This window comes from Lagopus muta, chromosome 1 (genome assembly GCF_023343835.1).
Source record: "Lagopus muta isolate bLagMut1 chromosome 1, bLagMut1 primary, whole genome shotgun sequence".
NCBI lineage: Eukaryota > Metazoa > Chordata > Aves > Galliformes > Phasianidae > Lagopus > Lagopus muta.
The window spans coordinates 33,670,256-33,814,434 of NC_064433.1; the positions used below are offsets into that span (position 1 = coordinate 33,670,256).

Here is a 144,179-nt window from a genome sequence, read left to right on the forward strand (position 1 = left end):
AGGCTCTCTCCATTTGCCCACCCCGAAGCAGGAGCTCCGGGGGCAGCTCAGCCACAAAACTCGATTGCCGGAGGCCGGGGAACGCCTCCCGCCGGCAGCCCCGGTGCCGCCGCCGTCACGCCAGCACCGCCCGGCGGCGCGGGCCCAGGCACACCGCAGCGCGGGGCAGGGCGCGGCGCCGCCCGAGCAGGTCCCCCCGCTGGCCGCGGGCGGGGCGCGGGTGGCGCCCGGCGGGCCCGGCCCAGGGGCGGCCCCGGACCCGCAGCCTTTGTTCCGCGCGGCGGCGGCGCGCCCACGTGCAGCGGTCCGGGCGCGGGACCCGGCCTGGCCCTTTAAACCTGCCGCGGCGGCGGGGACGGGCCGGGGCAGACACGTGAGGCGGCGCGGCCGCCGCGCTCCGCATGTTGTGCCTGGCCCGCCGCCAGCCCCGCGCGGGGCTCCTCGCTTTGCGCGCTGCCTCCTTCTCCACCACCACCCCGTCATTTTTTTTTTTTTTTTTTTTTTTTTGCACAGCCCCCTCCCGCTTTTTCCACCCACGAGTAAAGGTAGTTTTTCTTTCTTCCTTTTTTTTTTTTTTTTTTTTTTTTTTTTTTTTTTAAAGCCCTCATCCCCGTTCAGTCCGTGGGCAGGACTCGCATAATAATATTTCCAGTCCCAGCAGCTCACATCACAGACACGAACCCAGGACCGCCTCTCCTCCCCCCACCCCCCTTTTTCCTCTCCGATCTCCCAAATCGCGTTATTATTAATTTTTAAATGAGCGCTCCCTCCGCCCGCTGCCGCCGCTGCTCCCGCGCCCCCCGTCCGCCCCGGGCGCGCTCCCGGCCCGGCCCCGCGCTGTGCGACCCCCGCTCGGCGCGGCCGCTCTGAGCGCACGGCCGCCACTTGCCCTCTGCGGGGCTCTCCCCTCTCGTCTCGGAGCGTTACCCTCTCCCAGCGCTGCGATCTATTTTTTTTTTAATTTTTTTTTCTAATTTTTTTTTTTAATTTAATTTTTTTTAAACCCTCCCGCTCTGGGACCGCTCCACGTTCCTAACCCCTTCCTAAATTGTCGGAGAGCTCCATTCCCCTCCTCTTCCAGCACCACCGCCGTCGCCGCCGCCACCACCATCACCTCCTCCTCCTCCTCCTCCCCTCTCCTCTCCTTTTTGGCAGCACCAGGACGTCCGGTGCGGCGGTGGCAGCGCGCAGCGAAAGCGGCGCGAGCGCTCCGTGTGCTTCCCCCCGTCGCGAGGTGCCGCGCAGAGCCGGGCGGAGGGCTGTGCTCTCGGCTCGCCATGAGCGCCCAAGGCGAGGGACCCGGCCAGCCTTCCACCGCCGCCCCGGAGCAACCTGCCGCCGCCGAGCCGCAGAAGCGAGGACGAGGCAGACCCAGGAAGCAGCCCCAAGTCAGTACCGCGCGGCGCCGCGGGTGCCGCGGACGGGGGCTGAGGGCTGCGCGCGGGGCTCCGCTATTGTGGCGGCCGCTAGCCGGGGCCGAGCCGTGTCAGTGGGGAACGCGGCTCCGACCAACCAGCGCCCGCGGGGGCACTTGGAGCTCAGTTTGAAATTGCGAAAGCGGGGAGCGGGGGCTCGCCGGGCGCGCTCCTCTCTGAGCCAGCAGGGTCTCGTTCGTGCGTGCCTGAGTGTGGCGGTCCCACCGGGGCCGGAGTCCGAGCGACCCGGCCCCTGCCTGCCCCCGGAGCCCGGCGCTGAGGGAGAGGAGGGGGTTTGGAGGGTCGCGTAGGGCTGCCTTTTTTCTTTCTTTTTTCTTTTCTTTTTTTTTTTTTTTTTTTCTTAACGCGTCTCCTCCATTCCCCACCTCCTCCCCCTGCAGAGCGGTGCCCCCGTTCCGTTCACGGATGTGGGGGCAGCCGGGGGGGCTGCACTGCCCCGCACCGCACGACCCCGCACCGCCCCGCACCGCCCCGCACTGCTCCGCACCACCTTCGCCCCCGCCGCCCGCCCCGGGCCCGCAGGGACCCACAAGCGCCAGGATGGCCGCGCGCTGCTCACCTCACCCCCAGCCCTCACCCGTCCGCTCCCACCTCCCCCGAGTGCCATTGTCGCAGCGCCCGGGTGGCCGCGGCCCGGTGCCGCGCGCCCGCGGCCCCTCGCAGGTCGCGGCTGCGAGCACGGAGTTGCCTCCCGCTAAGCGGGCTCTCTGCGATCGCCCCATTCATTCAGCATCAGCCGCTCCGGGGGCTGTGGGAACCGCGGGCCGGGCCCCTCGATGCTGCGCTGCCGGCGTTGAGGGCTTCGCTTTCTGGGAGCCGTATCCCCGGAGCCCCTCGGCTTCCAGCTTTGCCGCAGTGCCGCGCTGAGCAGCTCCGGCCCGCTGCCCCCATCAGCGCCGTTCTGGGCCTTCCTTTATTTATTTATTTTTCTTTTCAATTCCCCCACTCCTACCTTTTTTTTTTTTTTTTTTCCTCCCTTTTTTTCTTCTTTCTTTCGTTTTTCTTCTTCTTCTCTTTCTTTTCTTTCTCCTTTATTTTCTTTCATTTATTTTAGCATTTGAATGCACGTAAGGGAAAACACTCGGCGTACCCTCGCAGCGGTGCGGTGCCGTGGGGCTCCCGCCGAGGCCCCGCGGGGAGGAGACCCCTCTGCAGCCTCCCCTGAGCCCTCGGTGGTCCGAGAGCTGCGGGCTTTGGACCGCTGTAAGTTAACAAAGGGCATTTCATTGGTTGTGCCCCATCCTGCGCTCCGAGTGAAACGCGAAGTATTGGGAAAGTGGGAGAGTTCGGTGAGCCCGAACCCGCATAACTTACCCCAGTTGCGCAGCACTGGTTGGGCACTGTCAGAAACAGGAGCTGGCTAAAACTGCCAAAGCAATCATTGCTCCGGTCTCGGCGTTTTAGACTTTTTTTGTTTGTTTATTTCAGATCCTTTATCTCCCCTAAGGCTCCGCTGGAGGGAACTTTTGCATTTGCATTTTGCTGCGAATCAATTCTGGTTGAAATAGGTGTGAAAGTAATGCAGAACGGCACCAAAAAAAAAAAAAAAAAAAAAAAAATCCACCCGCAGTATTTGTCTCCCTGGCAGAGAGATTAGTCTCAAACCCTTCTTTCTGGTTTTCCAGTAGTTTGCTTTGGGTTTTTTTGTTGTTGTTTTTTTTTTTTTTAATTTTTCTTTCTTTTTTTTTTTTTTTCCTGAAGGTGTGTGTGTGCTAATTGTGTCTGGTTATAATGAAACGCGATTAAAATTAAATGGATAACTCCGTTAACTTCTGAATACTCATTACTGCACGAGGGAAGCCATAGCCATCTTCTTTAAAAACTGCTTTCTGCTGTAGCTTGCTGGGGAGAGCACTGGAGCTTCTCAGGGCTTTCTGAGCAATTGCAAGGAAAGTTGAACTCCCTCAGTGTGCTGATGGTATTTTTCTCTTTACCTCGAGTTGTTCGGTTTTTCGTGTGGTACTTGAAACGTTGTTGCATTTCTTTAGGCTGTTAATTCCTACGCTTTCAGTAACTGCTCCGTTGTAGTTTGTCCTTCAGATCTCGGGTGCTGTAGCTGCTTGCCACAACAGCATGTTTTCCTGTGTTTAGGAACCAACTGGTGAACCATCTCCTAAAAGACCAAGAGGAAGACCCAAGGGAAGCAAAAACAAGAGTCCCTCTAAAGCAGCTCAGAAGGTGAGAGCATGAAAGAGAAAATTCCTAATGCTTTTTTTTTTTTTTAAATCAAGTGGTAGCAAAGGACGCAGCCATATAGGCTGTGAGCAGTGGGGCTGGAGCCTCTGAGAAAGGCTCCATGCAATGTATGTACATACAGCGTGTAGTTTGTATTTTAAGTTTACAAACAGCAGGACCCAGGGCACAGAACTCAGAGGGGCAGGCTGCTCCTTGAATAGTGAAACACCACCATGCATCTGATGTGTTTTCTGGGATCCCTGCATCAAGCAGTGAAATCAGTGTTAAGCATACTGTATCTCAGTGTAGGTTTTTGGAAGAAGATGTATTTCTTGCCCACTTATGGGCTTTACAATACTGACCAAATGTGGGTACTAAAGCTCAGTGTGTTTTGTCAAATACGGGTTAATTAGAAGAAAATCCAATTGAGCCTTGATGGAAATAAGCGCATGTATTGAAATTTACAGCTTTAAAATGTGCTGGTAAAGTAAACTGTGAGTTACAGTAAAAGCCCTCGATATCTCGTTTAGAAATCATCTTCTAAGAGACTTTCCCTTGAAGTGCTGTTTGTCTTCTGAGCCCCTGCCTGTGCCTGGGGATGGGAGCAGCGTGCGTCTGTGGCTCTGCCTGCACCCAGCTCTGGTACAGCCTCCCTGGGCTCATCCCACTTACTGCATGGGCTTCGACAGCAAATTCAGCGTGCCTTCATTGTATCTGAATCTGGGAAAGCTCAGTGTCAGAAAACTGCTATCAAGGCAAATCACACCTTGCTATTGGAGTTATTTTAGTGAAGGCAAATAGTTGTGTGGAGGCTTGGAAGTAAATGCTGAGCTGTGTTTATGGTGATGGTCGCGCAGCAGTTAGCACCAATTCGCAGGTACTAAATTGGAAACAAAAGCTTACAAAATCTGGTAGGGAGCTGCGATGCTGAAGGCTATCAGTGTCTTTAAGCAGATCTGTGGCAAAGTCCGTGTGGAAGGTATTTGTAGCCTCAACTCATTATGGTTCATTTTTCATTGTGCCTATGGTGCTGACCTTATTTAGTTTGATAGCTTTCAGTGTTATAAATTCCTAGAGCAACTGCTGATAAGTATTCAGTTATTGGGGGGGTGATGGGGGTTTCATGTCTGCTTTGCTCCAAGCTTCTCAGCATTTGTTTGAGGGATGTTTTCCAGCTCTCCTTAAATGTGAAATAGGTGGGTTTTGTGTGTGTGTGTGTTTGTTTTGTGTTGTTTGGCTTTTTTTTAACTTTCTGAGCTGCAGAAAGCGGTGTATTCTGACTAGAAGGTCATGAATTAGTAAAACTGCTTTACAGGTTAAGCATTTAAAATATATCAAGCCACTGTCCAACCTACTGACCTTCGAAAGTCTTTTTTTTTTTTTCCTTTGTGTAATAAAAATGTTCTTCAGATTCACTTTATAAAAGTTAAAATTTCGCTCTTGGAAAAGGAAAGAGGAGTTTTTTATTAGCCCAGCAAGATCAAGTGTGAGCTTTAGTATTTTAAATATTACTCTTCAGAGTGTTGGCTTTCCTAGGAGAAATATTTGTAATGAGATTAGGTTTGAAGTAATTCATAGAAACGTGTTTTCAAAAGATAGACATTTTTGAGACAAGCATTAATGTTATTTCATTTATATGAGTGATTTGAAAATTGATATTAATGGAAAATAACATGAAATCTCTCTTACATCTGTGGGCATATCAATTCAAGAGCTTTCTAGATGATTCTGGTGCACACGGTTGTTTTTTTTTAATCTAATTTATGATCTGAGCAATTTCACTGTAGCATTTTGATTTTCAGAACGCATCAGGTTACCTCCCTAATTAAAGCAAACCTTTTTCAGGTTTTGATATTATAAAAAATTCACCGAAGTCCACATGTCCTTTTATCATTTAAAAAAAAATCCTCGAGGGGTACGTAATTACTGGTTTTATTTGTTTCCAGGTTTAAGGATTAAAATATGTAAATGTTTGATAACTCTCCTAAAACACAAAAGGCTCATAAAGCCTTCTTAGAAAAAAGCATCTGAGATCACATTTCCACTAAACATTGTAGCTCTTTTCCCAAATAGATAATTAACCCTCTCTGAAATGATTCAGCTTCTCACCAGACATCTGAACCGACCTCTCTAGCTGATATTAATGTTGATAGTTTTTCTACCAAGGGTATGAATGGAGAGGCTTTGGCACTGTAAGAAAGCCCCGTTTTGGTGGTGGGGTTATCACCTCTGAAAGCTGTGTGCTGCGTGTTGTGACAGACATATTTGCACATACAAAGATGTAAGACTTGCATTTAAGGCTTTCTATTCCCTGTCTCAGCTCTCAGAGTGAGCTCACGCCGCTCAGTCCCCCGTGCATGTGAACTTGGGTCCTGCCCACACGCTTGGAAGTTGATGGAATTTCTGAAGAGTGGTGTGTGGCCTTTGCTCCTCCAAGTTGGTGCATTGAGTTGTGCTGCAGGGTTCACAACATGCGAGATAAACGCACCCACTGAGCAGACGTGAGAACGCTCTCGTGATTAATTGATGGGGTGTTCTCTTGCAAACCATTACACATCACAATTAAAAATACATTGCACAAACCGGCAGTCAGTTAAAAATACTCGAGTGCTGGGGCTTTGTTTTATTATGCTTCACAAAGTAAATGCGGATGGCCAACAGTTTGCCCTAGAATCTGCCCTAGAATCATGATTGTGTTGTGGATTTAAATATCTCGGTTCATAGGACTTTTTAATTATTTTTTTTTCCATTAGTTTTCAGAGCTTGTGTTTGGTCTTAGTAAACTGGCCTTGGGGCATCTGAAAACAAACTGTGCTTGTTAGGAAATTAGCAACGTGAAACTTGACAATGCATACAGAATGTTGCAAGACCAACTGGATAGCTAATAATGCAGCAATTGCTCTAATTTTAGGCAATACACGGTTTAAAAAAGCACATTTGCATATTACATGTACTTCACTTGTTATAAAATGGGCACAAAAGGTAAGCATCATTTTCTAGAAGAATCATTTCTCACTTCAGTTTTTGTGAACAGAACAAACACAACACATTAACACAGGAGGAGAGAGCCACCAACAGCTTCTGGTCACCTTGTGCTTGAGTCCCCACAACCCAGCTGTTACTCAAATCTGTGCCTTTAAACGTGTCATTCTGTTACTGATTTAAAATATTGGTAAAAAATTAGCACCAAAAAAAAAAAAAAAAAAAAGAAAGGTTTATATTTTTTGTAAAGAACAACTTGGGTTTTGCAGACGGGTCATAGTAAGGATGTTCCTTTTCAGTTCTTGGATGCTGTGTGGTTGAGTTCTATTTGTTAGGCTGTGTTGTGTTCCCAGCCTGTCGCATTTCCCTGTGCCATTCAGGGGCTTTTCTTTGTTTGGCTCCCACAGTTGGGCTTCACAAAAATACCATAGGGGCATAAATGCTCTCTTGTTGGGAAGAAAAAAAAACAATTATAGGGTCAGAACAAGGAAAAAACGTGCTAACGTCTGTATGTTTGCCTGAAAAGAAAACGTCAGGAAGGTATCCCAGGAATATCTGTAAATAAAATCTCTTCTAAAATTTGCCTTCAGTACAAGCATCTTGAGTAATGTTGCAGTTATTGAAGTAGTAAACTTCACCGATGATACCAGATCTTGAAATGTCATTCTCTGAAAACCAGAACCTGTGTTTCTGTGTGTGACGACACTTCGTACCGTCTCTCATTACATGGCCAGAGTTTGGTATGTGGAAAACCACGTCCCTGAGTTAAACGGTCCAAAGGTAAAAAAAAAAAAAAAAAAAGAAAAAAAAAAAAATGTTGCATGTGACCAGGACTCTGCTCTAAATTGGTTCATGAAAATCTATTTGGCTTTTCCCATGTTTCATTCATTCTTACCAGCACCAATCGTAGCAGGTTGAAAGGGAAAACAAGTTCACGTTTATCAAGGGATCACAGTAGAGTTATTGTACCTAGAAAAATCAGACTGCAAATGCTCTGAGCAAGGTGGGTGAAGCAGGAGATGGCTCCTGTTTAGAATTAAAACAGGTGAAACAGACACAGCAAGCGCAGTAGTTTTGTATCTAGCCAATGCCTACATTTCTTCTAAAAAAGAGAAACAAATAGCAAAAAGGACTTTTCTATAAGTTCCTTGCACAAGCTCTTTTGGCACAGTCTGACAGCAGCCATCCTTGCAGTGGGACCTTGCCGTTGGTTCACCTGTCTGAGCTCTGACACATTTCAGCTGAGGTCTCCAGCAGATCATTTTGCAGAGTTCCCAAAATTTGGGTTCTATTGTATTTGCCATCTTCCTTGACAATAGATAGATGCCCAAAGAGCACTTTATAGTCACTCAATTATTTATACTTGTCTTATCTTGTTAATTACCTGCGGCAGCACCAGCTGTTTGGGCATGGCCGTTGGTGCAGCATGGAGATGCAGCGATCCGAGGCGACTGGGTTCCATGGGGCTGGTGGCTGCTATTCGGGTTGGACTGGCCTTGTGGTGTGGGGCTTGGCTGGATTGCACAGCTGTCTGGAGACATGTTGATGTGGTGGTGGTGGCTGGTGTGGTCATCATTCAGGACAAAAATAGCATTCCCCTATAGATCATGCACTGAAGAGCACGTAAATCCAGTTCTAGTCCTAAAATGCGACAGTAATAATGAGATGTTGATATGATTGGTTATAAGAAATTTATCACAAATTATCATAGCCTTGGTTTGATTATGCACACAGCCCTCCTCTGAGTTCGGTGATTCCATGCCTTAGATGCACAGAACAAGAGGATGCCTCCTAGCATAGCGCCGAGTGCTGAGAAAATCCTGACCAAACACATCTCAATTTCAGAGAGTGCTTTAGAGGATTAGGGCAGCAGCTTCCTTTCTGCGTGAGCAATTACTGGCTGCTGCAGGTGGGGTGGCTGAGCGCCGCGCTGTGCTGCCCAGATACGGACCCCTGTGATCAGTGGGTGGCTTTGGGCTCTCCTGGGATTTTTTCCCAGCTTCAGAGGCAACACTTCAATTAAAGCAGAGACCTGATGGACAGACGTGGTTTAGATTATGTAAATACCTGTGGAATACAAAAAGCAAAGCTTTTGCGCTTACTTGTTCCCATTCTTATTAATTACTTGAAAATTATACAGAGAAACATTGAATAATTTGTCTGATCTACAATAAAACCTTTCCTCAAGCCCCCAAATTAAAAGGCAGTCTTGTGCTGCTGGAGAAAATACGGGCTATGTTTGTGAAACGCAACCTCAAAAAAAAAAATCCAGATGGAAAGAAGGGGAATATTTTGCTAAACTTCACGCCTTTTTATCACCACTGGACTGGCTCTGCTGCTTCGTGGTAGTTCCAGGAGTGTTTTGTCTTCCTTTGCCCTCAGGATGCGGATAAACACATCCTCTCCGCTGGTTCCGGTTGCTCACTTGCTGCAGTTTAGCCTGTGGAAACCCTCCTATTTACTTACAGAGTAGATCTGTACCAAAACATAGTAACTGGCATTCCCCGCTGTTTGCTCAGCTCACCTCTGGGGAAGATTTGGTTTTGATAAGGCTCTGGAAATGTTTTTCCTCTAACAGGAGGCAGAACTCGTAATGCAGCAGGAGCCTGGCGCCTGTTGGTGTGAGGGTTCCCCAAGTGGTCTCAGCCCCTGGAACCTGGCTGCGGCCTTTCTGGGGAGATGGCTCACCCCCCCTCCTCCCAGCCCTGGAGTGGAGCTTGCAGCTCCCACCATGCCTTTAGTAGCGTTAAGTGGGAGACAAAAGCAGTTTTAGTTTCCAAAAAGTTAGATTTTTTTCCATAGATTTTTGAACCTTTCTTGCATCCTTCAGGTAATTAAGTAGGGAAATATGGAACACTTTAAAAGGACCCAAAACTCTGAAATAGACAGCAACAGTATGTAGCAAATTCACTTTAGCAAGTATTCTCATAAGAGGGTTTCACCTTACATGTAATGCTGGTATAAATGATTAAAGGACAAGTTTACTCTTTTAACAAGTCTGAGTGATAATTTTGCCCTTTAGGAGTGTGAATTTTATTTTTCACAGCTTTTTTTTCTTGGTGAGATATTTCTTTTAGAGTAATTGCATTTACCTTGTAGTGCTGTTTGTGTAGGGATTCCTCTGCAGCTCCTTAGGCTCAGGTTCTCTGGCAGAGGGATCCGCCGTGCCCAGTGTTAGGTGACAGTGTATATTACAGAGATTGACCTGCAAGTGATCTACTTAATGAGATGGCTGATTTCTAGGGGCTAATCAAACACACCTACAGTGAACTGGAAACTAAACAGTTCAAGGAAACATGGAAGAGCACGTGTAGAATGTATGCTAGAAATGTTTGTTCTTAGCAATGTCTGAGGCAGCGGAAGTTCTACTCTCACAGTGGCAAGATCTCACTCTCATTGGGAGCAGGGCTGTTGCCTGAAGGGGTGTGGATGGGCAGAGCATATCTAGGGAATACTCGTGGAAAAGTCTGTAGAAGAACCCAGATTTCCCTAAAGGTGAGCTACAGAACCAACTGCTGAGCTCATATAAATGTCACTGTTACTTCTAGGGCACCTTCCATGCTGTTTCCTTACACCTCGAATAGGATGCATGTTTTGGAGCACTGAAAGTTTGCTTAGAGTTTGAGGTGCACATCTACCCGGAAAAGCTCATGAGGAGTAGAGGAGTTACCTTCTGTGTGAATGAACACACGTTTGTGGTAACAGTCTGTCCAAATCCATTATGTGCATGAACATCAGGAGCCTGAAAGGAGGAGTTGTAGCTGCTATGAAATGCTTTGTTCAGGCTTGAAACAGGCTGCATATCAAATGCAGTACCTTGAGGTGATGGCTGATGGCTGCAACCCATGGGAGGTTAGATGTGATGGTGTTGCAGTTCGGCAGGTCCCAAACTTGCCTCGTGTCCCTGTCCACAGCACAGACCAAAGCAGGGTGCAGCGAGGTGTCCTCTGGCCCTGTGGGCTGGGAAATGGCAGAAAGTACATCACAGGCACCTCCTTTCCCTGTGGGCTGAGGAGGATGCTTGGTGCCACACAAATGAAGTACTGATGGGTAGTATTGCAGGAGAGGAATTCCTTGTTACCAAGGTTGTTAAATAATGCTGAGGTATAAAATACGCTGTGTTTCTTTTTTCCTTTACAGAAAGCAGAAGCCACTGGTGAAAAGCGACCCCGAGGGCGGCCCAGAAAATGGGTAAATATTCCACTTTCAATCATTTGATTTATTTTCATTTGATTTATTTTCTGTGTTATAAAACATGTTACAAGTCCATTCTCTAAGGAAACAATTATTTCTGCTTCGTTTGTGAAAAAGAACATCCATCTTCTGTGTCTGTTTGTTCTGGTGGATTGACTAAAGGGTTAAGAGAGCAGAAAAGTTAACCACAGCTTCCTACCTTTAGACTCTGGTAGTTTGCTCAAGACACTTTACTATTGAATGTTTGCTGGGAGTGAATATTTATGTCTCTTATCAGCATGGAAAGAGGCACAGTTCTTCCTTCAGAAAAGAGTAGCAAAGAGATAACTTGCTCAGTAATCGAGTAACAAAGGTTAAAGGGGCACTATCAGACATCCGAAGGTGATTGAGAGACGTGATAACATTCAGATGTAGTTTGTACAACTCAATGTATAGTGTGCAACATTCCCTGGAATTACAGTATATTTTCCTTGATTTCAGTGAGAAAGAGCATAAATGAACAGCAGGATATTTGCTTTTAGAATTAGGTTGTTCTGCTCTTCTCTCTCTCTCTCTCTCTCTCTCTCTCTCTGTATGTATAGAATGTATATATAAATTTTATCTTTTATATATATGTATATATATATAATTGTAGTCACAATAGTATGTTTTGTTTGAAACTTGCTCTTTTCCTGGCCATTTACTCTTCAGATGTGGCCATCAGACAAATATGTTTTGATTCTTTGGCCATGGAAAGATCTGAGTTTCATGTACCTGACACTTTTTCTCTCTGATGTCTGCATGTGCCAGCTGTCCCATCTTGCATGCTTCTCTAGTTGTCTTTTCCTTTTTCTGCTCAACCTTCTTTAGACTTCTTTTTCAAATCCCTGCCCAGCTCAGTTTTGCTGTCCTGCCGTTTTTCCCCTTTGGTTCAGTTCTTTTGCAAGGGTGTTAACACTGCTGTCAACATGCACGCTTCTGAAGGCTCAGAGCACATCAGAAGGTCCTTAAAACTACTGCTGATGTTCTCCAGAGCATCAGCAGCTAAACACAGGAAAGGGCTTTACCAGTCACATTAAGATCTAGTTCTGTAGCTTTGTCCAGTGATGAAGTATCCTAGGGTATTTCAGAAATTCTGCAGAGAAAACATTCACACATACTGTGTGTTGCTTATGCCTGGAGTTTTTGGATGAGGCAGATTTCAGGTACAAGCATCTCCTTGGCACTAGGAAGCAGTGCCTTCCCAAGGCACCTTCCCAAACCTACCTGTGCTGGTGATGTTCCCAAAGGCAGCTTACAGCAGGCGCAGTAAAAGATAGATTAGTTACCGCCTGCTTCCTCCCATTTGGTTCTGCACTTGCACATGTGGATGCTAAGTGTTGTTGGCTTGATCCTCACCTTGGGTGCAGTCCCAGGGGAAGAAGCAGAAATAGCTGTTTTATGAGAGTGATTTATAACAGGCAAGCCATCTCCACTGATTGAGGAATGCGTGGTGGTTGAACAGGGGTGGCTGAATAGCTTTATGAAAAGGGAAAATGTAGTGGCATGAAATGTTCAAAGATTTTCTCTAAGTGCTTGTAGTCAGAAATGAAGCGAGTTTTCAGTGGAAAGAGCTGAACAATTGTGGGCTTTTTTGGGCTAGACTGTTTCCCTTTTACTTTTGTATCTCTGTGGGGAAGAGTATGGGGAAGAAGGAGTAGGCGGTATCAGTGGAACGTTAGATTCAATATGGGCTGAATTGGATTGAACAATCTGATTTACAGAATAGGGAATTGTTGGCTATTCAGTATGCATATGCATTGCTTTATTATGCACCCATGCTTACAACAATTTCACTTTTTTTTTTTTTTTTTTAAAGTAAGGCATATTTTAAGACTCAATAATTACTCTCGTATTATGTCTATAGGAAGCACGCTTTGTTTACTTGCATCTTCCAGTGGTGTGATTTCTTGTGATTTTCAGAGAGAATGCTCATATCTCTAGCTCTCTCACAATCTCTTACTGTGGTAATTCTGTAGGCTCTGAGAGTCAAACATACCTTTTTCCTCTTTCTTCTCTCTTTCTGGTTTAGATTAGTTTCACAAGTTCCTTCTTTGTGTATGGTGACATACCTTATTTTGCTCCAGAAATAAATGCAGTTAAATTATTACAAGCCATTATAGTGCCTACTATAAGTAAAATGTGTAAGCCAGATCAAAGAGGGAGTCTGCCTAACAGTAGCTGGCACAATATCATCCTTCACGTTTTCATGTATTCAGAAGATGCAGTTTTCTATCACCCAAACTTCAGTGAAGTCCTTAGTGGTTATTTTCTTGCTTAATCCCATTTTACTTACATACCAAGCCTTGATGATAACAGTTCTGTACCAATTAAAGTAAGGAGTCTGAAGATTTTCTTTGGAGAGGACAGAATTCTGCCTTTCAGGTATTTTCCTAAGATTGTGACCCTTTTTTGCAAGTCTGGAGGTTCAATGTCATATGTTGTTCATCAAATTGTAAAGTATTATTTCTGCTGTTTCCTTCAGTATGCACACACGGAGACATATGAGCTAACAGACCACTGCAGAATTCCGGTAGCTGGTCTTTCTGCCGGTTCAAATTAAGTATTTAATGTTTGTGACTAGCAAAATAGTTATTTATATAGCATTTTTTGGAAAAGAAATAAATCTTGCCTAATAAAAAACTTGGAAGAGAGGGTCCTAGCGAAGAGGGCAAGGAACCCGGCATGTGATACATCCAGTGATCTTTTCAGAGCAATCATGTGGGCTTGGCAAAGCTGTCAAAGAAAGAGGACCGTCTGTAGAACAGACAGTAAAAAGTGGCAAACTCTTCTGAAAATAAAATACTCAGATACATAGAAAAGCTTTCCAAATGTGGAAGGCTAATTGAATAAAAATCCTGACCGATCACACAGATGGGAAATGAAAATATGTGGAATCAGAAACACAATGTCTGCTGCTGGAGAACTCATCTTCGCTGTAAGTTGCTGCACATGTGTGAAATGCATTGAAAGCTGTGAGACTTATTAATTGGGAGAGAGGTAAAACTCTTCATGACCTTGGTACTCTGTAATTTTAGAGGTTTTAGTGCAGGAACACCTTCTAAGCTCTTTGGCTGCGTCTGCATTAGCATCTTAGGTCAAATTGGGAGTGTGCTTTGGAATCAGATCTCCTAATTGTCCCTAGTTATTGTTTGCATTGCAGAGCAGCCTCAGAGCTCATGGGCTGGATTCATTTTGAATGAAACAAAATTGGAAGACATGCTCCAGTAGTGCATCTAATGCAGTCCAGGAGGCATTCAACTCATAGGCTAGAGCAAAGCAAAAAAAACCAACCTCTTGAAAGGTACGTTGCGTGGAGTCAGCCTGTTTTCTTCTGCTTTCTTGATAGTGGGGATGTAGTCTGTGCTGCTTGGAAAAGGCAGGTGAAGGAAGCAACATGGCTTTAATTAGTAGAATTATGCACAGGTATAAAGTCAAATTCATAGGCATGCCCAGAAACCATCAAAACGTTTGCCTTGATTTCATCAGGCATTCTCCACTGGGGTTTGATGCTGCTTCTTGTGCAATCAGCAATCAGTTTTGCCTGCGTAAAGAGCTTGAAATCAAAGATGCCATTCTATTCTATTCTATTCTATTCTATTCTATTCTATTCTATTCTATTCTATTCTATTCTGTTCTGTTCTGTTCTGTTCTGTTCTGTTCTGTTCTGTTCCGTTCCGTTCCGTTCCGTTCCGTTCCATTCCATTCCATTCCATTCCATTCCATTCTTGTATATCTAGAATTTGACTGAGAGTACAGGGATAAGATTAGAGCAGTAGACTGAATGATGAATTACACTGCTATTTACTCTGAAACCTCTGGAAATTTCATACAGTTGTAGTGCTCTCTGGTATTGGTTTAATGGAGAAACCTGAAAGCCATTTCTGAAACTGATGTTTTAAAGGGTGTTCTGTTTTTGTTTCCACTGTTTTTTTTTTTTTTGTCTTTAGATACATTTTTGGCATTGTCTGATTTCATTTCCACTTAGTTTATCCTGGACCACACATTAATTGTGGCATGGCACAATGCTTAAAAAAAAACAAACAAACAAGCAATAACCCAGAGCATGATCATAATGAGAGGACAGAACCACATGATTTCCATAGACAGTGTGTGTGAAGCATCCACGTGCCCACCCGGTCACTGATGTCCAATAGGAGCTGTGACTTGTTCTAAAAACCTCCCTGTCTTTCAAGAATCTTGTTTTCTGCTAGATGATCTAGATGGCACTTTTCTGATTGCTAGAAGATAAAAGATAATCAGAAATGACCTTAATTTCCTTAAGCAGGAATTTCAACGGATCCAATCAGGATCAGTGAGCCGTTAGAGTATTTTTGAAACTCAGGTTTTTCCTCTTTTTAATGAGGGCAGATTTTCACTCCAGCTTAAGGGATGCCAAACCACGTTTAAAAAATCATTACAGAATTCTTTTTTCCTGAGAAGTGTTTCCTCTGATTACTTCCCAGTGCTGTTTTGACATGGCTGACGTATCAAGCCGTGAGCACAAAACGTGGGGCATGTTTCTGTTCCAGCAGTTTCAGAAGGCCTGTCTCAGGGCAGGGACCTACTTCTATTCCTCCTTTACCTGCCCACTTTTGAAAACTGAGGTTGAAATCAAGAAATACTTATCAAGCGATCCCCTTGCCTCAGATCCTTTATAATCTCACAGAAATACCTGAAGACTGAGTCTTGAGGCTATTTCTTTTCTGTCATGAGTCTTGCAAACTATTATCTAAGTGGAAACTTCTGTCTGGTAGTGCCATGATAATTGTGCTTTTTAACCAGTTTTGCTCATTTCTCTCTTGGTGCAGTAATTTTTACCTCATGAGAAGTCACAGGCCAGGAGGTGCTCAAAGGCACACAGGCTTCTCCATTGAGTAGAGAGAGAAAGCTGTGCTGAGATCTCAGTGCTTTCCTCTGGATCTCATCTGGAGTGATGTAGTAGGTGAGATCTCATCTGGAGAAGGCAATCTTTTGTCATTGGGAAAGACAGCCTAAGTGAGAAAAGAAGGCGCAGTCCGGACATCTAGATAGCAAAAGCTATGTGAGGGAAATCCCACCCTTTGGCAGCAGAATGCTGTCCAGTGCATGCCTAAGCCAGGCCAAAGCTTCTGTTTTTATGATGACCTATTTTTGTTTGAGTTAATTATTTCATGGTCCATTTGTAGTAAAATGGACAATTTGTAGTAAAAGGCAAAATGTAAACATGGTAATAAATAAAATATCTTGTGCCATGACATATTTTACGTCTGTGCAGACAACAGTGTCGTCTGGGAGAGCTCAAAATTTTGGTTGTCTAAAGAGCTGGAAGGGGCTTTTCTAATTACGAAAACTAGAGTATTAACCTCTCCTTCCAGACTCCTAAACGTAAGGAATAGGTAAAAACATTGAACTAAATGTCATAAAAGCTTAATACCTATGTATGTACTTTCCAGCTCAGGTGATCTGTAAATGAAATCATGTCTCAAAATGTAAAATTTTTGAGAAAAGTGGCTCTAGGAATTCTTAATTTTATCTTATGATTTATAATTAGATCTTAAATGATTTGGGGGCCAATTTTTACTTCTTTTTTTTTTTTTTTTAATGTCCCTATTTAACATTTTGGGGAAGTTTAAAACACCATCCATGATTGTACCAAGTGCATAAGAATACACTAAGAAAAAGAAAAAGTGCATGTCTTCATTTCTCTGTAAGCTCGTCAGCAAGGATGGGACGCCACTCTTGTCCTTCCTTGGGATCTCCCTGTAGGTATAAGCAGATGTGGCACCATCTGTTTCAGTTGCAGGTCATCCTGGACATCAAAACAGAAAATTTGACCGTGATCTTTCTTTTTCTAAACTACATTTATATTAACAGAAGGATATTTCACTAGTTCTTTAATCTGCTTCCACTTCTGTTAAGAGCTATTACAACATCTCCAGTTTAGCTAAAATATGCTTTGATTTTTACTCTCACTTCAGAATTCTTAAAGGAAAATCTTCTGTTCTACTACAGTCTACTTCAGACCCAAAGAGGAAGTTTTAATGGGTAAAAATGCTGAAAGTGAAAGATACAGCATCTGTAGTAAACAATAAACGGAAATACAGAGTTCTTCTCTTTTTATAATCAGAGATAACAGGTGTTCAAAAGCTTTAAAAAATAGTTTTCGTTTTTGGCTGCGTATTTTGATTTTCATAACCCTCATTGCCCATTTTACATAGGAGGAAACAAAGCACTGAGACTGGTACTGGCAGTTTTGCACCTGGCAGTGTGGAAATCTCAGTTTTGTTGCTGGCAGGGTTGTGAACAATCATACATCCAACTACTTGACAGAGAAAGCGTATCAGCTAGTTCTTGCTCCTGCAGTTCCATTTTTACTGATGAAAACGCCATGAATGCAGAAAGAGGAGCTGGGCCTCACCTCCATTGAAAATGTACTCCACAAGGTTAATTGCATTGCCCAAGGAAATCTGTAGAAGCGCCAGGAATAGCAGTCAGATTTCCTGGCGTGCTGCCTCTGCCTGCAGCTCAAGGCCATCCTTCCTCAGTGTGGCGTGCTCTGAGCAGGTTGGGTGAGGAGGGGAAGCACGCTTTTACATTGTGTCTTTAACCAACAAGTGTTTTTTTTTTACCTGTTTCTGTGAACTCAGGCATGAGTATGCAGAATGCACACTACCTCTAGCATACATCTAATTGATAAGCAGAGATGCGTAGGAGTAAGAAACTGAAGAGATGTGTGTGTTCTTTATATACACAATAGAATGAAGAGATCTGGGTCCAGCGGGGGTTTTGTACCCAAGCCAAACCTGAATATAAGCCTGAAAAGTGTTTGAAAACAGTCTGCATATCAGTAGTATTTTCTCCACTTTGTAACTTAATTACACATAGAGGTCCAATACAGATCCAGTGAATGTCAGATGTAGTGATGACACCACAGCATCTGATTCTTTGAATGCTTTGGATAAGGTTGATCTGTTCTTCAGGACTGTCCAGTCTGAGCCCTACCTATGGAACAAAGTACTACCAGGCTGCCCCATCCAGCAGTGGTGTCTGCTCCCTGTTCTTCTGCAGGGAGTGGTGTAGAGAAAGTGAGAATCCTCGTAATAAAGAGTGATAGAGGACAGAAGATTCAGTGTAAATGTTTCTAGGTTTCTTATAGTTTCTGGCTAATGATTCACCTTATTAAATGTATGTGTCCCAAGTTCTGTTTCATACATGTGTCAGTAACACAGTACCCTTACAAGAAGACACATTTACTCTCTGCCACTAATAGAAATGGGCAGTTTTAGGAGAGGCAGTCAACGGCTGTGGGGATGAATTTATTCCTCTCCCATAAGAGCTATGATAATAATTACGGAGTAAAAGTACTTCTGGTTTAATTCTGTATCCTTTACAGACCCAAGTAGGAGATGTGGACACTGAAGGAGTGTGGGGCTGATCCTTTCCTGGAAGGGCTAGGGCAGGCTAATATGAGGAAAGTGCTTTCAGGTGCTTGAATGAAAGTCAAGGCATGCTCTATATGCAAGTATTGTTATTTTCTCTTTGTTAATCCTGGGAGTCTCACTTGAAATGGCAATCCAGTGTTACATTTTTGGCACAGGGGTGGATTTTCAACAAGAAAGTGGTGTTTGGGGTTTTTTTTTCAGTAAATAGCTGTAAAATATCCTGACCAGGAGGTGGCTTCTAATTTTGCTGCACGCAACTTGGAGGAAGGAAATGCATTTTTTTCATCAGTAGTGATGTACTTTATATGTGACTTAGTTAGCATGACTCCTTCTCGCTCTGCTGTCTTCAATTTATTTTGTGCTAGGTACCAATTTAAGATACAAAAGGAGCATAGTTTGCAACAGTGCTTACAAGTGCACCTGTTTTTCTGTCCTGAGACCTCAGATATTCATCAGACTAAAAAGAAAAAAACAACAATAAAATAGAGGGACAAGAATCTGACTGTCAAAATTGAAAATTGCGGTTTCACAAAGACCGAAGCAAATAGAGTAGGATACAGAGGTTAGTCATTTAAAGACACAGAACCAAAACTGCAGGTAAAGGAGAAAGAGATCTTTTAAGGTCCCACATTTTTCAGCCTTCAGAGGGAACCCTGAACCAGGACGCAAAGGCTTGGGAGGCTGCAGGGCTGAATGAGAGCCAAATGTGGAAGAACCTGTAATTATGGTGTTGTAGCTGATAATGTTCATAACGCACTGTTTGTTTTGCAGTCATCTATTATTGCCTGTTCTGAACAATTCTGATTTCCCAGAAAATGCTTATCAGCCCTGCTGTTATTGGAGACTTTATGGGGCATGATTTCCTTGTTTGCAACATGGAGTCCTTCTTTCTAGGAAGATAATCTTTCCTGCTGTGAGAGGGAGCTGCTGGCCACCTGGGCTGACAGGAAGGAGAAAGAGGTGGTTTTGTTTTCTGGACACAGCCATCCCTGGGTTGCATTCCTCACCTTTTGTAGCCTGCCTTTATGGAAGACCCATTCCATCTAAGCTGCACAATGCCTTGCTAGGATTTTAAGAGCATATCCTGGAACAAGACAGTTGCAGCAATCTGTATGATGAAACCATTCTTAATTTGTTGGTGAAATAGGTGCAAGGAGGGATCCACTCACCTCACTGATGTGCTGTGCTTCCTGCTTCACACAAAGTGATCCACTGAGCTGTCACTGAATTAAGACATCTGTCCTTCTGCTCAGTGCATAGGAAACCAGAAATGTGGCACTTTTCCTCATGCTACTCAGGACCAATTTGCTTAGCCATCTTATGAGTGATCAGTTGACGGAGGGGGGCTGGAAGTCCGTCTTTGGTCTAATAGCTGAATAACTGGAGCACAGACAGATCCTGGGTCCAGGTTGCTTCTCACCTGGAGGTGACCCTGTGTGCCAAGAGATGTGACATGCTATGAGCTGCTTTGAGAACTCTGCAAATTCAGGGTTGCTATTCAGTGAAACATGTAAAAGTAACATGGCCAAAAGAGAACAGATGAAAACATGCAGCAGTCTGACGTGGTGCTTTAGACACACACATAAACAGTGTCAACATAAAAGCTGAAGGATGCCATCATTCAGGAAAGCACTGTAACAGGACTGAGACATTTGTGCAGGAGGTATGGGATTAGATCTTCCTCACCTTAATGTGCAGGCTGCCTTTGAGTGCTCCTGCTCTGAGAGAAAGATGTACCAGTTGAGTCTGAGCACTGTGAATGGAGCTGTGGTGTGTTCTGGACTGCAGGACAGCTTTTACATGGAGCTGTGGCCTGACCTGCAGCTCTTAAGGTTTCTGCAGAGGGTGCAGCAGGACTATGAGTGACTGTCAGCTGAAACAGCACAGTGTTAGCTGGATGTAAGCCTTTCTACCTGAGTTCTGAGCATATTCAGCTAATTGAACTCCAGTGTCCAGAGAGCTTCAAGGTTTAGTAGGAAAATACTGGACATCTGAGGAACATCTCCTGCAGAAGCTGGCAGCCAGAGGCTTGGATGGGTACACTCTTGGCTGGGTAAGGAGCTGGCTGGAGGGCCGGGCACAGAGAGTGGTGGTGAATGGAGTCAAATCCAGCTGGCGACCGGTCGTGAGTGGTGTTCCGCAGGGGTCGGTGCTGGGGCCTGTCCTCTTCAATATCTTTATTGATGACCTCGATGAGGGCATCGAGTGCACCCTCAGTAAATTCGCAGATGACACTAAATTGGCTGGAAGTGTGGATCTGCCTGGGGGTAGTGAGGCCCTACAGAGGGATCTGGACAGGCTGGAGAGCTGGGCTGGAGCCAATGGAATGAGTTTCAACAAGGCCAAATGCCGGGTCCTGCACTTCGGCCACAACAACCCCAGGCGACGCTACAGGCTTGGGGCGGTGTGGCTGGAGGACTGCGTAGAGGAAATGGACCTGGGGGTATTGATTGATGCTCGGCTGAACATGAGCCGACAGTGTGCCCAGGTGGCCAAGAAGGCCAATGGCATCCTGGCTTGCATCAGAAACAGTGTTGCAAGCAGGAGCAGAGAGGTGATTGTTCCCCTATATTCAGCACTCGTGAGGCCGCACCTCGAGTACTGTGTCCAGTTTTGGGCCCCTCACTGCAAGAAAGATATTGAGGCCCTGGAACGTGTTCAAAGAAGGGCAACGAAGCTGGTGAGGGGTCTGGAACACAGGCCATATGAGGAGAGGCTGAAGGAGCTGGGAATGTTCAGCCTGGAGAAGAGGAGGCTCAGGGGAGACCTTATTGCTCTCTATAACTTCCTGAAGGGAGGTTGTAGTGAGCTGGGGGTCGGCCTCTTCTCTCGTGTCATTAGGGATAGGACCAGGGGGAATGGTTTCAAGCTACGCCAGGGGAAATTCAGGCTGCACATGAGGAAGTATTACTTTTCAGAAAGGGTGGTCAGGCACTGGAATGGACTGCCCAGGGAGGTGGTGGAATCACCGAGCCTGGGGGTGTTCAAGGAAAGACTGGATGTTGCGTTGAGGGACATGGTTTAGTAGGAGCTATTGGGAATAGGTGAACGGTTGGACTGGGTGATCTTTTAGGTCTTTTCCAACCTTAGTGATTCTATGATTCTATGATTCTATGAACTTACAGAGTTGCACAGCTGAGAGGAACAGATGTCTTGGATTCCATACTAGAGCATCCAACAAACAAATAAGATGTTATATGTGCATTTTGAAGTGTGGCTGCAAAAATTTTGCTGGCAACAGCTTACTGTAACCTATTTGCATGTGGTTTTGATTCTTTTTGTTACCAATTCAGATAAGATTGTGTGCTATTATTGCACGTACTATAAACTTCCAGGTGGTTGGTGGTTCAGTAATATGTAAGTGTGTGTGCTATTTGTGTATCAGTTTTAGGAAGCTAGCAATGCATAATGTATGTCTTTATTTTGACATTTTTTCTTTTCCTTTTTTTTTCCCCTCCTTTTAAAATAGACTTGCTGTCTTCAGTTTGTTTTACTCCAGTCTTTCAGCACTAAGAACTGTTGAACTGCAGAACTGCAGGGTCAGATTGTGATGCTATTTATGATGACTTAAATATCAGCACTGATAAATTACATTTCAGCCAGTGTACTATTGTTGTATATGCATCAGGGTCAATAAGAACGGAGTCTGGCCTGCAAAGGTTGATTGGCTTTGATTAGCAGTGATTTGCCAGTAGTGACAGTCTCTGTTTTGAAGCCATTAAGACTGTCGGTGAATTGGCAAGATTTAGAAAACTTTACATCCTGTCTGCTTGGAGTAGCTGCTGGGAACTTAAAAAGCATTCAGACTGCTTGTTCTGTGTGCAGAAAAATCATGACTTTACCCAGTACATTGTTTCAATTCATTTTGATTGTTATATCAATTATTCTGGTAGTAACTGGGGCCTCTTGCGAGACGTAATACGAACACGTATGTGATCTTCATTATTGTGATCTTATCAAAGTTGCACAGTGTTAACGTATTCTTGAGGTTTCCTTAGTATTCACACTGAGCTCATTCATACTCTGGCTGCTCATGCTGCGTTGTTTCCTGTTAATGATGGTACATGCCCCGAGAAATTTGCGGGGGACTCTCATTCCACAGACAACTGTCTGTTTAAAACAACAATTCACACAACTCACTGACAAAATACAGTACTTGGATCGCAGCCGTAAAAAGGCAAAGAGACAAAGGTAACTGTGCCACGGCATGCACGCTTGGGTTCGTTGTCATGCACTGACATTCACAAGCTGTAGGAGGCAGGGGTGTGTGAAGCGGTCACTTCAGTGAGCTATTTGAAGGCTGGAATATGGACACCTCTGCACTTCTACTTTCCACATTTTTTTCAGAGATGTGTTTCTGAAAATGCCTGAGTGATCTGGATGCTTCCGTTTGTATAACCTTCCTTAACAGTGTGTTCAGCAAGTACAGAGTATGTCTGCATAAAATAGTTGCTCCCTTGAATAAAATTCTACAGAAGGACTGTTACTGACAGTTAGGATTTTCTCTCCAAATACTTGTAAATGGTGATACATAAATTGGAAACCACTTCTTAGCTATGCTAACAGAAAGCTACTGATTATGGTTTTGAGTAAGAGAAAGAATTTGCTCCTTAATCTGCAGCATATCTTGAGGGAGAAGGTTTTGTACATCATATTTTTGGTTTCAACTAGATCAAAATTCCTTAGGTAAAGCCAACACCCGCTTCAGAGAACAAAAAAGAGATACTGGGCTGTAGATGTCTTTCACACATGCACACAAAAGCACTTCAAAATTGCATATTTAATAATAACGTTGCTCCCAGCAGAAGCTTCTTTGTCTGTGATCACTCATTTCAGGAAGTCCAACAGCCACTACAGGCAAACAACATACCTTTGTTTTCCAAGAAAGAGATTATTAATCCTGTGTTTGCAGATCACTAAGAAAACTAAGGGAAAAGTTAGAGCTGGCGTGATCTTTCTGCATAATTATAAATCCTCCTGGTTTGCTTTGTGTGATTATAATTTCAAATAATTAAATAAATGATGTCCTAGAGCAAGCTTTGTACAGTGCATGGCTCTGTGTATCTTTCTGTACGCTCATTATCTTGAGTGTGTAATAAATAAGGTGCAGCACTCTACGGATTTATTTAGCTTCCTTATTTTTTAATTGACTTGCTGACTTTCATAAGAGCTTCTCATGGCCATATCACAAAAAAGACAGAGGAGGGATTTTGTTCTTTTACATTTCTGCATTGTGAGCATTCCAGACACCCTGCATAAATACAGATACAGAACTGAACTGTGGCTTCATCCTTTCTCAGTGTCTCTGTCTTCCCCACATTGACTTTTGAGCACTTACCTTGCCCACTCTCCTCACTCAGGGCTGCATAAATGTCATGGGTAGAAGCTTTGAAAAAGTTCTTGTTTTGAGTAATTTGAGCATGATAAGATGGACGAAAAATTGAAAAGGACATTTCTTTAATTAAAAAATGTCTGACTGGATTTACTTGGAAGCTCTCCACCAAAATAAACATCTGGCTAAGAATATTTCAGGTAACATTTAAGGAGGTCTTACAGGAAGGAGAATTAGACAGAAAAAATTGAATGTAGAGCCTAAATAAAAATGCAGAACTATTCCTGCAGCATTTTGTATGTGATGTCTGTGCTCAGACCCTACTAGAAACACTATTAGAGCAGGGAATGGAGCATTGTCACTCCTGGGTTCTTAGGTTGAACCTGATCTCATTGGCAACCAGTCATATAGCCCCTCTGCCTATTTCTGTCTAGGAAATGGAAATGAAAAATAGTTTTTTTTGCATTTTTTAGGTACTGTCATCCGACCAATCTATATCAGCATTGCTGGAAGCTTTTATGTCTACAGCAATTCTGCTCCACATCTCCTGGCTCAGGGCAGTTGGCTTGTGTACCAGGGTTAGCTGTGGAAAGATGCAGTTCAGGAGGTTGCATCCTGTCTTTCTTCTTTCCAGTTTTCCTCATCACTTTCATTTTTTGGATCATATTGCTCAGCCAGACACCTGGGCTTCTTCTAATAACTACTTTATTAAGGTTGTCTTACTCTGTCGGGGAGGGAGTAGCCAGATCTCAGAGCCAAAACCATGTCAGCTTGAGGACAGAGGCAGAATTACAGGAGATTTGAAGGCAGTTAAAAATCACTTCATTCCCTTCATATCCTGTCTAAAGCTGTAGGCTTGATTTTGCACTTCTAGAAAGCGCAGCAAAGAACTGAACCCACACCACATGATTTAGACTGCTGCTGATATCAGGTTTGGCCCACACACTGCAAACGCCAAGGCTGAGTTTGGATGGCAGCACATCAGAGTCATAAATGACTTACAAATGAAAGAGAAAATTTTAAGGGGCTTTTTCATACTTGGTGTGAGTAGAAAGTAGAGAATAGTATTTGTGCAGTTGGGAATGTCCATGTCCAGTGAGATGCAGTGTTGCCTTTGCTAAATCAAATATATCTATATATAGAGTATGGATTTTCTTCTTCATACAGAGGTTCTTCTTCTAGTTGGTCTGTCATCATTGACAGACCCCTCAATTTATATCATACTCTATAATGATGGAAACTATTGCGATTCTACAAATTCCCTTTTATAGCAGTCTCTGAACAATGGGAAAATAAGCAGTAAGAGAGGAATTTGCTGTTTTAACTCAAGTATCTTTGGTAATTATCAGAATCTTTGGTAATTATTCTGTAGGGCCAAAATGATTCTTGGTGCAGCACTGCTGAAGGCGCTTGAGTTACCTCGGGGAGGAACTTACCCCCTGTGTCTGGAATGACTTGATGGCAAACATGTGAAGAGGAAGTGAATTTATGCTCCAGTTTAATATATTGGAAAGTTTTCCCTCGTCTGAAAGTCTTTCTTTATCTCTGAATTTCCTGGATTTTGTGGATTTATATTAGATCCTTAATGTTATTTCAATGTATGTTTTCTGGTGTTTGATGTCTTTTGGGTTGTTTTTATTGGGGATATAATATATATATATTTAATGAAAATAAAAGCACTTTTCCATTGAGGAGGTCACAAAGCTTTCATGAACACTCTGTAGCTACCAAGTGCAAGGCATCTCCTTCTTTGAAACATAAAGTTGTTGCTTGCACAGGTAAAATGTTCATTTAAATGAGAAGAAAGATTCAGAAATCTCCAAAAGAACATTATAGCACCTATTTTCCAAAGTTAAATATTATTGTCATTTTTAGTGCTTTAGAAAATAATTCACAACTTCATGTGCAGAATTCCAGTGGTATCTTAAAGTGAATGATCTGCAGTATAAATGGAATACCATACAATTTGGTTGTTGAAGTCTTGAAAAAGATTTGCTTTTATTTTTTAGATACATGGAAAGATGAATAAGCAGTTGCATGCTGAACTGATGTGCAAGCTGCTCACCCTTACTCTTTATCCAAATTTCCCATTCTAAGCCCATTGGTAGCCAAGGTGTGTAAGGACTACATACAAAGTCAGGCCTTGAGAATCAGAGGCATTTGAGGATGTGGGTAATGGAGAGTGTCATTTCTGTACTATCAGAATTCTTAATATAAGCAGAATGCCATTCTCCCTCACTTGCACAGGTCTACTGAATCCACGGCATTTCCTCGATTACTGAGTGGTACAAGGGGACAAGGAGCAGTGACCACAGGTCATTGCAAAGGAAGCTCCCATGGAGCACAGTGAAGGGGTCTGAGCATTGGATGAACTCTGAGGAATCCCTCCTTGAAGATTTTCATAAAGTGAACTAGAGAAGACTTGGCCAACCTGATGTAATGTTGAATTTAGAAGTTAGCCCTGCTCTGAGCAGGAGGCTAGACTAGATAGTAGTTAGGTGCCTTCTAATCAGATTTTATGCTTTACCCATCAACATACAGGAGTATTTTAAATCTTTTAATGGGGTCAGTGGGGTGAATGTCAGTGGGGTGGTTGAGTTTATAAAGGAATCTAACTGATGCACAAATTCTTGGTTGGTCTGTTGGGGATGCTTTAGGTTTCAAGATCTTCTGTTATGTTTTTATGTAAATATGTAAAGTAATTGGTCACTGTAAAGTCCTTCTGGTACACAGAAGGTGTGGGAATTAGTATGGTCAGACATCAAGCTGTGATGATCCAGCAGCCTCTGAGATGCAGTCAAAGCACAGTTGCCTCTGGGATTCCCGCTGACCACAGCACACAAGGCCCTGTAGTGTGTGTAGAGCCACAGTTGTTTGGTTCTGGTTAGTTTGGTCTGATGTTCATCAAAAAGCTTAACTTTCTCTGCTTTGGTGAGAAGCAAAGAGAAGCACAAGGTTACCAGTAGGTTTATTGCAAAGTCCTGTGTTCTAGAAGTATCTTTTCAAAATGCAATAAATATGTTCATGACCAGTAAACTTTTCTGAATGCTTCTGGACCGAGGATGGCAAAAGAAAACCTTCTATTGCTGGTCCATGACAGCATGTGTTAACATACGTTACAGATCAGGTCTGGGAAAAGTTTTTATTCCTTTTTTTTTTTTTTTTTTTTTTTTTTTTTTTCCTGTGATTAGTTGCAGGAGAATAGCCTATTTCTATTTAATAGAATTCATCTGCTCAACCCATTTATTCCTTTCTTACAGTTTTGCTAATCCTTTTTTTTTGGGGGGGGTGATACCATAATCATTTCCACAGCAAATGGTTACAGTGTTGCAAACAAAGGATTAGGACTTCAGGTGCAGCGTGAACAGATGAACTACTTAGAAACAGATTTTCAGTTAAATGACCCTGTTAATAAAGAATGAGAGTGAAGGGGAAAAAAACCACACAATCTGCTGTAGCAACAGCTGATTCAAACTGAACACTTTTAGGATTTCCTACAGAGTTATAGCATTATTTAGAGGTAATAACATGTAAGTTAGAAATGGATTTTCCACCTCTGCTAGAAATGCTGAAGTAACTGTTTAAAGTTGCTGTGTTTGTCAGAAACAAGGTACATCCCTAAGTGCATGTTGCTTCAGGGCAATGCAAAACCCCTACCTATTGCTATTATTGAAGGAGACACTATTGATTCCTCAAGGACTTTGCTGCGAGTGTGACTGCAGTGATAGGCTTTTGCAAAAGCTTCCTCGGACTATCAGCAACTCTGATGAACTTTTGTGGCACTGCATTCACTGTTGGAGTGATCCGGGAAGGAATTCTGCCAAGAATAATCCCACCTTTGATGCCAGAAATTCCCAAATCTTTTTGTTAATGTTTCCTGCTTCCAGTTTCCCTTTAGGTTTTATGGCTTTTCTTTCACATCCGCTGCTTAGTTGTCATCAAGCTCGTAAACCCCACTTGAAGGAGTCAGGACACTCCTCAACGCTGAGGAACGACTGCCTTATGTCCTTAGCAAGTAGGTAGGTTTTTAATTCCTGCCCAATTCAATGGAATCACAAGTGTGAACAAGGCAACAGATGCAGAAGTTCCACAACAATCAGTAGTTTCTGTGGCTGTCTGTATCCCTGTAACCCGCATTCTTCTTCCTAGAGAATGTTGCTGGGTGGGCTTACAAACCACAGAAGCTCTGGGTCCGTGTTCCTTACGTTTCTTCCTGGCTGCTCACATTGACGGGGGTCCCATCCTTTGGCATCATTTTGAGGCTCTGTGCAGAGTTCATGCCACTTTCCTTGCCTGTAGCATCAGTCTTTCCCACCACTGCTCCTTGATGTCTTCATCTAAAAGTACCTCAGAAGGAGTAATGAGCTTATGGAGACTTTATTAAAGGACCATATCTCTTGGTGGAGCTTTCCTATCTGTTCATTCTTCAGCTTCTTGCTGTACAATACCTCAAGACACTATCCAGAGTTACAGACATTTCAGTTAATGTAGTTGATGAATTATAAGAGATTTTGCCTTTTTTAATTGCATCTGTATTCTCAAGACATCTTTGTCTTGCTCTCATTTCCCCTTTTGATACAGACAGGAGGGGTTTCTGTGTGGGCCAGTAGCTCTAAACCTAAACGATTTCTAAATTTCCTTTTCCCTTTAGTTTCCCGTGGGCACTATTTCTTAGTTTCTCAGAAATATTTCCCCTAGGATATGTCTCATTTTTCTGTAACTTTTCAAAGTTTGGACAGAGACTCTCTGTTTCCTGAAGTTTTAATAATTACATCCTCTGTGCCCAGTCATGGCCTGTTAATTGAGTCATGCACACCAGGCTTCATAAAGGAATTTTCTATTGCTGCTCCTGAGGCAGAAGAAAGAGTTCTCACAAGTGGTATTGGAGGAACAACAACAAATGTGGAGGGCTTTTCCTGAGCAGCATGACTGGCTGGGAGGGGCTGGTTACTCTTTGTTTATCCATCCTCAGGAAACGTCCTGTGTGAGGTGCTCTTCACTTTTATGAGCTGAGAGAAGAAGAGGTGGAGCAGTCCTTTTGACCAACAGTGGCATTTTGTGCCACTGTTTGGACCAGGTGTCTTGAGTAGCTCTTGTAGTTGTTAAGCTGGTAACGTTTTCCCTTTTTTAAAGTTGGTGGGTTTTTAGCAATTCTGGCTAAAGTACAGATTCTTCAGGTGCTTGAAAGATAGTTGCACAAGGGCAGAAAGTACTTGGCAGAAGTTTTTAGGATCATCACAGTGGCATAGGCATCACTGCAGGGATGTGAATTACTTTCCCTTGCATGATAATTTAGCCACCTGTGGTAGATATATAATAGAGGTAATTAACTACCATTCCTCATTGACTGATTAGTCAAGGTCAATGCTGACCATCCATCTCCCCTGTGGTCCATGAAGAAAGGAGTGGTTCTTATATGGTCACCCTTCCTACTGTTGCCTGTCATGTTTTTCCTTTCTCTACCCATGCCAGGTCAGCCAGCCCGCAGCTGGGTGCTGTATGCAGCACCTCTTTTCCATTTCCTTCTTAGAATCATACAATCATAGAAACCCCAAGGTTGGAAAAGACTTGCAGGATCATCCAATCCAACCATCCACCTGTCGCCAATATTTCCCAATAAACCATGGCCCTCAGTGCAACATCTAAACGTTTCTTGAACACCTCTTGCCCAAGTCAACCTGACCTTTGGAAATGATGTTCTTAGAAATATCTACCCAAGTATGCAATGCTTCCCTGGGCCTCGTAGATAAAGAAGCAAGGCATTCAGCTTTGTGAGGGCACTCGCAGATATGTCTCTATGCGCACAGAGACATTCTGGCCGTGGCATAGGTGGTTATTTCAGATTCACAGCAACTGTACCTGAATGATAACTTGGGCAAGAATATGAAACACTTCAATGCAAATGAAAGCAATGAGTGGCGTTGGGTGGATGATGAGTGGCTGTGGTGAGCAGCCATGTAGAGATCCATCAGATCTGATTTGATGGCAATGATATTCTTGAGGCACAAGCAAGAGGCAGTATGTAAATTGGATGCCATATGGAAAAGAATAAATTGAAATGCATGTGGTTTGTGATTGCACTTGGAAGTGTAATCTGAGCAATTCTTCCATATATGTAAATGCACAGACATTTCTCAAATGAAGAACTTCTAAGGCAAAAAAAAAAACAACTTAATTGTATTTTACAGAATAAAGTATCATTGCAGTTCAAAATTTTGAATTGTAATTTTCAAACACTTGGCAGACTCAAAATTGAGGTTATAATCAGGGGGAAAAAAGTTTGAAAAGTATGTAAACACTTACTTGAAGTCAATCAGGTTTGTTTTCTGTGATGTTTTGTGCTAGTTTTTACCCAGTAATAGCAAAGCTTCCCAAACTTGGATTTCTTTGCCAAAAAAAGAAGAGTACATGTTGCTCCAAAAGTCATACACACTTCTTTCATGTCTTTAGTTACAAAAATGTTGTACCTATAAATAGAAAATTGTCATACAAATCCTTAAGTTACTTATCTGAGGAATAAATAATATGGTATGGTATGTATGGTATATATAAAATGTATGGAAATGTATCAAAGCAAGTTAATGGTTTGGCAAGCAGTCTCTCTCTGTGCAAGCAGCTAGGGCTGCATTTAATGTGGCGTGTCCTGCATGTGGCATTCAGATCACTGCGACTCTTCCACTAAGTTCACTGACATGTGCACTGTTTTTTTTAACATGCTCAGGAAAAGGAAGCTTTGCAGCAACTAATCTCATTTAGGAAAGTAATGATAATGCAGCAATAAATATGAGAGGTAAATATTCAGTGGTGTTAGTGAGAAAGGTTAAGGTTAGGTAGTTGGCCATGACTGAATAGTCCTGTCCGTTTCCTGTTTGCATGCTTGCAATGCTAATTGCTGTTTCATTTTTTATTTTAAAAATTGCACATTGATGAGCTGCTTTAAAAGACTCCGACTTCTCTTACCAAGCACGTGAGCTGTGATGCACTTTCAAGAGTACTTGTTAAAGAGTCATTTCCTAGTGCTACAAACCCAAGAAGCAGTTTTAAATGAGTAACCACTGGATTTAATAAGTCAGCTAATGTACCGCTTAAAGGAATGGGAATAATTTAATATCAAACCAAAGTATTAGATAAAAGATCTGTTGTACCCTCATCTCATAGGTTTGACTCTAGTTTTTAAAACGTGTGGAAGTATTTTCTGTGTCTTCAGACTCTTGTAAAGTCTAATCAGACTTTACAAATGCATTAAACAGACTAGTTGATCCTTTACAGGATGTTTTTTAACAGGAAGTTATACAGATAGATGCTAGTTCAGACCTTTATTAACATTGCTGGTCAGTGGAGATCTGTGAATAGCAATGAGACACTGATGTAACATTTTCAATTTACTATTACTATGCAGGTTGCTCTGAAAGTGAAGCCTCCTACTTATTTCCATGGAAATGACAACAGATACACACAGCATCATTACACTATTTAATAGAGCAAATTCTCAGCTACAAAACATTATTTTAACATAGTCACCACCATTAGCTGTGCAATTTCACCAGCAATGAACAAGAGTCTGTATGCTGTGCTCATAAAAATTGAACCAGTGGAGATGACCCGTAGTCATTGTCACCACTGCTGAAATGCACCACCTACTACCTCTCTGTGCTCACATCCACTGTTGGTCTCCAGAAATGTTCAGCAAGCATTGATGAATGTCAGTGGGTACCATTTTTTCCGCATGGAAGAATTCAGTGCCACACTTCCACTTCATGTACTCTTCCATGTCAGGCACCACTGTGGCAGACCATCCCTCTGCTGCCATGTGTCATACGACAACAAGTAATGGGATGTTGGTGGGAAGGTTCAGCCTCTACTGCCGTGCCACCACCATCTGCCTCTGACAGCATGGGCTAATGTAATAAAATCAGAAGCATTACTTTTGGAGCAGCCCTCATGCAAAAATGGCCCTCTTGTAGTTGGAAAACAGTTAGCAGTGCTAAGCAATAAAAGCTGTTTGTTCAGAAAACAATCCTGAATTTTGATTTCAGTATGTTTGTTGCTTAGGTTGGGCTGCAAAATATTTTTGTGTTTAAAGTGAAATTAACAAGCTCTTTTACATGGACAACATTTTCCTTCACTTGATCTTTAAAGTATTTAATTTGTTTGTAAGTTGCATCTGCAGGTCAGATGTATTGCTGATTCATCTCAGTCTGTTGCTATTAAAACCACCTCCTTCATGTAGCAATAATGTAACTTTATGGCTTAAAAAAATCTTTCTATGTATTAAAAGTCAGCACAGCAACAGCATTAGACGCACTAGTGGGAACGCAGGAAAAAAAGCCCTTAATATATACATAGCTGTACTACAGTGCTTTTTCACTGACTTTTGGCACTCTTTCCCAGATGGGAATTTTGCCGACGTCAGATGAGGAGGGCTGAAAGTTCTCTTTTACAGAAAAGTCATTATTGATAGATTATAATATAAACTGATGTGACTGTAGAAGTTGATTTGTTTTACCTTTAACCATTTTTCTAAAAGAGGTAGAAAACAACAACAAAAAAAACACATTAATATTAAAGTCCTGTATAATGCTGTAGCAAAGATAATAATTTTTAAAGTACACTGGGATTTTGTTTTTTGTTGTTGGTATTGATAAGGCTTTTTTAACAACAGCAAAATTGATGACTTTAAAGCTTTGTAATGTGTTTTGTTTCTTTTCAGTGGGAAGTTGTGAGAGTCAGTATGCCAGTTAATATCTGAAATGCTTATAGCTTTGTAAATTTTTAGCAGAGGTTCAGTATTGTCAACAGAATGAGTCTCATCTGCCTGGGAAGATCATGGAACAGATCCTCCTGGATGACATGCCTGATCACATGAGGAATGAGCGTGTGATCCGAGACAGCCAGCACGGCTCCCCCAGGAGGAGGTCATGCTTAACCAATCTGGTGGCCCGCTGTGATGGACTGAAGGCATCGGTGGATAAGGGAAAGGCGACTGATGTCATTTACCTGGACTTGAGCAAGGCCTTTGACATGGTCCCCCACCACATCCTTATCTCCAAATTGGAGGGATGTGGATCTGATGGGTGGACCACTCGATGGATAAGAAATTGGTTAAAAGGCTGCAGGCAGAGGGTGGTGGTCAATGGCTCTATGTCCAGATAGAGGCCGGTAACGAGTGGCATCCCCCGGGGGTCTGTGTTGGGACCGGTGCTCTTTAACATCTTTATCAATGACATCGATGACAGAATCGAGCGCACCCTCAGCAAGTTTGCTGACGACACCAAGCTGAGTGATGCGGTTGATACGGTGGAAGGAAGGGATGTCATTCAGAGGGACCTCGACAGGCTGGAAAGGTGGGCCCGAGTAAACCTGATGAGGTTCAACACGGCAAAGTGCAGAGTTTTGCACCTGGGCCAGAGAAATCCCAGGCATCCATACAGACTGGAAGGAGCGGTCCTTGAGAGCAGCCCTGCAGAGAAGGACCTGGGGGTCTTGATAGAGGAAAAGCTCTTGATAGAGGAAAAGAGGCAGCAGTGTGCTCTTGCAGCTTGGAAAGCAAATGATATCCTGGGCTCCATCAGAAGAGGACTGGCCAGCAGGGACAGGGAGGTGATTGTCCCCCTCTATTCTGCTTTTGTGAGGCCCCATCTGGAGTACTGTGTCCAGGTCTGGAGCCCCCAGTACAAGAAAGACAGCTATTGGAGAGGGTCCAGAGGAGAGCCACAGAGATGATCAGGGGACTGGAGCACCTCCCCTACGAAGACAGGCTGAGGGAGCTGGGTTTGTTCAGCCTGGAGAAAAGAAGGCTGTGGGATGACCTAATTGCAGCCTTTCAGTACCTAAAGGGAACCTACAAACAGGAGGGGAATCAACGCTTGGAAAGAGTAGATAACAGCGGGACAAGGGGAAATGGTTTTGATTTGAGGGAGGGGAGATTTAGGTTGGATGTCAGGGAGAACTTCTTTACAGAGAGAGTGGTGAGGTGCTGGCACAGGCTGCCCAGAGAGGTTGTGGATGCCCCGTCCCTGGAGGTGTTCAAGGCCAGGTTGGATGGGGCCCTGGGCAACCTGGTATGGTATTAAATGGGGAGGTTGGTGGCCTTGCATTTGGCAGGTGGGTTGGAGATTCATGATCCTTGAGGTCCCTTCCAACCCTGGACATTCTGTATTCTGTGATAAAGTGGATATAATTGGAAAAACTGACCAAAGGAAAATTTAGACTGAGCATCAGGAATATTTCCAGAGAGTGCAACGTCTCATTACCTGGCACATACCTCTGAGGGTCCTGCTGGAACTCGCACCGCTCTGAGTCACTGCAGCAGAGCTACTGGAGAGCAGTGAGGCTGGAGACCGGCCCCACTGTCTGCTGGACCTGCTCTTGAGCCACAGTCAGCAGTAACCCCCCTGGACTCTCTTCTGTTTGATTTCCCCACTGCCTGCTGCTGCTCTGGTGGGTTTTGCTCACCCAGAAGCCTGCCAGGCTGCTGGGACTGTGTCCCAGGACAATCACTCCCAGGCCTTCTTGTTCTAAAAGGGTGTCTGCAGCCATATTTCTTGAGTTCCGCCTGGGTCTCTCCCACTGGTATAACTGTTAGTTTCACAGATGTGAAGCCGGATGGCATCTTCAGCTGCTGATCCTCCTGACTCTTTCTCAGGTTCCTGTCATCATCCCAAAGGGCCAGGCCTGAAAGCAGCAGGATGTGCTGCTTCATGCTCAGAGACATATGTTTTTTTGAAGGCAAATAGACATTTAAGAGCTAAATGCAAGGCATTGTAAGATGCTCTGGCTTACAGACATGTAGGCAAAATAAAGAATATCCACATGCATTTCCCTGCTTCACTTTCTTCTAAGATTTACAGGGAGAAAAGTCATGTGAGAAGCTGGTGATGTCTTTTCTTAATGCTCTGTTAAAGTCCATAGACTTGCTTTCTTTTTAGCAGTGAAATTCCACCTTCCTCAGCTAGTTCAGTAGTAGTTGTCACAGTGAACACTCGCTTCTCTTCCCTGCTAAAGCCTCCTCTTTGTGTGAGTCCTGTTCCTGGCTGCATTACCTTTGCATTTTTAAAAGGTTTTCCCAGCACCTAGCTTCTTTGTTCTACTCCTTATTTTGACTCTGGGTTTCTTGTGAGAGATTGGAGAAGTCTGGTTGAGAATCATAGAATCATTAAGTTTGAAAAAGGTCATCTGCTCCAAGAGTCGACCCACTGCTACCACGTCAACTAAACCACATCCCTCAGTGTCACATCTCCACATTTCTTAAACACCTTCAAGGATGGTGACTCCACCACCTCCCTGGACAGCCAGTTCCAACATGTCACCATTCATTCTAAGAAGAAATTTTTTCCTAACAACCAACCTGCACCTTCCTTGGCGCAACTGAAGGCCATTACTTCTTGTTCTACTGCTGTTACTGGGGAGAAAAGGCCAACCTCAACCTCATTACAACCTCCTTTCTGGTCATTGTAAAGAGAGATAAGGTCTGCCCTGGGCCTGTTCTTCTCCAGACTAAATCCCAGTTCCCTCAGCCACACCTTGTATGACTTGTGCTCCAGATCCTTCACCAGCTCCACTGCCCTTCTTTGGACATGCTCCAGGGCCACGATGTCTTTCTTGTAGCGAAGAGTCAGAGTAAGAAAACTGCAGAGGCTGTGATGAAAACAGAGAGTTTGGTGGCAGAGGTGTATTGTGAGAAAGAGGAGAGAAGAAAATGCAGGGGTTGTGCGGAGGAGGCATCACACGAAAAAAAAAAAAGAGAAAAAATACAAGTGGATGAAAAGGAAAGGAAGGAAGAAACAGACACAAAGAGCAAAATGGAAAGAAACATAGACCACAATCTATTGTGCAACATAAAAGAAGGGAAAAGTGGAGTGAAGCCAGAGGGCAAGAAAAGGCAAGAGATTACATTACATTATAAAAAATGTATTAGAAAGTAAGTAAGTGGGCTTGCTGGTTTGCAATCAGTGGACTAAATGCTCTGAAAAGACTGGTCAGGATTTGTGGCTTAGTGACATTACAGAAGCTGAGTGAGAGGGAACTCAAAGGGATGGAGTAAAGAGGAGTGTGAATGGAATAAAAAGGACAAAACTCCAGAGGAGACCTTATGAGCGTCTGAAACTGTGAGTTAATACTTAGATATTTAAATGGAGAGCCAGTGGAACTCTCTGCTGTTTAAGATGTTATTCATTTGGAAAGCCATACAGAGCAGTCCTGAGCACAGCGCTCAGTCTGACCATGAGCTTGATGCGGGCAGCACAAGTGTCCCACTCTGCTCTGCTGGTTGTGGCTTGCTGCCAAAGGCTCCAAACCACTCCAACTAAAAGGCAAATGAAGAACACTTGCCTCTGCAATTTGGCAAGTGTTTCTTCAGCAGAGGAAATAGTAATGAGCATATTTTGCCCACTGACCTGTCCTGTGACTAAAACGGTGGTGTAGGAGGATTCTTATATAACAGAAATGAAACAGAATATTTCTGCTATTAGTGTTCATCGTTAAGGGGGAAAGGAAATAACACAGAACTGGTTCAAGTATTGTCACCGAGCAAACTTTGCACACCAGTATCACTCAAGGAAGATTTAGATCACATTCCGGTCTTAGTTACTCAATGCTTCAGCATGCTTCTGTTCCTTCATAGTGCCAATGAGAACACCCGCTATCTAAACGAACTAAATGAACTCCAGAGTCCCAGTCCCGTTTTCCAGTTTCTTTTTGTTGCCTTGCCCTTTTGGTATAGCCAGAGTGATTCCTCATAACACGTTTAACCCTAATGGGTACCAGATAACCAGCAATTGTAAGCAAGCTCAGGTCTCTGTAACTAATCAGCAGCTCCTAAAAATCCGACATTCTTTGACCATATCTGGTGTTCTGTGAGTTTCTGACTTCATTTGATTAGTAAGTTACTCTTCATAGTCTTTCTGGAAAGAGAACTGTATCTGTATTTTCACATCCAGGCTCTCCGCCTGCTCGTGCCATATGTTCCATTTGAAGTTCCAGGACAGGAAGTATAGTAGAGATACCTTTCACTTTTACATCTAATGACAATTAAGTGCTTTATGTTGAGTCAGTTTTTCAGTACCCCAGTTCCAGCATTCCACAGCTGAGACTTTCAATCCTCTGTTGTGGATTTTTATTCCCATGGAACGATTTGACAGACACAGGCTAAAGTTTTCTAAAAATCTGGAAGTCTGTGTTGTGGGAACCCACTCTTAAACAAGGGTGCTGAGCTTTAGATAGAAGCTAGGTTGAAAGTGAGTGGAGTTAGAGAAGGGTTTGCACGAGATTCCTTAGTTGTTGCAAGCTGCAGTAGCTTCACTGAGTTGTTCACTGATGTTGTGTGCTAATGGAGGATTGCAGCATGCTGCTGTACTCACCAGTGAGTGGACTAAACCAAAAAAAAGCTGACAGCAGCAATGCTGAGAACTACTGGAGTTGTCATAGGTGCTGCCAACAGGATCGCTGGTCGGTTCTCATAACCATGCCTTAGGTTCTTATTACAAATGGCTAAAATTTTATATGCTTGTCTTGCATGCTATTTGCCTTTTGTTTTTCATCAGTATAAGAAAAAGGCCTGAGGGTGATGCCATAGGAACTGCCAGAAATTGAAAGATTATCTCAGAGTAGTATCTGTACGAGATATCTTCATGCCTTATGTAGTTAGAAGAAAGAAAGGAAGAAGGAAAGTCTTCATTTAATTTTATTGCACATGCACACAGGTGTATACTTAAGAGACACTGTGCAATAATTTGTACAAATAGGCAAACAGACCTTAGCTTCCTTTGCCCAACTCTTTTTCATATCTGACAATCAGTTCATAATAATTAAGAAAGGGTTTGAAAAATCCAAGCACGATGTAGTATTTGTCACCACATGACATTTACAGCTTCACTAAATATAGTCAATATCTTACTGTTACAAGCCCAGCCTTTGCTACTTGGGCACGACACCTCTAGCTGTATTTTACTGCTGCTGGGGATACTTTTATCTGCGATTAAAAACACGTTTCTGGTCTGTTTTTTGAAAAATGTCCTATGTTTTTATGCCTGCAGATTTGCTTCAGGAAATAATTGTGGGTGCCATTTATAGTACTTAGAGCACTAACTACCTGATCACATCTACAAATTAGGCAATTAGACATCTAAGAACAAGAAAATGAATCTATGAAATAATCCTCACGGGTATTTCTGGAAGCAAAATTCCAACCAAAGAATTAATGAGGTCAGGCCATCTCAGGAACAGCAAAAAGCCCAGTGTCTCTAAATTGTTTTTTTGTACGAAATGGTTATTGCCACCTGTTCTGTTAGGTGGCTGATGATAGAAATATTTGATTAATCTGGATAAGCACTGACCTAACCCAGTGATTAGAAGTAATGACAAAAGCAATGTGTGCAAAATATAAATAACTTCATCAAACAAAAGAATTAAATAAAGCTGTTGGATAAATGGCCTCTGAAAATAGTATCCTGCATGCAAATAAAAATTTCATCACAGCCAGAAGAGTTGCAGGTTGGCCCCATCAACCAGTTTGCCTAAAGCTCTCAAAGGGGAGTTTTAAATATAGACCCCAGCATCCTTCCTCTGAAATCCTCAAAAATATGTACTTGAACTCAGGAATAATATTCATGAGGAGCTGAAATTGATATAATAAACTTGTTTGACTTAAGTTGGTCTACCAGCATTTAAAACATGGCAAATACTCAGTTGCTAGTCTTCAGATCTGTACTTGAACGCATGATTCCAAATCCAAGAGAGCTTTAGTGGCCTCTGGGGAACCTTGTCTTATGCTGTACAAAAATACATAGTGCTTACTTTCTAATTCCATATGGTAATTGTCATACTGTACATCCTAATGAGTCATCTGTGTTCTACTTCATTATAATTCCTCCACAATTGTACCTCATAATGGGGAACAGTATATCACTGCAGATATTGGTTAAAAGGAAATTAAGAGTCAGCGGAGTGAGGAGTCTTTTTGTCAGGAGAAAGACTGCCTACAGACATCTTCTTAAGTACATACAGTAGATCTACACTAGTTACCAAGAAGACTTTTCAATGGTTACCAAAAAAATCCATAATTAAAGAGAGACAATTTTATATAGTCTTCAAAAAGTTAAAATCGTGTCCAAATGGAAGAGGAAGGAAAATATTCCGCAGCATATTGAATGTAAAGCACAGATGAGGCAGGCCTGAAACAGGTCTGAGCAAACATTACTTGCAAACATACTGGAATTGCTAAGCCAATGGAGAACATGTAAAGGTGTTGAATCTTGAACAAGTAGAGGCAGAGTTCAAATAAGATAAGAATACAGTAGTAGAAATATACAAATTCTGGGTACTTACCATCTACAGTAGCATGTCTGCATCTCTCCTTCTGTTACTTTATGTGTATATACCCATCCCTATGTATTTATGAAAGAGAATAGCCCTTAGTATGTTGCAGGTAAGATCTGAGGATACAAAGCTTTTCATATTAATATCCAAACATTTGTAAACTTTTAGGGTTAGTGATACATAATGAAGTGCATTTGTTAGATGAGAAGTATTGCTGTCATACTGAGTTTCACGTGGAATTGTAGCAGGGGTTACATTTGGATTCACTGTAATTCATCCTAATATCGTGAGACAAGACATAATGAGTATAACAGAGCAAGAAAGTAATATGCTTGCCACACTGCTCTTCTCTTTTAAAAAGGAAAAAAAAGTCTTTGGCACAATCAGGAACAGCATTGAGATCTGCCCATCTGATTCCCTACAGAATTGTTCTCCCTCCTACATTAGATATGGTATCAGAAGCGCAAAGCCTTTAAAAGCAATGGCTAAAATTGTGCATGTTAAAATGCAGAAGATTTACATTTTGTAGAGCTTCCAACTGAAGATGGAAGACCAGTTAGATATTTGTAAAAATCTGTTTGTGGTCAGGTTAACTCAAGCCTTAAAATGCTGGCAAATAATGCTGTGCCTGACACTGTCATGTTAATGTAGGTCAGTGGTGATATAATTTCCCTTTTTTTTTTAACTATGTGGAGAACAAGAGGTGTAAAAGTGGTTGTGAGAATCTACTGCATGTTCAAATCTATCCAGGGCTCTATGCAGCAATTATACAGCCACAATGTATAATGTTCTCTTTTCAGCAGGAAACTGTATTCCCACTTTAGATACTGTCAGGAGAGCTCTGTCTCCCTGGCTGGAGGGAACAGCTGAGCATGAGGAAGGCCATGTTTGCCATTTGGTGGGCCCTGGGTTTCCCAAAACAACAGGAATGTTGTCGCTCAGGGCAAAGGCGGTTTGCTGCAAAGCCAGTTGAGCTGTGCCTGCTGAGGCAGCACGGGATTCCTTAATGGAAACTTAAGCAGCTCAGTTCAAAAAACAAACAAACTGTAAACAAAAATAAATCCTGAAGAATATGTACTTTGCATGCTTAGCATGAGTCTTGGAAACGCTGGTAGCTTGGTGAAGCAGCCACAGGCTATATTTTGTTTCTAGTTAATTTCTGTAGATCTGTTTAGAGGTGTCTCCTGAGGAGAAATCAATTTGATGCTTTGCTTGTGAGGATGGAGGCTTCACTGCAGAGATCCAGGCATTGCTCTGCTATTGTAGGTATTCCCAGAGTGCGCTCAGTGCTTTAAGTTGCAGGAGAGGCTGGTGGTCAGAAAATGGGGAAAGGGACAAAGGAGATGAGCTACCATGGTATTCATGGCCACTGCCTCATCATTCATCACCTGTCTTTGGGGCAAAGTGATGCTGGGAAGCTGAGATAACCTCTTCCTATAGGTTGTCAGCTGAAGGGCCTACAGGATTTTTAGGATGCCTGGGTTTGTGCCGTTATCAGGAAAGCATGGCCACTCTGCACTGAGTTGCAAAGGATGAAGTCATATGACTACACATGTTGCTTGACCCTCAGAGCAACAGGAATTGTTATTTACCCAATCAACTAGGCCAGTCATAGGCAACTTCATGAGAGTAAGAAGGCTACATATGAATTATTAGACTTGAGGATGTTTGCAGGCTCCTTGCTCCAGATGTGCACATCATCCATGCTCCAGATCCACGTCCAAGCAAGACTAGGGAGCATACCAGCTTCCTACTTTTCCTTCCCCAAATCACACACACCTGTCTGTGAAAGAAAAGCAGAAGGTGCAGCACAGAAGGGAGCTGTGGCATGCTCAGGCCACATCTCTGACCTAAAAACCTGGCACACCACACTCAGCCACCAGGCAGTCTAAACACAGCCAGAGGAATCTTCTCTTCTCTAGAATACATTGAACATTCCTTAGCCATCTTGGAGACTTGCCTCTGCTAGCAAAAAATGTGGTATGGGCAAATTGCAAAGACAGTAGAACTGGAAAAGACACACGGGAGAGCAAAACGGATGATCAAGGCTGTTGCAGGAGTTTCAGTTAAAGAATCAAACAGAACAGGGCTCTTCAGCCAGGAGGGAAGATGACTGGGTAGGGTGTGTTCACAGGGTGTTTTAAATCTGTAGGGTGCAGAAATGTTCACTGTCATACTTCGGATAGCGGAACTGGGAGTCACTTGATGAAATCAGTGGCTGGTAGGTCTGATGGAAACAAAAGATGCTTTTTCCCACAATACATTTTGAAAACCGATTTTACAGTGTTCTAAAGAAACTGACATTTTTTACATGAGTTCAAAGATTGATTACACACATTCAAAGAAAGTAGGAAAAGTAGGGAGCTTTGGTACCAGTGCTTAGGTGCAGAATGTCTCAGAGCCATAAATCATTGCACACTGTGGCAGTGTTATGGGAAGTGTCATTATCTGCTTGTTGTATTCGTACTCTCTTCCATAAGTGTTCCTCATTAATGGCTGTCTCAGAAAGACTGCTGGGCTTCACGGTCTACCCAGAATGCCTGTTCTGATGTTTTTGGAAAGAGGTAACTGACAATACAGTGTTTGCGATCTGAATAGTGATGGCAGATGTTTTATTGATAATATGATATTAATAAATGAACAAACAAGTCACTACTGAAATGAAGAGTGGAGAAATTGACTATATTGACTATATATATATATCATCAGTCACTTGTTATGAAGACCTTTGTAGATCTGCCTCAGCTATTTGCCTCAGCTATTTGCCTTCAGCTATCTGAGAGGTCTTAGAGCTCCCAGGGTCGGGGCACTGCCACTTCTCAGTGAGGGGCTGAGAGCATGGTGAATTCAAATGGACAACAAGTAGTGGTGGGTCATTCTCTTGCTCCACTGTAAGTGCTTATTTAGATCACATAAAAAATGAGCTTCTCCTTTTGCAGACATCACAAAATTAGTATATGATAAACTGCATACAGGATTTCATTGAATGTTACTGTTGAGTTGTAATTCTGTTAGGCGGATGACTTATTTTGACACTACTTCAGAAGTGGAAATTGGTTATTAATCATCCTGCATCATTTATTTGTAGTAAAAGTCTGCATTTGTGCAAATACATATTCATTTGATCAAGATACTGCACACAGTATAGCTGTGGTAGGAACAGGACAGGACGGAATGCTCAACGTGAGAGGATATTTACTATAACTTAGCCCCAGCTGGTGACATCTGCTCTTATGTCATTTGGGGCCTTTCCTGAGCTGAGAGCTTTGAGCCAAACTACGTGTTCACTTGTTTGTTTTATGAAGTGAGAATAAGAGGATGCCGAAGATCATTTCTGCTTGTAATTTGTGCTAAGACCTTGTGCTGTTGAGGTGAAATGGATTAACATACTGTCTGTGTTAGCAAAAATTCCCTTGGTGTTCTTCAAGCTTGGTATAAAAAAGTGATATAATAGAAGAATGGAGGCAATGTAGAATTTTTATGCCTTTTTGTCTTCATGGCATGTATATCCGTAATTTAGTATAGTACAATTAAAAGTGAATTACGAGTACAATAAAATTGTGTATTTTATTTGAAAATGCTTTATAATTTTGTAATTTCTATTTAGGTAGGTCAGCAGGCCATAGAGCAGATGGAGATGGTCAGTACCTTATTAGTAACTTCAGTTGTAAATGTGTAAGGCTAACGTGAAAGTAGTTCCTGTTCCTTGGAGTTAGTTGTCATTTCTCTAACATCAAAAGCTCTTTCATATAAAAACTGTGCATGTGAGTTTGAAAGTGCCTCAGTGCCTTCTGTATGCAAATCTGTAGTCACACAGAAGTTTTTTCCAGGAGAACATGTTCACCAAGCTTCATGACACTAGCCAAGAATCATGAGGGACTTGAAAGAGAAGTGGCTTTTACATTTGTCTTCAGGGATTTGAGCTTTTCCTTTAAAAATAGTTTAATGGTGATGTATCTTAATGTCTTTATGTCTTCATTTGGCTTGAGATTTAAAGGAAGTCACCAAGCATCACCAGACACGTTCTGGAGCTTAGTGCGTGCATCATTCAAGGAAGTGGCTCCAGCTGTTTCCCTGCCCATCAGTACTGCTGTCCCCTTTCTTCTCTGGTGTCCATCGCTGCCCTGCTGCTTCCAGACACCCAGCTTCCCTTCCCTTCCCTCTCACTGCCTCTCCCCTATCCCACCGAGGTGACCCAGAGCTCAGCCCCATCGCAACGTCTAAGTGAGAGCCTGGGCTCCATGCCATGTCTCACCTCTGTTGTTGCCACACCTCACTCACCAGGAATGCTGCATTTTGGTGTCAAACTGAAGAAAGAGCTCTTTGGAAATGCAGTGTGCTGTCCGGAGCACTGCCTGCAGTCTCTGTGTGCTCTGTGAAACCCCCAGCTGAGGAAGGCTGTAATCCTAACTGCTTGCTCCCTGCTAGGAATGGTTGCTTTGGCTGATATAAGCAGGGCACTCACGCACAGAAGTATTTCCAGGCACAGCTCTGTGCCTGCAAGGACTCCTCCAGGGACCGGGGGTGGCACAGTGAGTTTTGGAAGAGAGTCCTTCTTATTCAGCTAGAGTAACCTTACACAGAAGGCTCTCAGGAGGGCTTTTGTGACCCATACTACATTCCCAGCAGGCTGCACAACAGACCACAGCAATTCCAAACAGGCCATTTCAACCCAATATACAAATTACTTACCTGACTGCTTTGGTATGTTGTATAAAATATGTATTTAGGGCAGCATTTTTTTTTTTTTATGTATCTGTGCATAGTTAAAGAAAACTTCTTCTTCATACGTGTGCAAGTCCGTCCATTGGAGGTGGAGCACCAAGGTCTGCTGCAGCTGAAGCTGTTCTGAGAGGTAGCCTGTAGGGTTAGGGGCATCGCACAAACCCAGCTCTGTCTATCCTCATTTATTAGGAAAAATGTACTAGAGAGCCATAGCAACATTTCTTTTTACAGAGATGTTTCTCCTTTTTCTATTCTCTGCAACACGTTTGCTGGTGCATTATTGGTTGCTAACACAAGCAGCAAAAAAGTGATCTGAAAAACATCAGGCTCGATAGTCAGGTATGTTAATTCTTCCTTCTTACTGTCTTTCTTACCAGCTTGCAAATACGGCATATTCAGAAATGCCTTCTTGTCACAGGCTTAGAATCACAGAAGAGAATCACAGAATCATTAAGTTTGAAAAAGACCTCTTAAATCATCTAGTCCAAATGCCCACCTATCACCAGTATTGCCCACTAAACCATGTCTCTAATACTACATCAACACATTTCTTGAACACTTCCAGGAACTGTGACTATACAGTGATTATACCAATCAGTGATATAATTTAGAATGAAGTAATTGTTCTGCTGATATCTGCAGCATCAAGCATCATATCAATCCTGCCTAGGATGCATATTGTCCAAGCAGAGGATGAGACATGCAAATCCTTGCATATGTGGAACATGTACTTTTATTTATATAGGCCATACTTAAATGTGCCTTTTTGTGACTGAATATGTGGGTCATTACTCTTATTTTCCTAACCAGGCTAGCTGAGCAGGAGATCTATTGCCTGCCAGCGTTTCTCTGTAGAAATGGAAGATATATACTAAACAGCATCCAGACATAGTTACCTCATTTTTTTAAAACATTGGTATCATTTTAAAAGAGCCAAACTAATTATTTTTGAAATATGGTAAAAATCATTTGCTCCCTGTCTGACAGCTGTGAGCGCCAAGTTCTGCTCAACAAGCCAGTTTTACATCCAGTTGTAAACTCTCAAATTTAGGGGTTTAAACCGCAACTGCCTTCACCAAAGCTGTGCAGGCACACCACTGTAATACTGATTTAATTACATGCTGCACAGTTATTCCTGTTAACAAAAGCAAAGGGCATGCAACGTTTTAACATCACACATAGTGCTTTTATTCAGGATATTTGGCAGGTGAAAATCTGAAGGGCAGAGCTAGAACTGGAGGCTCTAAGCTGTTTGAATTCGTTCCTTGCAGCACTGGTTTGTGAAGTGATTTATTCGAGCTGCAGCCTATAGACCATACATCACCTTCCTGGTTGGCTTTGTTGGCACCTTGTCACATTCTTGCGGGCCTGAGGAATTCATTGTTCTTGTTTGAACTGATAAGAACAAAAAGGGATTTTCTGCCTGAGACCTTGGGAAAGGCAGAGGGGGAGGAATGTTGACATGAAACAGCAGGGCTGCACTTTCCCAAGCCTTTCAGCAGGCACAGCAGCCCACATTCTTCAATAGCTGAGGAGCCTGGGCTGGAGGTGTGCTGGTTGCCACTTGCTTTGCTGCTGCCTGCTGGTGGGTCCAAGGACATGGTAGGAAGAAGGGAAATAGAGATAGATGCTTCTATCTACCAGGACAGGATTGCACTGAAGGAAATCTCGCATAGTAGCAGAAGATGGCAATCACCCAGAGGGATGGGAGATGCAGGGTGTAGTTGGGTTTGAGCCAGACCCCTGAAAGCCACCTTGTTCCATGTGTGCCTTCTGGGAGAGGTACTGCCCCGATCCTTCTTCTTCTGCCGTGTCCTTGACTACTGAAGGCAGGCAGCCCAAAACTCAGCTGCTTCATGGCCCACCCTTTGAACATGGATTGGATAATGGGTATCAAGAGCATTGCGTTGCCTCCTACATGCTTCCTAGCAAACATGGTAACAGACATTGTATCTTTGCTACTGTGGGGGTCAAAACTCTAGTATTGGGGGTTTTTTTCGCTGTGCTTCATTTACATTTTGGAAAAAAAAAAAAAAAAAAAAAAGTGCTTTCCTGTTCCTTCTGAAATCACAGTACACAACAGGTACTGGAGGCTCACAAAGATGTGCCAGTTTGAGCCATCCTGGTAGTGATGAACCAAGGACTACACAAAGTACCAGAATTTTTGCTGTGAGATTCTGAAAGGCAACCATCTGCTCAGAGGATCATTTTGCTCTTTTTATGCCTTCCAGGCACCTGGGGAAAGGAGATTGTGACCTTCTCAGTTTCTCTAGTTGAGAGGAAATGTGAAAGCATTAACAGAGGCTGTCCTTTAAATAAAATCTCATCTTCTTATAACTTCAGAAACAAAATAATAATTAGGCCTTTACCTTTCTATGCAGTGCCAGACTTAAACTTCAAGATGCCAATGGCAAATACATAGGCTTGTATCATTGCTAAATTCAAACAGAAACAAGGAATGCTGGCTGTGAGGATAGGGCATCAGGTGAGGGTATGATCTGAAAAATAAAAAAGAAGCCACTCATTTTTTGCTTTCATGACTATTATTTTTTGTATCACTTAGGCTACTGATCTAGTTACAGTCTACATGAAGTCTACCAGACCATTTAGTATCATGATTCATAGATAGAACACACCACTGGCAGCACAGCTCAGGCTGATGAGAATGCAGTGGTTTCCTTCTCCTCGGTATTGTTTCCTGATGGTGGGGAAGACTGGAGACCACTGTACATGACCAGGCTATGTGTTTTCACATTCATGCTTTGTCCTGCAGGGTCATGCGCCTACAAGATGCAGAAAGAATATGTGGTTATTTGAGTAAAAAAGGAATTGTGCCCACACGCATACTTGAGACAAAAAGGCATAGGACTGCATCACGCAGGATATGGTGAAATAAGGGAGGAAAAGAGCAGAAGCTCACATTTACTGCTATGAAATACTTTCTTGGTGGAATTCTTACACGTTTCAGTTGCTTCAGCAGTTTTACAGAGAAGTTTTAGTGTAGATGCTGCCCTGGAAATATCTTGGGGCTACAAGTAGGAGAGTAGGAAGAACAAAAACAAGCTTTCTTGTGTCTTATCCTTTCCATGGAACCAGGGACCAGCACCCCTCTGAGTCACTGCAGCGGAGGACACAAGCTACCTGAACTCCCTGGCCCTGCCAATAGCCAGACAGACTTCAACAAAAGGGAGACAATTGGGGTCCTGCCAACTTCTTTGCCTGGCTTAGGTACCTCAATCCAGACAGTTCCCTTTCTATGCTTCACTTTTCATTATGTGTAAAACAGGAATGATAATTCTGGTCTTCTACTTCATGAAATATTTTGGTATCTTCAGATGGAAAGTAAAACATCCAGATGGAAAAACCTTCCGCTTGGGAATTCTTTCTTCTAGGGAACATCATTTCCTAGTGGCTGGGACAGATAAGGCTATTGGCCATCTGTCGCTTACACATCAACCTTGAAATCTATGAGTTAGCACTCTGTAACTTTCATTGCTTAAGATGGGTTTCTATTTTGGCTTTGTTACTACTAGAAGTGGCAATTGAGACTGCATACAAGGATAAAATGCATATAAGATATGAAAAGCTGAAGTGGCCGTGTGTGGATGTGCAGGTGAATATGTTAAGCCTGTCTTTGTAGTATGTGAAGCATCTTAGATGCAGGGTAGACTTTGAAACAAGCTTGTCAGGTTTTTTTCAGACAGTATTGGTTGGTCTAATGAAAGATTCCTTCTGTCTGTAAATCTTGTCTTGCTCACAACTTGAACTAGTCAAATTTGCAGTGACTGTGCCATCAAATAGAGTTTATGAGGAGACAGTGCTCTTGGCAGCAGGATGTCTTCTCCTTGGTATCATTTGAACAAGCGAAAGCATCTTTAGCAAACACTGCCAGAGAGTATCAGAAGGTATTCTGGAGGCAGGTGGAGTTTATAGCATAAATGCCCTCTGCGCTACTTGGCTTATAGTGCAAAATGCTGCAAGGATCTGATGTCAGAGCTCTTACTCACATGAGTAATCCTCCTGAAGTGAGGGCTGCTGGCACAGGCACAGCTTTTAAAGGAATTTTTAATAGCTTTCTTTTTGGGTGACCTTAGCTTATCATCTGTTTCTCCAAGTCCAGCTCCAGACATTCACATTGACAAGCTTGCCAGCTTTGAGCTTCTCCTTTGCTTTTGCTTGGAAGCTGCTCTGCTTTCCAGAGCTGAGCTCACTGACAGTGTATCACTGCTCTCTGCTGGAGAAGCAATGAGCTGGGCCAGGCCTCTCTGGGTCTCCAGCTGTTCATCAGGAGTGCAGGTGTGACGGCCAAATTGATAACCTCTGAGCCTTCAATAGCAAACTTCACATACAGTTTATTCCTCTACGCCATACAGCAGAGTTCAGGGTCTTTGTGTGTTTTTTCATAAAGAAAATGAGAGGGATAAACACAGTGATGCTGCCTTAACACAAATATCAACGGGCAAATAGATTTATTCCCTTGCAGTACAGGATGACAGACACTAAAATAGTTTTCACAGGTTTCTATACTGGTCTGAAGTACAGATTGCATTTGCAGCCATCTAATGTTCCATATGAAAAATATTTCTTCTGATCAGCCACAGTGTCCATTTATGAGTGTATTGCTTTTTCTGGCAATACAGCGTAGTAAACACTGGTCCTAAGAGTTGATACTGAAAGAGACTCATTCTGGTCATCTTGATTAGATTTTTGTAATTGCGGAAGTTAATCTGGCTGCTGCATTGAGGCATTTTTTCAGAGAAACACGCAAATGATCAGATCTCTCCTGCAAAATGAAAATTACATAAAACAGTCGCTTCTACATGGGCTCACATTGTATCACGTAAAAGCTCACATGATACATCTTCTAATTTTAAATACTTTTGTAGGCCTGGCATCTTTTTGCTTGAAAACGAACATAAATCATAAAAAGGCAGCTTTGCAACAATTTTTAAGTGCTGTTATATTCTGCAGCATACCAAGTGAATTATTGCTGCACTGTCAAAGAAAACAAAAACATTTGGGAAGGACTGTTTATTTTACAGTGGTTGACCAAAAGTATGCAAGTGGTTATAAATGCAGACAGCTAACGATGGGAGGTGCCATTGCTCATTCTGTAACCCGTTTCCAAACCTTTGACACTTATTTCAGATCACTAGAGATAGAGATAGTCACTCCCACAGGAAAACACTTCCAAATCACTCAAGCTACAAACAAACAAAACACACCATTCTCCTCTCTCTCACTACGCCCTGAGCCTTCTTCTCCAACCTGTTCCCACAGCCAGCCAGACAAAAAGCATGAAGCTTCTGTCTGTAGCGAGATCTATTCAACTTTCTTTGAATTGTTTCCCACTATCACTAGGGGAACTGTGTGTTTAAATTGACTTGTCCTTCAGAGAATCGTTTTTATTAATATAGTCCCATTTTACGTGCTGTAGAGGACCGTTTCATTTCATTAGATTCCCTTTGTACTGAATTTCCCACCAAAATTGTTGCTTGGAGGTTGAAGGCAAGGTAGAGCCGATATGCTAACGTGTTTGTCAACACCATGAATGCTATATGCAAATCTGGTCTGCTCGTCCTACAAATATGAAGGCAGTAGAACACAAGAAGGTTAAAGGGTGATCATGAAGAGTGTCACTTGAGTGACTACTCTCTGAAGAATGACTAAGCTGTGATTCTTCAGCCTGGGAAAGAGGTGATTTAGGAGAGCTTATAAAATCATGAGAGAGATGGAGGTGTGGTAGGAACTGACTGTTGACTAAATTTCCAAAGTCAAGAGTGAGTGGAATCAACTAAAATCAGTAGTAGACTAACAGAGAAAGATGCTCCTTAGTACTGCAGGTTGTAGGTCAGCGGAACTCCTTGCTACAGGACATTAGGTGCTAATATTTTAGGTGGGGAATAGCCAAAGGCTTGGAGAGTAGCAGGGGATTACACACTATATCCTTTCTCTGTATGCCCTCTCTAGGTGTCTGCTTACAGAAAAAGAATGCAGGGATAAATCAACATCTCTTCTGTCCTAGTAAGGACAGAACCTGTCCTGTCCTGTGTAATAGCATACATCTGTTTGTGAAGGGGAGGTATATATGGGCTCAACTTCTCCTACTTTCCCTCTTACATTTGTAATGCAGACAAGAATGGATTCTTGAAAATGTTGAACACCTTATGCTGAGCATAAGCCCTTGGTGTAACCTCCAATATCTTAATGGGCTCCCAGCATGCTAACACCAAATGTACTAGTTCAGAAGAGCACATCTTCCTAAACAGTCTGTATCTGTTGTCTTTGCCCTGTGTAAAACATCTCACTCCATCCTTTCTGTTCAATCCCTTCTGCAGCAAAACAACTGCCAGTAGTACCGGTGCATTTAGAAAGAAATAGCAATTGTGATTTCTATCAAATGAGCTCATTTCTTGTGGAAAAGCCACCTCTGATTAGGGAATGATCTTACATTTCCTTGCTCTGTGGAATCCCTGGATTAAATGTCATGCTTTGGCTGGACATAGTGTGAATGTTGGTTGAGTGGGAGAGGAATCCTTAGCAGATTATGAAGCAGTCATTCAGTGAAGAAGCAAAATGATGACAACCATCATTGTTATAATTTATGAGAAAAGCCCCCTGCAAGTCCTCATACTCATTGTAGAGTTATAGAGAGATTAGTCTTGGTCTAGATCAGTCAATGTTCTGAAGAGAAAGGAAGAAAACTGCTAAAGAATTCAGTCCACCCACTGCTGTACTCTACATGCTGAAACGCATACGCATGCTTGCTGCAGTTGTTAATGAAGATCTGTTGATGAAGGAAGCATATTAATCCCAGTGAACCTGCCTTTCATGAATGTGCTGGGATTACTGAGTCACTGCTGTTTACACATTTTCCTTCCCTGTAGGTGCACACCCTTTCCCATGCGTTCCTGCAGTGTATGTGAATTGGTCTGAGGTGTCCTCCAGCTAAGCCCATTTATGTGGAATTTAATTAGAAAGCCAAGGAGGAGAGTATCCCTGACTGCTTAACAGCTGATCAGTCCTTTTGCCCTCTATTTACTACCCTCGCACATCAACACTGCCACAGACTGTACAGTATTACCTTGCATGGCTACATAATTAAAGCTATCAGAAGGAAATAAGCATGCAAAAGCCTGCTGCTGTTTGCCAAAAGTAACCGTAGTCAATGGGGGAGAGAGAGAGAAAGAGAGAGGGAGAGAGATTTGTGTGCTTGGTCTTTTTGCTGCTTGTATTAGAATCACACACTGCTATTTCTACTATTTCTGCCAGTTGGCATCTGTCCATGCTTTCTGTTCATGCTCAAGCAGCCAGGAACGCTACGGCAGGAGAGGAAGCCCCTTCTCACTTGTTGCTGGCTGAGCTGCCAGTGCCTTTTATTTGTAGTGGATCCAGCAACAAAATAAAACAAAACATAGGAACGCCATCAAATCAGCTGTGTTTGCTAACGAATAGGTCTGCTGCATGTTTTTGGAGCAGTGTCCCAGAGCTTCCCTACCTCTTCTGTCACAAAAAAAAAGGCATTAGATATATTGAATTCTATATGTGGACATATAATTTTTTTAAAGTTGAATAGCTATGTGATTAGACAGAAAACTTCAGAAGGAAAATCCTGAGTCCCCTGTTACTCAAATGTAGATGGAATTGAATGAACTTGGCCTGAACTGATCAAACTGATTAGATGACTAAATTGAGCTCATACAACGGAAAAGTAGAAGTCTCTTTTGACTGAGAAGCTGCATATAAACAGCATGTAATGAGAGAATCTGTGCCATTAACTTATATGTGCAGACTGGGTATACGCTTACATGTCTCATGCCCAAATTTCAACCACAACAGAAATATTTTTATGGAGACCAAATAACAGTTGGAAGAGACATAGAGGGTAAGGAAGCAAGAAAAAAAAAGCCAAGTAATTGAAAACATCCTCTTAGAAGTAGCCTACAAATAGCATTTGAGATGTTGAATATGAACTGGCCATACAAACACAATTCTTACTGAAAAGTTGTTTATCAGTCCAGTTGTTAGTTCTGGACTGCTTAATCTGAAAGGATAAGTTTGCTGATAGAAGCAGGCTTATTCCAGCCTTCCTGCATGGGAACAGTACCTAATGATGGTGACTCTGGATCTCCTCTTGGGGTCTCATTGAAAAAGGGTCTTCCTGTTTTTCTTCCATACATTTCTTCTGAAACACTTACTTACATGATCACCATTGGAGTCAAGTGAGACCCGAGGTGCTGCGTCCTATTTCAACCTTGGCAAACCACTTACTAGTTTTAGTTCAAAGGCTCAGATCAGTCTGTTTGCTAAAGCAGCTTGCTATCAAGAGTGATAGAAGGGAATATTTCTAACATGAATAGCGCAGTCTTTTTGTACTCAGACACTTTTATTTCCAGAATTTATGGGCACCTAGAACTACTGCTTTCTCCCATTAAAATAGAGGTAAGAATGATTTATTCAGCTTTATGAAAATTATAAGGTAGAAAACTGTAATGTAGTTAGGGCAGGTTAATCATTTATTTAAAATGGAGTGGCCCACATTCTAAATAGTTTCTTTTTCTTCTGAATTAACTGGTATTTTTGTATTCAGAGTGCTGGAACTCTGATTGGGGAAGTATTTTTCACAAGAGTGAAACTCTGCAAATTGAATATCTTATACGCGTTGCCCATTTCTGCTGTGTAGACCTCTTGTGAATTGTATAAGAGAAAATGCCATTCTCCCACTTAGGAAATGAGGCAGCATAAAGTGAATCAGTGATGTATTTGAACTCTTCATTCCCTGTCTGTTAGACTGTGGTTCTTTTATCTCCAAATGTGTTCCGGGAGTTTAAATTATATTATAAATTACATAATATAATTTTCTGTCAGTTACAATAAAAATAAAGTATTTTGAAACGTTCTATCTGTCAGTTGGGAGAAAAGAGTATTGTGAAGGTGTTTCAGAAACTGACAATTTTTCTCAGAGACCATCCCTCCTCTTAATGGAAACCTGCCAGCAGCATCCGTCTCTGCTCTGTACTAAGGAATACTCCGAAAATAGAAAGTCTAGTCAATGAGCTGCTCACGTTACAAAAAAGAAGCAGGGGTTGACCCTGGACATTTCATCTGTTCTTATTCATTGTCTTTTTCCTGTACGGCAAGTTAGCCATAGTGTGTTATTTTGTAGAGAAAGCTCATAAAAAGAGTGGGATCTCAACAACTGTTGCTTGTTGGCTGAACTGCAGCCAGCCATTTGTATGTCGTCAGCCTGCTGCAAATGGAAGGCAAAAGGCATCGCTTCAGCTATGACTGGTGGGTGAACGTGTGGTCAGGAACTTGACCGTGTGCCTGTGATGTCTGTTTTGAACTGACCCAGTGATAGCAGCTTGGTAGTAAAAATCTACGTAAGAGATATTTTGCAAAGAAAGTTTAAGACGTGACTGATATGGAACCCGGCCTAGTAAAAGTTAGATTAGTTGAGTGTAAATTGAGAGAAATCAGTCATTTATTTCAGGATTAACCAGGTCTTTAGCTTAGCAGTAATGTCTCAGAGAGGTGAACATCTGCTTCTGGGAAGTCTGCAAGTCCCGGGTCCCCTGGCATGGGAATGCTGCATGCACAGAACAAAGCACCAGGACTCAGAGATTCCAGAGTTTAATATCCTTTGGGGTGCTTTTCCTTCCTTGCTTCTATGGACAATGAATAAACCTGGGAGAATAATGTAAATATAGATCTACTGTACACATTTTAAGTCTCATATTCTTTACAGCACAAGGTAAGCTGTAAAAGTTCAAGGTCTCTGCTCTCTGTAAATCAGTGTGGAGCCATCAAAGGCACTGGGACAATGCTTACATACAAGACTTCGGGCATGATTTGGGAAGAAAAAAAAAAGTAAAAAAAAAAAAAAAAGAAAAAAAAAGTAAAGCTAGTTCAGTATTATCTGACTGTAACCTTTTCTCTACCTGAAAAACAAACATCCATGATTAGAAAAGCTTTTCCAGTGGCCAAACATTAATCTTTTTTCAGTCTTTTCAAGTAGGCTAGTAATCTAAAGCCAGTTAGAAATGCTTGCAGTTGTGCCTAAAAGATTGATCCTTTTACAGTTTTCCAGACTGACTCTCCAGTCTTGCTTATCTGTCTGCTGTCCTGGGCTGTCACAGCAGTTCTTCTTGTGAAAGTATTTTCTTCAGGAGGGATGGTGATTTTTGTATGGTCAATAACACCAGTGTGTTATTTGAAAAGCATCTGAAAGGCTTCTTTGAAGCCATTCTCCTGCAGCGCTACATTCAGGAGCTCATGGATTTTCCTTTATTTTGTTTTGATTTGGGATACTTACAGTGTTCTTCATACTGTAGGTACTTGATGGCAGCTAGCTGGTGGATTCAGGTGATGATGGCTTGCAGTGCTGCACTTCAAACCCTATTTCAAGATCTTGTATTGTCATCCAGCACTACAGTCTCTGAGTGCCTTCTGCATAAAATCAGTGCCAGTAGCACAGACTCTGTAGAAGAGCACAGAGCTTCTCATTTCTCCCCACAACTGAAGTAGCAAACTTTATGGGAGGGCCATATTTATGGACTGGTCTGGCTTAGGGCTGGTGGCCAGGCATCTCTTGTGCTGCTGCCCACTTGTCCACCACAGACTGAATCCCCGATGCTGCAGCCTTGGGAGAAAGCTCATAGCTTTGTTGTGCAGGGGTCTTCATCACCTAAGAAATACGTAGTGCTGGGAGCAGCATTCTCCTGACCCATCTGTACAGGACAGAGTGATGAGGGGTATTTTTTTACGAATGGGGAGTGGGAGGGAGGATGGATGGGGCGGTCAGCTGCCTAGCAGCACTGTGTGGGCTGCAGCACCCAGCCAGCCCTACGTATGCCCTTTCCCCTCTCTCTGTCTCCATTTCAGCCTCCCACGCACTCTTTCTCTGTGTCCCAACCAACACCACCACCCGCTTAGCTAGCCTTGTGGTCACCATTTCCTAACCTCCTCCACCTCACAGAACAAGGAGGGAGCCAGCTCTGCTTCCCGCTGATGCTGGCCCCGGCAGCCTTGGCCGGGGGACAGATGCTGCTGGCAGAGGTCTGGGAGGAACTTGCAGTGGTAGCAGAAGAGAAGAATTTGGCAGGGAGGTGAGCCACATGATTGTGATTCATACTGTACTCTCGCAATGCGGCAGGAGGGCTAGGGAAAGCGTCGGGTGCCAGCACTGAGAGCAGAGACACTCACGTTCAAGCATCACATTCTTTTTATAGTAAGGCATGCCTCATAGGAAAAATATTGAACTTGGCCTTCCAGGATGAAGAAAATATGCCTGACTGTGATTTTAATGCTTGAGTCACTCACTTAATCAGTTACTGGTTGCATGTAGGAAGCCTTCTATTAGGCTGACTTGGGAAAATTGTTTTTAATTAATTAATAGTGACACTGAGCTGTTTTTTAATTTGTTCAAAACTGCTTTCATTTGTAGTTTCCTCTATGTAAAAGCATTCTTAAGATACCATAATTCAGAAGAGTAATCACCTTATTTCATTCACTTGATGCAGCTGCCTCCCAGATAGGGCGCTTTATTCAGTCAGAGGTCAGAAGCTTGCTTGAAGGCAAACAAAATCATGCAGGACACACGGTGGCCTAGTTGGCCTGGTTCTTCTGCTTGTCCTGGCACCAAGTGGTCCCTTAGCCCTGGGTCACATGTGTGTCCTGTTCATGTAGGACGTATGAATGAATGGAGCCGCATACGCCATTGGCAGTTCAGGTGGCAGTTCAGAGATGGTTCAACAAGCTCAGCTGGAAATTTCCGCCTCTCCTTTTGTCTTGAATACCCGATGTAACAAGTGCTCCCCATCAGCCTCCTTTTGGCCCAGCTCTCCTCTGGGACAGAAAGGCAGCCACAGACGTGTGGGTCAGCTGCAGAGCCGAGTCTGTATGTTCCAGCACACTCACAAGGCCCAGAGGCCTGTTGTTTCCTATGTGCCATAAATCTGTGTCAGCACCAGAAAACACAGAGGCCATGGCGCATGGAAGTTCCTCTTCCTCACCGAGTGTGTTTGTGACAGATTTATATTGATGGCCACAGTGCTCTGCAGCCACAGACTTCTATTATATTCAGGCTCCATCAGCTCAGTCCCTATTTCCTGTTGAGGTCTATATGGGTCCTATATGAATGTGGGGTGGAATTACAGCTGGATTTTCTAATTGCTTTTAGCACAGGAGAACTTTTAAGAAATAAAGCAAGTCCTTTTGTGTTCAGAGCTGCCTCTGCCCTCTCTTCACCAGTTCACTTTATGCTAGATTCACTTCTGCTATGCTATGAAAAGGCAGTAAATGTGTGCCTACATCTCTCATTTTTTTTACAAAGAGTGTTTGAAAATAAGGTCGCTAGTGCTTTACTGGGGGGGGGGGGGGGGGGGAACAGCCAGTTTCAGCTACGTAGAACTTCCAAAGTGTATAGAGAAACATGAATGCTGGTAACAATTATTTTAGGCCTCAAACTTAGACACGATAAATTAATGTCCTCCAGATTTCATTTTGGGAACAGGACCCACTCCTATGTAGACACATTCATACGCCATGAGCCCTGGGGCAGGTCTGGAGCAGTGTCTGCCCCAATATGCACCCCAGCTTCAGCAGTGATGCCTAGGCAGTGTCGGGCCACCGAGCCTGGGTGGAAGCCAGGCCAAAGACGGGCAGAGGTGAGGTTCGCCTCTGTCAGGCTGTCCTGCAAACAGATGCTCTTTCATTGCCTTCTCCTATTTCATGAAGACAACAGGAAGGACAATATGATTCGTAGAGTAAGGGCTTCCGAATTTCCAGGAGAGTTTTGGGAGGAGTGCCAGCATCTTCCGTGCTCTGAAGAGTGCCATCAGGAAGCTGCTCTGATAAACCGCAGTTCTCATTCTGCCGTTGTATGGGTTTGGCACCACTAGATAGCGGTAATTTTAAGTCTGAATCAAGAACCAGAAGGCAGCAATACTAGTGGTAACTAGAAGGAGGCAATTACACATTGGCCCTTTCTTCCTCCTTTGTAAATGTTCCTACTTCCTGTATCTACTGGACAAGCATCTCTTTTGTTTAGGCAGCTGGTCACTGGGCAGAAGCAGGTCTCCTGCATGCCTGAGGCTGTCATGGGGCTGTGGGCAGCCAGCATAAATCAGAGAACCCAAATCCAGGTATCACGGGATGCAGAAATGCCTCAGGGCTGCCTTTCTGCTTCTCTTCATTTGTGCTGGACTCTCAATCTAGGGCAATCAGTTCTCTCTTGTTTCCCTGTGGGATTTGGTGACTTAGGGCTTAGTGGTTGTTTGCAATGGTAAATAACCGCCTTGGATTGAAAGGGGAGTTCAAAATCTCCTGAACCGAATCCCCTCTATAAACAGCTAGCCTTTATTTTGTCCTCACAGGAGGAATCACGGGGCGTTGCCCTCTGTGCTGGCTGTGATTCATCCTCTGCCATCTCATTCGGGGAGTTTTCACGTCACTGCTGCCCTGGGTGGCTGTCATGCCGGAGGCCATTCTGCTGGCCTAGCTGGGTGTCTGAGCGGCCAAGGTGTCTATTTTGGGATTAGCACAGTTTTGGGTCTGACATGTTATTGCAAACAGCTGTCTGTGCATTCAGGTTCCTAAAATATCTTTAAATGCCTGGGTGTGTTCGTCTTCCCTAAGACACAGAGGAAGTCTGTGGTGGAGCAGGAACTTGTCCCTGGTGCAAGGCTGTGACGGTGTAGAGCTGTGAGTAAATCAGCATGTAGCTCACGGAAGTTTTTGAGGGCAGCTCTAAAAACAGCTAGTGAGAGAAGCACGTGTGAGATGGTAGAACCTCTGCCTGGGAGGAGAGCCCAGGGCTTCATGCGGCTCCGTAACAGGCAGGGCTCCAATGACAGCCATTTACCTCGCTGTCCCATGTTAGTGAATTGCATCTAGAGCAGCTATGGTCTATATGGTGAAAAACAAACAAACAGATCTGTAGCTTTGAGATCAGCCATCTGCCAAGCAGAGGCTCGATAAATCAAGGTTATACGAAGAGGGTAATGCGCACACGTGTGTTTTGCAGGCTTTGCATATTTCTCCCATGACCAGTTTTTCTTAGTTGATACTTTGCAGAAGATGTTTCTAAGATTTATGCAGCTGATGGCAATTAAAGAATAGTGCTGGAAAGACGTGTGCCCCTTTTGGAGGGAATTTAGTTACTATCTCTCAGCATATTTATTTTCCTTTATTGTAGCGAACTGTGTTTGATTGTCTGATTCTGGAAGGTGATGGATATCTGCAGTTTCCACTGTGCTTAAGAGAAACTATAGGTGTTTTTATGTCTTTGCTGGAGGAGTTCTAAAGGAATCTTTAAATCTACTGCTTCACCTAGTGCCCCTGTTAACGTGTTTCAAGGTGGGTTGTGAGTGGCGTGGCCCTCACAGCCTGTCTGCTCTAATGCCATTTTCAGTGAGAGGCCCCTTGTCAGAGCCTCTCACCTACAGGAGCAGCCTGCTATGCTGCTCTGGAAGGAATCCCATTGAAGAAAATCAGCTGGTATGAATGAATGGAGAGACTTCAGCTCTGCCTTTGCTGCCGACAGAGATATTGGCTCAAGTCTTGCACTCAGAGGCAGAGCTCACACAGACACCGAGGGAGGCTAGAACAAACCCTACTAAACTAGATACGGAATATCCAGAACAGGACAGAATCTTGCTATTAGTAGATGCCTTCAGTTGCTTTTCAACTGCATTTTTGCTGGCAATTCAACCTAATTTTGAAAAATGCTAGAGTATCAGTCTCTAGACTTGCAAATAAGCATTTTATTAGCTTTCAGATGCACACATAGTATGTACTTAAACACTTGCAGAGCCTAACTGGAACTACATGACAGTTGTTTCACTTCTTTATAATCTCTGCAAATTCTTTAATGTAGGACATAAAATAAAAGTCAGTAACAATGTTTATGAGGAAATGTATTGTGTTTAAGTGTACATTGTGAAGAGAAAAGGCATTAGGATTGTTCAGACTATAGGAAATGAGGAGAGGCGGAGGAAATAGTGTTTGCTGAATGTGTTTATGTGAGGATTACATGCAGTTTATGCAATTCAAGATTTCAGAAGCAGATAAGAGCTTCTAAATCAGCCGTAAAATCTGTATCTGATTTTTCACACCAACGAAGTAACAAAAAAAGGTTTTGTTTTCTCTGGAGGAAAACAGACTGAAGGAGGCATAGGGCCAAATTCTGACCTCACTTTTGCTGGTGTTCAGTGAAATTGTTGGAAATACGCTGGATTTACACTGATGTAAGTGAGATTAGAGCCTTGCTTGTGACAGATAGAACATTGCCTCTGTGTGTTTGGTATCATTTGAGGCTATTTTAATACAAAAGCTATTTTAAATACATTGATATTGCTGTAATGTAGTTGACAGATCATAGTAAGCAAGTAAGAACAAATATTACATAACCATCTGCAGCTTTCAAATAATTTTGCTGCTATTTGGCTGAGTTCTCTGGGCCCCCATGCATCTTTCCTAGATTAAATATGTTTCTTATGAATGAACTTAAAAGGAGTGAAAGAACATCAACCGTGCAAGACAGAAATAAGTCAACAATCACATGCCATGTCTCTTTCAGTTGCTAAGCGACAGCTTGTCTTGTCCAATCTTTAAATTGAATTTCTGGCTGGATGTGTTTATTCTCTGGACATGAGCATAGCCAGGCAAATCCCTCATTCTGCAGCCTGTGTTGTTGCTGCATAGCTTGTAGATGATACATAATCATTTTGCAGATACATTAACAAACTGGGGTGAATCGGAGTTGTGGCATCAATTTAGATTCTTCACCAACTGTAGTTCCATTATGTTGTTTGTGTGTATTTCTTCTATTTTAAGTTCTAAATCTGAGGTTAAGCTGTATGTTGCTCTAAGCCAGTGGATATCCTTTTATTTCAATAGATCTGTTGCAATTTGCACTGGCTGAGAATTTGGCCGCTAAAAGCTTATGTCAACAGAAGTTTTAATTGGGAAAAAAACAGTAGAAAAATGGAGTAAAGCTGTTGCTGTAAGAGACATTTCTATTCTGTCATCCTAAAATAGTGGTGTTTTGAGTATAGTCTGTCCCTTCATCTTAAACAGAGTTAGTACAGTCAAGAAAGGGGGGAGGTGTGAATGTTTCAAGGAGGTCTTTGAACGTTTTCTTCAAATGTTCTTTGCATCTGAGATCCCATTTTTTGTGTGCCTTTATTTGCTCCAGAATACCGCTGCCTGCCAACAAAGGAGGGCCTGTCCTCCCAGGAATTTTCTGCATTCCTCTCTGGAGTAGGCATTTTTCTCAGCTACAAAGGCCCTTTGGCAAATTCCTTCTAATCATTGGATTTACCCTGGGCTCTGATAGGTGCCATTCATGAACTTGGTCTGCTGTTTGATGGGGCTGAAGCATTAATGGGATCTTTTCATGATAAACAAAACAGAGAACATTACTGGAGGTATCACAAAGCTGCTCTCCTAGGGCAATGTGGTTCTTTCTCTCACCTTCTCCTTTCCCTCCCTTCTCCGTTTCCTTTTGGTTTATTCATCATGCTTTCCCTATTTTTATGAACATACATTCGCATTTTGTTTGGTGACCATTTTTAATGGCAAGGCTTGTGCACTCTGTGCCCATGCCCCAGGATATCATGTACACTCATACCAACTGCTGAGCTTTAACAGCTCTGTGGTTTCTCCAAGAGGTCTCACACACCATCAGAGCAGAGATGTCAACAGCTCCTGACTCCTGTGTTCCTCTCACATGGGTGCAGGTTCTGTGATTCCTTCTCATCAGTCAGTAATTGGTGTTCAAGGGAAGAGAGAAAGGAGAAGTTAAGGAGGGACTCACCTTGGCATCAAAATAAAAGACAAAGTTACCACTGCTTTTAAATTCCATTGTTAATTGTGATTTTATAGTTTTGGAGCACACATTTGCATTTTTTTTCTCTCTAGTGAGCTTGTAAGTACTATGGATATGTTGCAAAGGGCAGTGTTGCAAGCTCACAGAAGTAATACACGAATAGTTTTATTTACAAAAAATAAGCTCATCGGCTAAAGATAGGACGGAAGTGCATCTTTTCTTTGAAGTTGTTTCTACTTGTCTTTGTGCGTTGATGGGACCCAATAAAATATAAACTCCATGATGCTCTAACAATTTTTGAGCTCAGAGTTTGTGAACATACAGAAGCGTTTTCTTGGCCTGAGGGAAGGTTCAGATGAACTGTCTGAGACATTGTGTAGGGAGAGCATGGCTGAGCTTCAAAGCACCTTGCCTAACTGAAGTCTTAGGGAGCTGGAACCGTCCAGCAGGATCACAAGGGAACAGGCTGTTCCCTGCAGAAACCTCCAACTCTGAGACCTGCCACTCCTTTCATCTAATGTCTCACAGTTCTTCTGATGAAGCATCTCACAAACAGTTTGGGTGAGCAGTGTGCATCTTCTAGAAAACAAAACTTGCAGGATTTTTCTTTAAAAAAAGCATTCATTTTGAAATTCTGCGTTCCCAAACCACTGAATTTCCAACTGGCAGTTTCAAACCAATTCCTTTCCACATTCACTACTTGAGCTATTGGTTCAGCTATTTTTGAGGCTGATAGTGAATCAGTTAGGTAAAAAAAAAAAAAAGAATTGTTCCAGAACTGCCTAAGGCCAAGCAATCTTTTTCCACAAAAAAACTTTTTGCTGGAATTTTCCTCTCCAAAATTAAAAGAGGGAGGAAACACATAGAAGGGAAATGAGCATGTCATCTCCCATCTGTTGCACGTAACTTTTCACACTTCCAAACTGCTGAACAACATGAGGAGAAAAACTGGATGTACTGCAAGTATGTTAAGGAGATCTTAGGCTCATAAGCAGTCCATCAGTAGCTGCAACACATGAAGCCTTGACTGTCCACTACCTGTATTTCTGGGGGTCTCTGGACAACTCTCTGAGCTTTTCAGACAAGAGGTTGAGGTACCTTAAGTACCTGTTAGGCATATTTAGCTTGGAGAAAACAAGAGAATTACTGTAACTAGTCCCAGTTGTAGATCTTCAGGCAAAAACTCATAGGGGCTTGAAAAGCATGTAATTAAACCTTCCTTCCTTTGTCCATTTATCCAACTTGGTCTCATTGCAAAGCTATCAGACAAGGCAGGACCTTTCTGACATGGTCAACAGAAAATTGGCTGTCTGAGCTGACATGAGCAGAAACGGAATCCTGATGGTCCTGAAATGAATCCTGATGATCCAATTGAAAAGTAAATGAATGTGTACAAATAACAATAAGAAGCTGTGTTTCTGATAAATTAAGGGAAAAATAAGAGGTGAAAGTGGCTATGGTGCAGGGTAAGTTAACCTGGCTGGCTGGCCTGAATGTAATGGACACCATGGTGGGACCAAGTTGTCTTGGTCACACCACAGCCAGAATGTCTTGGGCTTATTTTGCTAGCTACGAAGCACTGTGCTTATGAAGGAGCCACACCTGTTAGCTCTCGTGGAAACTGTGGGTTGGGAGAATACGGAGAGGAGTTGAGGCACTGGCTGCTCCACATCATTGCAGTTCAGTCCAGTCTCCTTAGCTGTAAGAAGATATGAGATACGAATGACCTCAAGGCCCTAGAGCCCCTCAGCTGTTCTGTATTATCTTCCAAACCTGGAGCGCGCAATGTTTTATTAGCAGTTGCTATAACTAAAAACACTTACTTGGCACCCATCGGTATGATATGCAGGGACCTTCATGCAGTTTAGAGAATTAATTAAATGTATTACCGTGTTTAATGTCCACAGTGGGAGATTCAGTCCTGGGCCATGTGGACTCAGAGATGCATGGTTTGTGTGGGACACATGATTAAAGGATGTGTAGTCATAATCCCAATCAGTGCACTGACAACTTTATTTTATATTTGTTCTCTTTTTGAATTCATTCTCCAAAATATTCACTGCCAAAAATACCGCAGGGATAATGAAATAATGTGAAAGCAGCTTTATGTTTGAAATTATATGTTTTGTATCTCCTGAGAATATCTCGAACGGTGTAGAAAACTGAATTACATTTAAATGATGAAGTCTTTTTCTCAAAGAATATCAGTAAAAATGAGCTTTGCTGTCCTCAAAGAACTAGCACTATAAAATGCCAATCATGGCTTAATTGTGATTGAGCATGTTAATTACAGATGACAGACTAAAGGTCTTTGAAGTCTAATTCTTGATTGGGTCTAATAATCTGTTTTTTCATAGTGCTGAACTTTAAAACTTAGGCCTGCAGCTAAACTAACGGAAAGAAATATAGCCATGAGGTCACATCTAACAATGATTGAAGGTGAAGTCCTTCTTGTGTTCACTTGGAGACCAGGGGAGAGTCCCAAAGGGGTCACCCCAGAGGTCACAGTCTCCAGCAACAAGCTTAGGTTTTTACAGATCTATTTCCCATACATTTAATAGAAAATGTGTCCGAATAACCTTTTAAAAACTGTACTTACCCAAAGAAAACACTGCCCTTCCCATTAAACGTGGGAAATACCAACATGAGCAAGGGGAAAGCTGTGCCTCTGTGTGCTGATCAGTCACTTCTCTGAAAGGAGACTTCTGTCTATGCTGGATGTGGAGAACTAGCAGATGAGGATCTGCTGAGGGTCTTGTCCGTACCTTTTAGGTGATCTGATTCCTCCAGTTGAAATAAACCTTCAAGTAGAACATGTATTCTGTTCAGGAGATAAGACCGGCATTGGAGAAAACCTTCTGGCTTATTGAAAGAGCACAGTGATAATTGTCTCCCAAGTTCCTGGTAATGCTAGCAGGATGAAATTACTAGTAGCACACCTTCATGTGATACAGGTGACAGCGTACACAAGTGCATGTTTTGGCCTTTAATCTAAGCTAACAAAAACATGCAACATTTACTTATCTAAAAACGGGATATCTCTTGCTGTTCATTGGATCTCTCTTTCCCATGGCTGCTGCACAAATGGGCTGTGAGCAGCCATGTCTCACTGCTACCCAAAGTTCACTGCCTCGGCTCCCATTTCCTATCCATTGCTGGGCTGGAGTTTAAGAGCAATATGAACTGAGTGTGAGGAGATTCATCCTCTCTCTGTTACACCCAGGGCTGTGATTGGGCAAGTGCAGCAGAATTTGAGATGCACCAGTGTGTGGTTGAGCACAGGTAAGAGTTTACTGGCAGTGGTTTGTAATTTTTGGAGGATATTTTTATTCATCCAGAAACACTAAGTTGTTTAATCAAAGATTCCCAGAAGGAAAGGTTCGTTTCAGTGATTCTCCCATTCCAATTAAAATCAAAAAAAGGCTGCATGTCCTGTCCCTGCATTTTCTAAATGAAAAGTTTTTCTGTTTGAGATATGAATCAAACTATGATTAAGAAAAGCATTGAAGGCCAGAAGAGAACACCTGTATCTGCAGCTAGAAATTTCAGCTGATTCTTTGTGGTTTTGTTTCATGAATCTTTGTTATACTTTTATTTTCAGAGGACTTCTAATTGTTTTTCCTCTTCAGTGCTCAGAATACCAGCTGTAAGGTCATGCAGCTTTCAGTTCCCTGTCCTTAGCATTACATTTGTCAGATTACAAGGCAGACGCTGCCATTGGGTTGTGTGACAGCAGTATGTCATCTGTCTTGGTTCATATGGAGGAACAAGAGCTGTAGCTGGAAAGAAGCTGCTTTTTGATTGATAGCACCATTTTCTCTCTTAGCTTCAGCATCCAACTTCTCAGCCCCAGCTGCTTGGCAAGCAAATCTGTCTGGGGGCCAGTGAAGACCATGGTACCACTACCGCTGTGGTGGTCATACACCTTGTGTAACACTTAGGAGACTTGTCAAGTCTGGTTTAGTCTTTGGATGGAAACACAGTCTGCAAAGTTCTCACAAAATGGGGAATATGCTTCTAACCAGCGCTAAATTCTGTATGAGATCTTTCAGAAAGATAGTATAGTCTCTTATATGGAATTATAATAACCTCATAAACCTGATATGAGGTCAATTCTTCACTAATGCCAGAGCGCAAGTACAGAACTTGGCTTGCTAATCATTTAATCATAAAACATTTTCAGATCCCACATGCACATGAGGTATACATTTTGAAGAACTAAGGCAGTTGATCATGGGAGCAGCTTGCTTAGGGGATGTGGTGAATTCTTCAAGACTTACAGTCTCTGAATCACAACTGGATGTTTTTCTGAAAGATATGTTGCACTTCAATTTTGATACTGATGCAAGAATTCTTGGGTAAAATGACTTGTGCTGTGCAGGAGGTTGGACTAGGTGACGACAATGGCACCTTCTGGTCTAATTGGTGTCCTCTAGGGGCTTGGGGGGTTATTAGTGTGAACCCTATATTGTGCCTCAGTTCAGTGTTTAACTCAGTTTTAACTTACACGGAGTCGGTTCACATTGCTGTAGCAGGAAAAATGATCCAAATGCAACACTCCAACCCTTTGAGAGCTGTATGCTCTTGAGATGGGAGCAATCCCCTGAGCAATACAAAGAGGGTGAGGTCGGCATGGGAAGGAGGGCGAATCAGCCTGGCCGCCCACTGCCATAGGAGGAGTCATGTTACAATATTACCATTACCATGATATTTGGCTGTAGGAAGCTGTCCCCTTCAAGGTCCAGCTATGCTGGTGAAAAAGGTCACTGTTCTCAGCCAGAGGTTATCGACCATGCCCTGCTCTGCTTCCTAATAGTGCTTCCTATTCTGCCTCAGGCAACACTGGCCAGATCAGTTCAGCTGGATTAAATGGTTGATCTGGGCCAGCCTGCCCAGTTTTGTCTTCAGGGGCTGGGAAGCTGTGCCATGGGGAACGCCAATGGCCAAGCCAGGCAGGCTCCAGCTTCCAATGGGAAGGGGATGCCAGTTGTAGGCTAGCAGAGTGTCAGGCCCCATATATTAAATAGCTAACTACGCTGTGGCCTGAAAGATTTTGTTACCCTATTTTTGGTGTTGAATTCTGCCATAATAATCTTCACTGGACCTCTGCCATACCGAGTCCAGGTTACTGGCACATCCTTTGGAGGAGGATTTGTTTTATTTGCTTGTCTAGGAAACAGAAGTTCACATCCTGTGAGTTGTACTGGCTTTGCTTTCCCTGCTCCTTTCTGACATTTCCCTGCCACCATAGTGAAAATCTGTTCAACATGTCAGCTCCTGGTGAGCAATAATTGCATTATCAGCTCCATCAAGTTATCAGTGAGCCTATAAAGTGGCGTCTTTTCCTGGACCCCTATGCCTTGCAGCCTCGGTGCTTTCAAAGAAGCACACATGAAAGAGATTGCTGTGCCTGGCATCAGTACAGACTTGTGCTAAGACCAGGCTCATTTACTGCAAGTTTTATTACCTGTGGAATGTAAAAAGGATGTTCACTGTAGCATGTCCGATGGGCAGGAAGCAAACTAAAGTTTGATTTTTAACTCTGGTTAATATCCAAATATTTTGTTGTGCAAGACTGCTAATTTTTGTTTAATCTTTTTAACAGCTACTGAGCCAAAGTCAGCCATGGTTATGTCTGTGTAACCTCAGAAAGGAGGCTGAGGACTCACATTCCAGCAAATTATTCTGGATTTAAGTAAGGGTGACTGAAGCACAATTTGGTCTAGGGTTGGTGATTTGTGTTGATGTAAGGAAGGTGCATCAGTGTGTAAAACCTGCTGGTCTGTGGGAAGGATTTGAGGATGGCAGTCTTCAAGTATGGGCAGAAGCCAGTCTGTGCTAGCTTGATTTACTTCTGAGCATAATGTTGGTTGGCAGGTGATGTTCTATTAGATGTTCACTGAATTTGTTACAGAGGTCCTTGCTGATATCATTTCAGTGCAGGTCCTGTCAATGCTTCCATTATAATATTTGTTCATGAGTAATATTATAACACGGCCATAAAAGTTCTCTCCAGATTGAAAACTAGTGCACAGGATCCCAGCTGAAATCCAGGAACTTTTCTCTTATGCTTAAAATTTGAAGGAAATTGTTTTGGCCATGGTTTAGTTAGAATAAGACAAAAATAGGATTTTGGCTGCATTGGAACATATTTTACATTTCTTTCACTAAAACAGAAAAATATTTTATACACTGTAATTTTCTTTACTGTTTTTATATACAACAGAATTAGGGAACTGGGCAGTAAAATGACACATGGCTGTCCACATGTGAAAATATATCTTATATAATATATATATTATAATATATCTTAATTCCCCATCTCGTCAGCAAGGGGATTTTATTTTAAGATTTGGTTGAGAGGGAAAAGCAGTTGTTAGCGTTCTGAAAATATCATGTAGGCATCTCCTTTTAAAATGATATATATACAAAACAGGGTTAGATTTAGGGTTAGGTTTGCTAATCTCATGTTTTGTATATAGTAGCCAGTATGAGAAAAGGATAGAAGCAGTCTCCTCATAGACGTCTATTAACAAAGGAAGCCCACAAGGGAAGGTTCTGTCTGGTTTATGGGCCTTTAATGGTTGTCAGATGCTCTCAAACACCAGAGTTTGGATGTAGATAGCTAATGGAGCTAACACACATTTTCATTTCTGCCCATTCTCCTTTAGCTCCTCTAGTTGCTCTTGATAAATTGATGTAAATCAACGACTCTCGGACAGATCCTGGCCCCACTGACACCTTTACAGCCCTCCCAGGATTCTCTGTGCCTTTGGGTGGTTTGGGGCTGTAGGAAGCATGGCGATGCAGTAGGTACCCAGACATTGTGTGCTGGAATACATGACCCGCTCTGATCCCTGCTTCTTCTTGCTGTCTGACTGCTTTGGGGGGATACAATAAGGAGGAATGTTACTTTAAATGAAAGAGGGGAGATTTAGATTAGATGTTAGGTAGAAATACTTTGTCCAGAGGGCATTAAGGCACTGGTATAGGCTGCCCCAGAGAAACTGTGGAAGCTCCATCCCTGGAGGAGATCAAGGCCAGTTTGGATGGGTCTTTGGGCAACCTGGTAGAGTGGGTGGCAGCCCTGCCCATGGCAGGGGGTTGGAACTCGATGATCTTGAAGGTCCCTTCAAACCTGAGCCATTCTATGACTTTGTGATTTCTTTGGGGGCCAGAGAGCGGAGGATTTTTAGTCAGTTTTAGTGGACATGTTTATTCTGTGACATCCACTAGATTCACTCGAGAACTCCGTGGTTGTCTGAAGTTACAAACCCACTGTCAGTGTTTCCAGTCTGTTTTGCAGATGCTGATACTACTCCTGGTCTCTCTTTAAAAAAAAAAAAATTGTCAGGTGAATTTGGTGCTTGTGAAGGGTGTTGGCCTGGCAGTGCTGGAAATCGAAGTCATCTGTTAATTCCTCATCTGGATTATATCACTGCCCTATTATCATTATTATCACAGCTGCCTAGAAAAGGCACTAGCCTCTGATTCTGGCAAGTCACATGCTGAATTCCTGATAGGTGAACAAGAGGATTATAAGCCTGTGACTGCTAAAAGAGAGCTCTGACAAGCAGCATAGATGGGACATCACCATCATATTTAGCACCAAAAAACTTGCTGCAGTTTGTTTTTCACATGCCATGCCTTTATTCAATTTTGAAACTTCTGTGTTAGAAACTGTGTAGCTGCTGTAACTGCATGCTCTGGTAACTCCAGGAACATGAAGTGACCGAAGGAGATTTCAGAAGATTAGGTGGCAGGGGTTGTTTTATGGTGTTTTGAGCATGGCTGCTCAAACGCACTGGAATGGGGCGTGTATTCATGAGAATAGCTTTCATAGACATCTGATGACTTCAGATAAACCCAGGGCAGTAATTAAGCTGTTACAGGAGAGAGTCATCATTTACATGTATTTTGAATTGTATGGGAAATTTTCCGGTACTGTGACAATAGAAGTCTCACATGAACTCGGCATAATACTGAGAGCCGGGCAGAGATCCTAGTGTTTTACTGCAGTGAGGGGCTTGGCTGGGCTCTACATGTGGGTTCCTCTTGGAGCCCTCCGTAGCAAAGTGCGTCCCTTCATGTGACACAAGCCAGCATTGCCAGAGTGAAACCTGTCTCATCCGCAGCTGCCAGGCATTGATTTTGTCCTGCGTGCACAACCCCAAATGTCTACTGTTTGGCTGTGAAGCACATCACTACTCATTACTTGTATCAGTGGAGCGGACAAATCAGAAGGTTTAAAGTACTTCAGAAAGTTTTGTCTGTGTGGAAAACTCCAAAATGTACTCTCAGCTCCGAACTAGCATATCGGTAGTCAGCTCTCCTGTAAAGGCTGGCGTTTGCTCTCCATCAGTGTGTGCAAGTGGGGGGAGGTGGCAAAGGTGCGTGCGCATTTCCTGGCTTGCTTTCGCCTGACCTGAACCGAATCCAAACACTCAAAGCAGAGTCACAGCAGAGTTCAGCAGCACTCTGAGATCGTGGCATTAACCCATTCACAAGTTTGAGAATGAGGAAAAACAGGGGATGCCTAGAGATCTGACACTCCTGTGAACCTCCCGACCAACTGTTGAGCTGCGTAAATTGGTCTGGCTCCATTGACCTGCAGCTATGCTAAGTATGTGGGAAGGGGCCTGATGCATTCAGGCAGATCTTGCTTTGTTTGCATCCATTCAGAAATTGTGCCGTACCCAAAACATGGCACGAGCACATAGTTTGAAATTTAAAAATAGAAATCAGTATGATTTTCTACGTGCTAAGTTTTATTTTTTTCCTGTGTGTTAATTATTCATGGAGCTGTTAACTAGAACTTCACGTGAATCCCAAGGAAGCATTTGATCTAAAGTAAGGAAAATGCTTTTACAGGAGAAATGTATAAAAAGCTGATTGATATTTATTTTATTAAGCATATATGGATTGTTTGAGTTTGTGTCCTGGCTATAATCCCTGTGTTTGGAACTATGCTGATGGGAAAATGGTATCCAGCAATATAGGAAAGGTGATACTGTGTCAACAGATAGGCAGTGGGTTAGGACATGTGACAGTAATCTTCCACGGCATTCAGAGCATTTAGACCATATGCCTTAAAACATCAGTAAAATACACGTCAAAGACATTTCCTCCCCGCAAAACCCTTCAAGGATCCTGGGGGGGATGTGAGGAGGGAGTTGCAGCCCCTCTCTGGGAACTCATTGAAGGGCACAGGGACAGAGGAGAGGACATGGCACCTTGTTCTGGATGAGTGAACGAGGCTCGGCTATGTGAGAAAGTGAATGAACAGAACCAGCAGCTGTATGTGAGCAGAACGCTGCAGACTGGCAGGGGCTTTGCACACAAATGCTTACTGGCAGCTTTTTGGAAGTTTTCATGTCCTGATTTTTGTCTATAGGTTATAAGGGCCTTTTAGTAAAGGTTTTAGCATGCAGTGGAAGCTAGCAACGGTGATTGATTTTTCAGTTCAGTCAGTGTCAAGGCATCTCATCCGTTCCTGGTCCAGCTGTTCCTGGTCACTGAAGGCAAGGGTGGTCATACAGATGCAAGAGGGTAATGTGGGAGCCCTCTGGAGCACACTTACAGCCTGGGATGGTGGGAAACCCCTTTGGCTGAACCTCTTCAGCTCAGCCTGGACAGCTGAAAGTTCAAACAGGAGGAAGCACCTCCAACCACAAATAAACAGTTTCTGTTCATTGGAAGGTAATGGACCAAAACCTGATGTTTTTACTCAGGCAGAACTCTCACTGAAGTCGTCCGGCAGTGTGTCTGCAGCAAGGCTGCGGGTTTTTGTCTGGGGTTATTTATTGAGACCATCATTTTTGAACCTCCCACCGGTAGCGTCTGCCTTCCTCAAAAACAGGCAGCTTGGGAAAGGAGCACAGGGGAGTCCTGTGTGGAGGCTGTAAAATGGTTTACATTCTGTATTAATATTGATTTAACAATCATAAAGGAACATAAATGTTTAAAAATTAAACATTTTTTTGTTTAAATATTAAACATTGCTATTTCTCCTCCTCCTGATCTTTAAATCAGTCTTGAATGTGGTTGAGGCTGTTTCAGAGTTATTCCTTGCCATCTCTCCAAGGTAACTTTTCAGTACAAAAGCTTCCTGGCAGAAGGTACTCAGTGGCTGACAGTAGCTGGAAGAATTATTTCCAAATGTTCATCATTGTTTGTTCCTGTCGGGAGGTGTTCCTCACTTTTTGAACTTTCTAAGTTCCAGCCCAGTTCGTCCAAAGTGTCATGCAGATTGATCAGCATGGCAAAAATGGGAATAATCCATTCGGAGTGCTTTGAAAGATTGGTGAGAGCTTCTTTAATTGAATAAGGGGTGATGCAGTGTTTTATGAACAACTCTCAACATAGTGATTAGTTTTATCAGTCTGCAGTTTTCACAGAATCACAGAATCACAGAATTGTAGGGGTTGGAAGGAACCTCCAGAGATCACCGAGTCCAACCCCCCTGCCAAAGCAGGTTCCCTACAGCAGGTCGCACAGGTCGGCATCCAGGCAGCTCTTGAACATCTCCAGAGAAGGAGACTCCACCACCTCCCTGTGCAGCCTGTTCCAGTGCTCCGTCACCTCACTGTAAAGAAGTTCTTGCGCACATTTGTGCAGAACTTCCTATGCTGCAGTTTCTGGCCGTTTCCCCTTGTCCTGTCTCCACTCACCACTGAAAAGAGTCCGGCCTCGCCATTCTGCCCCCCACACCTTAGATACTTATAGACCTGGATCAGGTCCCCTCTCAGTCTAACTGCCAGCTCGCAGTGCTGGCTGCTGAGCCCACGGTCCAGCTTGGGGCTCGCTCAGGTTGCCTCATGCTCTCAGGACAGCAGGACAGTCTGCGGATGCCTCAGCATTCCACACACAGTACAGGCTTCCTAGTACATGTAATGGGATGTGACACATGGCCTCAGAACAGGTAGCTGCTCTACCTGCAGAGCGTGGCTGTTTTCCCCACCAGTGTGGACGTGGGGAAGAGCAGGGAAAAAGGTGAGCGTAGTTGAATATCCTCATTCTTGGGTAGAAAATTGCAAATGGGCAGGGCTGTAGGTTCCCTCCGATGGGTCTTTCCCTTGCTGCCTGATCCTTCAAAGTTTTGGTAAAAATGCTAAGGTAATACGGTTGCTGGGGTTCATGTGGATGGTTGCTCAAATAACCCACGGAGGAAAAATGCTTCAGGGCTGAGGTTTGTTTCTGGGGTATTCATTGCAGCTGTCGTACTGGCTGCAAGGCCTGTGAGCACCTAGCTGAGGGCAGCTTCCCTGCCCCTGCCCATGGTCGCACACTGTGCTTTTACACCCAGTGAGGAAAATGCTGCAAGGATGCTGATCAGCTCCCTGCGGAAGCTGTGCTCTGATCTCCTGTGCTCTTGCAAGAAGGTGAATCCTGCTGCTGTATCCACATTCCTCATTCCTTAATGCGGTCTGCAGATGATGCAGGAACGTACTGAGGCAGTAACCAAGCCCAGAACAGGGGCTGGGCAGGCTGGGGAGCCCAGGAAGGGGCCTAATTGCTCCCATACTTGCGCTGAAGTGACAGCAAGAACTGTGTGTAAAGCATGCCTATCTTTCAGCAGCAAGTTGTTTGTCTTCTTACTCTGATTGTTAATGACCATGAAACGCTAGCGGGAGGCCAGCCAAGACACTGATTCCTTTTCTTTCTCTCTCCTTATAGCTTTCAGAGATCCTAACACTTTGGGATAATGAAATAATGTGGCTTGTCAGTCCAAAATAATAACACTTTACAAAGTGGAAATGCAAATTTCCTGTGATATCCCTGAATAGCAGGTGGAATTTCCTGATGTATTGTTTCTGACCTTTAGGGAAATTGATATTATGAACTTACAGAGGAAAATTAGTATGGTATCAAGCTCCAGCAATTAAAATAAAACAATGAGAGGATAGTAAACTGAATAAAGCAACAAGTAAGAGAAAGTTTGGATTCTGTATATTTGTTGTCATTTTTAATAATGCTGTGGGCACTGCGTGTTGTTAAGATACAGAAAGTATCTTTCTTTTTTACAGAAACTTTGATGTTGCAAAGGGAATACAAGAAGATATTTAGCTATGAGTTCAATTGCTTCTAAGGGCACAAGCAAATAATATGGAATAATTAACCATTAAATTATTAAATAAATACAAATTGCCCATGAAGCAAAGTAACTAATACTTGTATATGCCTGGGAAAATCAACAAATATACACTTGAACTTCTAACAGAAGATCAGGAGCAAACGGGTATATGCTTCTGTTAACTAGATTTTACTTCGAAAACGTGGCAGTCTGTGGTGCTTGGTTACAGACAGGCAAAAATCACAAAATTTTGGTCTTGATTTTGTAAATAAGGGGATGAACTACCAACTTTCTTAATCTTCATGTTGATCATATAGCGTAGACTCATACCTTGTATGACTATAAACCACCTAGGGCGTTATATATGTCACGTTGTCTCCTGTACCTACCTAAAATAAGGACTGACAGCTGGTTTGACATTTCTTTTGAAGAGACAGTGCTGTGTATTCCTGTATTACAAATAACGTTATGGCTGAAAGGCCTATATAATGCCTGTGGAATCTCCAGGATCCATTTCCAGTACAGCTGTCCTGCGCTCTCCCACATGCAGTTCCTCCTACTCATGCTATGAACCCAGTTGAGTTTGCTTCCTGAGGTTGTTCAAATAAACTTGAGATTTCTAGTTATGTGCAGCTGCTCTTAGTGGTTTTGATGTCAACTCCCTAACTTTCCTTGATGATAATTTATTATTTAATTTCTCTGCAGCACATGCATGTATGTTCCTGTAGTGTAAGGAAATGCTTGTGAAAAAGAAACCCTCTTGGCAGTCATTCTACAAGACAGACTAGCTCTTGCTTGTTATACTAGTGGCGGAAGTATCTGATCCTTGATTTGCAGATGCTAAAGCCAGATGGGACCCTGTGGTTATCTGATGTGACCTCCTGTGCAGAATGGGCTGTTGGAAGTCCATCACAAGCACAGATCTGCTACAGACTGTGTAGAAGTGTTCTGGGTAGGGCATTCCTTCTTAGAGGTGGCATTTGAATGGGGGTGACAAACTCTTATCTTTTTGTTCATGTTTAAAAAATGGGGAATGTGATAGAAGTTAAGATCAGTTCCAAGAAGCCTTCCTACAGGTATTTTTGACACTGACACATTCTGTACTGAAATGTTTCACCTGTTTGGAGCTCTTTTCCTCACAGCCCATCTTTTGTCAGTACTTTGAACATGTGTTGTTTCTGTGAGGGGATCAGCAATGCAGCACTTAGTAGAGGGACAGTAAATTTCCCTGATACTGTAAGTGTTGCAGGAAGACCTTGTTGCCCCAGAATCTTTCCACCTTGCTTGCTGGGTTTGTTGCTTGTTGCTCAAGAGCTGTACAGTGCCATGGGAAGACAGGAACAGGGTGAGAAGCTGAATGAGTATTTACTGGTCAACTTGGAAATACCAGCTGTAGTCTTTTTTTCAGTTTACAGCATAGAAGGATTTAATTCCTCCTAGTCTCAGGGCTGTCTGCAGTATGTAGTCCAGCAACAAGACAGCTCATGAGCTTCTGGAGAGATATATACAGGTGTGGAAGAACAGATATGGGCATAATTTCTAATCTGAGATGTTTAATGTATGTCTGAGTTACGGTATCCTGGCTGAGCTCTGCTAAGTGTTAGTGTCTACCCATGCATGAGCTGCTAGCCTGTCCTCTCTGCTAAGTACTGTTTTTTTCCTCAGTAAAACAGAGGTAAAGTGATGCTGTTTATCCTCATAAATGAAACTGGCAAAACCCTGTAGCTGGTGGTGACTTTTAAAATGTTTGCTTAGTGATGTCTTTGTGTTCTTAAATCATGAAGAATGGCGTAGATCACCAACATCGAAACAGAGAGTTGTCTTTTTGTTTAGTAGCCACTCATTAGATTAAAAAGTCATTGTGATCCACATTGGAGACAACATGAGTCATGTGATGGAATGGTCATGGGATGAGTGTTGCTGTTGTGAAAACAGTGGGGAAGTGATCTGAGTTGCTGATAAATAAATCCATCACAAGCCGAGTTCTGTCTTGTGACATTGTCCAGTTCTGTCACAACACCATTGTTGTAAAAGCGTATATACATGTCCCCTGAGCTAACAGATTTAATAGGCTTACTGGAAATAAAATGAATACCTCCAAGGATACCTAGCTGCTGCAGCAGGATGCACTTTTCTTTCTTATTCACTTTGAATGAATGCCTTTACGTGGTACTCAAGAAAATCGCATCATTAGAGGTGTTGTTTTTCAGATGAGATGTAAAATCAAGACCCCGACCATTTGTGATTATTAGAGTTCCCATGGCTCTTTTCAAAAGAGTCGAGGTTTTGACCCTGGTGTCCTGGCCAAATTCCAATCTGTGTAATTACATCCTTCCTTCCCTGTGCTTAAACTGGTTATGGCATTCTTTACCTTGTGTCCTAACTGTGTGCAAGATTGTCTTGTGCTCTTAAGACAGGTCTCATTCCAGAAATGGCTGCATTTCAGTGCAAAGTAATGCAGATCCTTTTTTCAGGTTCCCAAATCACTTCCAGTGTGAAAATCACTGCGGGATCTGCAAAAGAAGGGCTATTCAGACATGAGATTATGTATTTCAATGTTGTGTTCCTTTTTGATTATCTCATTTATTACATAATCTTTTTGTAAGAATATCCATGTTGAGCCAAGGTATAATACCTATATGACCCCTTAACACAGCATCACAGGTCTCTCCTGGTAATGTGTTAGATTTTCATTTCTAAAGAAGCACTGATGATTAAAGCAAATGCATTTGGAAAAAAAGAAACTCACCACAAGTAAAACTGATAAGGAGACAGGTGAACATGTTTGTCCAGTGTGGTGTCCAGGCACTTCCCAAATGGTTTTGCATGGAGTTGAGTGTCGGTACCAAAAAGCTCAGGTTGGAATTAGTCCTGTAGTCAGGAACTAAATGTACTTTCCTCTGTCTATTACACTGTGCCAATCAGACCCCTGTAATGGGGTGCAGCATGGCTGAGACAGCCAGGGGGAAGTACACTCTTAGGTCTTACTGGGCAGTACTATATGTGAAGGTTCAAAAATGTAAATGGACCAACTATTTTAGGTGGAAGGACTCATGAAAATAAAACTGTTGGGCTGGATCCTTCCTAATAAAATGATCAATAGTGCCAAGTTACCCTACATCCTGTTTTATGAAGACCCTTATCTTTGGCAGAGAGCCGTAACCTTCTTTCCTCTGTGCTCTGACTTCAGGGACACAAAGATCCTGTTCTTCCATCTGATCAGTTGGTGTATGCACAAACATCATTGTCTTGTCATGGGTTGAGTGTGGACATGTCTTCAGATGAGCATGTCTTCATGTATTAAGTCATGGCTGGGGCTGGGTATTGAGATCTTGAGTACCTCCACAAGGGATGGTTCAACTAACCCCAGCCCGAGTGTCATCGGGCCCCAGGACACTTAGGAGTAAGGAGAGGGAGAGCACCACCACAATGCTGAGCAGGAAACCATATGGAGCGTGCGTGATTTTGGGGGGTTCCTTCTGAGGTACAGAATGTTTATTAATAGTATCCTGATGTGGAGATCTCACAGAAGTCCTGGCTTTCTTGTCAGTCAGGAAGCTTTCTGGAACTGTGGCGGTGCATCTGGAAGACTCATGAAATCATCAGTTTGAGGCTTGCAAACCAATTTACAGTTAGCAAAACATTGTCTTTTTGGGAAAAAGCAAAAATATTTAAAAAAAAAAAAACAAAACAAAACCCAGTATTTGCTAAGCAAAATGGAGCTATACTATATCACTTTCATGAGCTCTGTGTTTAACCATTAAAAAAAATATTGATTTAGTAATAAAGGACAATTATATGATGCCGAATGAGCAAAACAGCCACAAATTGCCAAGGGCATGTGCCAGCAAGGGCAGACAGGAATTAAAGTTAAAAAACATGGCTGAAAAGGCCACACATTTATAAACGTAAATACATCTAAATTAGCCCTGAAGGCACACATTCCTGAGAGGTGATGAAAGACGAAGAGGCATGGGCAACTCCTTATCCCATCACTGTCCCCCACCCTTTTGAAGTGCTTGTATAACAAAGAGTGAATGTCCTGGCTGTCGCGCTGCCAGAGCAGTCTAACCGCAGAGCTGAAACAGATCTGTTTCTGCACAGATTGCTGAGCTGGGAGATGGTTTGAGCTCTTCTTCAGGAAGAGCACGAGCTCCTGTGGATCCTGCTGCCATCAGCCCTGAGCAACAGGTTGTTTTTCTGCTTGCACGTATGGGTATAAACGTTTTACTCCCCAAGGTGGGGAGTCCGGGAGCCTTCCTATTTCTCCCTGCTTTTCCATGATCTGAGAAGATGAAGCCTGGTTCTGATTTCAAGTTTAGAAAACCCCGTTAATACCCAGCGATCCTTTTAACCAAATTTTTCAATTGCTCTCAGAAAAAAAGCACAAAACCAAACATGTCACTAATATGCATGCTTTTAAGAGCATAAGAGAAGCCAAAATGTGACAGTACTGCTCATGCTGGTGGCCAAAAAGAAATATTTCCGTATGCTTCCTCTTTGTGCTTTGCATTTACAGAGCAGCACACTCATTCTTACCTGTATGCAAGTTGGGAAAATGTTGTGTGTTGGTCCTCTTCCTTCTGAACTCTTCTCCTTGTCCCTTTTATCTCTCCATCCATCCATTGTGATCTTTCCTTTTCCTCCCATGCAACCCAGCCAAAAAGAGCCCAGCACTGTTTCCTATCAGCCAAAGATTTCCAGAAATTGCTAGGTATATAACACACTGTCCCAGTCTGTACTCCAGTTTCCTTACCTCTCCTCTCAATGCTGTCCCTCCTTCACCAGTGGCCTCCTTGTTGGCCATGGGGGTTTTCCAGAAAGAACAGTGGACTCCCAGCAACTTCTGGTAATTATGGGGCTGATATAGAGCTCCTCCTGGATGCACTCTAGGCTACCCAGCTTCACTCCCAGGATAGAGTCTTGCTTGAGATTGGGCACTGGAGTCACTGGCAGGGGACGTGGGGACAGAGGGATGCCTGGAGCATCCTGCTGCCCACTGGCAGAGCCTCGCTCCCTACCATCAGTAGCTTTCATACATGTTAAAATCTAGAGCATCAGGATGTCCTTGGCCACACTGCTGCTACGGTTAAAATGATCTTGCAGCTGCCATTTAGAGGTCTGGTGCTATTATAATACCCGATCTTGTAAGGTGGATTATGTTCAGCTGTAAATCAGGCTTCTGCCTACCCAGGGCATGTTAGTGCCCAGACAACATGTGTCTCTCTGCTTACCACGGCATCATCTGAAGGCCTGCTATCCTTCTCCTTCATCCAGCAACCTTCACCTCTGCTGCCAGAACCACCTAGCCACAGATACTACCAACTTCTACCTACTTGGCACTCCCAAGCCACACAGGATCCAATGAAAATAAACTGTGACTTGCCAGGAGATGAAAGCATTTACCTGTTTGAATAGACTCAGCAACCAATTTTAGCCAAGAACAGGATTTTGCTCTATTTTTTGCAGTACCAAAAAATAATTTAAAAAAAAAAATTAAAAATCCAGCTTGTATTGTCACTTAGAAACAATCAACAGCAGCAACAAAGTATGGAAAGGTTGTCAGGAATTGAGAATGAGTATTGAGCAGTCTGGTTCTCTGGAATGAACAGCCTTTGGTAAAACGTTAACAAGAGCTCCCTAGCAACAGTAACATTTAAAACCAGACTGCTTTCCAAGCCCATAAGGTGCCCTGTGTGCAAGGAAACTGCTGTGAGCTGTGGCAGGGCTGTGTGGGGTGCTCCAGGCGCTGCATTCTCGATGTGGCATCGGGTTACAGCACAATAACGAAAAAAGCTGCAGGGGATTTGCATGCACAACTAACACACATACCTTTGGTGTTCCCATTGTTAGGCCCATGCAACTAAGATGATCTTCAGATCAGATGTAGCTTAGAAAATTTTAAATATCTGTAGCTGAGCAGTCAGGTAATTGTCCTTTTAAAGTTAGGATCAAATCCTTCTCTCCTAGACTGGACTGAATTCAGTCAGTCCAGAATGTAAATAGCACAACTCCAAAATGACGCTGGGATTATGAGTAGCAGCGTCTCTTTCTTCCTCCCTCTTGTCCTCCTTTCTTTCAGAACAAGAGCAGTGTGTGTGCAGACAGTGTTCATATTTGTGCTGCCGTCAAGAGGTCAGTGACATGATATTGTAGACTTTGATTTTGCAGTCTTGCAAAATCTTGCAGATTTTGCAGCAAATGACTTCTAGCTGAATAACAGAGAAAACAGTTTTGCTGCCACCTTTAAAAATGCAGCACTGTGCCTCGCAGATTTCAGAATGATGCATGTGGTGAAATTACTGTTACAGAGTGAATGGTGAAAGCACACCAGAAATGCAAACCAAAGGTTCTTTCTGCTTTGCAAGGAGTGCCTACAGATCACTGATTTGGACACAATGAATGTAATTTCCGTTAAAAATAACTATGAACTGAGTTCTGAATTTAATATATCATGCACCAGAATGACCTAAAAACTCATCACACCAGGAAGTGGATTAATTACAACTTGCCACCAAGCCCCTGGTATATTTTGAGTATATGGAAAATGTATTTCTATTTCAGACACTGACTTCTTTATGAAACTGTGCCAGGATGTCAGCAGGCTATGTTCGGACTCTCTGACAGACACTCTCAGCAGCATCAGTTTTCTGGAGGCAGTAGTAATTATCAAATCTATTCGATAGACAGACAACCATCAGACATCTGTATATCCCAGACGTACAAAAATATCCCCAGCCAACCATGTGGCTACCAATGGATGTGTTCAGACAAAAAAAGTTCAAGAGAAGTGCCTCAGGCCAGATCCTCAGCTGCAGAAAATCAGCAACCAGCCTTCCTTGCACTGTGTGCCTCTTCTTCAGAGGAAACCCCTGCCCAGCCATCACAGGGCAATGGGAGGTCACAGGAGGAACGGGCTGGATGGAAAGAGGAAGCTTCCGCAGGATTTTAGGGACAGGCCTGGGATGACCACATAAGCTCCATACAAGATGCTTTCTATCTCCAAAGGGTCAGAAATGGATATGCAAAAGAGACTGCCTGCATCCCTTCCATCCTTACTTCAGCTTATGCTGATGGGGTAGATAGCTCTTTCTAAGGGGATGTAGCTCTTTCTAATGGGACTGAATGGTGCCTGGTCACTGGGCTTAGGCACTGTCCTGCAGTTGTCTGTGTAATATATATATAACACTGTTACTGAATGAATTAAGGTCTCTGTGACCTTAAAATGGAGGATGAGAACCAAGATGCAAGACCGGAAAGATAAATATTACCTAGGAATAGTTATGTTTTGAAGTTATAAGTTCACTTTACAAATGGTTGCGAACTTCGCAGAAGGTCTGATTTGGGACTTTCCTGCCCTGTTTGTTGTGTTACCTCACTGGAGACCATTGCAAAAAAAAAGGAGACTGAGGAGCTCCTGGCAGTCAGGTCCCAGGATGAGGCCACTGCTGAGTCCTGCAGCTCTGATCAGCTCTAGGCAGGTGGTTCTGCTGGAAATGGTCTTAGAGGCAGAGCAGCCTCTGATTTAATGGTCTGTATGGTGAAAGGCGCCTGAATGAGAAGAGAGGGAAGACTACAACAAAAGCAGGAACCGGACAGTAATCTGATCTGGTGCTTTTCACCTCTAGGTCATCAATTCAAATCTAGCTGGTTTAGGAGTAGCCAAAAATTATTTCCATATGGGTCAAGAGAGATGCATGTGAACAGAAGGGTTGCTGTATCAAAACAGACAAGATAATGTGGAGGTAAACAGTTGTACAATAGTTAACTGTGTGGAGAAGTCTGCAAGGTATAAAGCTGAGTAGTTCCTGGCCAGTTTATATCCTTGGATTGTGAAATCTAGATTTCTTTGCAAATAACTTATAATTTATTTTGGTCTCCTAAAACATAGTCTTTTTTCTTACACTGTAACTAAGAATAATGAACCTCCCATTTGGCATTCTCAATGGTCTGTTTGTGCAGGAGATTATAGATAGGCATGTATATACGACATTTGCGTAACAGGAACCAGTCTGTGTGCTATCCGTGTTTATCAACAAACCATCAGTGCTAAATTTTGTACTAGAATTATTCTGAAAGGTAGAAATGTTGCTGCTTATTATTTTAACAGAAAAATGCACAGTTTGCTGGGTGAAACCTGAATAAAATGCATCAGGAAAGCTTATCAAATGCATGATGGATGATAATAAAGTAATGGGGAACCAAATAGAACAGAGGTATCATTTAAGAAGAGCAGTCAGCAGCAGCATATCCTTCTGCATCTGAGATGTGGGACTCAAATGTATTATTTTAGCTAAGTGCACCAATGTAAACTTTGTTTATAGTATTTTAACAACAGACACAAGGTGTATTAAATGGGCATTTCATAAGCTTCTCTGCCTTAATTATTTTATGGAAATGTAACTGGTACTGACTGAAAGATCATAAAAATTAGTATCATCTATCAAGAGCATTGAACTAACAACTATTCTGCCCTGAATTTTGATTATATCCTTGATAAACTCAATGGGGTATTGTAGTGCTTGAACTATCAGCTCAGCTAGCAGATGAAGAAAAATTACACTGTTTCCCTTCTTGTTCTCACCATTAGATTTGTACTTCTAAGATATTCAATTGTGCTGGGAAATCTCTCTGAGGAAGGTTGGGTCGAAGTAACTGAAAAGTAATGAAATATACTAGTATAAAATAAGGCCGAATTGGATTTTCGATACTTTTATTTCACAGTTTTTATCCTCCCCAGATGCAAAACCGTTGCAAAGTAGCAACCCACAAAGTTTTTGTAGTGAAAGTAGCTTTTGTAGGCAGAATGTATGAAATCCTATCCCCACTGAAGTCAGCCTGTTGGCTTCCATTGCATATATATGTACCTGACTGGATACATGTGCCAGTGCCTGAATTTTCAGGCTACCAAAAGAGTAATGTGAAACAGTGTGTTTTGGATTTGCCAATTAAAATATGAAATTTCAGTGCCAGTCAAATAATTATTAAAAGTCACTTTGTGTACTTGGAAAACTGTGATGCTTTCTGCTCTCCTCCACAAGTGGAATAGAAGCACTATTTACTTTGTCATCACCTAAAGTTATTGGTGTAGCTCCTGAGATGTTGCAGGGTTTTCCAGCAGCAGTCAGGGGAGGTCAGTTTAATAAGCTAATAAATATTTTTTGAATGACCTGACTTTGTATTTGGTATAAAGAACTCTGAGCAGTGCCAAGTAGGATAGAAAATAAAGAATAAAAGTTCCAGAGATTTTGCCAAAATTCTCCACAGATTACTATTAGCCTCATTTATGAGACTGCACAGAGGACTGTGAAATCTCCTTTGAACTCCTAGGGCCAGATGGTTTTGCTGTTAGATCCTAACGACCCACAGCAGTGTGCGTACACTGACGGCCCAGTTACCAGTTGGCTGCAAACATGGGGTGTAGGCAGGAGAATTCATAACCTGTCCTTGCAAAACACAGGCAGTTCCTGCTTGGGCAGAGGGGGAGCCTCTCCTTGCTAATGATGCTGTAAAAAGCTTTTCTGCTCTCCTCTCTTAGGGAAGATAATTTCTAAAGCAAGTCATGAGCATTCCGGCTTGGAGGAGTGAGTGACAGGCACAGTGCCCTGTGCAATTCTTCTGATGGCCATGAAGCCATCGAAGGGCAAAGAGGCTCTCATGGGCTTTGCAGACCTCCAGTCCCAGCATTGTATCTCAGTGCATTCTCAAAGAGTGAGGGAAAGGCTGGACTCAAACCAATTAAAGCTGTAGGGCTGAGCAGTAGTTATGGTGCTGTCATATGGAACTGCTTGGAAGACATGATTTATTTTGGATTACATTGGTTTCAACTGGTATAATATGAACTTCCTGATTTTTCTAGGATATGTAGACAAAAAGTCTAAATATGGTTTTACTCATCTTTTAATTTAGAACTACAAGTGTTTTGGTGACCTATGAAATTATTTTAATGATCTCTGCACAACACTGAGCTGTCAGCACTATAAATGTCATCCCAACTGGATGTTAGTTTCCATCACGGTCATTTAGCCTCACCAGCAGAGCTACCTCCATGTGAATGTCTTCTCTGTGTCAAGCTGTGCAAAAGGTCACAGTTGCCAAGAAGCATCAGTCAAACATCTTCATAATACTCCATTTAAAGAGAGAGATGCCAACACAACGTCTAGGAGCATCGTGACTGCAGCTTGCCCTTGGAGCTTCAGGCACAGCAGTCGGTGAATGACTTGCATGCAGACCAGTGTTTTTATCTCTGATCATTAAAAATGTGTTCCAGCGTAGCTCATCTTAGCAGACATAGGCTTACCTTTAACTGTCCCTATTATAGCACTAGGAAAAGTCACAGGGTATGGGGAAGCGCTCCAGAGAAAGGCAAGTGTGACAAATTGAATTTGATACAACTTTTGACTGCTGGTACAAGATGAATATGGACTCGTCACACAAGGCTGCTCTTTTGTTCTTATAAAGAAGGCAGTGAAGTTGTTTGACCGGTGTCTGTATTTACCAACAGAGAGGGAAGTTATCTGATGGTATCATTTTTGTCCAACAGGGAATGCCTGAGCCAGGTTTAGGCTGTAAGGATGCTTCTAAGATACTGACAAAGAGTAAAGTGACAGAATTTGAAAATAAAGTGAGGGGTGAGGTGACAGAGGAGGTGTGGGAAAAGTATGTGGTAGAACAATTGGGCTTTGAACATTCAAATCTTAAAATCAGTGTTCATACTCCCAAAAGGTTTGTATACGTTGCTCTTTAGGTGGTTAATTTTTTTCTCTTCAGAGTTAGGGATCTTATCACAGAGTTCAAAATTACTGCATTTGTCTTATCCCACATTTACTTAGTAGTTTAAACGTGGCAAAACATTCTGCTGCATTTTGGATTTCTTCTTGAAATATAGACAAGACATGGTCACAGGATTTTTCCAGCACTGTTGCTTGGTCTTTCTGCCTCATACAGATTTGAGAAAGTTACTGAAGATTGCCTTGCACTTGCATTTGATGTAAATTTGATGTAAAAGTTGATTTTGTATATATGGAATTTCAGCTGATATGGATTCGGTGTAAACTAGCTGTTTTTTTCTGACTTGGGATAAAAATAAGATGTGGAAGCTGTGTGTTTCACAGAACTCTGCATGCATATCATCACTGAAATAAGTGAGGCAGCCTCTGGCGGTGCAGGAGACCTGCCATTGTATTCTGTGGGCTCCTGGAGGGATATGTAATAGTTCAGAGCCCTCATGTCTCATGTACAACTTCATTTTGCTCCAAAGCACCTCTTTAAAGCTCCTTCTCCTTGGCTTTTTGTGGTTCTAGTCTTTTCCATACATAACCAAGACAGATTCCCTTTCTTCCCAGCTAGTTGACATGCAGTTGCCACAGCCTTTTCAATCAGAGGTGTCTCCTTTGAAGCCCTGAAAAGATCTCTTAACTCAGTGAACACAAAGCTTAGCAAGTAGAGGCGTTTGTATCTGTAGTGTGTCAAGAAGGTTCCAAAGCCATCACATGCACAACAGTTAATGAAATCAAAGAGACTGCTTAGGAAATGTTTCATTCTTCCTGCGTGCCCTGGTTCTGCTGGCTTGGGTTGGCCCCAGTGAGGGTGCATGCGCTGTGGTACCCAGTGCCCATACCCAGTAGTAGCCCTGTGTCCAGGGCTCGTCCAGGGGATGAGCACTGCCCTGTGTGCCATGATACAGCCATCACAGCCACCGCCCTGGGCTTGGCAGGAGCAGCACGGCTCCCACGCGTTGCAGTGTGCCACTAATCCTGGCGAAGAGCTGACCCAGCTCCTTGTCCTTCAGAACTGTGTTTCTTCCATTTAAGGGAGAAAGAACACGCGCTGTGCTCTGCTGGAAGCCTGGCTGGCAGTGAGCAAACGCTGTCAGGGAGCTCCTGACATGCAGCACTGAGATAGCAGAGGTCTCAAATGACTGGGATTCCTGCAAGCCTTGGTCAGTATCACAGACGGTTTCCAACTGGGCAAAGTACAATATTTTCCCTCTGCTTTTTATGAATGGCCGTATAGTGTGGTGCTTGAGTCAGAGTCCTCCGCAAAAGCCATTCATAAAAATAAAAACAAAACAAAACAAATACACACAAAAACTTTCTAGGTCCAATCTGGAGCCACTGGGTGCCAGAGGCTGGGAAAACACACTGGCAGCTCAAGCCCCAGCTATCACTGAAAGCATTCAAGGGGCTTTCTGGTGGTCTGAAAAGTATGAAGTGCTGTGTGGAAGGGCAGCTGGTAGAATTATGGTGACACATACTAGGCACAAAGCCAGGGCTGGCCTTGTTTCAGACATTGTCTTTCCTCTCATTGAAGTGTCAGGACCTAATTCATGGAAAATTTGGTGAGTTGGCAGCTCTTTCAGAAGATTTCATTGAGCTTCAGTGTGTGAGAGTCACATGAATGCGGTGCACACAGCCAAAAATATATGGGGATTTCTGAACAGGAGAAAGCAGTCAGCCGCTAAGAATGTCTGCAGATTTCATAGGGCTTGGGAGTAAACGTACACAGGTGTAATCAGCAGGCAAGGAAAAGAAAACAAAGCAGAAAAACCTTTCAGATTACTGAAGAGCTCCGTGAATTCTGCAATTATGAAGGATTTCTTTGAAACAAATAATTTCTTTGTCCAAGAGCAGCAAATGCCTGTAATCAGTTCAGGGCTTGCAGCCCACCTGGAAAAGGTGTCAGGAAAATGCGTGCCTTGCTAATCGCTTCTCCACTGCAAGGGAACTTAACGGAAAAGGAAAAGATCCGCCTCAAAGTCTAAAGACAGACCCAATCATTGCTTTCTTCTTCTTTTTTTTTGGTTAATTATTTATGTGAAAGCAGAATTTAGCGCCTGAGGCAGAGGTACAAAAATAAAACAGCAATAAGATTCCACTGAATTAGAAAAATGACTGCAAATAAACAAAGCATCTCTTGTTAAAGTGGGATGCTGGTGGTGGGCAGTCTAAATTGAATCAGTTACATTTAATTTACATTTTCATCGATCCTTCCCACTGAAATACAGCTCTGAAAGGCCAGTTACACTAAACTGTTTATTCAGAAATATTCCAGTTATTTCCTACTACACTGTCATGAAAATTAGGTTTTTGGCTATCTGGATGGACAGCATGTTGGCTTCTGCCAACTAAAGTCGTGGCTGGGATTAGGAACAGGCAGGAAGGAAGGGCAGGAAGAAAATCATTGGGTGCCATTCATATGCTTTGAAAACAGAAGATCCTGGGGGGTGGAGTGGGGGAAGGCTGCTTTGCCCCACTGAAATAAGAAAAGCCCTTTTGTGCTCAGGGTGTCAGGATTTCTTCCCTTATCTGTGATGGTATTGTTCCGTACAGCTCCTTGCACCCACAGGGGTCACACCACCAGAGCCGTGGTGTATTTTAAGTATGTGGATGTCAGCTCCCTAGCTGGTACTCCTCCTCCTCCCTGCGGCTCCCTGCGGCTCCAGGCGAGGAGGTGGGATGAAGGGCCCTGAGTGGTATTCCCAGCTTGTCTGGGACCTTGTTTCCCATTTCCAGGTGGGAGCAGCCAGCTTCTCAGCACCTGGCTGTGCCACCAGCTCCTGCATGGGTTGGTGGACACAGCCCCGGTATCTCCTGCTCATATGTCCAGCCAACCCAGTGATAGGCATCCCAAAACTTTCCCAAGAAGGTTGTGAGGCTCATCACCTCTTCCATTTGGAGCTCCCAAACCAGAGCTTCCTGGGGCCAGAGGCACGTTCACCCTCGCTGCTGGCTGCAACAAGGCTGGCTTTGGTCTGCCTTGGGAACAGGTCCCTCACCTCTGTACAAGCAAGTCAGGAAGGAGGGCTTACACATAACTCACTTTACACACTAAAGAGTGTGGAAGAGGGTGCACATCATAGTATTCATGGAGATAGCAAAATCTGACTATAGAACTAGGCTGTATGAAGTAATGCAGCAGAGTAAATCCAGCCATGCCATAGAAGAGCTGGAAGTCACAACATGATAAATTAGACCTCACTTGGACTTTGCTTATACAAATTTAACATATTCTACAGCCAGAGTAATCAGAGCAAGGTCTTGATAAGTGTAGGACTCTAAGAGCTGGGTGCCTTCATCACTCCAGTTCTGAATGTACATTTTGCCTGTTTTATTTCCTATGCTGAATGGAAACGTCAATGAATTTGCTTCTCATCATGCTTTCTTTTTTTGACTTTTCAGCCTCAACAAGTGGTTCAAAAGAAGCCTGCTCAGGTAAGAAAAGCCAATTTAAAATCCTTGGACTATCTTAAATTGAATACTCCATCAATGTTTAGACTGGTCTCATTTACTGTAAAGAGTGAAGGGAAATGCATCAATAATATGAAGCAGGGGATAGCTGCTGGCTTCTTGGGCAGAACCACTCACGGAAATCATGCAGTAGCCCTCGGGAAGGAGAGGAGGCAGCAATAGAGCTACAACCAGAGTGCTTGCTAGGACATGTCCTCCTGCAGTTGCCAAGTGCTAATGGCAACACAGCCACATGCATCTAGTGCAAGTCTGACTTGTATCTGTGTGTGCCCTGAACCTGAGTAACTGATGTCTGCTTAAAGGAAGGAGGGACACAGGTGTGAAATCATTCTCTCCACTGGTCTGAATGAGTCTCTAAATCCTGAGTAAAATAGGCTGAACTTGATAATTAAACTGGATTCATCTTTAAGACTAACACATTTGAAGATATTCTGTTGAATGGTATTGTTCTTTAATATCTTAGGTAAGTTGTAATGAAACCAGTCAAACACACTGGTTTCATGGCTTCTTCCATTTTATTTCGCCAGGACATTCATGTAAAAAACAAAAAAGCAAACAGAAAATCAAAATGAAACAAAACTCCACTAACTCTTACGTGACTTTGTTACATATGCTCCAGCAGGGAAGAGGTGTGGGCATGGGAGCAAGTCTGTCCATCCCTACTTGGCAGGCTCCATGGGGCAGAACTACCATTCCTTGGTGAATATGAATGATTGCTGAGTCAGGAGCAGAATGGGCTATTGCTTTTCTGGAGAGAAGTCTGCTTTCAGAAGGGAATAATACTTTCATTTTTCCACCTTATGGTTTTAATACATTATTGTACAGTGTGCATTATAGTAATGTCTACTGCAATCTGAATTAAGAGCTGTTACATAAGAAACAGAAAACATCCTAGCTGTGATTTGAAGGGGTGAAATGATGTAACTCCCTAAAGTATGTGTAGGAATCAAGTTTCTACAGAAGAAATCAATATGCTCACAGCAGTGGTGAATCAGTGGCACTGGCAACAATACTAATGCCTCCTAATAGCAGAGATAACGTTCAAGATGAGTGTTGCAGTGTCTTCAAGTGAGGTAAGTTTTGCAAGGAGAGGTAATGTCTTTTATTAGGCCAGCTCACAGAAGAAATGCAGCACCAGTCCCTGAGGACTCACCATCTACAGCCTTCTGACTACAACACACAATTCAAAACACACTGAGTTGTTCTAATAAAAGATATTTCCTCTCCCTGGTCTCACTTACATCCTTCAACTGTGAGGGCTGCAGTCATGCTGTTCCTCGGATAGCCTGGTAGTAAATCTGCTGGCAGGCACAGAGCCAGCCCTTTCCTCCATGGCACTGGGGATGCAGGAGGCTCAGACCGTGCTGTGCAAGGGAGGCCAAATCCGGGAGGCAGAGATGGAGGCTGTCTGAGTGGTAATGGAGTGTGAGCCCTGGCACAGAAAGGGAAGGAGTGCCTGGGACCAAGGCTGAGCTGGGGTGCTGGAGGATGAAACGGGGCGCTGGACTCCCATATTCTGATAGAAGAACAAAGTAATGGCAGCTTTAATGATCTAGGAGTTTGAACGGAAGCACTGAGATTCCCAGGATGGATCTTCCCATCCTTCCTTTCCCAAAGCAGTGGCTGTGGTTGTCATGCCATGGGTGTTTCAGCCAGCCGGGTGCAGCCACTGCTGCATCTCCCTGGTCAGAGAGCAAGAGGCGGAGCCCTTTGACATCCCCGTTAGTAATGGAAGCATTTGCATAGAAAACTAGAAGGCATGAAAGAACACATAAAAGGAGTGAGAGGGCTTTTTAGCAATCCCTAGTCATCACAACAGGACTAGTGGAATTAGTCTTTAAATTATTTGTGTGCCATGTCTTCACTCAGAGAACATTTCTTTTCTTTAATCCTTGGCCTGAGGGATTTTCAGTGAAATCACTGACTCGTCTTTAACCCTTCCTAGTCTAGCTAGGCCCTGATCCCACACTCCTGCTTACACAACACTGCGGTTTTGCTGGCTGTGGGTGCATGACAGGGAATAAACTTATGGCTGAGAGCAAGCATCTTCCTGAGGCTGCGAGAAGGAGGTAAAGCAGTGTAATTCCTGGGACAGCCAGGAGCTTCATGACGCTGGGCTGCACTGCAGTCCTGTAGCTTTTCTCCATTCTCTTTTACACTACCAATTTTCCCTTTAAAGGAGGGAGGTTCAGTCTCAGAATTAACAACACGAACATGAGCTCATGCAGGCTTCCTAATCTGAGCTGTCTAAGGAAATAATGATAAATTATATAAACATGGGGACTACATGGAAGTTCATGGAGGATAATGTAAATCTTACTCTACATACAGAGGAATCTCTTCCTTTTCCATCTGTTTCCTTCAAAATATCCTCCCAGATGGCTTTACCATGTGCCAGTCTGGATTAAGTTAGAAATGTATCCTTTCTTCATCAGTGGGGACTGAAGTGGCTGCGGTCAGGAACCGCTGTGTGACGGTGATCATGTACCCCAGTCTGCCACGGTAGAAGCAGCAGAAGCTTTATCCCTGAGCGCAGCACTTCAAATATTTGGCCTTTTCTAAAAGATTTCTGTGAATGCTAGTTTACATCACTGTTGCTGTCATTCCTGCTCCTACTGCATATGCCTTTTGGTTTTGTGTTATTTTTAAAAATATAGAAGCTGCAAAACTGGATCACATTCTCCTTCCATTGATAAGAGTTTCCTTCCCATCACCTTTTCCCAGGTTTTAAGCATTGCACAGGACTCCCTCATGCTCTAAATTTCTTTATAAATATCTGCTGCTAGCTTAGGGCCGTACAGATGCCTTTATAAACTTCTGCAATATTTTCAAACATCCCCAGTGCTACAAAGAGTGACAATCATGCAGACAGCAAATGCAACTGTAAATTCAGCTGGAAAGCTTTAAATAATGTAGTCTGTACACACCTCTGTGATGTTCGCTGACGCATACACTCACACTTCCGTGGGGAAATGAAGAAAAGATAGTGAGCCTGACTGCATGCCATCAGGAAGTTTAGCACCTTCACATAAGTATGTGCCTAAACCTCAAAAACAAGAAACTCTCTTTAAATCCACCGTTTCTGAAGAATGGGCAGCCAAACTCAGTACAAACGATGAAGTAATATTACCGAGCTGTGCAAAAAAAACAGCCCCAAAACCAATTTCTCCCTTTCCTTGTTTTTAAGCTATTTGTAGCAGCTGTAGCCTCTGCCATATGGGAGAGTTACACTCTTAAGTAATACAAAGGAAATAGATATTTTTAGGAAAACATCATGAAAGCTATCAAAGTTTTCTGAAAACAGGACATGTTTTATTTTTATCGTCCTGGAGAGGAGAAATTCAGTGAGTGTGGAACAACCCTTTGAAAATCTTTTTATAATCTCTTCAGGAGGTCTGTTTAAATCTGAAATCCATGCAGTTTCTTGAGGTTGTGTCAGAGTCTGACAGGCAGCATATTGCTCCAAGCCCAAGTGTAATTTTCTATTTTACACTGAGTGCATTAGTTGCTCTTAAAATAAACAAACAAAAAATTAAATCCTAACGAGAATAAGACCAAAAAATATTGCTTTGTATAGGAAAGCAAATGCACATCCTTTGTGTTTATTCATCTTACTCAGTTCTTAGTCTTGATAGCAATTAATTTATGCATGTTAATTAGTCATAATACATATGCACCTCACAACTTCAAGTTATATGTGCTCCACAGCTGACCCATCACATATGCACTCAGTGTAGGACAAACAGTAAATCCTACAAGTGTCAGACAGGCTCTGCAGTCGAGGAGCTGCACTGATGATTCACATATTCATGTGCAGCTCAGAAGCATCAGACCTCGGGAGTGCAGCTGAGAACAGGAGACATGATGCTTGTGGAGCAGCTCTGACATGCTGGGATGCCCTAGTGCCTGCTGTGCCCATGTGCTGCATCATCTCTCTGTGCCCTGCAGTGTATCTGCACTTCCACAAGACTCTCTGTACCTGCTACACGTCACACAGGTTTTTTTTTTTTTCCCCTCAGAGTGAAATGTGATAGAAGGACTCGAAAGGTTCAATCTAGCAAGGACTCAGGGTTGAAAGAAACTGTTGGTGTCACAAAAAGGCTGGCAAATCACTCACTGCCACACAGGCACGTTCAGATCTCTTAGGGAACACATGGCACTGCTCGAGCCCAACCTACGTCCTGCCCACTGGGGAGCAGTGCAGCTTTTCTCATTGTAGCTGTGGCTCTCGGAACACCTTTGCCCTAGAGGATAACCTGGTACCCTGGGTTTTTGTCACTCTTCCCACTTCATCCAGCAAGTTGTGTTGTGTGTGCTATACTTTTTCTGTGTTTACTGATACAGAGAATTGGGAAGTTGTCAGTTTCCAGAGGGAGAAAACTTTACTTTCTGTATGTATGTGGAATTTTACACTTCCAACATAGGGTGCGTGTGTGTTTTTCACACTACTCCCGAACATCCTCTGAACGATTGAGTCGCCTTTCTTTTATCACTGTCATTTTTAAAGCAAACACTGAATTTTTCCCAAAGATGGTTGTAGGAACCACCTTATATGTTCTGGAAGCCCTCGGCACCATATGCATGCATGCCAACATGTGGGTATTACAACTCAGTGAGGCTGGACTCGCTGTACCTCCTCATGCATTCCCATCAGGACCAAGCACTGGGCCCACAGTGGGACCTCAGATCAGTGCTCTCCTCCCACACCTGACAGGGCACAATGCCTTTTGGATTTTTGTATAAATAACTTCACGATGAGATAACCTGTTTGCATTGACCCTTTTCCCATATGTGTCCCTGGAAGGTTCATTTTTTCCAAAGCTTCACATTATTATCATCGCTTACACTTTTTAAATCAATGCATGTTTAATTTTCATTTTTTTAAGCTTTTGCTTTGGAAAAACCTTCCATATATGGCTTCTGAGTGTTCTTGAAACTTTTTTCTCATTCGAAGAGATTGTTTTAAGAAATGGATAAAAATACCTCAAGAATGGCTCTAGTTTGAAAAGTTGTTACCAATTCTGCCTTTTCTAGCAATCCTTCAGGATTGCTGGCAAAAGAAAAATGCAAAATAAAGAAACAATTAAAAATGATACCAAATTTGTGGACTAGAGCTAGAATCCCAAAGAAATTTGGTTACCTTACCGAAAGAAGGAGCTTGCAATTACCCTCGGAGTTGTTTGAATTTGATTTTAAGGGGATCAGGAGAAGTCTCTTACTTTCCACATAGTTGCAGTAGATGGAGTCTCATGGGGAGTGCCAGGACTGAAGTCTTACTTTCTTCCTCCTTTCAGGATAGAATGGTGGCAACTGCATGGTGTGGTTTCCAGAGAAAGATAGAAACTGTTGGTTTATGGTGATGGGGACTCTGAAGGATTTGTCTCAAATGAAATAATTAAAAAAGTAGATTTAAAAAGAGCACAAGTTTCTGAAACAAACACAAAAATATGTGGGGAAAAATAAAGAAGTTCAATATCCAGTTTGATGAACAGGTGAAGCACTAAAGAATGAGGGTTAGAAGAGGAAGTTGGACATTTCTGATAGCAAAAAGATTGTTTTTATATGACATAACTTGTGAATAGAACCTGAATAGTATGATGCAATGAGATTTCACCTAAATACCCAAATCACTGTATAATTCAGATTTGTGATTTTCGTTTATTACATAACCACGTCTGAATAACATTTCTGAGACTGCTGCTTCCAGAAATTTGATTTTACATAAATTAAGGAAGCTGAAAAATTATGTAACCAGAAGAAATCAAAGAAAGAAAAAATGATCTTCAGAACACAAGTATATTCAGGTATTCGGTAACTTTCAGAGAATCAAGAATCAAAAATGCAGTGATCATAGGGTGTATGTTGCTGCTCTATAAGATGATCTTTTTTACATTTTTATAGTTTCTTTTATTGATGGTGGTCTCAGTTCCAGGCTGGCAAGCACTGCCAGCAGTTAACAATTCCACACACTACATAGTGTAGCCACAGGGTCACATTGCACATCAGTTTTATGAAAAGCACTTTTATAGAAATTGATTTTGCTCACAGCTCGTTCAAATATTTTCTTCAATTGAGCTTCTTTCTATCAGTAACAAAAACATAAAATGAGCTCACTTGGCATTTCCAAAAGGAGTAGACAGATGTTTTACAAAGGTAGTTAAATGTAAGTGTACTCCATAAACTGCTGCTTCACTTAACAGCACATCTTTAGATACTCAAATAACCTTTGTAATCCAGCCCTTAATCTTTTTGGTCCAAATGTACCAGGAAATACACAGGCAGCCCTGTTCCCCCACAGGCAGAATATGGGAGCCTGGCTGAGAAAAGTAGCAAATCCCCAGACTGTTACTTGCCCAGTCTCTCTCTTGAGACCGGAAGACAGCTTCCCTGAACCCAGCAGTCCCGCTCAGCAGCTGCACTGCTGCAGATTTTGCAGGGGAGGAGGGGTAGTCTGTGTCTTGCAGCACCGCAGTGGCTGCAGAAATCACTCTGGAAGTAGGTCCCCTGGAGAGCGGCTCAGTGCATCTCACTCAAGGAGGCTTTCAGGCTGCACATGTTGCCAAGAGAGAGGCATTATCCATGCCACTCACTCAGCTTTGGGCTGTGGTGCAGTCAGTGATTCAGAGGTCAAAGAGCCTCTGAACAAACAAACAGGAGGAAAACAGTTTGGTTATGTCCCAGCTTCATACAGCGCCTACCTCAGTGCTGAGTTCTGCATCACCTTGCTTGGCGTGCCCATGATCTAAATGCAAGCTGAAGTGCTTGTTCCCTTACACTGAGGAACAGAGGTAGTGGAAGAGCCTCCTATGTCCTTTGTATATATCAGTGCTGAACACTTGCAGCGTGCAAGTCCCTTTTTAGGGAGGTCTCACGATGACTTGAACGTCATCTGCTGAAACTGAGATGTTGATGCTTCCGTCTCATAAGGAACTTGTGAGCATGCAGGCTGTCATGTTTTGATGTAACTAAAAAGGGATCAGATCTCCAAAGATATTTTTGCTTCCTGGCTTATTAGGAATGAGCTGTGGGATTCAGAGTCAGGCATGCTGTAATGTACAGCTTGGAGATGCCCTGGCTTTGTCAGTCATTTCTGAGTCATTTGAAGAGCAGCAGTGTCACATTGCCCAGCCTGGGAGGGGTCTTCTACTCTGAGCAGTCATGAAAAGATTATGTTACCTGTTTAAACATGGAACACACAATTTCCTTGACATCAGCCCTAGCACAGGAAGCAGCCATCTGAATGCAGAGCTGGTCACACATTAGCCAATTCGATACAGACATGCTATCAGGTTGCTGCTCTCTCCCAAGGTATGAGGCAAGGCCTGCTCCTAAAATTCTCCATGCTGAGCACACAGAAACACCCAGAAACTCCAACTATTGGGCAGCTCCACACACGGCGCTCAGAGCAGGTGTTGCTGCTGAGTACTTGAGGGCCAGAGGGTAAGTTACAACTTTCCCATAAGCAAGCAGTATGACATCTTTGTGATTTCTTCATCTCCTACTTCTCTCCCCTTCCTGCCTGGGGAAGAAGTCCACCATGGGCAGGGGATTGCTGTGATCAGGGAGGCCTTGTGTTTGACCCTGTGGCTGTGACCACAGATGACAAGGGAGGCACCACATTGAGTTCAAAACCTGGCTCTGACTTGACAGAATCAAAAAATCTCACTAGTAGCCAGAAGAGACCCAGCTGTGATGTGTGCCTGGGAAACACCTCTGAGAAGGATGGCTGGAATGGAAGCACTGCTTAAAAAATGCCAGTCAAGAGCAAGTTAAACAGTGCTACTTTTACATACATATACTGTGCATTTTGGCCAAGGTTTCCAAGAGTAACAAGAGTCATACAGCCAGTATTTGGGTATCCAGCTTCATGAGTGTACAGGACTCTAGGAAGGCTACCCCCTGAAAATTTGAATTATTTTAGGATGTTTCCAGAATGATATCCAGAAAGTTGAAACTACCAGAACAATCAGCTGTTGGACCTCAACAAAAATAATCAAAATGCTAATTAGCAAAGATGAGGTGTGTCAGAAGGCTGTGTACACAAAAGCACTCTTTTCACTGAGGGCTTCGTTACTGAGGCTCTCGTAAAGGCTCTACGTCTTTCACAATCAGCATCATTGTTCCTCCACACCCAGCTGAAGTCACTAAAAGATGCCCTATTTCTTGGCATATATATAGTGTCCCAGGGCTGTAATCCAGCTCTTTCGCTCCATTGAAAAACATGGGATATGGGCCTTGTGTAACTCAGATTGGCTTCAGGGTTGTATGAGACAATCTTAAACAAGATACCACAATCCACTTTTAGGAATTGATGCACCTTTGCTTTGCCTGTTCAGGACCATATCAGTTTTGTTTCAAATTGCATGTTATGAGTGAAGTATGCTGTAATGGAGGTAAAATTAGAGGAACACAATGAGGTTTGAAGTTAAGACCAAGGAAAACACATTTGTCGTCTGTTAAATGATTTGCTAGAATAGTCATTTACAGTATGTGCATACCAGCAGTATTAAAAAAGATTTGGCTAGGAAAAACAGCAGTATACTCAGCCCTTATTAACTGATATACATCTTTAAACACATTCTGGAAGGAAACATTAAGAAGCCAATATTTTATTTTATTCTAGAGTTTCCATGGCATTGGGGGAATTTTATAAGGTCCCCTTATTGCCTAAAACAACAGTCTTAGAATGGAAGTGTAAGAAGCATTTCACAGTCACTCTGTCAGTCACTGTGGGGTATCTGTGGAATTCGGTGAATTTAGTCCCATGAAATCAGTGCTGCCATGCTATTCTGGAGAGAGATGCATCCTCCCTGGGCAGCCTGTCAGCATATGACACCTGTGCCAAATGTTAGGGCTGGCATGGAGCAGTGGGACTTACAAGCGTGCCTCCTCTCATGAGGCTCACAGAGAAGAACTCAGGCGAAGGATTCATTAAAGTCAGTGCAAAATGAAATAAAAAAGGACATTCTAAAACCACTTTTGCCAGTGGAACTTCCATCTTGCGCTCTTTTTGTGCTACCCCTTTGTGCTGTGACAGTGTGAAGCAAGGCAGCCAGTAAGCGCTGGCTGTTACAGGCAGGCTGCCGTCTGGAGAGGAGCTGTGAGCTCACTGTTGTTGATTGCACATCTGATTTTGTTAGCATGGTGCTGCTGTACTCATGGACAGAATAAAGAGTCAGGAAGCTTCTTAGCAGGCTGTGCAGTGACACATGCTCCCAAGTACTTCATGGTGAAGGCTGCAGGAGTGTGTAGGCATTTTTGGACATTGACACATTGCAAAGCAGTGCACAGAGGACCCACCCTATGTCTTTGGGCTGTCCAATGTCTGTAAGGATCTCAGTTTCCTGCATATGGGACCTAAGTAAATAAATACGCTTTTCTCACAGAGACTGAAAAAAAGCCATTCAAAATGACTGCCTATCTCTTGGGTGTTTTAGTACTCACATCACCATAGCAAACTATCTCATGGATTCTGTTTCATTGGGATCCCAGTGCCACAAATGTTAAATTCTTGATGAAGTCAGCTCCTCCAGATGGTGAACATCACCATGACGAAGTTCTGCTGCTGATCCCATTGGAAGGCATTTTTGGAAATGCCAGAATGTTTTCAAAAAAACGTTGGCCAAAATCTCCCTTTAGGAATAACTGTTTCTTATATTAAAACAGGATATGATACTGCCAGTGTACTTTTTTATGTTGCTTCTGATCTGTTGATGCAGTCACATTGTTAAGGGCCAATCTCTGATCTCAGGTTTGGAGGGCTATTTGCCACAAAACAACCATGGGAAAAGAGAAGGAGAGGGAAAAGAAAAAAAAAAAAAAAAAGAATCACCCACATTCTGCCCAAATTCAGATCTCAGATTTCCCACATCCTGGTATTTAATTTCTCACAGAGTTACCAATGATTGATCTCATGGCAGGATTAGTGGGAAGAAAAATGAGAGCTCCATTGAAACCAGACTTGAGTCTGGAAAGATGGGACATGTGAGCTCTAGGACCCAGGAGATATCAGATTCAGGGCAGCAAATGGCTTCCTCCCACCCTTTCCCCGATAATCATGCTTGTTTTGACTCAAAATTTGGAAACTGAAATCAGAACAGCAGAGAGGCAGTTACAATATGTTAGGTGGCTCGCCCGTCCCTTTTACAGCCTCCTGAGAACTGCGTTATACGGTGGGGCATGTACTGTAATTTACATCAGTATTTCTTTAAATTTAAGAATAGCAGAATAGATTAACATTGAGATATAAATTGCAGTAATCTGTCTCGCTCCTAAAAGAAAATGTGTTTTGAACACATACTTCTACCAGAAACCTTTTCTGATTTGATTAAAGAATATAGATGTGCTCAACTGGAAAAGAAACTCCCATAAACGGCTCTACAATCAAAAGGAAATTTTCGGTATCTATTCAGCTGGACAGGCCCAGCCAGAAAAAGAAAAATCTTCTCCCTATGGTTGCAGTGCAGATGGAACTTGAAAAGTTGGGTTCCTGCTCCATGCTGAAGAGGACCTTATTTTATTACCCTTCCCACCAGATCATGTGGAGATATTCAAGAAGTTGAAAAATCTTTAAATGCATTGCTCTAAATCCTGTAGGAGTTGAACATGTTAAGATGACAAGAAGTGTATGTCATTAGACCATGACTACTCTTTTTGGATTACCTGGTATTTGTAGATTTATTGGCAAGATGGCTTAAATTAGGGATATATTTTTAGCCTGCAGCGTTACATAATAAAATAGCAACAGAATTTTTTGCTGTAAAAACGAGGAGGCATTGCGGGAGGGGGCGCTTATTCAAACCAACACAAAATTCTCTGATTTTGCGCTCTTTGCCTGCACAGAGAGGTGCTCCACACTTACACCATCAGTAAGGTTTCAAGGAAAGCATTCCCATTACCCCATTTTGCTCAAGAGTCATTGCCCTGCCTTTCACTGCAGACCTGCTGTTTAGTCTGAAACCAAAAATCAAACCCAGAACTGCAGCTCTCAAAGTTAAATACTCTGCATTGCTGCCAGCACAAAGCCTCACCAGTGTCTGTGTGGTAAGATCTATGATTAAACTCTTCAGACGTTTTTAAAAGCATTTTACAAGTCTGTTAAGCTTTAGTGTTTTTTCTTTCTTTTTTTTTTTAAAAGAAAAAAATAATTTAGCTGAACTGTACCGCAGAGTCTCACATGATCTCTGCAGAACCAAATAAGCAGGCCCAGCTCGCTATCTTTCTGAAATATGTTTCTCATTTGCGGGGACTTTTCGGAGCACAGCTCGGGGAAGGTTGAGCTGTCTGTGTTGAACTCTTTCTTTCACAAGTGGAAAAGAAGCGAAGGGAAAACCAGGGGAGCTTCAGAAAGAGCAGCGGCCGCAGCCCCACTTTGCATAGCCGCGCTCCCTGCAGGCCCAGCTCCCCGTAGCCCCAGCGCTGGCTCTCCGAGTGGGTTACATGCCCGGCACTGAGCTGCTCGTTCAGGAGACCGGTCCTCGTAAAAATGTCAGTGGAGCACTTCCCCTTTGAAAGGCCCTTTCATCTTACTCTCCCGCAGCCCCTCTCTGGTGGGCAGGCAGGCTTGACCGGGAAGCTGCCGCCTGGCTTTCCCGCATAGCTGGGCCCTAATGAGGTGTGTGCGGCTCTTGGCTGCAGGTTTTCAATCTCTTTCTTATTACTTCAAAGCTGCTGCTCCAAGGCTCAGACAAGTTTGATCGCTTGGCAAAATCTCTCAGCTGGGACTCAAAAGGAAGACGTTTTATTTTATTGTTTATCATTATGGATAGATAGCCGGTCCCAAACCACAGTTGCCAGTGGCTCCATAAATGGAGCCGTATTGCTTTTTTAAGTGATAAAGGATTGGAGGTGAATAACTTCTGACAGTTGCTTCCTGTCTGTAAAAAGCAATTGTTTCAGAGGAAAAAGAAATAGAATAGAAACCTAACAGGCCTTACTTTATTCCCTTTTTCGTGTTCTAAAATAAGAGTAGGAAGCAAAGGGTAAACAACACAGATCTGATCATTATTTCAAAACCAGTCCTGGTGTCCCTTTCCCCGGGTCTCCTCCTTGCCAGGAGCCAGAGCTTCGCCGTGGTTCTTCCTCTGCCACTGAACACAAAATATGCACAGGCATCAACGTTCCTTCCAGCACTGCAGGGCTCAGGAGATAGGCAGGCCTGTTCGGGTTTACCTTCATGGACTCCATCATTCTTCTGGGCTCTGTGGTCTCCACTGCCAGCAAAATAAGAGCTTATGCAGTGGCCCATAACATTTCAGTGGACTCTACAAGCCTAGATTGGCATCCATGCATGCATTAGTAATTAGAGACCATTATTACAGCCTCTTTTGCCTTTTGCTCCAGTTTGGATTTTGGCTCTGAGTGTGCACACAAAGCAGTTTTCTTCTGCTCTAGTTTAAAGCCTCCACAAGAAGTTTGTAAGGGCAGCTCATCAGAGCTGAGGTCGCTCCAGCTCAGTTGTGTATGTTTCTAATGGCACTGCTGCCTTATTTTCTGTGACATTTTGTTTCCTTTCCACCAAAACTGTTTACGACTTGTGGGATTGAAGCACTGTAAGATGAAGTATGTCTCTGTCAGTGTTCTTACAGCATCCATGACTGTTTCAAGAATCATTCTTCACTTTAGTTCTGTTTGTTGTAGACTCTAAATGGTGCTTCCTTGTTAAATTGTTCTAAATAGTACTGAGATTTTGCTGGAGATTTTCACTCTCCTTTTAATCACATGGGGAACAGATTTTTTCAAAGTGTTTTGACCTGCTTAGGTCAAAAAGGCACTTGCTCTACTCATGTGCCAAACTGTGTTTAAGAAATCTGGCCTGATGTGATTTAGACAGACAAGTCTCAGTTTCAAAAGGCTTCACCAGAGCTGGCTTCAGCACTGAGCAACGTGCTTGTCAGAAACCTCACTGCTGAGTTATGTCAGGGCTGCTCTAAAATCCACGGCAAAATTGGGCATTTGAAACAGGTTTATTCAAGCCCATTTGTAGGAAACATTGAGAAGCAGATTCTAGGTTAGGTACTTTTCAGAATATCTATGCATAGACCACCCTAATTTCTTTCTCTGGAAATTCTCGCTGAGTCCTCCTGGATTTAAAAATCCTGTGTCAGATAAACCTTTTATCTCAAAGTAACCAGAGTCATTATCACTCCATTATATCAAACAGTTCTCCTAGTGGCAGATAAGGTAAGAGATAGAAAAATGTTTTTGTATTCGCTTAATCTAACAAGAAAACTGTTCTAATTTAGAGAGGAATGTCCTGTCCTGTCCGGAAGGGATGCTCTTGAGCAATGTCCTGGTCCCCTTCATTTGCCTATAACTCAAGACCCAAAGCTTGGCCTAACCTTGCAAAACACTTCAGCCATTATAGGAAGGCGATCTGTAGGAGTGGTTCATGGGTGTGCAAGGATGGTAACTCCCTCTGACCTCTACAGCTGTTATTGCTCTCAGCCACGTTGTTGGCACTGGTTCTCAGCTGAAGCATCTGAGTCTCAGGGCAGCCCCAGCAACTTCACTCCAGCTGTCTCAGGTAGTACACTTCCTCCAGCAGCTGGAGATGTGGATTATCCAATAATCCTCATGAGCAGCCTTTTTGCTAGTCAAGACAAATTGTTCCAGCAGCAGTGGGAGAGGACACCCTTCATTTACTTAATAAGTTTATGCATTTGAAAGGCCACAGGCTGATCACCTGCAGAACAGTATCAGTATTTTGCTTTGTTATTTCTGCTTACTTTGTATCTCAGAAAACATTTGACCATTTATATAAAAGTGGAATGACTTCAACAAACAAAAAAATGCATCCTCCATACAGATTCTGAGTTGGTTGGCATGTTCATAGGCAGTAGAAAACGCAGCTTGAAGTATCTGCTTCAAATCAGAGAGCATGGGGAACAAGAACAAGACTGCATATGAGTTTCCAAACCAGTGCTTTGCATACATGCACACTCACAGAGGAGTGCTATTCTCACTGTCTGTTGTGTGTTGCTTTCCTCGCTGTGGAAGCTTTGAGGACATCTCCAAGTTGAAATGAATTTTAAGATGCTTAAACTGCTTGCTCCCAAGAGCATTAGGCAGCTCTGCACATGCCCACCAGCTGGCTCACAGGCACTGGGGAGGTTAAGCAGCAGCTCAGTAAGACTATTCACTGGTATTTCAGCATTGGATTTCTCTTAAAGTTAAGTCTGCAGCCTTCTTAAGACCAAGGTCCTTAGGTAACAAGAAAGACCTTAGAGGCAAAGTTCATAGGACAGTAGACATTTAAAGCAAGAATGTTGTTTGTCAGCCCTTACATGTCAACCCCAAACTGTCCCATCAGTTGCCACCTCTCCATTTGTCTCTTTATCTCTAACGTCATTATAGTACCAAGAGTTTTGCTTCCATGGAGGGAGCTGTCTGTTTGCTATCATCAGGGTGTCCCATAGCTTAGTCAATGATTGTAGGGTGTCAAATGCAGGACCAGTGCAGGGAGAGGGCAGTGGTTTGCTGAACTGCTCTGTTGGTAGAGTTTTCAACCACCAGGCTGGAGAATTTGCACTCCTTGCGTGCTAATAGTGGCAGTACATGAAAATTGCTTGCTTGCAGGCTGGTTGACTCATCTGTATTCCGATACAGATTTCCAGTACTGAAATAATTTCTTTAGATGCATATATAAAAATATACTTTAATCCAGCATTTAGAGTTGTGTGGCTTTCTATATGCGGCCATGGTGGTCTCTTCTGCTAATGAATCCTTTTATTGTGATGTGTGCATTAAATACCTGTAATAATATGAGTTATGAATCCAAAATCTCAAATTTAACTTTGCTTTACTGCTGAGTGACTGCTGTCACAAACTCAGCAGGGCTGCATGCTGACTGACAGCCCCTTGGAACAGGAGTTTGAGCTCTTGCCAGCATGATTTGCAGATGGCAAAGCAGCTTGAAGCAAAAGTTCCCACCAAAAGTTCATGCAAAAGAAATCTGTGATGAGTGTCTGTTAGTGCTGTAAGAATTTCTAAAGCAGTTTAGTGTGCTGGCCATGGAGCAGTCAGGATGGCACTGTCTGGGCATAGGCTGGGTATCTGCAACTGCAGTAGGAGCCACTGGCTTCAGGGACTCCTGAAAATATTAGTTTGCATGTCAGGGGATTTCAGACAAGTTAGCAGACAATGGTCCACAGTCTGCAAGTTGCTCTTGTCAGCAGTTCTTTTTGACGTATCTATTCAAGCATACCCTTTCAGACTTAGAAAGCAGCCAGCAAGATCTGTGCCAGTAGCAAATACTTTGTTATAAAATAAAAGCTCTGACAAATTCGGAGGCCCTGCATATGCCATTGCCACGATCCCAAAGTTCATCTCGCAAAATTGGTTCTCTTTTTTTTGTAATCTGAAGTTCAGATTCGTGAGCAAAAGTTGAAAGAAATTGAGTTGCCAACTGAATTGCCAGTTTATTGAGGCAGTTAACCTTGAAGTAATTGTAAAGGAGCTTTGCTCAGGGAATTAGAACATAATAAATGTTTTTACAAAACGGAGAAACAGTTGTCCTTCTGTATGTGGGGGGATGCTGCTGTCAAACAGGAACAGTTGTCTCAATGCTGTGCTGAGCCCTTTCAGGTGCTCTGGTGGATCACAGACATCCATAGTGTGACATGGGAGACCAGCAGCCTTCTGGCCTGGCTGCCGAATGCCAAACTAAATACCCAGGGCATCTAAAACAGGCCCATTCTCCTATCTTCAGACATATCGTCCCCTTCCCACCAAAGGTACCATCATCTGAAACTGCAGAGGATGAAAGCCCACTAGGCACACTGACTGCAGAGAGCATTTCTAACAGAAGCCTGCTGTGCTGCATCCTGGTTCTTTTTGTTGCCATCACTGTTAAATTCAGGCTAACAACAGCAGCGCCAGCCCCCTGCAAAGTAGCCCTTCTGAGGGCAGATCTCTGCTGTGGATCATTGGGAAACATCTGTCCTTGCTCAACAGATCAACACTGGGGAAATGCGAGGGGGCTGTGCTGGAGGGTCCCAGTCCTCAGGGCACATTTGCCAGCCTCTTGCTGATGATGCTCCACTGGAAGAAAGCATTAAACATCTCAGCACATGGAGAAGGATTTCTCAGCGCTTTTTTTCTGGGAGAGACAGCAGCTCCACATCACTTCCTGCTTGTTAGGTCAGTTACTGCAATTAAGGATTGAAATAGCTCAGGATGCTGTTTGCAATCTGTCCTTGCAGTATCACACTGTGATACTGTGTGCAACAGCTCAGAGTAAATAATATGTTGTCCCGTACAGCACAGGACAACCAGGGACAGGACATGACAAGTAAAACTGCCTCTGCAGTGCACCTTGTCAGTCAGCTGCTGAGTGTGCATCTATGTGGGACACACAGCAAAGGCTGGGTTGAGGATCACAGCTGCACAATCTTCTGATATTTGTAACCTTTTCTTTTTTTTTATGAATGTGTATGATACATGGAGGGGACAAATGCAAAAAATTTCTCTCTGTTGCTGTGACACATCTGCATTTTCTCTTTCAGAACCTCTGTTCACTTCTTCCTTTGGGTCCCTCCATGCATCTCTGTCTGATTTGTATTATCCCTTTGACTTGTAAGCGCTTCAGAGCGGCAATCACGTCTCCATCTGTGCCTTGACAAGGGACTTACATGATAGGTTGGCTTAAAACCACCCGTCTGTAACTGAGCTATCTTAGGCTTTTGCAAAGCATGAACCTAATGAAGAAAAGTTTTCTTTCTGCTGTGTGACCATCTGATCTCTTTGCCTGAAACGTGGATTTGAAAAGTAGACCTGCGAGTCTCAAGTATTTTTAATAATCAGTTCATTATTTAAATGTTGTTGGTTTTAGCTTGATTTTTGGTTTCTCATTTTTTGTAGCACTACAGGTGCACATTTGCATATACATATCTGTCATTAAATTAATATTGATACATAGGTAGAAAGATGAGAGACGAACTTCTCATTTGTTTTCCTAGTCACAGCAGCAGAGACCATAAGGAAAAAAATATTGTGAAATTCACAGTATAAATCAGGAGATTGGGCAGGTCTTCAGCTAAAAATAGCTCTTTATGGCTCCCCTGGCTGGACTCGGAAATAGAAGTACATCCTGCCATGTATTTTCCCTATGTCCCATCGACGTTGTGCTGTGATCAGAAGTCCACCATCATGGAAAACTGGTCAGTTGTGTGACAAGGCAGGAGTAAAACACAGTGAGTGCCCATGTGTATACGGCGGGCTTCGGGGACTCAGTGGCAAGAGGCTCAGACTGCCCATGGTGATTTAAGGCGTTAAGCACGTGATTGTTATCAAATGCCATTAACCAAAACACCAAAACATGCCTACCTGCATTATGTTCCGAGCATGGAACCCACAGTCATAATTTTTAACTGAAATACTTGGCTTGCAGGCAAAGCCATTGTCTCCAGGTCATCACAAGTTCTGAATTACCAAGATTTAAGCCAACGTACTTGCTGCTGTCTCTCAACACGCAGCCCAAGTTAGCTTTCCAGTAGGTGTCTGCAGATACCACTTTTCTTCTTGCCTGAGATGTTGTAGCAGTCACAATCCCATTCTGTGTGGAAGATAAGCAGGGAAAATGCATTACATGATAACAGGATTAGATAGAGCGCGAGCGCCCATCTCCAAACGCTGCGGGGGACGGAGCGAAAGTCGCTTAATCACACGGTGAGTCAGGGATCGTTTTCACACAGCGCTCTAAATATAACTGTGCTGCAAGCGGGAAGCAGTTGTTGTGAGGAAGAAATTGTTTATCTGTGTGATAGATCGATGTCATCTGGAATTTAAATATTAATTGAAAAGTCAAGGTCGGAGGGCGGCTGACACTTGACTTTGCTCTCTTTCCTCCGTCCACAGCTTTGATCACGCTACATCTTTCTTTGTGCCTGGTGCTCCAGAGAGTACCCCAGGGTCATGGTCCGTTTCCTAGTCAAGAGGTATAAACCTGCTGGCTTAAATGGCTGAGGCCCGAGCTTTAGCGGGGGGCAGGGGTCTGGCGGCGGAGGGGGAAGCGTTTGCTTCATGCTTTTCACATTTCCCACATAACCCAAAGCAGACTAAACAAAACCAGTGTGAAATCTCATGGCTTGATGCTGCTATGGTTATATTTTTTAAGCTGTCATCCATTCATTTATACTTACGTTTATTCCCTGGATTTACAGCTTTTTTTTTTTTGCTTTTTTTTTCAGTCTTTTCTTGGGGGGGTGCAAGGGGCTGAAACCTTTTGAAAGAGGATTGCAGAGAGTGGTGGCCTATGATTAAAGCTGTGTGTTTTTCCTTGATGCCGCTCTTCTGCAGCGGTGTCACACATGGTAGCATTTAGGAGCCCTTCACAGCTGAGGTGTTTCAAACACTAATGAATGGAAGTTTGGCCATATAATGCAGACAAGCTTGAAGGCATGCTTTGCTGAATGGTGTACTGTAGTGGCCTGGGAAAGGAAGAGAGTTATAAATTGTGTCAGTTAGCCACCGAGACAAAATGAAGCCATGTGGAAAATCAAATCTATTAAAGTATGAAGACTGCTATAAGCTGTTTTAAGCTGGTCATTCTTAAAAGGTCTCCGTTGGCTGAGGGGATAAATTCCTATTTTTCATAGATCTTTTTCACGTGCTGGCTTAGGCAATGATGTGCAGCATTTCAGAAGAAACCACCTTTCACTCTCAGCCCCTTTTAACAGAAATGTTTGTTGCTCCCAGTTTACTGTCTGTGTCCTGAAAAGCCCATCGCATTGCTTAAATAAGCAGCATAAGAGTGTCACGTTCAGCCAGGTGTGCTGAAAGGAAAGGCAAAGTTGGCTTTGGGGAGGAGGAGGACGGCCGCAAAAAGGCGAAGTCTTCCCACAGCACCTCCTTCACACTGGATATCTGCTCAAAATGCTTCTCATAGGAGACCCATGACAGAGCACGGCAGGGATTTCTCTTGCTTGGTGCCACGTGGGGTAGGAGGGAAGAGCAGCAAACTAAACTGGTGTGGTCTGAGAGTGGAGACCTTCCCCTGCTCTCCACAGCAGCTTCTTGAGGCATCACAGCAGCTATACAGCACATTTTATTAGCTTGGGATGCAGTTGTCAGCTGTGTGAGAGGAGGAGGCAGCCCTAGACGCACGGTCACCACACACTTATTTTTTTTCTTTTTGTGTATTCTAGGAAGAGACTGAAGAAACATCCTCACAAGAATCTGCAGAGGAAGACTAGGAGACCGCACCATGCAATTTCTACCTCATCAGCAGTTGGGTCTTTTGAAGGGAGAAGACACTGCCTTGACCACTTATTTTCTATTGCCATGGTCTTTCCACTTTTGCCTGGGGGGAAAAAAATTGCATAACCTTAAAAAGGATTTGACTAATCAACTTCTTTATAATCCCTTCACAGTCCCAGGTTTAGTGAAAAACTGCTGTAACACAATGGGGGCACAGATTAACGATGCAACTTCAAATTACTGTTTTCAATTTTCTTAACCTACTAATAGTTTGAGCTGCTAAGTAAGGGTGACTGGGTCAAGAAGAACTCCAAATCAGGTTTAAGTCATTCACTGCACTGCATATAAACAAGAAACTTGTAACATATTAATTATAATGGGCATTGAAATAGGAAAGGCTGGGTGTGTAACACCTGGCCTTGCAACACTTCCAGCAACCCACTCCCTACTTAGTGAACTCTCTGTTTTAGAACACCAAAGATAAGGGATAGATACTACTTTTTTTTTTTTTTTTTTTTTTTTTTTTGTAAACTTCTTGTAGATTTGTACTTGATTTATTTTTTTTTTTTAGTCTTACTGATATTTCAGGAAAAAAAAAAAAATTGAAAGCTGAACTCTCACTTCATTCAGCTGGTAATCGGAAGAAAGAGCAACATGAAAAAGGTACTTCCATTTTGCAAAAGGGAAGAAAGACAAAGATACGTTGTATAGTTTTACATACAAACATATCAGCAGAAGTAGAAGTAAACAAAATGAGCAGCCCTCACCTTCTGGACAGTAGAAAGCCTGAAGGAGTCGGCTTTCCGTAGAGCCAGGTGTTTTCTGTGGAAACAGAAATGATTGACACCAAACACTAACGCCATTAATGACTAAGTCTTTCTCAAGAAAAGTGTTTTAAATCATGTAGAAAGGTACCTCAAAATTAATCGTGAGTTTATCTGAACAAAATAATCCAGATGTTTTGGTTATTTTCAACTAATTCCACTCACCCCGCACCAGATTTCAAACAGGATGGATCTCTCCTCATTACTCATCAGTCATGATGTAAAAACCAACACCATGTACCTCAGTTAGGCTTGTGTATTACTTTAAGCAATGTATTTTGACATAGGATGGTTCACTGAGCACCTTTGTGCCAGTTGCGTTTCTCCATCTTTTCATTCAAAGCAGCACTTTTAGCAACAGATGCAATATTACCCCACTACTCAAAGCTACCTCTGATTTTTACAATTAACTCAACAGACTGATAAATACATGCTGCTATACACACTCAATGCAGGAAATTTTTACTGGGTAGATAATCATGAGTATCTGCATTTTCCCCTTATTTCTACTTCAACACTTAATTACAGTTAAGGAAGCAATATCTTTATTGTGTTTCAGCATGACTATGTATTTTTCTCTCTTTTTTTTTTTTTTTTTAAATGTACTTACCCTGTCTCTGCTAAACTTCTGTGTAATGTACTGTTAACTTGAATATATTTTTGTACTGAATTGCTGATAGGTTTGTAAGGAGAATTTTCTTCAATGACACTACATGACATAGAAAAAAAATTTAGCTGTAATGTTTAAATATTACTGTCCAAGTTTGTACCTCAAATGAATTGTTTAAAGAAATGGACTAATTGATTGACAAAGACCTACCTCCAGACTTTAAATGGAATGAACTTCTTACTTTCAGCATTAGTTTTGAGACGTTTGAAACAGTTAGGACTGCAACTAATCCCTAATTCAAAAGTATTTTTGTAAAATAACTTGTGGAAAATGAACACATTTTAAATTACTTTCGTATTTAAAAAAAAAAAAATGAACAAAAAAAAAACCTTCAAAGAAACTTGAAGCTTTGTAGGTGGGAAGCAACAAGCTCAGCTTTTGCATAATGCAATCACAAATATGTGTTTAAAAAAATAATTAGTAGATTGTAAGAAAATACTTGACAAGTATTTTCATGTATTTTACACAAATGTGATTTTGTAATATGTTTCAGCCAGATTTATTTTAAATGCTTCTTCTGTAGAGTATTTTTATTCTCCTCCCTCTCACTCTTTATTTCCCTCTTCTCTCTCTGATTTCATTTTCTCTCTGTTTAATTTCCTTTCTTCCTCTCTTTCTTAGTCAGTACTTTGTAACATTTTATTAATAACTGGGCCAGGGGTAGTTTCTCAGGAAGGCGTCTGTTGGCACGGCTTTCGTAGCAAGCCAAGTGCAGTTAAAGATAACTACTTACTGGCTTCTTCCAAGAGGCAGAGTCAAGAACTGCGGACCTCCTCAAAAGACTGCAGAGGGTCCATTGTCGGAGATTGCTGAGAAAGAGCTCCTCGGAGTGCTAAAACCAGACACGTTAATAGGAAGTGAACAAAAAGTAACCCGAGCTATGGGGTAGCTCTAGCAGGCCAAATCCAGCGTCCCTTGAAGTCAGTAGAAGGAATTCTGTTGACTTCAGGGGGCCTGGAGTTGAGCCTTAGCAAATCCCGTTTGGTTGGTTTTGTTTACATTTTTTGAAGCCACAGTATTCAGCAGGTGACACCAAAATAATCACTGGGTGTGTGTCACACTTCAACCTCCGAGACACTGACCACTCTGATGAACGGAATCTTGTATTTTCTGTATATTGTAGTACAATCAAAACACATTACTACCTCTTAGGGCCTACTATACCTCATTTTTTCAGACTGAAAAATTGCATGTGGCCAGTGAGCCAGTGAGAACATCATAAAATTTTTTATATATATAGTTTATTTTTGTGGGAGATAAATTTTATACGACTGTTCTTTGCTGTCATTGGTCACTGCTAACTAAGACTGGACATTTAACTCTTCTACCATTTCTGCAAGAGAGGTGTGTTTGCAGGAAAAAAAAAAAAACGCTTCAAGATGTCTAACTACAGTTTACTTTTTCTTTTGAGTGTCTTCTAACTTTTTGCTTTGTTCTTCATGTAGAGCTGCTGTCTACGATTGTACTTTGAATCGCTTGCTTGTTGAAAATGTTCCTTTAATGGATTATCACAGTCTGTTCAGCACAATAAACATCATAGCCTCTGTGATCCCCATGTTGTTTGATTCCTAGACTTTTGTCACAGTTCCATAAAATGGGTAATAAAGTTTGGTCACAGTGACCAAATTTGTAAAAGCTTTGCATACAAGTAGTCTTTTTTGTCTCAGGATCATAGGTGTGCACCTCAGAAGAAGAGCATTTTCTATGAGGGGCACCAGCGTGTGCCCTCAGCAGAAGGACATGTTGTGAGTGTCCCCTCAGGGAGCAGAACATGTTCCCAGCATGGCACTCACCGTGCAGAGCCAAGTGCCAGGGGAGCAGAGTTGCTATCACCCAGACAGAAGCACTGCAACACTGGTGAGACCGAAGGGGTGTTTTGTTGACCATCTTTGGATCTACCTGTGGGAAGTCAGTCAAATTTCAGAGCCTTCTCCTCTGTTTAGGCCAGATCACATTTTGCATCCAGAAGGTTTCATGGCTTATTATTCAGCCATTAGGATAAACTAGAAATGGAGGAATGTGAGCTGAGGTAAAGTCCCTCCTCTTGAAGACAGTGTGTGGGCACAAACCCACCCTTCTTCCTTGGGGTGCAAGGCTGGGGACTGCACTGTGCAGCCTCCTGGCTACTTGAGCTGCCGTAGGGCCATTGTAAGGAGGTGGCTTGGATTCCTGTCACCTCATCCTTTTGGCACTTTGCCTAGGCTGAGAACTGCAGATGTAAGGATGAGCCTAAGTCCCTAGCCCTCTTCAGCGGGTGCCAGAGGGAGATACTTTACCATCTAAGCTGGGACGGTATCAGAGCAGCAGGCCTTCTGTGAATCTAAATGCCTGTTTTCAATGTCCTGGATAGTTGAGGTAGGAAGGAGGTGTTTGGGTACTCGAATTGGCTGAGACAGGTACATGGCTGGGTACTGTCTGAGACACTGCTTGAGGGGCTCAGGAAACTGCCTTGGAACTCCGACCCCAAAGTTGTCACATCAGGTTATGCGGGTCTCGTCTGGCTTTCACACTACATTTGGTCTTACGTGGTCCTGTGGCCTTTTACAGGGAGATTTTAAGATTGTGACTGTGTGTCCACTCATTCATATCTGCAACCATGTCCTTCTCACCAAGGGTGGTTGTTCAGATAGTAATTTCTCCAATATTTGGTTTTACACATTCCCTGTATTCAGTCGTTTGTAAAATATCCACCTAATCTGTTTGGGCCTAATAACCTCTGCTTTCCCAAGGGCTTTATGGCATGTTCCCATTGAACTTGATTACTCGTAAAATAACCAAAATACAGTCACAAAATGTGTGTTGAGTAGTAACACATACTCATCAGTCCTGAGTCAGAGATATGAGTAATTGCATTCCTTGCATTATGTGTCCTCCTCTCCTTTCTCACCCAGCTCAGCTGTAGTAAAGGATCATTCCACATCTCAGTCTTCCTGGTGGTCTTCCTGTGCTTTCCATCACTTAGCTCTTCCTGTTGTTGTATCCGATGTGATGCTCCAGCTGTAACCCACCCAACTGGTGGATCAGCCAAGTGGCTGAACTGCTGCTGCCCTGTGCCGAACTCCCATCTACTTCTCATGAGTCATTCCTCCAGCTCACTTCACACCCACTTCCCTTCCGGGTGCATCTTCCAATAAACTTCTGCACACTTTGTACCACAGTGGGACTATTTGTGTGTACAAAACCAATTGGTTTCTGCAGGAACAAGGCCTGTGTTCATCCAGCATCCAAGACTGCTCTATCCAAAATGCCTGTGGCAAGGGGTCACGTCAAGTTTCTGCTTTAGCTTTCCACTCCCATCACATTACAGTCATACAGAGACAGGGAATTACTGAAAGCCGGTGCTGCCAGTGCCTTGCACAGCAATTTGATTGTCCGTAGCTTTGTTTTAAATTGAAACATCTGCTTTCTTGTCATTAGAGACAGACCCCAACACAATGGCAACAACGTGTTCTTCTGATCACAAGACAGGAGTCAGATTTGTCACACCTCAGAACTTCACCTGGATATATTTTATGTTTTTCAAAGATTTCTATCACATTTGCCTCTGGTTTCATTTGCATTCAGCAAAGTGTTGTACTTCAAACAACAACGCAGCTGTGCCGCAGCACAGGCTAAGAGACCAGAATAAATGTCAGAAGCCCTGCATTATCCATACCAATGAGTACAAGGGACATTCTTGCTCTGAAATTTACCTTAAAATGTTTTTATTCACAGTCTTATGAGGGTAAGAATGACAGTTTATTATTAAAATATTTAGAATTCAATTGCTTCATCAGCACTTAATTACCCATGCTGGAAATAGAAGCTTCCAGTCTTCTGTCAGGATCAGACACAAAATACCTCAGTTTGGTTATATTTATGTGTTACATTAAAAAATGTCCCCACCTTTCTTAGTATGCAGAATTAAATGGTATAGCTCCTGATTTCGGTAGGAAGTAGGTTCAAGAAAAGAAAAATTGGGAAACAGGAAGTTTTCATTTCCTATAAAACACAGGAAGCATTCATGATCTTCTGTCTATCCCCTGTCCCCTAATAACTTCAAGGCTGTTTCATTCTCTCTGGTAATTAGCCTTGACCTGGAAAAGATGACCTCTTCTACCGCTTTTTTTTTCCTCATGAAAGTCTCTTAACCTCATACCATCTTGTAGTGCACAGAATTTACCTTTGTACTTTCCTGAGCCCTACATTACGGGGAACCTGAAAGTCTTAAATACTCTCCTTAGACGTGTGGATTTACCCATGACTCCACAGTAAAGGCTTTCCTGGTAACATCAAAAGCCATAAGATTATGAGGCAAAGTAGGCATAGATGGGGGTACACACAAATGACAGAAGCAGTGACGAAAACAGTGCTAAGGAGCTGGGTTAACTCTCACTGAAGTTGTTATGGCTGTGAGTGTTTGTAATCCTTAATCTCTTTCATGGAAGTAAAGATTGACAGAAGTTGCAGCCTCCTCACAGAGCACAGAAATTAGTGGAACGCTTTTTATTGTTGTTACTGCAATTTTTATATGAAAAAAAAAAGTAAGAGAAAAAGCAGAAAGAGAAGAAAAGAGCAGCAGAATGACACAAATAGCGCTGTTTAGCAAGAGCACTTTGGCTCAAGAGCAGGCTGGAAATCTGCCAGCAAAATGCTGTGTGCAGGTCCTGGGTCCACTCCTGCTCTCCTCTGGAGCCCAGACCCAGCACATGCCTCACAAAGAGGCAGGCTTAGGCCGCTCAGCACTTGACTCAATTTGTCTTCCCAAGTGAAACTACATCCAGAACTCCAAATTGTGGCTAATGGTTTGGCTTAGGAAGAGGAAAGTATTCAAGTCAGATATATATAGGCAGAAGGGAGCAGACAGCATCCCAGGACATCAGTACACCTGCAGTTTGGGACCACTGCCCCTGATCCCAACTCCTCTCTGGGATGAAAGGCTGCTGTACAGCACTATTTACACACTTTGCCTTTCTACTGCTCGGATGCTTTGCAGAAATTCAGAGTGCTGAAATGTACTCTTAGTTCCAAATAAACTTAACATTCTGTTGTTTGGTTAAGCATGATTGCGAGCTACTCTAGAAAATCAAAAGATTTCTTCTTTTTGAAGAAATCATCCAGAGGAAACAGCTCCTAACCCACTCCAGGTTATTACAGCTCCATCAGAGAAGCACTTAAAATACCTTAATGACAAGATTAGTGCTTCTGAGAAGCATTTGAAAACTTGCCAGGCATGGTACTGGTACAGTCTTAGGGCTTTCTTCTAGACTGTACTGATCACCCTGGAACCAAGGGAAGTTGGCACTTGGCAGGAGCTGGCTGTGAATTTGTTCTCACTTCAGTTCACTCACTAAGGCTGCTGTGCTTCATACAGAGCATTAAATCAGTTTACGTGAGGTTTCCCCTTACCTTACCCATTGCTGTGGGTTTCAATAAAACTTTCCAGCAGTGACTAAGCAAAGAAAGGGAAACCTTCCTCTGAGAAACTTCCAAAACACTTCATATTCCTGTGAGCTCCATGCATCTGTGCCCACCCCACAGTTTTGCAAGGGGTGGCTGATTTGTACAGATGTGATTTTACATCGCTAGGAAGGTGATGAACGGAGATGCACTAGTACAGATACCTTGGCCACGTAGTTCTCTTTGTTTGCCAGCGATGGATGTCCAAAGGATTCTCTGCTGTGAGTGGACTGAGTGCTCTCAGTGACAGGCCACTGCTGTAAATGCCAGCAGTGTACATCTTTGGGATAAACTCTTCTCTCCCGACCACATGCATAAGGACTGTCAAAGACAGTTTGGCAGCATCAGTAAAATGAGTAGGTGCCCTCGCAGTCCATCGAGGTGCAGGGAGTTGTGCTAAAGCAGCCACACTGTGGTGTCAGTGGAGGCGAATCCTCACAAGCTAAGCTAAGGAGTGCTGAGCCCAGAAGGCAGTGGGGTAGTTGTAAATAAAAAAGCATTTGGTGTCAACGACAAGTTAGTGTTGCTTCCAGTTAAATGTTAGAAGAACAGTCAAATTAAAAAACTTTTTTTTCTGCATTTAGAATGAGATCTGTGTCACCAAGCTTTAGTTATTAGGATAGATGTCTCATCCTAGGTCTTCATCAGCCAGGGGCTAATTCAGTCCATTCAGTTCTTGCTTAAAATATGGACTCAAGCTGGGTGGGATGAATCACCGACCCCTCCCCACTGACTGTGCAGGAAGCTGAGACAGTGTGCTTAAACCAGCTTCAAAACAACACAGATTTGTCTTGTTTCCAATCACACTGCTGAGCTGAGAGCTCCTACTCACGAGCAATTGCTGCAATAATTGCACTCTTCTTCCAGCTGGGTCTTCAAAGGAAGATAAACCAGTTGTCTTCACCACGTGCAAGGGGTAAGTGAACAACATCTAGAGGAGGGCGCAGGCTCTGAGTCCCAGCTTGACAGAAAGATCTAATTGCAGACTGGGAAGGGGCAGACTGAGTACAGACAGAAACATCCTTTTCTGCACAGCACTGCCTGCTGCCTGGAGCAGGTAGGCACTCCCTCACTAATCAAGGTGATTTCAAACTGAAAACTTAGAGGTATTTTTTCACATGCATCATTCTCTCCTTCGGTGTATCAGGTGCATAGATTTGTGCTTTGAAAAATCCTGCAATCCAGCACTGTCACTTACCCATAAGGAAAGCTGCTACTAATGCAGGATGTGTTCATTTAATCTAATGGCCAGGGAGTGCTTTTGTATCAGAGATAGCAAGGACAAACATTTCAAACAAGAGCCAGCAGTTTCTCTGAGACTTTGAAAATTCATCAGCACATTCTTCCTGATTCAGAGCAGATAATGGAATCAGGACATGGGGGACTGCAAGCCCAAACCTGATCAGATTCCCTCAGCTGTGGATAATATCACAATTAAACGTATTAAAACATGCCAGACACTTCCTGCAGTTTGTGTTGCTTTGCTGAAGCCATCATTCATTTCTACAAACCCTACCACCAAGCTGAGTCCTGCCTATGGTGGGTTCAGTTTCGGTTAAGATGACAGAATCAGGACTTTGCATGAGCCTAAGCCTCCACATACGCAGCTCAGCAAAAAGGCTCTTAAAAGGAGGGTTTTGAGTTCTCATTGTCCAGAATGTGATGTCATAACAAGAAAACAATATTAGGAAATAACAGAAATATAATGTATCTTTTTTTTCTGTAAATCCTTGGTGTCCATCTTTTTCTCTGTAAATCCTTGGTGTCATATTCCCTGATGGTGTGAATCTGTGTAGCTCTAGGAAATCAATGAAGGTGCTCTGCCTTATGCCACTGAAGAAGTTGTTGCATCAAACTCAGGCCTAAATACTTTTGGAGCCTTCTTGACCAAAAGGCAGAGAGAGGAGTTAAGCAGGAGCCGCAGATGTGGTACCTATCAGTACCTCCCTGGGGCTATGGGCAGGTATATACAGGGCTAATAAATGCCTGAAGTGGATCCCAATAAGATTCAGCTAGAAGGTAAAGCTCTATTCTCATAATGCAAGTATAACGATAATATTTCAATGACATTTGAAAAGTCATGGTAGTCAGGTGGAATCCCTAGTGACAGGAAAAAAGGCAACATAGCACTCATTTTTAAGAAGGGTAGAAAAGATGATCCAGGGAACTACAGACCTGTCAGCCTAACCTCAGTGTCAGGGAAGATAATGAAACAGATTCTCCTGGAAGCTATGCTAAGACACACGGAAGACAGGAAGGTGATATGGAATAACCAGCATGGCTTCATCAAGGGCAGGTGCTGTCTGATCAATCTTGTTGCTTTTTATGATGGCATAACTGTCTGGTTAGAGATAGTGACAAGTGGTGTTCCTCAGGGGTCAGTACTGGGACTGATGCTCTTTAACATCTTCATCAGTGATGTCAACAGTGGGATTGAGTGCACCCTCACCAAGTTTGCAGATGATAACAAGCTGTGTGCTGTGACTGACACACCTAGGAGACAGGATGCCATTCAGAGAGACCTAGTCTGGTTCAACCAGTGGAGCCAGGTGAGCCTCATAAGGTACAACAAATCCAAGTGCAAGGTCTTGTACCTGGAACTTGGCAACCTCCACTACCAGTACAAGCTGGAGAAGTAGTGGTGAATGGCAATCCGTACCTGAACCAGTAATGTGCTCTCACAGCCCAGAAAGCCAACCATATCCTGGGCTTCATCTGAAGAAGCATGGCCAGCAGGTTGAGGGAGGTGATCCTGCACATCTGCTCTGCACTGGTGAGACCTCACCTGGAGTACTGTGTCTAGATATGGTATCATCAGTACTGGAGAGATGTGGGGCCTGTTGGAGTGTGTCCACAGGAGGACTACAACAATGAGAACAACTCCCCTGCAAGGACAGGCTGAGAGATGGGGCTGTACAGCTTGGAGAAGAGAAGGCTCCAGGGAGATCTGAGGGTAGCCTGTCAGTATCTAAAGAGAGGGGGGCTGTAAGAAGGGAAGATTCTTTAGCAGAGTTTGTTGAGATAGGACAAGGGGAAATAGTTTCAAACAAAAATAGGGGAGTGTTAGCTTGGATATAAGGAAGGAGTTTTTTTTACAATAATGGTGGTGAGGCACTGGAACAGGTTGCCCAGAGAAGTGGTAGAACTCCCACCTTTGGAGACTGTCAAGGTGAAGCTGGATCAGGCTCGGAGCAACCTGATGTAGCTGTGGGTGTCCCTGTTCACAGCAGGGAGTTGGACTAGATGGCCTTCAGGGGTTCCTTCCAACTCAAACGATTCTGTGATAAATCCAGAATGACCCTGCAGAAACCACTGTAACATGTTTGAGCACAATATGCATGAGAAAAGTTTCAAGCCTTCAAAAACTTTAGGAAGTTTTCTCTTTTGCATTCATGGGTTATACAAAACACGTTCATGCTGCCATACATATCCCATGGGTTGTGGTATCTTCAAACACCCCTGAAACATATGTTTTGCCTTCAACCATTTTCATAGTCAGAGCCTGAACTCCGCAGTATATTCCACACTGGGTTTTACTATGCAGAGACAATGCTTATTTCCCCATATGGAATTGATTTCAATAGAGGCTATCAATTCTGCACAAATCAAAAGTGTCCTCCTCAGCCTTGGCACGATCTGGACAGGGAGGATGGATGTCCCCAAAAGAAATAAATCATGGACAATAGGAGATTTCTTTCTATGCCCCTTTGAAAACCTCCCCAAGCCTGCCCTTGACCACACACCCTAGTTCCAAATCTATGTCCAACCCAGGCTTCAGCAATCCCAAGCTGCTGGCACCGCATGCCTGCACAGCACTGGTGGGGCCACACGTCCATCCCCAGTGCTTTGCTGAATCATAACTTCACAGCCCTGCAAGATCACAAGAACAAGCGCATATGGGAAAGAAAAGAGAGAAAAGAAAAATATGAACAGGAACACTAAAAGTAATATCTAACAACCAGCTATCACTTTCCAAATATTTTTCTTCTATTAATTTTAAGGGGGAAATCATTTGGTGGTAAATGGGGAATAAACTAAAACCATCTGCACCATGCGAGGCAGCTGTCAGAAAGCCAAGCAAGCTCTTTGGGTATATAGGCCTGATGTTTAAAACCACTGAAGCCATTCCAGCAGTGTCAAGCACACTGATGAGAGCACTTTCTGAGCGCTCTGAGTGAGGGACTTGCTCCACTGTTGTAGGAAGAGTATTGCTGAGATTAGAAAGATGCAGTAGAAAACCACTAAGAAATGATGCAAGGTTTGTAAAAAAAAGAATTGTTGAGGGAAATTAGTCATATGGCACACATCTATCTGAGAATAAAAGGAAGCCAAGAGAGCAGAGACGAGATCTCATGGGCAGATGGGAGAAGATGCCAAGCACGGTATGTAATTTAAAAACCAGAGGTCAGACTTGAGTAAAAAGGGAGGAGAGATGCCCATAAACAATCTGAGAAGAATTACTTCGTCCAAGAAGTAGTGAGCAGACAGTCTGATTGCAAACAATTTGATCTAAGTGGTGAGCACCACCAATCCTGGAGGAGAGAAAAGGAGTAAACTTTAGAGTATGTCCCACTGACTAGATTTCTGAGATAAGGTTAATGAGAAATTGGTTGATTTGTACTTCCTGAGTTTAAAAGTGCAGATCTCCATGAATCATAACGTCCTGCCGGGTTCATTTTAAATGTTTCATTCTTTTCTTCAAGCCCCTCTTTGACCAAGAGGTTGTCCCGGGGCTGGGAGCCCTCTTTCAGCACCCATATTCCCCTGGTTCCATGAGGGACTCCGCCAAATAAGATACTCACATCCAGTTTCTCTGGTCAAATGTGAGCTGCCCCCGCTGTGATTTGGGACTGGCTCGCGGTGAGGTGCCCCTGGACATGCTGTGACTCAACTCCCAGAAGCCTGCGATAAACTTCGACACAGAGTCTTTAAGACAGAACGGTGGGAAAGAAACCCCACCTGCGTTCTCCTTTAGCCTGGCAGGATGGCTGAGCTGTCTTTCTTCTGCATCTGCAAACAATATTTCTAGTGAAGCTTAAACATCAGAATGCAGGCTGAGACAGTTCTTCAGATCTGCACTGCACATGCCAGGTTCACATTTACTACTTCCATTCTGTTTGCTTCTCGCAGAAGAAAGGGAAGTTAGGAAAAATAGAAGGATTAAAATATAGTAATATAGATAGAGTGAACTTTTTTTCTTGGATTTTATTAGTAAACTACGGTAAGCACAGTTTAAGTGCTAACTGTTATGAAACAATATTTCTGTTTCTCTGAGGCAAGGACGTATCAGCTCTTTGAAAAACCATTAGTCCCACACACAGCTGTAATTTTTGGAGACCTTGGAATATGGCAAACTGAAAATTCTCACCCTCATGTTCCATGCTTGGTTCCTACCCTGCAATTACAGCAGGCAGGGGCCTGTTTGTTTGCAGCCAAAGGATTCACGTTCTTCTGAACCAGGAAAGCATTCAGAAAGACTTGCATGGACTTGCGGCAGCATTCTTGAAAACTGTTTAAGAACTGAAGTATGTGAAATCTCATTCACGCTTTAAAAGCCAAGCTTTGTAACGTGTGGTGTAATCCATATCCAAAATCAGAACGTTGTCTTCTTCTATATTTGAAAGCATTCTTCTAAACTGGTGGGAAGTGAACCGCTTTTTCAAATGGTGAGCGAATAAATTACGGTTCTCATAAGTGCTCCTAAAATGGTTTTGCTGCAGATCCATCATATCTCTTGAGTAAAGCTATAAGCAAAGAGAACCTCTCCGTGAAGACTTACGAGCATTTTTTCTGTGAAGCACAAGTCAAACAAAAGATCAAAGCCATACACTGAAAAAGAAAAAGAAAATGTTAAAAAAAAAGTAAAATTGAACAGTGTGTTTTTGATAGGAAACCATTATGGCACAATTTAGAAAGGCAGTTTAACATCTTCATAAAAAAATAATTATTCCATCCCAATAAACACAGCATATAAACATTAACATTTCAGCTTTGTTGTAAATGTTGCTCTTGTTGTACTTTATCAGTCTCGTCACAGAGCAGTTTGAAAGGAGGTGCAGTGCTTCAGTTCTAACTGAAAACCCATCTGCTGAGTGCTGCTGGAGTAAAGCAGATGCCTCCCAGTTTTGCCTGTGAGTTCTCCGGAACTGGGTGATAGGAGATGAAATGCATCATTAGCAGGGCTGCTCAAAACTTCCTGTGCACAGAGAGAGGTGAGACTGCTGGGCTGCAGCGGGAGGGCAGTTCTAGGGCTGGTGCCAGCAGCACGGTCCCCAGAGGTGGTGGAAGATGGGCAGATCAGGGCCGAGTCAGCATTTCCTGGTTTCTGTTCACTGTCATGCAATAGTTGGCTGCATCTGAATAGGTAGAGATGTACCTAAATGTGACTCTAGTGCCAAAATTACAGCTCTTAGCTAGATGGAGTAGTTCTGGATTCAAGTCCTTAGGTTATTTCCACCTTTCTTCCCATGACTTGCTAATTTCTTGGCATCTCCTCTGGACGCTTTGCAAATCCTAATCTCGTTCTGCCTGAGCACTCACACACCTTCCCAATATCTTCTACTGGATGAGACCAGGAGACAATACTGAAGTGGTGGTGGTCTGACCCTCTCGTGCCATTGGAAAGCCTTCACTAAGCTGTTCATAAAGTGATTGTTCTTCACATACAAGTGCGGATTGCCGAGAAGATCCAGACTGAACACATATTGAAACAGCTAAACAGAGACCAAATATGGCCAAGAAATGCTTGATCATAAATACACCAGTTGTGGAATAATCTCTTAACAGTGTGGAATCTTATAGTTTTAGAGAGAGAAGGTTATACATGGGATGGTTATTATGTTGTAAAGGAATTTCATTTCAACTGTTAAAAGGAAAAATAAATCATGTTTCTGGTACTGTGAAAAAAAAGATTATGAAACAAAAAAGGAGATCAGCATACTATGGGATGGGAACAGAATGAGAACACTGAGCCACACCTGGTTTTCAAAATTTTCCAGCTGAAGTAGTCTCATACTGTTGCCTTAAGCTGGCAATATATGCAGAGAATGGCTTCCAACAAGGCATGAAGGCTGGTTACAGACTGGCACCAAGTGTGCTCGTAAGGCATGGGTCAACACAGTTCATTATGTTTTGTCCCAACAAAGCATAGGGATACATCAAAACGCCCCCCATACGTCCCAGCTCATGCAGACCCTTGTGCTGTTCCAACCTTTTGGGGCAGATGCAGAAGGGCAGATGGTCAGTATAACAAGATATTGCCTGAAGATTGGCACATTGCTGCTCCACCCCAGTCCACTGGGTCTCTATGGTGCTTGCTGCTGAGCTGCTGTGAGTGCCCAGCACAGCCAATGCCTTTGTTGGGGGCCACCATTTTTTAATACCCTCTTATATTGTAACACTTGTAAAGCACTTTGCAACAATAAATCTCATTGTTTATGATATTTCCCCCGTCTTCTCTCCCGGTGTGATGATATACTTTAAACATTATCAGTTTATACCTTCATTAAATCTCTAAATATATCCCCAAGGCATTCATTGGAATCATAATTGTAAACAGCGTGTGACGTAAGAATTCCAGCCCATAAAGCTTGTTCATAGACACTTTGCAGCATACGCCATTTATTAGGGTTTCTACTAAAGGTACTATGTTGCCATACTTAGCAGCCATAAAAAAGTAAATAATTTCCAAGGGTTATGTGATAGAAGACTTCTGTTTTAAATAGACCTTAAGAATATGAGGGAAATTGCTGGCAAAAATATATTTAATTGACCCATTGCTGTGTATGTCTTTTCACTGCTATTTCAGCTCTGCAGCTTATAGTTTTTTTCCTAGTTTCACTGCCCATGGCAACTTGTCTCACTTTTTTGATTGTAATACTGTTCTAAACACTGCTGCATAAGTGCTGAATGGGTTGAACAAAAATGGAGATGACAGCCCTGGTTCCAGGATGTGAATTGATGGTGACCTGTCTGCAATGCAGTGCTTTACAGGGGACAAAGAATGACAGAGCAGAAACACCAGTAATTAACCACCGGCACTGCCGCCAGTGCTGCCCAATGTCAAAGCATGGATAGTAGGTCCCAGTCACCCCAGAGTCTTTAATGGGTTTTCCTGGGACTAAGGTCCCAGGGAGAGAGCCTGGCTCCACATCCAAAACAGATATGTAGAAACCAACAACTGTGACAGAAGATTAGTGACGGATTTGCTTGAAAAATTCTTAATTCCACTTTTTTAACTTAAAAACAGAACATATTTTCATAAGCACTACCATGAAGACAATACCACTATTTTATTGCCTGAAACAACTAACCCATCAAAATCTAATTTTACTTCTTACTGAGTTGCATAAAAATCTTGATAAAAGCTGCAAATTCTATTGTATCTAATTAGCTTTAGAGATTGTTCCATTAACAGTTTTGTTATTCAGCCAGTTTTAGCCAGTTTTACTCCTCCTTATATCATTTTCTGAGATGAATAGACAGGTAGACTCACATGTAAGACTCACATGCTTGCCCCTGGTCAAAATTAGAGCACAGGATTTACAGTGACTTTGATGTCTTTGCTTTTCTTGGGCTTAAGTAATTCTGAATATTATAAAACAGCAGTTTTATCTCAGCTTTGTGCTTTGAACCAAACAAAGTCCCAATATTGCAGGCACACAACTGAGTAACTGAGTACACATGGATAACACATACAGAATATACACTGAATTCAATTGAATATATATGTCTGGAAAGTAACTTGTGTATACAAATGTTTGCAAATGGAGGTTTATGCTTTACAGTTCACTTGGTTAACAGACTCGTCTTTCAACAAGATTTAATATTTAGTGTTGCTAATTCTCTGACATAAAATTGCATAATTTTATTCCCATCCCTACTTTGGGTGAAAGGAAATGTAAGAGAAACAGAACAGAAATGTGGTGCATCAGTGTCACTATTTTACCATATTGCAGAATTGTTCATTGCAAGTCAGCATTTCCCTCATTTGCCATTGTTCCAAAGTGTAACAGATGAATTCTGTGGCACTAAATCATAAAGGAAAACAAACAGCATTGAATTAGAAGCCCAAGGCTTGCTGCTGGCATTGAAACCAGCATTTCAGCAGACAATTAGCAAACCTGATGTGTGCAGACCCGGATACATTCTCATTAGAAACTAGTTCCAAAACAGCATGCTGCTCCAACAAGGGAAAGTTAGATACGGAGGAGACCCAGTTCTGGTCCCACTGTAACCGCTGGCAAACTCCCACAGTTTTCAGTAATCAACTAGATTGGGTCCAAAATGCAGACGTTAGATATACCACGAAAGAATGACTGTCTGGAATTTATTATGCAGTAGATATGCCACCAAACTGGAAATTTCACATAGGAAAAAAAAAAAATAAAAAAAATCACATTGTGCTTTTAGCTTGGATAGGTTGGAAATGATGTAATAGAAGCATTATGATTTATAACAAATTTGTGAGCTATGCAGGCGTGCTGTTCTCCTGGGATATGTGTGGTAAGTGGAGAATACCAGTGGCAAATAGAATTTACTTCAAAGCAGTCCTGCAAACCTCAAACACTTATTACTCTATACATGATCTTTGTTAGTACACAGGAGTATAATACAGCTTAACATAATGTTAACATCTACCTACAATGAAACATCTCTGTTTAAACGGTTACTGAAAATGGGATGAAAACTTTGCGTAAGTTATACAACATATATTTTTGACATTATGCACCATAAGTTGAAAGTGAGTGCCTTTAAAGACCATTTTAATTTTATTGAATCAATATATGTGCACACAACAAGCTGCTTTCCTGATAAAATATCCATGGCACACCTCTGAAGGCACGATGTGCATCCAGCTGAGGCCTACAAACGCCTGTGGGCTCAAACAGGACTTTGGCCCTGCTTTTGTGGATCCTAGCCCACACAGCAGAGAACAGCACATCAATCACAGCAAACAGCAAACTCCTTCAGAAATACAGATTTCAGTAGCGCTGGCCATAATACGAAGTTACTTCTTGCTGCTGAAAGACTGTGCCAGTGCACAGCAGACAACAGCAGTCTGAGGGCAGTTTCCATGTTATTCTCCTTCTATTTTGAAGTTATATATTACCAGGTCTGGTCTGTGAAATACTGCTCATAAATAAATATTGGCAATACGTGATGAAACCCTTTGTGTCACACCAGCACATAAGGCACAGAAATTTTTATCCAGACACGTGGCAAGAGATATGTGTGAGGGGATAAGAAGGGTGAGAGAGCTAAAAGGGCTTTCCTAGGGCCATTTGATGGCCAGCTCTCAAAAGAAGTGTCAATGGCAATAAACAAATGGACTGTGCTGCCAAGAGGTCAAGGGAGGTGATCTTTCCACTCTACTCAGCACGGATGAGGCTGCACCTGGAATGCAATGTCTAGTTCTGAACAGTACAAGAGAGACCTGGATGTACTGGTTAAAGTCCAACAAAGGGCCATGAAGATGAAAATGGGACTGGAGCATCTCTCACATCTCTTGGGCTTGTATTGTTCAGCCTGAAAAAGAAAAGGCTCAGAGGGGATCTCGCCAGTGTCAATAAATACCTGAAAGGAAGGTGCAAAGAAGGTGGAGCTAGGCTCTTCTCAGTGTTAACCATTGCCAGGACAAGAGGCAATGTGCAAAAACTGGAACACTGCAAGTTCCATCTGAACATCAGGAGGCATTTATTAACTGTGTAGGTAAGCACTGGCCACATAAAGATGTTGTGGTGTCTTTCTCCCTGAAGATGTTGTGGTGTCTTTTTCCTTGAAGACGTAAGAGAGATCTGTGTGGCAGTGCATGAGCAGGGAGATTAGACAAGGTGATCACCAGATGTCCCTTAGAACCCCAACCATTCTGTGGCAACACTGATGCCATACTTCATTTAGCGATCCCACCAGCATCTTAAGAGCCACAGCCTTCTCCAAAGCCCTTGGAAACTCACAGAGCTTTTAGAACACTGACTTTTTTACAAATTCATATCTATTTTAGAGACCATTTATCTTTGTATTCATGCATCATACCTCTGTGAGCATCACAAGAAGCACTTTCTACTCCAAATTGAGAGGAGTGAAGAAGGGTTGTGCCAGGCAGTCCTAGACCTCTCAAATTTTGTTATAGATGAATGTATTACGAAGTATGTTCATGAACTCAACCGTTTATCAGCAGCTGAGACACAGTAAAGGATGTCTGCCTGGATTACTGTAGCTATTTTGCACGGAATAAAACTAAATGAACCTTTATGCCTTTTACATAGAAATGGCAATATATGGTCAGAGAATTATGTTTTCTGACTTTAAAAAAAAAAAAAAATCAAAAGAAAATGCATTTATTATTCCTAAACTTCCTGATATTTCCCTGAAAACCAGAAAAAATGAAACAGTGAGAAGTACATCTTCTCATAAGCCTCCAAGTTATGTTTACCCCAAAACTTGTTCTGCAATAAAGTTACTCACACATTTTTTAGTGGAACTTTTTTTTAATCAGATTTCATAGAAGACCTATAATGCTACATTTTGACCACACAAGTCAAACAAAACCAACTCTAAGGAGTTTTACTCATCCTCAGATCCTGTAGACCTGTTTCAGACAGTAAATTCCCCCTTCTTAATGACGTGGAGTAGCAGAAAGAGTCATACAGTCAGACACTGTCTCCAGGAGCCACATGTACCATTGTGGGGCACATGAATTGCAATAAACCAGACTGGGACATTGAAACTCGGATTCCTCCATCCAAAGAACAACTGTCCAAGTGGTTTATTCTAGCAAGATCACTCCTACCATTCTTTTAATATTCAGTCACTCAGAAGGAGACTGAATAGTTTTAAAATCTTCACGAAAACAATAGTATATTTATCTCAGATTTAATCAACAAAGGAAAAGAAGGATGCTACAAGCGTAAGCTGTTCAAACATCAGTGTAATGTTGGATGTCAGACAATACCATATTGTAAGTAATACCAAAAAAGGTTTACTTCTATAGCAACATTTAGGGAAAACATATGATAACAATAAAAATGATTTCCACAACCTTTTCACCACTTGTTCCATGTGGGAACGATAAGTGATACTCTTGCTCTACATTTTTAAAGAAATATTCCTCACAAATAATACATTGCAAGCTTTGTGCACTGAGCCTCTATTGTGCGTGTGTTCTCAGTTATTACTTTTCTGGAACATGAACTGCATTGTGAACACCAGTGTGTAAACTCCACTTGGACTCATTTAAAGCCATTTCAAGGGGCTGTTTCTAGCCCTGAGTTCTATCAGAATTAAGGGAATGGTTTGGTTTTGAGTCATCTTCCCCTAGTTGCCATTTGAGCATAAATATTCCAATTCGTTGTTTTTTAAATCAACACCGGATGAGACCATTAAATAATATGCATTCGTTAAACAGATCGTGGTCGTGATCTGTATCAAGGCACTGCCAAGAACATATATATGTGTATTATTGCTTAGTTCTGTGCTCTGGCTTACATTTTTAAGCCTGCGTCAATTCACAGCAATAGTTTTGCGGCCAGAAGAAAATGGGTGAACACTGCATTTTTTCAGAGGATTCCTCCAGCAGAAAGACACATGCCCTGATCAGTAGGCTCAACAAATATAGAAATATTACATGGAGTGTCTTGCATTTCCATGCTTTTCATCCGAAGACCACAAAAGCTTTTGCAAAATCTGATTACGTCAGTTGTGCTGCAACCCTTAAAAGAGGTAAAATTGTACGATGGCTTTGGTGCAGATGGCTGAACTGATGCAAAGAAAGCTTGGGGGCACGATTATATGAGCTGCATTCACACCTTTGATGGCAGTATGGACATAAAGACTTGCTCCAGATCACACAATCAAGCTGTGGTAAAGCTTGACACGAAATCAACAGCAACTCCTTTGTTCTAGCCTGGCCTCCTTGGGCTGGGTTTCATTACGCTGCTTTCCTCATATCCCTTTCTCTTAAATACAGGACTAGATCAGACAATGAGATTTTATGAAATGTAAAGTCTTCTTCTGAACTCCCTAAATCATTTTTTAAAAAGGCATGATTCAGCGATCGTATCTTGTGTTACTAGCCTGCCCTCACATTTCAATTAACAAGGCTGTTGTTTCTTTCTGCTTCTCCTTGTATTTAATGTGGCCAAAAATAGCTTTTAAAAATGTGATTTTACTTTCAAAAAAACAGAGATTCCAGCAAAGCAGAGAGACACAAAGACAGAAAGGAGCAGTGTTTTACTCCTCCACTTTCCTTTCCTCTTCATCTCTCTGAGAGTCATACTCAGGTTTATCTGAGGATGAGGAATGTGAAGAAGCCCCAGATTTGTTGCTGTAACATTGTTTATTGTTTTCACTTTTTAAGTGAAATTCAAGATTTCGAGCTTTAAATCAAAACCACACATTTTTGAGTGGCCAGATCTAATTGTCCCTTAGCCTTTCCCAGACTGCGGTGGTCTGACAAAAGAATCTTGCTCACACTAGGCTAATTTTACTGGTTTATTTTAAATTCAAAGTCGATAAAATGTCAATTTCTCTTCTACTGTAAATCAGTATATTCCAGTCATTGGAATTAAATCCAAATTGTTGGTCTGGACATGAACTTCACAGTGAGTCCTTCCTCTATCCTGGCTGACATTTTCCCATTAATTTCTTTTTTCCCTTTCATCCATTCATTGGCTGATGAGCCTATAAATACACTTCATCTGCTTTTACTTTGCTTTTTAAGCATAAACCAATACCGAACACGTTGAGTTGATTATGTCCAGAGGCAAAAGCCTTGCCTGTTTCTTAAGTCATGGCAATAGCTTCAAACTTGACTTTCTATTCCTTCCCTCCGCTATGATAATCAGTGGGTTATCTCCTCATACTCCTAGGGTAAATAGTGTCATTCAGAAGAAATGCCATCTCTGAAAAGTGATGAACACCATCACTTACAGCCAAACTGAGCAGACAGAACCGCATAGGAAAGCAGCAAATAGTGACCAGGTGCTCTCTTGATCCCTGCACTGGTGCAGAAATTTCCTTCCTGGCCCCAGCAGAAGACCTCTGCCCTCCTCAATTTCTAACGCTATATAGCAACCATTTCTTTCTGGGAGGTGCTGTCAGTTTTACCCACAGCCTGTCCATGCCCTGGCATCCCTACCTAAATTAATGCTTCCTTCCTCTAACCTTCCAGACCTCTTTCTTTAATAGAGCCATTTGCCTCAATCCCTGTGAGGATCTTAAGGAATGTTTTCACATCTAACTCTTCTCGGGTGTATGGTTTAGATAGCTTAGTGATTTTTAAAAGGTGCATTTGTTGCTGGCTTTGATCTTTTGTGTATCTGTGTGGTGAGACCACCACAGACTCAGCTTTACCAGTGGCCATTGCTGCAGCCCTACCTGTGGCCATCATGGCTGGAAGTGTTCTTGCAGCCAAGCCCTCTGGCTGATAACACTCCTCACTGACAGCCCCTGGCCAAGGAGCTCACTGCTCCTCTGAAGAAGGGCAGTGACAAAGAGCCGGATGGGCTGGAGGCATTGCCTCTTATCTGGCACAGATATCACCATGCTGAATAGCACACACCAAGACAAGCTAGCTGAATATGACAGGCATTAGAAAACTAATGTATATCCTGTGCTGCATGATCACAAGGTCTTCTTTTCATTGCCTTGCTCCTGAAGTGTTTTCAAAGAAAGAATCATTAGGAAGTAGCTTCCCTTAAACAAGAAATGTCAAATCTGTAGTACGTTATTCATAAGAATTTCACATAAGAATCTGATCGTAAACAGTGGTTGACTTCTGACATGGATTGAAATTATATTTTGCATTACATCTTACGTTACATTTACATACATTAAAATTACATTTTACATTATCTTTCCTTTCCCAGATGGTTTAGCAGATCTAAATCCTTCAAAGAATTTAAGCTTCTTGCTAGCAAACACATTGCAACAAGCTTGATTAAATGATAGCTGTGATTCTCAATGCAAGTACTACAACAAAAATAACATTCTTCTTATATCAGCAATTACAGGAAGAGAAATTGATCCAACTCTCTGAGAAATCACAGCTAGTTTATCATTGATTACAAGGGACTTTGGATTAGGCTTTTATTGTGTATCACATTCTAGCCCTGCGCAACGTACACATCAGAAAGGGAAGATAAACCATCACCAAATAAGTTTCCCCATAAAAAACAATATTCCAGCCTACATGACAGCAGAAATGCTGCATGGTGCTGTAATAACAGGATGGAAAACATCCTCTGGAAAGTGTGCAAGTGGTTCCTTCTCTGGTGTGAGCTTGGCAGTGTGTGTTTAAGCTGCTGCTGAGAGCTTTCCTGTAACTTTCATCAAAGCGGACATTGGGTCCTAGTTCAAGGAAATAATGTAAATCATGTCACCTTTCAGACCAGAAAGCTAGTTGGTTTTGTTTTGTTTTGTTTTGTTTAACCACATGGTTTGTTGTATTCTGATCATGAATGGCATAAAAATAATCCATCAGTAATAAGTAAACAAATCCAAAGAGAGAAAAAAATGAGAAACTAGGCCAAACTGCTAGAAATGATAAATAAATCTCTTGTTATTCTTACAAGTTTTCACAGATTTCAACAGAAAAGGCATATGGAGTTTGGTCTCTTACAGAGAGCTTGGCCTCTCTTCCCAGCAGTCTCCTCCGTGCTGGAAGTTTGTTCTTGCAACTGCTTGCCAGTATCTGCAGCACAGTGGCTTCCTTAGAAGAAACTTTACAAAGGAAAAACTACTACCCTTGTATTATTTGTCTACATTTTGTTGTGTGAAAATACCTTTGAAACTTCCATAGCTTCTGTTGCACCTCCCATTCATGTGGTCAACACTAATTTTAGTTAAGTACAGCAGAGTGGAGGGGGCACTGATGTCTTTTGCAGATAACAAGAGATCAGATTCTCTGTGGTACCAAATCTTCATTCCCAGATTTCCCCATTTTCCCCATTGGCACACTTTTCTGAGTGTGCTCATGCTGTCACAGCTGAGCATTGCTGGAGTCTCCCATTTCCTTGCTTCTTACAACCACACTGGTTGCCCCCTGGTGAGAGGTCCCAAATGAGAGTTTCAGTTATTCCTGCAACATTGCCTTCTTCTGCCAATTGTTTGATGCCTTCTTCCTCCTATTCTTCCTCCTTCCTCTTCCCCACCACACCTGCCCTCTTTTTCCCTATTCCCCATAGTGCTCTTTCATTTCCATTTTGCTACTCCCTTCCCAAGTAGGTAACCCCCACCATGACAAGGAGAGAAATCAGTGTGGTGTTTGCCACCATCCTGCCCAGCAGATGCTGGAGCCTGTTGAGCCTTGCAAGCTGGGATGAGGTGTCAGTGCTGTGATGCACTAGTATGGGACTCTCTGCAATCTTCAATTCATGGTGGACACTGGCAGTGAGGTGCCAGGTTGGCTAATAAAGAGGGATGTGGCCACATCCTGGTGCTGTGTACTTGCATTTCCCACAACCTGAGTGGGACTGTGATTACAAGAGAAGCTTAACTTTAATCCCAGCATTCAAACAGCAACACAGGCACAGCCTCAGGGTCCTGGATGCAAGAGAGCATCCCTCTGGAGGGCTCATCTCATGTGCTGAGAGCGCATGCATCTCTCCACTCATCCCTATGCTTACTGCTGTATCCTCATGTAGACAGTTTGGCTTTAATATCTGTGAAGCACTCTCTTGCCAACAGTTTGGTATAAGTGACAGCACTGTTCTCCAGCCGTACAGTACCAGCTCATGAAATAGCATAAAAATCCCATGTGGAGAGCAAGAGCGAGTCGGTTCCCCCACAGACCAGACTCCCACCGGCCTCAGAGGGTGTGTGGATGCCAAGTCTGCGGGAAGATTAAATGCAGAAAGTGCACAGTATTGATATGTTCTTGCAATATACGCAGTGCAGTGGTATGTCACCCAGCCCGGCTGCACCCCATTATTTATAACTGCCTACGTGGCTGATTCATGTCTCCTGAAAACTTATTGCCACAGCCTTGTTTTGAAAGGAATGCAGTGTCCCACTCCCCCGGCAGCTCCTGCCGGACCTCTCCTTGTCTCATTTATTAATTCATTCCCTGCCAAGAACAGCATGATGATGTCATAACTAAATGTGCTTTGAAATCAACATGATATAAAGGACTTCTGAAAGGCTTCAGGCTGGCAAAGCACTTAAACACACGCGTGACTTTAAGCATACGAGCGGTAGTCCCGTTGGTTTCAACAAAGCTACACATGTGCTTAAGTGCTTTGCTGGACTGGGGCCCACACTTGACAGACAACTCAGGTTATGCTTTAAACAAAGGACCCCTTTGACACAGAATTTTCAAAGAAAAACACAAAGTTTCACATAATCCCTCTAACCGAGGGTAGAGCCAATGCTGAGCCCACAGAAGCTGATAGCAAGCCTTCCATTGATTTCAGCAAGGCCAGGCTTGTCCTCCAAGACCTGGAACTGGGCACATGTTGCAGCTGCTCCGTCATTCTGAGCAGGGAAAAAAAAATGACACCGTTAGTTTTTCTCCAAGAATTGAAAATACAAATAACAGCTTCCATTGGTTACAGGCCATGGTTGTGGTAGCTGGTGTCTGTGCAGGTTTTAACTGTGTTTTTCTTGCCGGAAAACCTAAAGAAGTGATCCTCTTGTCTACAAATATAGACTTGTCAAGGTTGAACAGCTATGTTCAGTGTCACCGTAAGCAAAACTGACATTTTATTTACTCATTTGTTCCACTGGAGTGTCAGCTCAGCAATGATTAAAGCTGTCAGTAGAATCAACAAATAGTGTAAAAACACTGAGCTGCCAGTCCAAGTTTCTGTTTCATTGAACATGTTAGTTTGAGTGAAGGTTTGCCTGAATGTTTTGATGGTTTTGTGGCTTATTTTCACTAATTAATTTGCTTGACAAACAATGTCAATGGAGGCAAACAATGTAATTGACAAATAAAATGGCTCTCATTCATTCATTCCTCCAAAGGAAATCCTATGCAATTGGATGTGAGCTTACAGCTGATCTGCAATTTTGACCAGAACCCTTTCTGTGCTGTTCAAATTTCTCTCAAGGAGCTGAAAGTCATCCATCAAAAGGAGAGATTAATCCAGATCTAATCTCAGGACGATAATGTGCATGAAAGAATCAAACTGTATGGAAGGACATACGTTTCAGAGGTTGTTAGAATAGCAGCTGGCAGATTTTCCTCAGTCTGTACATTAAGAAGGAAGAGAAACGGAAGCAAGGGAGAACAAGGGGAAAAACAACCCTGGGTTTTCAAGCTTAACTGCAAACCTCAGAACTTAGATCAGGTTGGCCTGCAAATTTTATTGCTTTGTTCACACACAAAATTAAGCTCTGGAAGCCCTTAAAAGCCAGGTTCAGAAAAATAATTTGTTTTTGCTGCTGGTAAGAGAAAATAATTTTTTTCCTAGATTACATGGACAAAAGGTGTAGTTCCACTGAATGCAAGATGTGTGAAAGGACAGATGCAGTGTAATTTCTCAAATTGGGATGCTGGCATAGTATTCCTAGACAAAGAAATAACACTCCAGTCTGTGTACTGTATTGAAATAGCTAAGACTTGCTGTGTGACTAGTTCTAAATCACTTCCTATTGACTTTCTTGACAGAGGAGCCAGCCAACAGAACTAGAGGAATGCCAGGCTTTATACATAAGGAATGTACTTGCTGCCACACATTTGAGGAGACGTTACTTAGGCAAGCATCATCACAATCAATAAAGCAATGCAAGTCTGCATTCAGGCAGGCCTGATCCTGCAGGGGAGCACCCTTGCATAGGGACACAGCTCTCCTGGCTGCTTCTGTAAGGAAACCTTGATGCTCTGCTCCCCATAGCACCACCAGCATTGGCACTGAGCCTCCTTCGTGTGCCTACACAGGACCTGTCCATTTACTATGAAGCTGACATCAGTCCTGTCAAAAATAGATCATTATTACCATGGACTGTCTGGTGTTCACAGGCTGGTTTCCACTGTAGGAACTGATAAGATTTCTATGATCCCAAAGGGTTGTAATGCATTCTTGCATCATTCACAGACAATCATATGTCTAATGCTTTGAAAAACTCCAGAAGCCATTAAGAATTTAATTTCTTTCTAAGAGTTATCTGAATTCTTTTTTCCATATAAAATACCCTTGCAATTTCTTATAGAACCATAAAATCATAGAATCTACATAGTTGGAAGAGACCCTTAAAGTCACCTAGTCCGACCCCCATGAGCAGGGACACCCACAGCTACATCAGGTTACTCAGAGCCTGGTCCAGCCTGGCTTGCAGTGTCTCCAAAGACAGTTCATCCATCATCTCTCTAGGCAACCTGTTCCAGTGCCTTACCACTCTCACTCTAGAAGACTTCTTCCTTATATCTAACCTAAATCCCTATGATTCTATGATTCTATGAGCCTAAATCTCCCCTCTGTTAGTTTGAATCCATTTCCCCTTGTCCTATCACATCAGACCCTGATAAAGAGTGTGTCCCCTTCCTTCTCATAGCTCCCCTTTAGATACTGACAGGATGCCCTCAGATCTCCCTGGAGCTTTCTCTTCTCCAGGGTGAACAGCATCAGCTCTCTCAACTGTACTGAGGACTCCATATCTGGACACTGTACTCCAGGTGAGCCCATACCAGCACAGAGTAAAGGGGCAGGATCACCTCCCTCAACCTGCTGGCCATGCTAGTAAGCCCCATGCTTATAAGTTCTAGAGGAACAAATAAAAGCTATCCACATATTCTAAAACAGAAATCTCCCGTTTTACTTACCAAAGTTTACATAAAATTACTGAATGAAGTTATATCTAAAAATTCTTTCACATTTTGTAATTAAGGATCACTGTTTTATTTGAATTTTTGTCCACAATCCTGCCTCATATTCTTGAATGAGAAAAGTTTCAACAACATTTAAGATAGCTAAGTGGTAATTTTGTCTTTACAACTGAGTGTGCAAATATACAGTGGCAGCATCACAGAGTCACAGAATCACAGAATGACCTGGGTTGGAAGGGACCTCAAGAATCATGATTCTCCAAACCACCCACCATGTGCAGGGCCACCAACCTCCCCATTTAATACCAGACCAGGCTGCCCAGGGCCCCATCCAACCTGGCCTTGAACACCTCTAGGAATGGGGCATCCACAACCTCTCTGGGCAGCCTGTGCCAGCACCTCACCACTCTCATAGTGAAGAACATCCCCCTGACATCCAACCTAAATCTTCCCTCCCTCAACTTAAAACCATTTCCCCTTGTCCTGCTGTTATCTACCCTTTCCAAGAGTTGATTCCCCTCCTGTTTGTAGGCTCCCTTTAGGTACTGAAAGGCTGCAGTGAGGTCACCCTGCAGTACCCCATGTCACCAAAGGTGTTTTGAAAGTAACTTTGGGTGAAGGCTGATCACAACATTTTGTTCAAGTTCCTCTTTTAATTCAAAGTTTCATTTTCTTTCACTGAAATAATAACAACTGTAATTCTTCACTTTGTAAAGGCAAGAAAGCAGATAACTGCAGACCAGCTGAAACCATAGCAATCTGGTCACAGCAGTTGATTGTGTCATCTGTCATCAAACCAATGAAATGCCGTGGAGCCGACACTGATAAACTTAATTCTCTCATTTAGGTGACACCTATTTGCTTCCAGGACACCTCCTGCTTTAACAGAAAACACCCTCCTAAGCCCATTTAAAAGATATTCTGTCGTGTTCTATATTCTGTGGTGTTCTATATGTGATTCTTCTGCCCTCTTTGTTCTGTTTGTATCACGCTTTTGTGCTGTACAGAATGTGTCTATAATGGCACTGTTCAGCAGAAGCAAAGTCCTCAGCAGATTCCTTCCGTCCTCTAAGTCTTCTTTCTGTAAGAGATTGTGAGTGTGGGTCTGCATTCCTCTCAGAAAAGAACAGGATCCTATTCATATTAAAGAGCCATTTACTAACATGTCCTTTTTATGTGTACTGTTGTTGTTTTTCTTTAAAGAAAAAAAAAAAAAGCTGGAGAAATTATTTAGTCTAGCAAACGCTCTAACAGGACACACTCAGCTTTACCTTAGGTGACCACCTACTCAGTAGGTATGTAATGAAGCTGAGGTACTGGGGGAACAACATCTGGCAAGGCTTGTGAATTACAATTTTCTTTTGCAAGTGGAAAACCATATCCTGCACCAGGTCTCAGTGGGGTTTAATGCTGTCAGAGCATACAAGGTTTGTTTTGATCTGTTATGGAGTAACACACATAGCTTTCAGTTCACACTAATAACATCCCCGTGCCTGGGGTATACACCAATCCAGAGGCTACTAATTAAAGGTTAGAATTAACCAAACACAGTTCCTCTACCAAACATATGAAACTTATTAGAACATAAAAGTGACGGCTGGTTCTCAATATAAGCAAAGCAAAGAATGCAGGAGTATCGTGGAGGGTTATTTAAGCACATTTTATTTCAGCATATTAAAAATTTCCTGTGTCTGCCAGTTCAGCACATAACATTTTAATGTTTCATGTGAAAACACAGCAAACTTTTAAAGAATCAATTATCGGTCCTGCATATCATAAAATAAATTCTGTTTTCAGTATCACCATAAAGCTTTTTACGCTGTTTTCATCCAAAAGAAGCTTTATAAGATTCAGGTTTTTAAAAGTGGAGCAGCACAACAGGGTTGTGAGATGTGCTTTATTTAAATAATCAGCCCAACATTTTGGGACTCAGCAGCAAATACGAGGGCTCAAACTTCAAGCTTGCACAGTAGCTACGACAGCCCATGCTACTCTTCCACGAGGAAGCATAACCAGGCACACCAGGCTACAGAACAGTGCTTGACTTGAACAGTGCTTCCACAAGCAGAAAACTTCTTTAAAATAAAGGGAGCACTATAACCTTGTAGCCTTTACTTCTTTGCTTCCATAAACCAGTAAAGAGGATATGAGTGCCATGCAATTTATGTGTCCACTACACACTCCTATTTACGTCTTAAAAATACACCCTCATTAAGCCCTCCAGTGTTATCTGTGATCTTCGAAGCAAATGCTTTGGGTGCTGATATGCTATCTCTGCTGGCAGAGCCTCCTTTCCCCAGTTGTGAGTGTCTCCAACACGTTGCAGCCTGTTTGCTCAGCCTGATAATGTCTTCACATAGGACTTAATGAACTCATTACCCTTAATGCCATTGTAACAAGATAGCTTGTAAATGTACTTATTTTTAATTAGGTCTATTCAGCTGTGCGAATTGAGTTATATAAGACTAATTAATTAATGTAATTGAAGACTGCATAAGGATGGGGTTTTCCAAACCAGCAAAATACATGTTTGCCAAATTGTTCTGTTCCCAGGATTAATTAAGGGAGACCTGGAAATGGCAACTTCAAAGCTGGTAGAAAAACTCAAAATCTGTTCAGGAATAATAGTTACTGTGAAGGCGTTCTCTTTAACAGTGACTTTCTCACTACTTCACTTCAGTACAAAGAAAATAAAAGGTAAGACTACAAAATCTGCACTTGTAAGTTGTTTAAAATTGGGTTAGGGTCCTATAGCTTCTAATTAAAAGATAAGAGCTGAAATCACTGAACATAGATGTATGTTATTAAACTGTGCACGTGTTGGTTTATAGCCAACACAAACCTTCCTCCCACAGGCTCCTTTTTTTTGATCAAGCTGAGACATTATAAAGATCCCACCGCAGCACATTTGTGCAGCTCTGAGCACAACAGGGCTGTGCTGCACAGCCAGGACTCCTGGGCACTACAGCTAACCTGAGAGTCCACAGGAACAAATGCTCTTAAACTGACTTGTGTTTCCAGACCTGGCCCCTAAAGCCCATGGCTACAGAGCCCTGAGGCAGACCACGAACATATTGAGCTTTGGTGTAATTTAGGTGGTATTGCATACATACAGTAACATACACTGTGAGGTTGGATATTAGGAAAAATTTCTTCTCAGAAAGAGTGGTGAGGCATGGGAAGGGAGGTGCTGCCCAGGGAGGTGGCACGGTCACCATTCATGGAGGTGTTCAAGGAATGTGTAGATGTGACACTGAGGGACACGGTTAGTGGAAATGGTGGTGATGGGACTAGGTGATCTTAGTGGTCTTTTCCAACCTTAATTGTTCTATGATTATTTGTTTGTTGCTTAATGATAATTATCCTCATTATCGCCTGTAAGAGTGTTTTTCAGAAGGTCTGTGCTTAGGGCAGTTTATGCCCAAGTAGGATGTAGGAGAGAGAGAAGGAAGGTGAGGATCCTGTAGCCCTGCCCCTTCTCTTTCCTTCCCACTCCCAGTTCAACACAGGGACACCTCGCTACCTGTATTGACATCACCTCATCCTTCAGATCAAGCCTCTGTCTCACCCTGGGTAATAAAATGTCACTGAGGTCATTGTCTAATTGGGCGCGCATTGACAGCTGATTCCTGGAGACTGCTGATAGGCATCTCCTAGATGGACTGTGGACAAAGTGTTGTGTGACTGAGGAGCAAGTTTCATCATTTTAAAGAAAGTGGCAATATAAAAAGCCATTTTGAAAGTGAGTCCTACAGGCATGAGCAGAGTTCTAAGGTCTTCTGCTTCTGGCTTTCAGAAGGACACAGATACTGTCCCCATTGTATACCTACTGTAAATTAATATTCATATGATGTTGCAGATATGATTTTGTGCACATACATCTTAGTATCACATATATGTAGTGGGCTGGAAATTAGTGCAGAGCTCTGATGAATGAATGCTCAGTTTCTTGAGCCCATCTCACCTTTGGGACCCATGCAGAACATGAGTTTCAGCTCTCTTAGCTTGAAGACAGACACTGTATTGTGTTAGAAAACATCAGGAATGCACAGCTCTGGAAGCTTTGGTTACCACAGCAGGGAAAGCCTAGTTCCCAAGTGAGATGCTGCAGACAGTGCACACCTGGGGTGCTCTGGCCAAGCACAAAGCTTTTGGCACAAGGCTTCCCTGGGCACCATGTTGTGGTGATGGTTTGGGTGGCTTTTCTGATCAAAGTGCCCAAAATAACAAGCATCCAGTACTGTAGCCTGCCAGACTTGTTTTTGCAGCAAGACATAAGAATGTGTCCAGCTGCATCCCATGGCATCATGGGAGGGTGCATGGAGATGTGTTCAAAGGTTCAAAGTTTCCTTTGATACCCCTGTGTGAAAGAAGCAATTCTGGCTAAATAAACTCAGGGAGATTTGGATAGGTGAGAGTCTGACGCAGTGACAAAATACTGGGCTCTGTATTAAGTTCTGCCATTTTCCCCACTTACGCCTTCTTGTATTCCAAAATGTCTTAGTGGGGCTGAGTACAGAGTACAAGGTTTGTTTTCTTCTCTGTCCTCAGCAAAGAAAAGAGAGGTTTATATATGAAGTATTAGTTATTATATTGCCAAATTTTTCAGTGAAAGCAATTGATCACCTGAAGGTTAAACTCTGTAATAGGTAATAGAAGCTGAGAACCCAGTCAGGGTCTTTCTAGTAATGGATCAGTCATTTTTACCTGCAGTGAGTTTCACGAGGTTCCCTCCCAGATGCTGTCAATTACGTTCTGGGAAAGTAGCAGGCGTGTGTGGTAAAAAATATGTCCTTTCTGCACCCAAAAAAAAAAAAAAAAAAAGAGTATTATGATAAAGCAAATGCCTTCTTAGCCCATATAAAATCCAATTAAAAATTGTTATGCAACAGCATTCTAAGCCACCATAACATGAAGCAAACTACAAGGTAAGGTAATGGTGCCTTGCTCCCTTTCAGTCAACACTCTTTCTCTGCCAACTATTTAAATGTCGCAGGAATGTAGTTCATGTGTTTCACAGATTATGAGCTACTTTTCCCACTGCTTTGACCACCAGACACAACAGCATCCAAATGCAACACAATGGTAATTCAAACAAGACTGCACTTCCTTTTACTCTATAGGTATAACACCAGAGTGGGAACAAAATAGATCTGTGACCCCTGCACTAGTCCAAAAACCACTGTAATGATTTTTACCATAGGGGGAAAAAAAAAAAAATCCAGGCTGGAGGAAATAAAGTAGCAAGATAAAAGAGAAAGACAATTAGCAGGGCTGAGCCTCAAATCCCCCCTGATGGATGTAGCTTATCTTCAGGATGGGCTCTAGATGCCCAGCTGAGTACACAGTCTGTAAGTCGTCTGTCATTTTGATTACTTTGCAGACAAGGATGCCAAAACCCTGTAAAAATTTCATCTGTAGAAAGGACACTTCTAGCTGAAGCTACAGGCTACATGAGCTTCATGGTATCTCCCCCGGAAAATCAATGACGGAAGAAAACTGGCTACAGACACGGCCTTCCTGCAGACCTGCAGTGCACTGTGATTACTCTGGCCACCCTCCAGGAAGAGCACATGGACAAATGCTTTCCTTATTATCACAGATAGTTCCAAACATGCTTTTCAATCACTCCCGTAATGCAGAAAATACCCTTAGCTAGAATTATAGACACAAAATACCCTCATCTGGGATTGTATACACAAATTTTAAATCAATACAATTTACCACACAGACACCCAACCAATCATGGGAGAGAACATCCTTCAGACACTAATAAGAAAGACCGCAAAAATTATTTTTCCCTTCCATATCTTTATCCTGATTGTAAACTTTCCACTTCTAAATGTGAATTTCTTGCCCTTCTGTTTTCTATGAAGTGCACTTTGAACCAGATCTTGAGCTGCAAACACATAAAACGTTTTTTGTCAGAAAGCGCTTACCCAAATGTCTCTGGATTTAATGTAAGCTTGCCTGCTTAACCTCCTAGGGGTCAAGATGTTTTGTAATAGCTAGATTTCAGCACGAAGAAGAGGTTGGGTACAGTGAGGACCTCAGGATAAAATCTCTAATATCGTACAGTGCTCAAGGGACGGGGAGAGAGGGTAAAAAGACAAGCTTGGGTACTTCCAGGATGAGCTCTAAATTCTGCAGTGCTGTAACTCACACTGCTCTCTATTTAAAACAGTGTTATAATGGCTGCTACCAGGAAACACTGGAAAATATCCAAACATTTAAAGAAAGTGAAATGAAAGTTATGAAGTAGAAAGCTCTTGTGGTCACTTTTGCATCGCAGGAAATAGCAATCATTTCACTACACTGAAGTCATGAAAGTAACTGGTATCATTTAAAAGATGTACTTGCTGATACACAGATCAGTGATACACAGATCAGTGGGAGACAATGAATGTGGGCTTGATTCTGCTTTGTCTGGAGAATCCCATGGGTCTCCTCCAGAGGAGGAGCTCCACCAGGCCACTACACAAGGGTGCTATCCCAACACTTACTTCTCTGGGTGGCTCAGAGTCCATCCCTAACTATCATCTTGGCACACTTCATTCCTCTGCCATGGAGTTAAGAACTTACTTACTCCCAGCTTTCAGAGAGTCTGGCACTGCAAGATTTCCTGAGGTGTCCAGGGTGGCACACAGCAGAGTGCACATCTCAATTTCTCCTCACCAAGGCTGTTTGGACTTAAGGAGATGAAGATATGTCCTCTTGTCTACTTTCCTGACCTTTTGCTGGTAGCTCAAGGCAGCTCAGTAGATGCAGTAGGGAGTGGTGAAAGAAAGGAGTTAAGTTAAGGTCCCTGGCTCTGCTCCCCATTTTGTTTTTATCTTTATCCACAGATTGAAATAAGTTTATAAACATTCCTGGAAGCAGGGACCAGACCAGCAGGAACCCTCAGTTCCAGTACAGACCCTTAACTGAAAAATTAAGGAAATAATTTCTCTTCAACAGGATCTTCTTCCATATCCATGAGTTTTGCATATCTCTGTGCACCTTCAGCAGGGTTCTTTGTTCTATAATAGCCCAAAACTGGTGCCCAAAGCACTTGCCAGCTGAAGTTCCTCAAATGAAGGAGCACCTGGAGCACAAATCTTGCTCCTTCCTAGGAAAGCCTCTGAGCCACGCTGCCAAGAGGGACAAAGAACACCAGGGCTTCCAAAGAAATCTGTGATTATTTCAGAGCTTATCCCTAAAAAGTTGATCACTTCTGCAAACGCATGTGAGCACATCACCAAGACAGGTGCCAGCATATTTGCAAGAGAAAAAAATTCAAGCTCCTCTCCCCCTTTTGGCATTTTCCACAGTCAGCAAGTTCATTGCCACAGCTGTGATCTGGTCACCCATAGCCGCCTTCTTTTCCCTTTTCTGGGTAACTACTGTGATGCCCACCTCAGCATCATGATGGCTTCGCCTACTGCACAGACATTTCACCATGATGCCAAATTGACAGCCTGCATGAGTTCCCAAAACAGGACCATGCCAGGAAAAAATTGAGGCTTTAGGTGTTCACTGGAGTTGGGGAGCAAGGAGAAGTTGTCACAGATGTAATCAGCACATCAGCTCCTAGATTCATGCCTTCTAACTTCAGTACTTAACTGTGGTGCCTAAGTTATGAGCCCTGTCTCTTCAGGGTCCCTTGACAGCCCCCAGAGAGAGAGGGAAAAGGTGTGTTGGGGGCTGCAGATGTTTTTTTCTGGTCAATGGCTGTGGGGGCCAGAGGGCTCTGCCTTCCATATTTGGGAGCCACCATGCCCCTGTTCAAGGAAAAGCATCATGAAGGTGATTCTTGGAACCCCTCTGAGCCCAGCATCCCCACTCCCATGCTCCCCCAGCCCTTCAAGCTGAAGATCCCTACCCCACAAATAATCTTGTTTTCTTCAAAGGAAACTTTTCTTGGGATAACAGATGCTTCCAAGTAAGTTAAGTTAGTCAAATTCAATTCCAGTGAATAAGGGTATGCTCTCTTTGGGGGACAATCAGACTGTTCTTCTAGGGAAAGGTGCACAGACAGGCTTTCCGCAACACTCTGCCCCTCTGCAAAAGTCTGGCTGAAGAGGACCCAAACTTCCACAACCCAAAACATTCAGATAATTATTCAGGGTTTCCACCAAGGCCCTACAGGGTGGCGGCCCACCACAATTTCATTTTTTACCCCTACACATTTCCTTCCCAGGAAGCCTCCACCCACCATTAACTTCGTCTAAGATAATGCCAAAAGAAACAAAGTTGTCTTTTTTTTATATATAAAGCATTCAAGCTTCTACCACAGAAACCACCTGATGGCTCAATTTTCACTCTTCCTTAAAAATCCTGTGTGTAACTCATGGTAAATACAAAGGCAAGAAATACTGACTACTGCATATAGAAGACACGGATCCTGTAGATTTGCCTTGAACTGGCTGTTTTCTGTCACTACTATTTTCTAAGGAAAACAGCACAAACAGTTTAAAACAAGGAAGGTTTTTGCTGGTGGTAGAAATTCTGAGTGGAGGATGAGCAAACTCCTACCAGCTACTGAAAATAAGCAGAGCTTTCTCAGCTCTGGCTTAGTGCAGGGAGTGGGTGTAGGTGGAGAATCAGAGGGAAGTCGCGTAATAGCCGGTAGTGTATTAGTAATATGTACTTAGAAATCATAATAAGGCTGAATCACAAGTTACTCAGCACTTTACCCATTTATAATCTTGAAAGCTTGTTATGACTAATGCAATAGGCACTGACCTGGCTCAGCATATAGCTCTTTAAACAAACACAGACATTTCGGGGCTAAATCACCACGTGCCAGGGCTCGCACCACCTAATTTGAGATGCCTGTTGTGGATGTGGGAGTCTAGACCCTTTCCCTGGGTGCTGAGCTGCAGCATACGGGGGGAGCTGGAGGTTTTTGGAGGTGCTCCAGAAAAAAAAAACAACACAGAACTGCTTTTTGAGAAGGGAGAGGGCTTAAGAGGTGTGTGCCACGGCTCCTTCTCTTTTAATCTCGGAGGACTGACTCTTCCCTTCCAGGCAGAGCAAACCTGCTTTCTTATGCCCTTAAAAGCCAAGAGGTAAGGGCAGATGTGCCTCTTCATAAAACATTGCAATGGCAGAAGTGCTCATCATATGGGAGACCTGATTTCCCAGGCTCATACCCCTCTGTACATGGAGAAGCCTTTAGGTAGGCCATATAATCAGACAAGATGGGGCAAAAGCCTGGATTCCTCCCTTCCAAGGAGCACTAGGATATACCAACTCCTTCTGCTAGACACAAATTTCTGCTGTGATACAAAAGAGGAAGAAGAAACAGGAAAGCAAATGCACTACAATTACAATTAATAACTAAAAGATTCATTTAATTTCAGCTGATGCACTTGCAGGAGAAAGGAATGAATGTTGTAGTCTAAGCATACTCTTCTCATGGAAAAATAAATAGGAATTTCTGTGCTTTGCCACACACACACTTAGCAGTTCAGTGGACACGAGCTGAATCTATTTCTACCACATTCGTTGCTAATACTTCATTAATACTTCATTGCTAATACATGCACAGTCTGTACTAGTGGAGGCATTGGCTCCAACAAAAAGACCGCAAGGAACCATTTGTAGTGCACAACTTCAAAGAGGAAGGAAAGATGCTAAAATTAACCTAGTTCTCTAGGAATTTACATTGTCTACACCATCGTAGCACCTGAACAAGAAACAGATGAATTTTTTTGTTGTTCTCATAACATCCTTATGTGGTCAGGAAGTTCTATTATCCTCTTTTTTAACCCAGTTTCCTTAGGAAACTAGTTTAATGCATCCACACTGTCTATCAATCTGTCAGTCTACCTACAAACAACTTTTGGCCAATTTCAACCAAATTTTACCATACAACCTGTAGGTAACCTTCACTTCAATTGGCACCATGTCCAGAGATAAGATGCATTTTTGGGAGTGACTGAGGCCCAGGAATCTAAAGACTGTGGACAACCAGCACAATCTTTCTCCACAGCTTGACTAAAGCCTGCAACTAAGCATAGCCTTGCATCCACAAAATGTAAGTGTAAAAAGAGTTCAGTGTGTGCAGGTGAATGCAGGCATACCAGCATCTCAAGCAGTGAGTGCCATGAAACGGAAGATACTTGTAGCAGAACTAGGAACTGAGCCCACTTTTTAGCATTTCTGATCAGTGGCTGAACCACAAGCTCAAATTGTTTCTACTTTTATACACTGGAAATCAAATGAAAAGTCGATGATAAAATGATTTTCTGTGGGGACATCTTTTTATGCTTCATGTGCTTAGAAATCATCGTGTACTTGGTACACGAAGCACCAAAAGGAGTAGAATGTCTACATGCAGCTATTTAGAAAATAACATCAAAAAATATTCAACCTTCAAGATGTTCATTGCTTAAGTCCTCAAAACTTCCACACTGAGAAGTGGTGTATCTCCACTAGATCTTACTGCTCCTCACAATTAAATAGCACACATAACTATTTATGGATGCTACTTTCACCTGTTAAATGGTACAACATTTCTCATGAAGTCGCCAAAAATATATGATACACCTCTAGGATGTACTCAAAAATGAAGCCTTTCTTCCTACCTTATTTCCTCATGATAACATGGCTAACATGCACTACAAAAGTATTCTCTATCCTAGCATATGGATAAAAAGAAGCAAATGTTTTGACTCCTTTTGGAGCTCCACCATGTTGTGACTATGAGTTTTCTGCTAACAATCGTCTGAAGATTAATTCCCCTCTTTTGTCAAGAGAGTGCTAACTTGACCTGATGGAAGGGAGGGAAAAATCAGACCTCCTGAAGAAGGAAATTGGTGAGCCATAAACTAGGAAGAGGCTTAAGTGTGAGTCTAATTGGTACATATGTGGGAAGACACATAGATTGTAAAATTGCTAAGCGTTTGTTTATAGTAAATGAGTGCTTAAACATGTTGTGTTTATGGAAAAACAGCTTTCTTACATTTTCTTGTATCACATACTATAACTTTTGTCTAGTTTAAAGCAATTCACTCATACTTACTCAGAAATCAATAAGCTTCTAGCTGGGGGTCTCAGAAAAAAAAAAAAAGTCATTTTTTAACTTTGCATTTTCTATTTTCTTAAGAGCTTAAATGTATTTAAACAGTCAAGAAAGGAAGTGGAGTCTGAACTTGTTAGAACATATTTCCACTTAATGCAAATAAATAATACTTTAAAATATTCCATTTGTTTTCCATTAGGAACTGACCCATTTGGTTTTATGGGATGATTCAGTTATAACTCACAAAACATACCGGTACATTCAGATTTTATTTTGAAGTAGGAATGGCCTCTAAAATATGGTCCTTTCTATGGCTTGCTTGTAACTTTTTTCCTTTCTTTTTTTTTTGCAGACTGCTTAGAGTTTCTTAAAATATCTACTGAAAAGCTTCCCCCCCACACACAAAAAGGAAAAGCCCTAAAGATTTGGTTATATCTTTAACATCAGGAAATGCATGTAGTAAGAGCATAATAAGTAATAAAATCAGTGTTGATAGAAAAATAAATATAGAACTTTTGCCTG

At 42.6% G+C, this 144,179-nt stretch overlaps 1 protein-coding gene across 4 annotated transcripts; it reads left to right on the plus strand.

Moving 5' to 3' along the window:
• Positions 1-804: 804 nt before the first annotated feature.
• HMGA2 (high mobility group AT-hook 2) lies at positions 805-109,038 on the plus strand. 4 transcript variants are annotated; one of them, XM_048944268.1, is made up of 5 exons: positions 805-1,388; positions 3,528-3,614; positions 10,734-10,784; positions 86,686-86,718; positions 105,900-109,038. In XM_048944268.1, exons 1-5 carry the CDS (start codon positions 1,278-1,280, stop codon positions 105,945-105,947), a joined length of 330 nt encoding a protein of 109 aa, XP_048800225.1. In that variant the 5' UTR covers positions 805-1,277; the 3' UTR covers positions 105,948-109,038. The 4 variants fall into 4 exon arrangements, with proteins under 4 accessions (XP_048800225.1, XP_048800234.1, XP_048800218.1 ...); XM_048944277.1 differs by lacking the exons at positions 86,686-86,718; positions 105,900-109,038 and adding an exon at positions 21,699-24,240; XM_048944261.1 differs by lacking the exons at positions 86,686-86,718; positions 105,900-109,038 and adding an exon at positions 19,124-20,004.
• Positions 109,039-144,179: the final 35,141 nt, after the last annotated feature.

Bases quoted from the DNA above. Each gene is read 5' to 3' on its own strand.
- HMGA2 (XM_048944261.1), top strand. From the start codon at position 1,278: ATGAGCGCCCAAGGCGAGGGACCCGGCCAGCCTTCCACCGCCGCCCCG. The intron at 1,389-3,527 runs GTCAGTACCGCG...TCCTGTGTTTAG, and splicing joins GACCCAGGAAGCAGCCCCAA to GAACCAACTGGTGAACCATC. The intron at 10,785-19,123 runs GTAAATATTCCA...CCTTCTTTCTAG, and splicing joins GAGGGCGGCCCAGAAAATGG to GAAGATAATCTTTCCTGCTG.